Source organism: Phaseolus vulgaris, chromosome 7 (assembly GCF_051622355.1).
Source record: "Phaseolus vulgaris cultivar YP4 chromosome 7, ASM5162235v1, whole genome shotgun sequence".
NCBI classification, from domain to species: domain Eukaryota; kingdom Viridiplantae; phylum Streptophyta; class Magnoliopsida; order Fabales; family Fabaceae; genus Phaseolus; species Phaseolus vulgaris.
In genome coordinates, this window is record NC_143504.1 from 10,440,188 (window position 1) to 10,584,366 (window position 144,179).

Consider the following 144,179-nt stretch of genomic DNA (forward strand, 5'->3'; position numbering starts at 1 on the left):
GAATTTATACAATTTGCGCAGCGTAACGCGATTATTAGTGGTCGTGTTCGAGCAAAGATCAGGTGTCCGTGCGTTAACTGTTTGAATGGAAGGATACTGGATGTGAATATCATGAGGGAACACCTGCTGTGTGATGGGTTTCTTCGATCTTATACAACTTGGACATGGCATGGTGAATTATTAAATTTACCACGTGTTTCCGTAACTGAGGAATATGTGGGTTCTACCATGGATGAAGCAGTACACGATGATGGAGATGATGATCGATTGGAGGACATGATTCGTGATGTGGGAGCTGAGTGTTTTGCAAAAGCGCATGGATATGAAAGTATGTCAAAAGATGCAGAAACTCCTTTGTATCCTGGATCAACTAACTTCACACGGTTGTCGGTGGTGTTAAGATTGATGAATTTGAAGGCAATAAACGGATGGACTGATAAAAGCTTCACGGAATTGCTCCAGCTGTTGAAGGATATGCTTCCAAAGGGAAATAGTCTACCTAATCGTAATTACGAGGCCAAAAAGATTCTTTGTCCAATGGGTATGGAGTACAAAAAGATACATGCATGTCCTAATGATTGTATATTATACCGGAAAGATTTTGAATTGTTGAAAAGTTGTCTGAGGTGTGGGTTATCACGTTATAAGTTGAAACAAAAAGATGATGATTCTATTGATGACATGGAAAAGCATGGACCCCCAATGAAGGTTATGTGGTATCTTCCCATCATTCCAAGGATGAAGCGTTTGTTTGCAAACCCAGACGATGCTAAGAATCTTAGATGGCATGCAGATGAGAGGAAATGCGATGGCATGTACCGACATCCAGCTGATTCTATTCAATAGAAGAAATTTGATGATGACTTTCCAGAATTTGGTAAAGAATCAAGAAATATCCGACTTGGTTTAGCTACAGACGGAATGAATCGTTTGGTAATATGAGTACAAATCACAGTTCATGGCCTGTATTACTAGTTATTTACAACTTACCTCCTGGATTGTGCATGAAGCGAAAATGCATGATGTTGTCTATGATGATATCCGGTCCGAAACAACCAGGGAATGATATTGATGTTTATCTAAGTCCCCTAATTGAAGATTTGAAGTTAATGTGGGACCAGGGTGTCGAAGTATTTGACGGATTTGCTAATGAAACTTTCAAGCTTCATGCCATGTTATTTTGCACCATCAATGACTTTCCGGTATATGGTAACTTATCAGGTTATAGTGTTAAGGGTCACAAAGCGTGTCCAATATGCGAAGAAGACACTGCTTCTCAACAATTGAAACATGGAAGGAAAACAGTATATCTTCGGCATCGGAGGTTTCTTAGAAGTCATCATCCTTACCGGAGGTTGAAAAAATCCTTTAATGGACACCAAGAGGGTCGTGGTCCACCAACTCCATTAACCGGTGTTGAGGTTTACGAAAAGGTAAATAACATAGACCACACCTTCGGTAAGTCCAAAAAAAAGTCATCTGTGACAAATATTTGGAAGAAGAAATCAATCTTCTTTGATCTTCCGTACTGGTCGAGGTTAGAAGTCAGACATTGTATAGATGTAATGCATGTTGAGAAGAATGTGTGTGATAGCTTAATTGGTACACTTCTTAACATTAACGGGAAGACGAAGGATGGTCTAAATGCTCGTTTAGATTTGATTGAGATGAACATACGCGGCAAGTTGGCACCCATAGAAATGGGTAAGCGTACATATTTGCCCCCAGCCTGTTACACAATGTCAAAAGATGAAAAAATTAGTTTTTGTCAATGTCTAAAGGGTGTGAAAGTGCCACAAGGACATTCCTCAAATGTGAAGAGCCTAGTGTCAATGCAAGATTTGAAGTTAATTGGGTTGAAGTCTCATGATTGTCACATCTTGATGCAACAGTTGTTGTCGGTAGCTATCCGTGGGATCTTACCAAAAAATGTTAGACACACCATAACCCGTTTGTGCTCATTCTTCTCTTCCATCTGTTGTAAAGTCATTGATCCCTCAAAACTAGATGAACTTCAAAATGAAATTGTTGTTATCTTGTGTGAATTGGAAATGTTTTTTCCTCCATCTTTTTTTGACATCATGGTTCATCTAGTGGTGCATCTAGTAAGAGAGGTTAGATTGTGTGGACCAGTGTACTTAAGATGGATGTATCCTGTTGAGCGGTATATGAAAATTTTGAAAGGTTATGTGAAAAATCATTATCGTCCAGAGGCTTCAATGATTGAAAGGTACATAGCTGAAGAAAGTATTGATTTTGTTCAGAGTACATGACAAAAGCAAATCCAATAGGTGTTCCAGCTAATTCATGGCACCACAGACGTTCTACAACTAAATGTTTACGTGGTGTGAATATTGTAAGCAAATCTCGATCAGAAGTCTTGCAAGCACATTTGTACATATTGAATAACACAGATGAAGTTGTACCTTACATAGAAGCTCATAAAGCCATTGTGAAGGCAAATAACCCAAGACAAGCAGAGAAATGGGTCTTGATGGAACATAATAGAACTTTCATGCCTTGGTTTAAAGATGAGGTGTTCAAGGATTCAACGGCATCAGAGACCTTGACTTGGTTGGCTGCTGGATTGAAGTTTGATGTCATCTCATGTACAACGTACGAAGTGAATAATTGTATATTTTACACGAAGTCCATGGATGAAAAGAGTACAGTTCAAAATTCTGGTGTTACTCTTGAAGCCGAGTCAATGCAGTTTTCGACTTCGAAAGATACAAATCCAGTACTTGGATCAATGGCATACTATGGGTTTATAGAAGAGATATGGGAGATTGACTACACTAAGTTTTTCGTTCCAGTTTTCAATTGTAAATGGGTTGACAATAAAAGTGGGGTTAAAATTGATGAATCAGGATTCACACTAGTGGACTTTCGAAAGATAGGGTATCGAGATGAGCCATTTATAATGGTTCAACAAGCATCTCAGGTTTTCTATGTGAAAGATCCTACGTCAGAATATTGGTATGTCGTTTTACACGGGAAAAAACAAGGGGAAGCCATAGATGATATTGAATATGGCGAAACTCGTTCATTCACACCAATGATAACTAATAAAGATGACGATGTACTTGATGATGTACATGCAACCCGTAAAGACCACAGTGAAGGAATTTACATATAAACATTCAACCCACATGCAACATGTAAATAAACATTTAGAATTTTTTGTATTATTTTTATATGATTTTAATTCGATGCACATTAACTAATGTTTGTTACCTAATTTTTTTAACAGAGACATGGATGACGACCAGACTCCAAACAGACCTCGATCTGGACGAGGCAGTAGAGGACCTACTAGATTGAAGCGTCTTGCATTGAGACGTGCTGCTGGTGAGAAGACACGTGTTGACATTGACGTCAACACTGGAGTGGCTTTTGGTCCTAAGGCAGATGAGTTTATGAGCTATCTTGGAGTTGTTTCTCGTGAGAGGCTCTCCATTTTGATTAATTCATGGGATGAGGTTTCAGAGGTTGATCGGAACATGCTATGGGAGGATGTTCTGGTAAGCTTTACATTATTATTGTTATCATATAATGCTTTTTAATATTGATTAATTAATTTTAATTTGATGATGTTATTTTCCAGGCAAACTTTGACATTCCTGATGTGGAACCGCTTCGATCAAAGATACTATCCAATATCGCACTTAAATTTTGTACCTTTAAGTCAAGACTGACTTCGAGATACATTTTTGGCGACCTTAAAGACGAAAATCCATGTTTAAAGTACCAACATATTGATGAAGAGACATGGCGTCTTTTTAGAGAAAGCCGTGAAAATGAGGCTTGGATGGTAAGTGAAGTAACTTTTTTGTTTATATAACATTAATAAGTTTATCTTATTTACTTCAGTTTGTTTATTTCAATTATGACAGAATCGTCGGAAGAAAGCTCAAGAGATAGCTTTGAAGAATCTTATCCCGCACGTTATGTCTCGTTCGGGGTATAGAAAACTTGATCAAACACTGATGGTGGAAAAGGAGAAATCTCAACAGGGGACGTTGTCTGAGAATGTGGAAACAGGGGTCACTTCTCCTCCATCACCACCTTTTCGCCATGTAAAATGGAAGAGGGCCCGAATTAAGAAGTCGGGTGCACCAAGTTCTGAGCAATCCAGGGTTATAATCGAAAAAATTGTAAGTTATTTTTGATATTTTCAATTTTTTTAAAGCATTAATTATATTAATGATTGAAAATATGGTTTTTGTGTACTCTTGCAGGATTCCTTGGAATCCGACGGTAAATTTGTTGCTGAAGGTCGTCACGATATCCTGGTTGAAGCAATTGGACGACCTGAACACTCTGGTCGTGTTCGTGCCGCTGGACAAGGGGTCGGAATTAAACTTTATTTTGGAGTTTCAGAACGACAGCCATCCTCCTCCTCCAAGAAGGAAACTCAAATGAAGAGTAAGTTACGTGAAGAAATAATGGAGGAGATGAGAAAGGAGACTGATTTGATGTGGCTGGAGATGAAAATAGAGAATGATCGAATGCGACAAGAGTTTCTATCGCAACAAGTTTGTGCTGAGCCAATTGAACCCCTTGTTAGTCCCACTCCCAAGAGCACAAAGGGGAGTTGTGCGGCTCCTCCAACATCAGGGGATGATATCAATGGGCAGACAGAGGATTGTGAGCTACTGGTAGTGGGCGGCAAACTTCCTCGGGTGGTGTCACTTGGAAAAGTCTATACAAACGCCACCACCTTACATAACGTTCCTCTCTCCCCTGATGTGGCGAAGGTAACAGTTGAAAAAGTACGATTTCCTGATGCTCGTGTTCCACTACCTTCAGATGAGGTAACCACTGTGGCCGATGCATTTCAGACATTCGTTGCCTGGCCCAGAGAGCTCATTCGATCTATGCCCGAACCTCATGTAATAATTTCGTTTCATTATATTATTTTTTATTTATATTTATATATTACATATAATTTAATACAAATGTTGTTTATCTTGTAGAAACCTTTTCAGCCACCAAGTCCGGAAAAGAAGCATGAGGTTCTAGTTGACGATCCTATAGCTTCCCTACGTGTCATTGCTAGTCAGATTGGCAATGATCCTTTTCCAGTTCCGTGGGATAATACATTTTTTCAAATCAACACTGAACTGCCACTGATGATTTACAACACAGATTTATCAGAATTTATATCTGGGAAACAGGAGCTCAATATAAGTATAATTCAATTTTTTATGATGTAAGTATCTTTACCTATTATTCAATTTACTTTATGTTAAATTATTATTGATTATGCTTTAACTAAAAACTTGTAGGTTTTTGCATAGAGTCTGTATCACTGAGGGGAAGGAAAATATGTATGGATTCTTAGATCCTGCATATACTAATCCCGTTGGACCAAACTCAACTGAGACTCAAGCATACATCACTAACATCCTGGAAAAAGAGGGAAAACAAATTTATTTATGCCCTTATATTAATGAGTAAGTTTAATTATATGTCATCAATTATTATTATTTCATGTTTTGAATATTTACTAACTCTTTTCAATGATCATATAGGCATCATTAGCAGTTACTTGTCTTATCAATGGTTGATAAGACTGCTGTGTGGTTCTGTTCCCTACACAAGAAGATGCCCACAAAATTTAAGGATATCATTGATACGTAAGTATAGTATAAACTTAACTTTGTATGTTACTAATTAACCATCTACTAACGAGGTTTTTTGTATTAACCAGTTCATGGCGTGGATATAACATCCTAAAAGGTCGATCCAGTTCAAATAATTTGAACTACATAAGAGTAAAGGTTTGTAATTTTTTTCTTTCTCTATTATCATTGTTTATCAATATACTAACATATTACTTTTTATTGAATTATAGTGTAATAAACAACCAGGAAGCTATGAGTGTGGCTATTACATTATGCAATGGATGATTACCATTATAAGACTAGGTGTTAAAACTGGTTGGAAAGAGGTATATGTTAAATCATTTTTATAATTCTTGAACATATATATATCTAGAAACTAATTTATGTCAACTTTGCAATGCAGTTATTCACAGAAGAAACACCAATGAGTGAGGAAGGCATTTCATATGTTAGAGATTCTTGGTCCACCTATTTCATTAATTTTTATAACTCTAGCATAGGTAAACAATAGTGGTTTTATTATACGTAATTTGATCACTTGTAAATGTACATTTTGATGATTTCAATTGATTACTACATTTCTGTATTTGTCTGGCTGGGTTTGATCATTATGCAGGTTATTTAAATATATGGTTTCTGCACAAAACAGAGTGTATTTAAAAAAAAAAAAGCACTATTTACAAATGCGGTCATTTACCAAGACCGCATTTGTAAATAGTGAATTCGCATTTACAAATACGGTCTTGGTAAATGACCTCATTTGTAAATGTGAATTCGCTATTTACAAATGCGGTCTTGGTAAATGACCGCATTTGTAAATAGTGATTTATGAATGCGGATTTTACCAAGACCGCATTCATAAATCCTAAACCCCAAACTCACTCCCTAATTCAGAATAATATACAAATGCGGTTATTTTAGGTAACCGCATTTGTAAATGTGATTTATGAATGCGGTCATAGGACCGCATTTGTAAATTCCAGATTTACGAATGCGTGCTGATCAAATGCGGTTCTATGACCGCATTTGTAAATTTAAAATAGCCGCATTTGTTTTACATATCTGCACTAGTGCCCATAATACACAACCATGTAAGAAAATTTTATTCAAATGGTTGTATATAAGATTACAAATCTTACACATTATAGTCACTCTTCACTTACCATACTAGTCACAATTTTAGAATTAGGGTTAAGCTTCTACTATTAGGTTAAGGGATAATGTTAGTATTATGGTTAGGGTTACTATTTATGTAAGGGATTACACAATAAATATAAAAAAATGTAAATTTTGTTTATTAAAATAAATAACAAATTATTTCTTCTACTAATTACTACAAAATTGTATTTTCTACAACCCAAAAAAATATAATGTAATTAATTATTTTTCTCATAATAAATACCTTAAAGTTGCTTCAATTATTTTTCTAAATAGATCATAAACAAAAATAACATATAATATATTATTTAAATTATAAAATTCAATTAAAATCATTGAAAAATATCTTGTCTAGAATTTTTATACAAATAAAGAAAATATATAATTATTTATTTTTTTATATATAAAAATACGTTTATTGTTGATTTATTTAGTATATCGAATTCATATACATGATTTACATAAATATTTTGTGTAGATAGACATTTTTTCCCTTAGTTTTTGCTAATTAACGACATCACCTTTTTCAAGAGGTAACTAATTTCTTTAAAAAAATATCGTCCCTTTAAAAGAATAATTGTTCTTATGAACACATTCTTAAAAACAAAAGTATCTCTCCATTTTTAAATTATAATTTCTTAACCATTTTCTATTATTTGGTTATTATTATTATTACTATAAAAGTGTAAAATTTAGAATCATATTTTCATGTAAATTATATCAATTGAATATTAATTGAAATAAAAAATAATTAAACATATAGTATTTGTTAATGTATAATAAAATTTTATATCAATTAATGATTTCTTTATTAGTTTTATAATGGACAGGAATACTGGACAATTTGTTTTAGACGACCAGTAATTTTTTTATTAAAACTAATCTTTAAGGAGATAATTCTTTTAAGTACATATAATTTATTTAAAATAAATAACTTACACTGCAAAAGTTTCAGTTTTTACACGTTTTATCTTTTATTATCATCCATTATTTGAACTTTAAACCTAACAAAGTCATTAAAAGTATTGTTAAGAAATAATTTAATTAATTAAAATATTAGAAAAAGGGAAAAATACAAATTAAGGATGGAACAAAAATTGCTGATTTTTTGGAAATTTAGATTTTAAAATTGTAAAAAAAATGGGAAAAACCATTTCCAATAAACAATATATTTATTAAAAAAAATTGCATACCACAAATGATTTAAATACACAAATTTTTAACTTTGAAAGTTTCATCCAATTGAGTAGTGATGTTGGATATTTCATCAATATTGTTTCCAACCATGATGATGTCATCTTCATAAATGAGAAGGATAGTCGTATTAGAACCTTTAAACTTAAGAAAAAAAGAATGACTTGAAGACTTTTATAATTTTTGGAAGAAATGTAGAAACTTTTGCATACCATTGTATGTGGTATTGTTTAAAGCCATAAAGGGATTTATGAAGACAACAAAGTTTTGAGAATATGGACAAAAACGTTATTAACATCTAACTCTTTCAAATGCCAATTGTGGATAACAACTAAGGAAAATAATAAGCGGATAGTAGTTAAGTTTGCAATAATGAAAAAAGTATTTGTGTAATCAAGACCTTCTAATTGAGTGTAGTCTTATGCAACAAGTATGGCCTCATACATGTTAATAGAACCATTAGAATTATATTTTACCTTACAAATCTATTTACAACCAATAACAATGTTGTTGGGAGGAAGGTCAGTTATGGTCCATTTATGGTTAAAAACTTATATTTCATTGTGCATGACTCTAATCCAGTGTTCTTTTTAAATGCTTCAGTATATGAGGTGGGTTCAAGATTCACATCAATATTCATAATTATTCTTTTAAAAGATGAAGACAACCTATCATTGGAGATATAGTTTGCAAGAGGATACCTAGTCCTAGTGTTAGAATCAATAGAGGCAATACGATAGTCTTTGAGATATGTAGGCAATTGTCTAACCCTGGTAGTTCTTCTAATAACAAGAGAGTTAGTATTATCATAAACATAAAGATCAACAAAATTTTGAATAATATCATTATTATCAGCATTATGAGTATTAATGTCATTAGCTATACTATCATCATAAAAATCAAAGTTGGCAGGTAAAGAAGGTTGAGACATGTGTTCATTGTTAGAATTTTTATTTTTAGGAAAATTATTTTCTTGAAAAATGACACTACGAGAAACATCAACGTTATTAGTTTTAAGATTATAAATAAGATATCCTTTTTTTGTTAACTTCAAACCCGAGGAAAATATTTGGATCAAGATGACTATCCAATTTCTTTCTATGAGCACCAGGAGGACTTATACAAGAAAGACATCCAAAAACATGAAGGTTGATAAGGTTAGGGGATTTACCATAAAGTTTTTCAAGGGGAAATATTGTTTAATGAGGAGTAAGAATAAAATTGATCAAACAAACAACATGTTTTAGAGCAAAACACCAAAAAATGGAAGTTCACGCTCCCCATTTTTTTATGTTTATGATTGAGTCATTCTCTTTTGGGGGTGAAAGAGAGGATATCTCGATCGGGGAAGAAAACGGGTCAACCCCATATAAAAAAAATTATAATGAAATAAGATAGCACAAGTGACGTTTAATATATGCCGATGTTTTTTTTTCAATAAATTTATTTTGTTGAGGTGTTTCAACACACTGTTTTGGTGAATAATGCCCTTAAAATGAAATATATTTTTTAAAAGAAATTATGAACCATGGTCAAATCTAATAATCTTAACATGTTTGCAAAAACTATTTTTTTTTTGCATAAGTGATGAAATTCATTAATAAATTTTTGGTTTGATGTTTATTTTGCATATGATGAATCCAATTCAAGTGAGTACAATCACCCACAATTGTAAGAAAATACTTATAACCATGATGTCAAACATTGGGGCTAGGTTCCCAAATATCAACATGCAATAAAACAAAGACAACACCAACATGAGAATTACTAAAAAAAGGCGATCATTTTTATTTAGCCAAGTGACAAGAATTACAAAGATTATTCTTATCAAAATGAATTATCATCATATAAGTGTCATAATCTAGCACGCCAAAAATTAATTCTTATATTAGAATTGTTTGCTTCAACGTTAGTGTATTGATAGACCAAGTTTGAATAATAGAAGTATTGAGAATGTATAGCTGACAATAACTTTAACTAAATCAATCTTCTATTTGATTTTCTTGTCCTAAATAATACACGAATCAACAAAGAAAATAAGATCATAATTTAAAACGACATTCAATTTAGAAATAAAAGTTAAATTGTAAGTAAATGGAGGTATAAAAAACACATTTTTAAGAAATAAATCATCTTTAAACTTTATTGTACTAATATGAGTAGCGAAACTCTTTCTCCATTAGGAAGATTGACTTTAATGGGCTTAATTGTTTTTATATGAAAAGATATTGGAGAAAAAATATGAGACACGGTCAGCAACTCTAAAATCATAATCCCAGAATTTGAATTTTGTAGATTTGAAATCGTACTAGTGTTTACATTACCTTCTGGATTAGAAGATGTGACAAATAGGAGACAAAAAGAATCAATTTGATTGACCTGAGATGTATTGGTGGAATTATGAGAAGAAATTTTGGGAATTAAAGACATCAATGCTTGATATTGTTGTAAAAATCTTGATCCCCAACGTTAGACGAATGACCAATATTGCCCTTGTTTTCATGCTTGACCTCAAATACTACTCATAACGTTATTCTTACCATTATTAAACTTGTAGCCAAGTGGAAATCCATGATTTTTATAGCATATTTCAATAGTAAGACCAAGTTTGCCACAATGCATATACATCTTCTTGTAATTCTTGTTGTCATGATTTGGAGGAAAACCATGTTTGCGATAACATGTATTTTTCGTATGCCCATTCTTCCCACAATGAGTACAAGAATGAGTAGAGCTAGTAGTCGTGTTGATCCTCGATTCCAATCTAGTAATAAAGTTATTTCTTTGTCTTTCTTATTGGGACACATAAGAGAAAATCATGATCTTCATCTTTTCTTTGATTTATTATTGTCAGGACATCACAAGTGCATCTTGTAACATATACACATATGATCATGTTCTAAAGTTGTCCAATTCATTCCAAATAACATAAAGTTGAGTGAAATTTGAAGTAACAATAAAAATTATCTTGTCTTAATGAAGAGAATTTCATTCTAAGATAAAAAAATTCTAAATAGATTGCCTGAAAATATATGGACTTCTGATCGTTACAGATTTCCTCAACATTATTCATCCATAAAACGCTTTGACAAAAGCACATAAAGAAAAAAAAAACAGTGCAAAAAAAACTCATTGTTGCATAATGTACGTCAAAGAACAATAAAATAAAAGTATATACACATACATATATAGAAAACATAAATGAAAACCTATAACCACCAAACACTCAAACACTTGAAAGAAAGACAAGATATAGATGATCTACCTTGAAACAGACCCTAGATAATCTACCCAACACACATTAGATCCTTTATCCAACATTAAACACTAAATTGTCTGCTACCCATCAAAGGGTCTAAGAAAATAATTATTATTTTGATATAAAAAATAAAAATAATGACATAATGAAATTATAAAAATTAAATTAAAACCTTCATACAATGAATGTGGCAATGGACTCTCATAAACTTACTGTTAGTTTAAGAATTTCACGTTATATTCTTACATTTTCTCAATACCACATTTTTACTCATCAACAATAAGATCCATAAAAACAATATATTTAATCAATCTTAACTTTTGTTAACACTATCACTGTACAAGATAATATATTTAACAATAATGAAATCAGTTCAAACTTTTTTCATTCTATTTATTTATCAAGTCCTATTCGCCTCCGTCGTAATTAATTGATTCAAATATTATTCTCTTTAATTCTTATGCAAGTTACCTTACAGTAAGTTTTATTTATTTATTTATTATTATTATTATTCATTATTATTATTATTATTATTCATTATTTATTTTTACTCATGCATTGGGTTGGGTTGATATTGTGTCATTTTACTTTTAGTCTTCTACATTTATTTCCTCAACACAATGCACTCATGTGTTTATCATTAAATTTTCTAAGTTTTTTCTTATTATTTTGTGGTAGAAACTAAAGGAATTTTTATTGGAGACAATTATACTTAACTCGGATAAAAATAATACAAATAGTCAAATTTTCTTTCTAAATATTTAACAAATTTTCGTATTTAAAACACGAATTTGGGTTAGATATTAAACCAGAAAATTCTTGAATTTATTTTTTATTCTCTCTTTTATCTTAATTAATAAAAAATTTAATTAGATCACGTTAATGAGAAATTTCTTGTATTCTGTGTCCGCGCATTCACCTGATCCAACGCTTTTAGGCGAATACATCCAGCCCAATATATTTGTAAATGGCCCACAACCCATTGTTACAAAATGATCCAATTTGTGAGGACTAAAGTTTCCTTTGTAACAGTATTAATTACAAGGCAATTTCTTTTTCATCATATCAATTTTAACCTGTATTCTATATTTTTTTAATTTCTAAAATTATCTTTATTTCAGATTTAAAAATTCGAAATAATAAATATAATTCAAAAATAAAAAATATATTCCAAACAAATCTGGAATACAAAATTAAAAATGGATTATGGATAAAAATTTCCAGAATTTAACAATATGCTTCGGAAATTAAAATTTGGAATATTTTCAGATAAAAGGTTATGAAAGTAATTTTTATTTATTAAGTAAGGTTATTTTCGTTGTTTGAGTTGAGAGGGATATTTTTATCATTTTAAATAGGAGATTGAGTACATGTTGGAATTCATATGGTGTAGGGAGAAATTGGCTAACTGCAATGGAATCCCAATGTAGAACAAACAATAGCAATTTTGCAAGCTACTAAGAAAAATTACAACAGAAACCACAAAAGCTTTTGAGTCACATCCGAAATAAAGGGTATTTTTGGAAATTTAAAAGTGTGTAAGGTGCATTTTGTTGGAAAAATTTATCCTAATTTAATTGCATTTGAGTTTATAGTGTTGTGGGCTTTTATATTAATTTTGGGACTTTTTCTTCCTGCACCTCCATATCTTCTTCTGCCACTTCCATACACATCATGAAAATACATTTTTATCCTTTTTTGTCACCCTCATAAACTAGTTTCTGGATTATGTAATCCGGAACACATTTGAAAAAAGACTTCCGGATTACATAATCCATAAGCTAAATAAGACTTTCAGATTATGTAATCCAGAAAGTAATCATCCATCTCAAAAAAGACTTCCGGATTACATAATCCAGAAGCTAATTATAAATTTGAAAAATAACTTCCAGATTATGTAATCCGAAATATTATAGAGGGGTATTTTTGGAAATTTAAAAATTTATGGAGGTGAGAGAAGAAGGTATGGAGGTGCAGAAGTAAACAGTCTAATTTTGGATATTAAAGTTTGATGCTCCACGAGTTCTTCATCACTTTTTGTCTTACCTCCTACATTTTATTTTATTATGACCTTCAACCTCCATTGTTACCGTTACTCGCCATTTGGGTAAATTCTATATTTTAATTCAATGTATTCTAAAAAGTTTAAATTAAGTGTTGTTACACCAAGTCCAAAAATCAAGAGGAAGCTTTCAAATTGAAGAATCTATAGTTATAAAGAATTAGGTTTTACATTGCACAGTGAAAAAAAAAACACTTCACTCAAAAAACAAATTGGATTGGAGAATTTATAATAATATTTTTAAACTTTTAAATTGGGTAATTTGAATTTTCCCACGTTCACATAGTAGAGATGAATAGGAGTGCAAAAAGTAAAAGTTGTGGTCCATTTTTATCACGTGATCTATTGGGGCTTGTTTTGTTTGTGTTTTCCATGTGCTTAAGGATATATGTTTTTTTTTAGATTCTAATCAAATGTCTCATAAGCAATAGTTCTTTAGGCCAAATCAAAACCATAAATTTTCCTACATTTCTAAAAGTATGAAATTCAAAGGTGGTATCCACTTTTTTAATGATTGCAAAATTACCTATCTAAAACTTTTTTAACAAATTTTAAAATTAATTAATTTAAAATGAAACAAAAAAACATTCATTCAACCTTAGCAGACTCATCTTATTTATTCCTTTTCATTTTATTTGTAAAATATTTAGTGATTATTATTAGGACCTATGTTTCTTATTCATTTGTGCAGTAACAATTCCAGAGTCACAAGGTTAGTTATTTCTATTTATGCTATTTTTCACAATTTCTCCTCTTCATGCATAACTTTTTGGTAGCAAGAAGCATTATTATTGTGAAAGTTATCACTCAATCTTTATAAGAGGACTTTATATAGTCTCATGAATCATACATTAACTTACAAAATAGACTCAATTATCTTTAGGTAGTATTGTCCGTATAGTAATAGAAAAAAATGAAAATAACTTTTAAAAAATTAGAATGAACTTAAAAAAAAATGCTTTTAACAATTTTGTATTGAAAGAGTTGGAAGAAGTTGCTCTCAGTGTTGTGAGAGCCACCCAAATTTGACAGAGAACTTCAAACAAACCTTGACTACAATAGATCAGTTAGACCTATAAGGGGTTGGTGACGAAATTGATGTGATATAAATATAAATATGATGAAGGGTTGAGTGAGGCAGAGCAGTGATGGGTGAAGTTGTTGGTTTTATTAATTTCATGAATTAGCAGTTAAGCATACCTTAAAATATGAATTTGAAAGAATATGACATCAGCTAGTGAAATTTAGATGATTCATCAACCCAGATTATCATTTAATTTGTTGTTAGTTGTGAAGTTGTGAGAGATAATGACATGTTGCCAAATCCTATAGAATCACCCTCAAAGTAGTACTTAGATTTATGTATAAGCATTGTCCTTTCCTTTCAAAACACCAACGACCCACCAGAAAGAATCATCATTTCTTCACCCTCTGCATCTTTTTAGTTTTTGAAGATATCTACCAACATAAGTAATTTATAACCAAAGATAACTAATCTCTCCACTTTCCTTTTTTCTTAAACTACCCATTCCTTAGTTAAAAGGTCTCTTCTGCTTTTTTTCTTTTCTTTTCTTCTTTCAGCTGACTTTTGCATGTGCAATCACTACAAAAGTATTTTTTACTGAACTACAAAACTTCTTCGGCATCACCATTTTAAAGCTCCTATAATTTGTAGAAGAAGGATAGTTTGCACTCAACCAACTGGCAAAACGAAAAAGGTGGGTGTCAATGCCTATTTATGCAACATTTTTTTTGGGAAGCACAAAATATGGGCAATATGGCAATGCCACCATCTTTGTGGTCATCAAGAAACTCTCCAACTTTCAACTTTCAGAAGAAAACTTCATCTACACACATACATATGTGATGTTGATAAGGATGTGCGAAGAAGGGGTTGGTGGTTAGAAGAAAGCAAAGTAGCATTACAAATTAAAAAGTTTCTTACTCAACTCGAAATTTTTGCTACAAATGAACTGCAAAAAGAATTCCCAGAAATAGGGATATATATATAGAAAGGGGAAAAAATGAAAAGAATTCGAAGAAAAATAAAAAACAACCGAGACAGCGACTCCTAAATGACCTTAAGGGACCTACAATTACTAGACCTAAGACCCTACCCTTTTTGACTTGCATGTTTCTACCCTTTTTTTTCCGCAGTTCTCATTACAATCTTCCCCTAACAGCTAAAAATATGATCATCATCATCATCTATTGCTCCTATTCCCGAGTCCAACCCTGTACAAAAACCAATGAACCAAAGAAATGAAATATCAATAAGAAATAACATAAGACAAGACTCTACTAGAGGGCAGCAATGGAAGAGAGACTCCGAACAAAGGATCATTCCTCCCTCACATCACATCATATCACATCACATGTACTCCAGGGTAAGGCTGCTGTTAGTGTTTGGAATGAGTTCAGGTGAGGCAGCTGCATTCATTGCAAAACCAGATTTGTCAATGCCTCTGCATCTCATTTCCAGCACCTTCTTGTGGGAATTGGAGTGCACAGATGGACAAAAGGTTGGGCTTGCAGCAGGGCGATACTCCGGGTAGAGCCTCCCAGACTTGAAACGAACACCACATGCATTGCATAGTGTTTTCGGCCCCATTGGCCCTGCCCTCCACTGTGGTGTCTTGGTTATTTCACAATGCATGCATTTCCTAACCGGTTGCAACCCATTCTGGTTATTGCTATCACCAGGACCTGCACCAAGTGTCACCTTCACTTTCTTTTTTTTCTTCATCTCCCCACACCCTTGCTTTGGCATCTTAGCTACAAGTTGAGACTCAGCAAAATTCTCAGAGTCCGAAGAGGCCTTGGAGGAAATTACATTTGCCTGCATGTTCTCCCCGACAAAGGAGGAGGCAGGTGAAATGAGGTTCATGGCAGGCCGAGGATTGAAGGTGGCAGGACGTGGACGCTTGCTGCGTGCACGTCCACATGGCACAGGGATGTAAACCTCCGGGCTGCGTGGCGGCGCCGGCACCGTCTTTCCCCCGGAGCATGAACTGCTGCTCTCAAGGACAGAAACTGGGCTTGATGTGTGGAATTGGTTGTGCACTGAGTCTTCCTTTGTGGTGGTGCACGATGGCTCATCCACTTTCTTCATGGTCAAGCTTCCCCCACAAAACGAATCCTCCACAAAGTTCGACAGCCATTCCAATTGGACAATGTCTTCATACTGCAATGCAATAACCACATTCATCAGAATCATGGCTAACTTTATAAATGCATCTACTCCATCTTTTCTTTTCTTTATACAATTACATACTATACAATTCGTGAAAAGCGTGTTCTGCTAGTTTAGCATATTCCCTATCTTGGCATATTCCACAAAATAATATTACTGAGCTCTTCAAATTGAATGAGGAATAAGAATTTGGTGCTCACTGTCAAAAGGGTATCATCAAACATGGGTCTCTAGAGAGTGAGTGAGTGACCAAATTTTCTAATTATTTGTGTTTGGTTGTTGCAACATGTGATTGTCACGTGCAAAATCACATGATATCCAATAATGATGTTCAAATAATGGAGAGTAAGGGGATGTACTGTGCCACATGTCACCGACACAATTAAGTGTCATTTTGAATAACTAAAATGCCTTTTCTAGAAAATACAATACAATAATGGTGAGTTAATAATGTCTCCCCAGCTTCAATTTAAATTCAAAAACTTTTAATTTTAAATTGGTTATACCAAAAAAAAAACAAATTATCCTGTCAAGTGTCTAGATATTTTGAAAAAAATTATATCTTTAAATTACGACATTATTTTTCAAAAAAAATTATGAACTATTTATGGAATGAAGACAATCACTAAACAATGCTCCCCACAAGTAGAACCAAAATTTCATGCTATCAAATACGCGTGGTGTCAGGCTTTCAAAGGCAAACGGACCATCAGAACCGTACATGAAACCGTGATGTCATAATCTAAGTAATCCAACGGCAACATAGTAGGAAGACTATGACACATAATTACAGAGCAGTTCACGGAATTCATTGAACGCGCCAAAAAATTAAACAAAACAACAAATTGGATAAAAACAGCAGCTTTTTCTGACAACTAACCGGAACTGAGAGCTCGGCGGAGAGGTCCGAAGCGCTGTTGCCGGAAAACACCGAGTCGGAACCGGGAAATGAATCGGAGCCGGCGGGCCAGATGCTTGCAAGTGAGTTGCAGTTCCCGGCGGCGGCGGCGGCGACGGAGGGCAAGGTAGGGGCGCCCCCGTCAACGTCCTCCACAGGAAAATCGAGAAGGTCATCGATGTGGTCAAAGAAGCTACCGCAGTCTATCTCATCCATGAAGTTAGGTCCAACCATTTTCTCGGCAGGTGAAAATTCCCTGAGAAAATTCAAAAGTGGAAAGAAAATTAGAGTCTGAAAGGAGAAAATGAAAAAGAAAATACACAGCAGTTTTTGTTGAATGGAAGATTGTGGCCCATGTTAGCCATTGTTGCGTAAATCAAAATTAATATTTTTCTTTGGAATTATTAGAGAGAGAAGTGGGAAAAGTTAAGAAAAGGTAACTGGCATGCGTTGTTATTATTAATTACTTATTTTGATGAAATGAAAATCCGAAATTGAAGATTTTAGCATGTGAGTGCGATGAGTGCTGCGGCGCATGTTAGAGTGACCTGGCCCAGTATGGCATTTTGATTTTATCCAGAAAAACCTTCACTTTCTCTCTTTTGTTGTTTTTCCTTTGAAGTGATTGAAGATACGGAACAAACCTCATTTCAAATTCCTCTTTTTCCCAAATTGAACAGAATGTGAACATTTTGAAATTTGAGGTAAAGTTGAAGAAGGCTAGCAAGCTAACCTTGTTCAACTAAGAAGGAGGGAGAGTAAGTAAGTTGAGAATTCAACTCCAGAGAAAGAAAAATGAAATAAACCAGAGGGAAACACAAAATCATGTACACCACGTAATGGTTGCAAACATTAGGATTCTATAATTCTTGAAATTTGGTTTAAGAAAAACGAGAGCAATGAGCCCAATTGTTGATTTTGCTAGAAAATGAATTTCCTAGAATGGTGGGTAAGGTTGAAAATTAGAAGGTGGGAAGGAAATGAAAGCAAACCTGAAGGTTAAAAGTTGTATCTTTGTGTGTGTGAGCTGAAACTGAAAGGAAAAGGAGCAATCTTTTAAGGTAGAAAAGCTCCAGAGCAGAGCGAATGAGGAAGTGTGTGAGGGATGGAGGGTTTGAGTAGGGGGTGGGTGGGTTTTTGAAAGGAGAGAGAGGAGAGTGAAGAAGGTTTAAATGGAAAGGGGGGGTTACGAAGGGAGAAGAAGAAGAAGAAGAAGAAGGAAGAGAAAGAGAATGTGATGGGCACTGGTAGGTGAGGCTCCTTCATCATTGCTAGCTGTCTTTTACTACCTCCACTGTCGTGATGTTGAAGACTTCTTTCTCTCTTTTTTTTCCCTTCATCTCTCTCCTCAGATTAACCAGGGTCCCACCCTTCTCTCTCCTTTCCTCCATTCACGGACTTCCACCCCACCCCACACAAACCATCTTCATTTCAATTTCAATCCATCTACCCCAGCCCCATTTCCCATACCACCCCCAACCAAATTTTCAAAAATAATTAACATCAAACGTAAATGCCTTTTCATTTTCAATAACCAAACACAAGAATGGACACTTTGCCTCCTTACCTTTTCTTCCTTGCTGGGTTCAGTTTGTGTGAATTGCAATGCAACCAGATTTCAGATTTCAGATTTTAGAGAGAGAGGAAGAGAAAAGTGAGAAGCCAAGAAGCTGCAGCCTTTGCATAAATAGAACAAGATGAAGCTCTATGCAGACTTGTGCTTTGTCAGACTTTTTTTAACCGCCGTTGTTTCAAACACTGTTTGTTTCTGTTTAGTCTCTGTTTTCTTAAATAAAACAAAAAAAAATTACTGCGTAGGTTTGCAGTAAAGCAGTAGCATAAAATGCTGAACAGTCAGAGTTTAAGAGCCCCTCGAAGCGCGTGACCACACGGAAAGTGTTATTACGACCTGTACAACTGTTTGTTACGGGTTCGGAAACCGATGATTCTTTTGTATTCCACGCTGGATATGGTAACTTTGGATAGCCCTCATTTATTATTTTAATTATATTTACGCGTTGCCACTCCAAACATAAATTAATATAATATTGTTATTACCCTTGTTTTCCATTAATTACCATTTTTACCAACTTTGAATTTTACCTAAGGCCCTCTGCCACCACCATATCATTGACAAATCTTAAGTTTTTTTTTTTTTGTTTCTTTTAATTCTGACCATTCTAATTCCAGTTTGCTTTCGTGGAAATTTCTATTTGTTTTTCTTGTTTCGAAAATAAAGAAAAAGACAATTCCGATAAAACTGGTTGCAGGACAAATTTGAATACAGCAAGTGTGGGAGTTTGGAAATCCTAACTTTGAACATAAATCGAAAATTCTTTGTTTTCAGCTCAAAACCAACAAAACAGTTCTAGAAATTCTTTTTAACGAAATCCCTCTTTTTCTGTTCCTCTTGCCCCGTTTTCTATTTTTACAACAAAACTTATTCTTTTAATTATTTATACCATTTTATTCACCTTTTATTTACATAGTTTATACTCTATTTATTTGCCATATCACAACTTGCAACATTTTAAACTTATATTTCGAACAACATTTTACTCACTCTTGTGTTTAATTTAACAGTTATTATTACAACTCACTCCATTTTATAAAAAAAATGAAAACATTCTAAGAAATGCTCATAGCTCTTTACCTTTTTAATATATATATATATATATATATATATATATATATATAAACAAAAAATTACTTACACTTTTATTTCTATACATCGTATTCGTTTTCACTTCACTAAATCAGTTCTCTAAAAGAGAAAAGAAAAGGAAAAACAATATCTATCACATTCATATTTATTTTTTTTACTTTTCTTTTCTTTGTAGTGTCTTATTAATATTTTACAAAAACTAATTCTATAGGAATGAAATAAGATAATTACAAGCAATACACGTGTATAATTCGTTATTTAACATGGCGGTTTATCTGGTATTTAAATTCAAAAACACTAATTAAATTAAATCAATTGTTTATCTGTTTATTTGTATAATTCAAAGTTTGCATCGTTTTATGCTGTTGATAATTAGTTTATTTTATTAACTAGACTGATAAATGTTCAACTTCACACAGTATAAATATCAAAACAAACTCTATAAAGGAATTATACCAACTTTATTGACCTCTTTAAGTTAATAGAGATTATTTCTAACTATAAATGTTCATGGATTTTTTTTATTTATTTATCTCGATCTATTACTAAAATAGATACAATTAAATTTTCAATAACTTTATATACAATTTTAAAGATAAATTAATTATTTTTCCTATAAAGTTATTTTGTAAGTTATCTGCATATTAAAAGAAAAAAGAACCGAATGAGTTTATGTTTATAAATTATTAAAACGCACCATTTTCATTTTAACACTTATTTTATATAATATTATAGGGTCATTGTTATTATTTAGATATATAATTTAATTTTGAAAAATATTTTGTCCAATGGAAAATAGTTTTGTATCGTCATTCAATAAAACATTGTCATCATATATGATAACTTAGCTTACTTTGATCAAGATCACTTTAAAAGTTTAAATAACCATTATTTTGCTAGTTAATGAATAATATTTTGGCAATGTACTATATTATCAGATTTATTTTATTTACTTATTTATATCAATTAAATTAATTTAAAAAAAACATTTTTTTCAATCTAAACTTTTTCAGTTTTTCATTTTTATTTCCTTTCTTAGATAAACAAAATATTAGTAGTAAAATGTCTCATTGAGTTTTAATTAATTCAAAAGCAGTCATGTGATTTAAATTAAAAACATTACGTAAAAAAAAATTAAAGCTTCTTTGACTTGAATTTACAGCGGCAGGTGATTGAGTAATAAACCCCTTAAAGTGACACATACACGTTGATTCATTTAGACATAAAAAATATATTTTTTGTTTGTAAAATAAATAAATAAAAAATCGACAACTGTTTAATGCTTTTGTTTCAAAATGATGGCAATAAAAATTGTAACATACAATTGTTAATACTCAAACACTTCACTCATAGAAAAAAACATTAAAACTTTCTCATTAGACAAAATATTTTAGTTTAACTAAATTTAAACAATTAATTTGGTTTAATCACCAAACCAAACTTTATACCGAAAACACTCACTCGCAATGTAATGAGTAATGAACAATTTATTAAAAATACTTTGACATGATAATTTACTAAACAATACATTAGAATTATATGAAGTAACACCCTTCACAAGTAATGCAATATTTTTCCTCTGTGAGCTTTTTTTGACCACAACATAAACGAAATCAAACCCTAAGGAACCATAATTTTTAATTAAAATATTATATATGTATCCGTGCCCAAAATATTATGGAGAAAAATGTGTGTGAACAATGCTAAGCACGTGGTTAATTAGTTAATATGTCTCTCTCACTTTAAGTGAGTTAATCTTCAATCCTAATGTAAGAATAGGTACATTGACTTCAGCTTATGCATAAATAATTTTTAAAAAATTAGAGATTTGAAATACTAATTATAAAATTCCACTAAATACTGCCCTTTTTTTTTAGCAAGTTACTTTTAGTGTGTTGAATACCAAATAATTTTTTCATTTTCATTTAAAAATTATTTTTTTATATAAAAAAAATTCCGCATCACTATACAACTTAGTTACGTTAACACCTCAAACAACAATAATCATCTGCCATCATATAAAAAATATATATAAAAATATGGAAGAATAATTTAAAATAATTTAATTACAGATATTAAGTATGTTAAAATTTTAAAAAATATATAATATATAAGAGTATAATGGTTAAATTTTGGTTGTGATAACTTTATATAAGTCATCAGTGTAAACTATCTACCTCTTTTATTATGAAATAGTTAGGATGTGTAACTGAAATTTATGGACAGTCGGAAAATTTATCATATTAAGAGATAATTTAAATATATTTTTCATATGTTATAGGCGAGAAAACTAGACTTATCCCGTAATAATAAATTCCATATCTACCTTTAATTTGTAATGTATACTGTAATAATTTAAATTGATAATAAATAATATATATACTGTGGAATTTTACTGAAATTCATGATCCGATACTATTTTTTTGTACATTAAATGTACAAAATAAAATATGATTGATAAATAATGACTTATTTAAATTTAGCAAATGTTTTTATTTTATATTCTTTTGAAAAAATATTCAATCAAAATGGTAGGTGTAAGATGTGATATTCGACAGTTTATAATAGACTTTTTAACTGTAATTAATTTTAAGTAAAACAATCTGGCTTTAATTGATGTTGAATGATTAATAATCTTAAATTTAAATATCATCTCACATTACGCAATTCCATCATTTTACTTAATTACTCATGGTAGAGACATATTAACGAAAACAACACAAGCTTTTCTATATATATATAATTAAAAATTAGTTAGAAAAAGTTGTATAATAGTATCAATATTTTCATATATTAATTAATGGTTTGATAATAGTTTAGTTTCTATTTGTATAACTTAATGAGTATAAATTAAATTATTAATATAGTTTATTATTTTTGGAAAAGTATATTATATTGAAAGCAGGTTACTTATATATATAAAAAAATAAGATAGTTTATTAAAATTGTGATTGGGTTATGTATAAACTTTTCAAAATTTATAAAACAAACTAAAGATAAAGGTGAATGGTTTGTCGGTCATTTGGAGGTGAACTACTGTTTTTATTCATTTAAATTGAAAATTATACACGAGAAAGCAGAACGACATAAATATTCAATAATATTATAATTTAAATAATATATATATATAAACTAATTTTTAATTATTAATTGTAATTAAGTAATTTCATATGTAGAAGTATTAGTTCTTATATTTATTTATTATAAATATCAGTTAATTAATTAAAAAAACTTAAAAAATTACATGATTAAATATACTTTCTTTATATATGTTTAAAAAAATAAAAAAAATTCGTGCCGGTTAACCTACTTTCTTAAAGAGGCTAATGAAGATCCTTAACCCACCCTAACTATGATGGTCTATTTTCAACACACCAATAATAAAGTGAATGTATTAATTAGTTTTGTTACCTATATAAAAAAAAACATCTTTTATGAGTTACTCTTTTTGTGGATGGCGATGTAAAATATTTTATATTGTTAATGCATAAAAGTAAACTCTAAAACATAAGAAATAATTTATATGTCGACCATGTAAAAATATTTTACAATGTAGTTTTAAAAAATTATATTAGTAAGTTCATTATTTTTTATAAAAGTTATCAGTTGACACTGTAAAAATTACACTCTAAATTATGTGAAAATATAGTTTATATATCATCACTCATTACAAGAAAATTATAAAATAGAAATTTAGAGAAAAAATTAAGAAAATTATAAAATAGAAATTTAGAGAAAAAATTAAAAAAATTAAAAAATAGAAATTTAGAGAAAAAAATAATTAATTACTATAGTGACTAAATTAAAGATCATTTCAAAAATTAAATTTTTATTTTATTTTTAAATTAGTTTCTATTATTGTTAAATAGTTTATAAACTGATATCTAATGCTACCAAAGTTTTAACTACCAATATTTTAGATTCTAAATTTGGTAGAAAAATCTTAGTTGCTAATTAAATACTAATTTAGAAACTATTTAATAATAGTAAAAACTAATTTAGAAACTATTTAATAATAGTAAAAACTAATTTAGAAACCAAAACCTTTTAGTATCTAAAATAGTCTCTATTTTAATTATTATAATAACTAATTATTATTTTTTCTAAATTTAATTTTTATTTCATAATTTTCTTGTACCGACAAGCTCTACTAAGTCATTAAAAATTACAAAATTATACTTTAATTAACCAACCGTGTAAAATGTATGAAAAGATAAGTTCTCAAACATTACATTACCAGCCTAAATCCAAATTAAAATATTTTAACGTTTATTTAAGGTTAATTTTTTTTATAAATTAGTTTTTGTTTTTAGTCAAAACTTAGGACTTTTCTTATTATTTATAATAATAAAATTATTAAAATAATTCGTATTTTTTTATATGAAAAAAACGAATTTTTAATTTAATAATATGATATTTACGATAAATTATGAAATACTTCAATATTATAGTTCACATATATAAATATGAAAAAAAATATTTAATTTAACCCTTTATTTAACAGTCCTTTTATGTTACTTAAAAAAAATGTTTGATGGTATAAGATATATCACCTTCATCCAGGATTTAAAATTCAGTGGGCAGAAAAAAAGTTGATTTTAAATAAAATATATAAACATATTATATTTGGTCACATGCAACTCAAGAAAGGTTGAAAGTGCGCACCCAAAAGAAGAGTTGGAACCGAATTAACCAACTCGATAAGAAAATTATTTCCATGTCCAATCAAAACTTATGCTTATTTGGAATGACCAAACTCATGCTGTGTTATTTCAACCCACAATCTCAAGAACATTTTTCATTTTCACAGTCAAATCTCATTCTTTTTTTTTTGTCATACATTACTCCTTGTTTTTGTTTGACTATCTCATGTGCCTAAAACTATACTCTTTTTTTTTATTGGGGACTGCAGTTTAAAACTTTAACTATGCCAGTTACATTGACCTTTGTGTAGGTTCATGAACCCTAAACCTCTTACAAATTTAGTAAAATTGAAGAGAAAAAAAAATTATTGACTGAGTATTTAACTTATTGTTCTTGATTCTTAAAATTAGAAAAGGTAGTCCTCTAAAATGAAGCAACACATTTTGTATATAGAAATGAAAAGGAAAAAGGTTGACAAAAGTGACTGCACAACTGAAGTGTCTGATGCTCTGGGTCAAATGGAAATGATGGGTTCATCTGGTCTCAAAATCTATCCATCTTCTTGTTCTTCTTTTATCTCTCATATTTTCTTAACTACCTTGAGTTACACTCTTTGAATCAATTCCTTCAAGAATACTCACCCTTCAAAATCTGTTGAAAGGGGACAAAGGGAGACAGTGTGTGTGGTGCTGCACTGCTGCACTGCTACTAACTCCATTCACCCTTTACTTCTTTAACTAACTTGGGTTCCACTCTTTGAATCCCTTTCTTCTAAAAGACTTATTCTTCTTCTTCATTAGAAAGAAAATAAAAAATGGCAACTATTATTATTGGTTCGAACCCAGATACATTTTCAATGAATCTAAGTGTTAGGCTTAGTACCAATTAATCATCCCAAAATTCGCAGCCTTCAAAGTTTGTTGAAAAAACAACTGAGGTTTTATTTTATTAGGTAAGAATGCTACAATTCAACGTATGAATCACTACACTGTAGATTTCTAAATCTATAAATTAACTCTGGAATAGCCTAAGTGCCTAACACGCTATTTATGGAAAGAACCCTACCTTTCCTTAACTTCCTTAGGATTTGACCGTTTTGCCCTAACAATTTTTTGTGTTCTTATTAGATGTTCTAATACAAGCCCACTTTTACATGAAACTATAAGATTGTTAGTTTTTGAATTAACTATTAAAATTATGACAGCGTTTTCAATTTTGTGAACTAATAATGGTTGGCCTCATGTTAAGATTTGGAAGCTATTGGATCAAATGGAAAGTAAAAAACAAAAATTTAGTTGAAGCCAGAGAGAGGGAGAGAAAGAAAGAAATTCTATTTTGTTTCTTTTCATACATTTCAACGCGCTTATACGTTATACAACTGTTTTATACTTTTTGACTTCACATGCCAAACACAGTTCATTTAGCAATTAACATAAGCAACTTTCTTATTTTATTATTTTTTTTAACTTTCTTTTTCCTCCTTTTATATCACGCAACTTTTATTCTTTTAATAATTCAACTAACGGGTAACCATGGCGAACAAAAGTAAATGCAAGAATTAATTATATTTTTAGTTTCTTCATTTTAAATTACCCTTAGTATTTTCCTCTTTAATAAAATGTAATGAAATTTATAAAAAGTGAGACTAAGAATTAACGTGTGATAAATGTTTTACTTAAGAAAGAAAATTGGTTGTGAATGGTCTTTTTTAAAAGAAGACTATCCACAAACTAGACAACATAAATATACCTTCAAGAATAGGAAGAGTATGAAAGTGAAGTTGCGCACCGACGCTTTTCTCACTAAGTTGCAAAAAAATCACTTATTAAAGTCACTTCCTTAACTAAATGCGAATGTAACGGATTTAAATGAACGACGTGATTGAACGCCCAAGTCTTCAAAACATATGCTTAATGACTTATATATGCCTTTTAGAACGCGTATTTATTTTAGAAAATATAATTCCACTAAAAACTTCAATAATAAAACTTTTGTTTTCGAAATAAATTCACCACTGGCAATTAATTAGACTATAGATTCACGCTAATGTGTTCCCTGTGATATAAATATAATTAGATAAGATGGTTAATCAAGTTGCTTCCTTAATTATTAATTCTGGGTGTGTCGGTACAGTGAGCAAAATGCTCTTGTACTTTTTTTTTTCCTTTGAGAATGGCACATGGGTTTGTATCCTTATTGTGCAAGCATGCATGATGTATAAACAAAGATTCAATGGCAAATTAATATCCCTAGACAGAAAATATTAGTATTAATATGATCGCATTTTATCCTACATAATAATTATAACAAATAAACATCAACAAAGAATACCAATAATTAATTTAGTTAAAGTTTAACAACTTTTTTCCTTTTTCAATAAACTATCTGTGCATGAGGTATGCACCCTTCCAAGTAGAACATGTGTTGGGGGATGATAATTGAGAAAAAAAATATTTCTTAAATGGTCTCTTCTGAAATTGAAGACTTACCACTGGAAGAAGATTTAACTAGAAATTGTAATTTACTTTTACGACCAGCCACCGTCAAAATTAAGATATTTAACTGTTATAATTAATTATAATTTTTAGTTTATCTCGTGTTTATAGCATAATTCAATCGTTTAGTTTTTTGATTAAATTATTAAATAATGTTAATCACGAATAATTTTCATTTTATATCTGCACTAACTACTATTTAACTCAGTGCAATATTAAGTAGAGCGTCTGAATATAGCACAAGTTCACATATTCAAACCTTATTATTATCACTGTAAAACAAAAAATAACTCATGAACATTTATTGAATTTTTAAGTGGATAAATTACTAATTAAGTTGGAATATATATAATTTAAATTAATAGCTAGTAACAAGGTACGAACAGTTTGCAAAGTCCTAAAATTAAACATTGTTATTGTCTTTGCCAAAAAAAAAAACACAAAGTTACTGACATAAACTATCAACATATGGATCGTTCATGGTTACAGGTACACGTACACGATCGTGATCTTTGATTCTATAATAAAGTATAGAATGTGTTTAAATGATTAACTTTCTCGTATATGCTAACATAAGAAACACCAGAGTAATTAAATAAATCAATGTTTAGAGGGACTAATATTAATTTATTATATAATTTTTTTTTGCATGTATAGAACTAGAAATACTTGTATATTTTGTGAAATAGTAAAAAAAAATAGCATGTAAAAGTGGAATGATGTGGGATATGAAGAGAGGTGAAGGAGAAAATTAGGGAATAAGTAACAAAAAAAGACTAACAAGTGTACCTTACCTTTGTTTTACCTTAATTAACCTTGCCAATGTTATGTTGGCATGTTACCTCCCATGCTGGGTGGGTCCCGCGTTGCATGTTCGAAAGTTCGGTCCACACGTTCATCAACGTGGCGAATATGGACTAACCCAGTTAACGTGGACCCCACCCACTCAATTCCAGCAACGCCACGTGACGTGGGACTTCCCTCACGTGACCTTGCCATCACTTCTTCTCATTCGTCACTTCGCTCCACCCTACCCAATCAGGTCTCGCCACCTGTGCATGCTGACTTTTTCCCGTCAAAGCAACCTGTAACCATCCATCTTGTTATTTCATTTTCTTTTACATTTTTAGTTGAGAAGCAAAATGAAAGAGTATTAGGATATTTTCTGTTGTTACAGTTTTTAAAGTGTTTGGTTTGGATGCATCATGTGGCGGTGGGGCCCACATGTGCTAGTGCCGTACCTAAACATGGTCTGGGACAAAATGTGATCTCTCAGGGACTTTTGTGGGTCATGCCCCTTACAGTGCCTACCCCACAAATCAGTCCTTAATTTTGGATTACGGCACCATTTTCGCATTAATCCTTATATTTAATGTTACCTAGCATACAACGTATCGAATGAAATCATTCAACTATTAATATCATTATCAATTTTGCGTCACTGAATTTACTACATATACTGAGAAGAAGTTGGTCCAATACCATTATATATAAAATACATATTTTGAAAAAAGACATTAATTTTAAGTACCCACTGATTAATTAAATATTAGGATGTTTTATCAGATAAATACATAGGTAGACTGTCGTTTTGAACAGAAAATCAGAATCGTGTCATTCTTTATTAATTAAACTTAATCATTTTAATGACTCAATAAAAGTAGAATCAGACTACATTATGTAGAATATGATCAATAAATATCAAAAAGAACAATAATAAGAGAGATTTATCTTTTACACATTTATTTTAAGTCACTTGGAGAGGTTCTAAGACTAGGTTACAATTTCTCATATCATCTAATACACAAGAGAGAGTACTTTTAACTCATATTCTATCATACTCATTATAATTTTGTGTTCTTATTGTCTTGAGCGTCAGAATGTCATCGCAGGAGGAGTCACTCATTTTCAGAATATCGAATCACTAAAGTTTGAATGAAGACCATCATTAGGAGCTCATCCAGATTCTGACCTACCTCGAATTGGATAGAACAATTAAAAAAAATTTGAAACTTTAAGACAACATTATGATGAAAGTGAGAGTATATTTAATATGTTTGAAATGTGAAAAAAATGCTTGATTTCGTGTAACAATAATAGAGGTGTGGTTAAATGAGAGGTTTGGAAGGTGATAGGTTACAATAAAAAAACAGAAGATAATAAGAATGTCTGATCCATTCAGGGTGTGCAGCTCATTAGCAGAATGCAGTGAGCTGTAAACTTAAATAAACTCGACAATGGAGAAGCAAGGAAGAAGGTGAAAGAGCAGGATTCTAAGTTTATGTTGACTATAGGTAATTTATTATTAATTTAATGTTAAATGATTGAACTTGAATCATATATGCTTAGTATTTCAGAACCAGGGTTTGGATCCCAAAACACATTCTTCCCTCTTTTCATTTATTTTTAGCCCCTTCTATCTCAATTAATTTTTTATCCAAGTGGACAATCATTTGTTGTCACCTCTAAATTTATATTTTACTATGTACATTTTATTAACCCTAGCCAACTATATGTTTTTACTATATATTTATTCAACATTAAGCCCACAAATACACTGAAATCAAAGGTATAAACTTTAGGTACGCTACTTAATAGAGAAAATAAAAATTAATAATCAGATTGAGAGAAAAAGCAAATTATTTTATTTGATAAAAAAAACGACAACTTAGTTATAATGTGCAAAATGATTCATAGTTGCTGATTTCCCGAATCAATTAAAATATCAGGCCACAAAGTCAACTTTTTAATAATATTAAGAGAAGCAGTGGTGGAGGATTAAAAGTGCGGGTCCCGAGTTACTCCAAATATTTTTAGAGATACATAGGAGAAGATAATTTAAATAATTTTTATATTTTTATTTATTTCTTTAGTCTTTTCAATAATAAAATATTAATTTTGTTATTTCTATCATTTATCATATGTTATGTTTTCTTTTAGAAGAAAAAATATAACCTATTTTTTATTAATCTTAGTTTTATTTTTATGAAAAATGTAACTCACTCATGCTTTTCTTAATAATGAAATATTCATTTCACAATATATTATTTCTAATATTTGAGTTTTTACTGTTATTTATGCACACACAAAAATTAAACCTTTGAAATATAAATAGTTATATATTATTTTCTTTTTTAAGTTTTTAAACTCTAACTAGTTTCTTTTTATTTATAAAAGTTTTCATCTTAGACATTAGTATGCAACTTGACATCTCAGCTAGACTGACACCTCAAGTAACAACAATCAAGACCAAATGAATTTACCCTAACCACAGGGAGCTCCTGGTTCCAAGAAAAAAGTCTTAGCCGATTTAAGAGAGGAACGACCAGACTCATATAGAATCCAATAAGGAATATCATGTTCCTCCCTAACCATGATTAAAAAAATGAGGCATTTGTTGTAAAGATAAGGAAATATTTCAATCACAACTTGTCCAAAACTGAGAGATTGTATTCGAAATTCTAGCACCATCAAATAACCCTGCAATATTTGCTACAAAAGTAGTAAAACACCATTTATCATTCCAGAAATGTACCAATAGTCAAAGAAGTATAATCAAGTATAGTAGAATAAAACTGCTTAATTCTAAGCCAAATAGATGAAGATCTATAAACCATTCTAAACTCGTATTTTGATTTAAGAACCCTAGCTTTCAAGAGCAAAGACCAAGGTATTTTGCTATAAGCAAAATTCCAAGCAAGCTTAAGAAGATATGCATTAGTTTCATGATGAAAATTAATAATCTTCAAACCTTCATTTTCAAGAGGAGAACAAATCGTATCTCAATTCACAGTGACTATGCCCTTTTTCAGAATATCACCAGTTCAAATAAAATTTCGACATCATTGCTCAACTTGGTTAAGAAGTGAAATAGGCAATTTATACATATTAAAGCTATAGGCTAGAAATCCAGTAATCAGCGTATTGACCAACTGAATTCGATCCATCATGCTAAGAGATTTACCTTTTCAAGATGCTAGTTTCAATTTGACTTTATCAGCTAAAGGCTGAAGAACTCGACACTTTGGAGCACCAACAAAATAGGCACTCCTAAATAATTAAAAAGCAAACAACCATGACTACAAGAAAGAATACATTAAATTTTGGTGACAAATCATGCAGAATTATCCATGGTGAAAAAACTAATTTTAGAGTTATTAATATATTGACGAGAAAAATCACCATATGTTTTAAGAAAAATACTCAAATTTTTAAGAGACTTAATATCCCCTACAGAAAACAAATATGTCATCAACATATAATATATGAGAGGGAGTGAGATAACCTTGCGAACTAGCCATATGTAATTTTTTTTTATCATTCACAAGCTTAGAGATACATCTATTAAGAACTTTCTCTGCAAGACAGAAAAGTAAAGGAGACAAAGGATCACCTTGTCTAACACCTCTACTGCAAGGAAAAAAACCCACCACCAAACTACCATTTATTATGATAGAAAACATAGCTGAATGGAGAATTGTACTAATCCAATCGACAAACGAGGAGTGAAAACAAAAGCGTGTCAAAACTAATAATAAGAACTTCCAAATTAGAGTATCAAAGGCTTTATGAATATCAACTTTGTAAGCCACATTACCCCTCTAACCTTTTTAGAAAGCATGTTAGTAGCTTCAGAAGCAATATCATTATTTTTTTTAAATAGCTTTGTATATAAATTGTTTTTATGAACATAAAGTGAAATCTTAAATGTATATAATTTTTTATAATCAGATTTAAATTGTGACTTATTTATCACAATTTTTTTTGTTAATTACGTCGTGATATTTAATTAGATTTTTATAATTTATTTTTAGTCTTTAACTTTATTTTTTTTAAAATAATATATGGATGAAGAATATATTGATTGTTATTGTTTTGTGAAGAACATAGCATTGATATTCATCAATTTAATTCTACTTATGTAATAGGTCATGACTGTTCTAGTAATAAAAAAATTCATGTCATTATAAAATATTGTTTCAAAGTAAATATATTTTGCATTTCAGAATAAGAGGTTCATTGAAACAACCAATGAAACTTTTAACTCTAAATAATGTTTTAGTTTCTAATTATGTTAATAAATTTTTTAAAATTAAGGATGTATTTACTTTTTTAAACTAATTTTATCCTTTGAATTTTAGTGAAAAGAGAGATTAGTTGAAATTTCAACATTAATATTTTATTGTTGGATACTTCTAACTATCTATATTTGAAGAATTTATGAACTATTCTTGAATTGTGTCAATTTTTAAGGAGAAAAGGGAAGTTAAGTACAATACTTAATTTAAGTACAATTATTACCACAAAACAAAGAATATCACTAAATATAATCAACACATCTTACTTCTATATCAATCTAAACTACATTTTTTCTTATAATATAATTAATAAATTTTCTATAATTTAATCTCTAAAAGATACTAAAATAAATTGGTCTAACTTTTCCCATTCCTAAATTCTAAAGTACAATTTTAAAAATCTTACAACATTTTTTATTTTTTGATGCTCTTAAGAATTCAAATTTGAAGAATTTGTGAATCATGTTTAGTTGTGTCAATCTTTCCCAAAATAATAAGTACATTTTAATTAATTGATCGCTTGATTCGTTTTTTGTTTTACTTGTTTATACAACTACCATAAAAAAATATCATTTATATTTTTTTAATGAAAATTATCAAAACAAGATTATAAAATAAAATAGAAGATGAATTTATTGTCCACAATATGATTATTTATATTAAAAAAAAGCTAAAATTTGTAATTCTACTGCAATTATTGATGTTCAAGAATTTGAAGAAACAAAGAGAAGTCCTTTAAATGTGTGTGATTTTTCTTGTAATTATAGTTATATGAAATTATTTGGATTCGTCTAAAACTGTGGTTCAATATCGGTTATTTAGAAGAAAGCATGTGAGTAATAAGGGAAAAATATTTGCTACCACTAAAAAAAATCATTAAATAGAAATTAATTTTAGAGAAAAAAAATAATTAGTTGTTATAGTTACTAAATTAAAAACCATTTTAAATACTAAAAAAAATTATTAATTTTTAAATTAATATTTATTATTGATAAGTAGTTTTTAAATTGACATTTAATTAGCTATCAAAATTAGAATATAAATAATTGGTAGTTAAAACCTTGATAGCTAATTAGATATCAATTTAAAAATTATTTATCAATAATAGAAACTAATTTAGAAACAAATAATTTTTTAATCTTTTAAATTAATCTTTAATTTAGTCACTATAGCAACTAATTATTTGTTGTTTTTAAAATTAATTTTTATTTAATTATTGGTAAAAAACCATCAATAAAAAGAATTAATGTGAGTAATCAAAAGAAATATATTTGCATTGGGTAGAATGTGATGATTAATATTTAGTATCAATTAATTGAATACCACACCCAAGTTTTGAGAACAACATTTTGATATAGTTCAAAGGATATTACTAAATCCCAACATATTAACTCGGGAATTAACCATAGAAATGAAAGTAATTTATATTACACATATTATTTAAAGAATGAAATATTATTTAAACAAGTATAAAAAAAAGTTAAAAATTATGATGAATTTGAAATCAATTACTTTATATCAATCTTAAAATTTAGTATGTTGAATTATTATATGATTCTAAAGATATACTTATTCAATTCATTATAATAATAGATTATTTATACGATTTATCTATATTAGGTTTATTAGGAATATCAATTGGTTAAAAAATTATATATGACCTTGATCATTAATTGTTTATGTTAATTTCTTAATCTTCTTCGTTAAAATAATGGCTAAGTATCATATCTGATTTGCGGATCAATATAGGTAAGATATTTATAAGACTAGATTTTAGTAATGAAATGGTAAAACATTTTGTTTCTTTAGAAGAGCATATTTTTACAATTATTTCCTTTTACACATACCATCACCTACTAATTTGTTACTTTCATTGACGAAACTTCATGCTTCTTCTACAATTATTTCCTTTTAGACATACCACCAACAACTAATTTGTTACTTTCATTCATGAAACTTCATGCTTCCTGATAGCTTTCATTTAATATTTAAATTAAAATATTCCAACTTATAGTTTGTCTAATGCAGTGATAGTTCATCAAACGCTAAAAATATGATAGTATAATTGTGGTCAGGTAATCTCAAGTTCTCTTCCAACGAATCTAATTGTGAAACCAGTAAATCAGTCTTTAGAATCTATATGCAAGTAAGAAAAGATAACAATAACAATAAAAATAAAAATTAGTTTTTTAATTTGTTGAACAGAAAACATAAAATAAATAATTAAAACAGAAAATAAAAAGTGGTTGATCCCCAAATTCTTCCGGCAATGATTTTTTCATAGATTCTCTAAAGATTAATTGTTTCTTAACCCTCAAATGAGTTAAGTCAAATTGAACATGCGTCAAAATGATTCAACTTGAAACTCACCCGTAAATCATGCGTCTACTGGTTTAATCAGTACCCACTTTGTTCCATGCATATACTCTATGAGAATGCTTATCTCTTTTCTCTTGACTCATGTGCCTGCACCCAAGAAATTAATTAGAACAATATGAACTAACTAAAAAATCAAAGTTTAAGACAAGAAAGACTCTCAATTATGCATTCAAGTATAACCTCTCACAAAAACGAATTTTCCAGGAGATTCGAAGATTAAAACAAATGATATAGATAATTGAAAAACAAATTTTATTAATCAAAACCTCAACTCAATATGAAATTACAAAGGAATCAACAAAAAATGATTAACCTTCCATGCAGAGGCAAAAATAAGAATAATACAAAAAGGAAAATAAAACTAGGTTTAGAGTGTGTTGTGCAGCTATGAAATGTGATCCAAAAGCTCTTTTATTTCTCCCTCCAAAGTCTCTTTTATAATTTTCTTTTCCTTGCAAAAAATTGGATTTGAAATCTTGATTGTAATGAATTCCAACACTGCTTTGAGAGATATTGCAAAAAAATTTATTGAAAAATACCTTCTTAAAAGTATATTTGTTCTATTTTTTAAGAGTTTTAATTTCAGGATTTTTGAGTGAATATCCCTATAGAAGATTTGCTTTCAATTATATTTCTGTGATATTTATCGATTTAATTCTCTAATTCTTTATCTCATATTTCATTTTCTGTTTTGATTCAAAAGAAACAACTTGGGTTTAAAACACAGAATTAACAGAAATAACAATTAAGGCCCAAATAAACTTAATTAGAAGAATATTAATTAAAACAATGACTTGGATTTATCCTTGACTACAACACAAGAATAAATTATTAAAGTTATTAAGTGTGAATAAAATTACATTTATCGCTTCCCAAACCCCAGTAAACCTTGCTGGAAACATACAAACTATATAAATCTAGTTAAATTCACCTGAAGAGCTATATGAAGTTCACTACACCTCCTTCCAAGTCGTCATTGAAAATTTGCAATCCTTATCGGAAACATAACCAAACAAACTCCATCATAGTTTTCTTAGACTATTGATGACTACATTGGTTAACACTTGATGAGTATATTTCCATTCACTCTTAGAGTGTCTAAAATAGTTCTTTTATGCTATAATTGAGAGGAAACTCCAATGTTTTAGACAAAATTTGCATAACCAAATGAAATTGAACCATAATTAGAGTCATTGCTTAAATATGATTTTAAATATATTTTGTTCTCATCTTTATCTTGACCATATGTAGAGATTATGGACCTTACTAATTATAATGTAGATGAAGAATGAAAATACCTTAAAGTCTAGAAAGTCTCGTCGTAGAAGGACTAGATGATTTTACTTGTCACACCCATTAGAAGATCTTTCTAGAATGTTTAATGCTGGAAAAGTTTCTCTAGAGAGAAAGATTCGAATTCAATTAGCCTTTGTGAAGATTTCCCAATGAAGAATTATATCACTTTGAAGATTTTAAAGTTTGGTTATGGAAGGAGACACTCCATGTCTTTAAAGCTTTTAGACAATCTTCTCGAAGCCTCTACTAATGGATTCTCCAATTTGGGGAAAGGAAGATATTGATTCAAAAATTCTAATACATTACAAGGAAACAAGAATCGAAACCAACTCAATCTTATGTGAGGACAGTCTCTTAAATTCTGTAATAAAAAAACTCCTCTGCAAAACATGTAAAGAATAGAGCAAATATCCTTTAGAGATATTGTTCAAGTAAATCTTCTTAAATTATTTTGCATAAGTGATAGGTTTAATTACAATCAATGTGCAAATACGAATCAAGTTTGGAAACAATACATTTGTAAGATAAAAGAAAATGAGATAAGGAACATATAAAGAAAGAGAATATTTGCTGAATAAATTGAAACATAGAAAGGAAACATTTGATAATCGATAAATAATATTTCGAGATAGATTTTGAATTTCAATTTGTGGAAGAAATTTATTTGTAGAATTTTATTTTAATCCATTGGTCTTTTTTAAATTCGGATTTTGTAAAATTTGTTTTCAAACACATGTTTAGGGTTAAATTCTTTTTCTCTAATTTATATTTCTTGGTTAATTCACAATATTTTAATCAATCTCTTGGACGAATCATTGAAGTAGTCAAAGAAAACATCTCATAAGTAGACATATTAATACAAATGGGATATTTGAAACATTAGTATACACATGCTTTGATGATAAGATTCAGTTGAATTTGATTAATGCGTGATTGATTTAGTTTAGGATTTAGGGTTTAGTTTAACCATGTGTAAGGATTAAACGACGACAATCTTTAGAAATATAACCTGTGAAGAATTCATTGGTGGAAGAAGTTGGGAGTCACTTGTTTCTTATTTATCTTACAACGTCTAGCATATTTTATTTTCCTATTGAACAATCACAAACCCCCTTTACTTTACTGTTATTGCTAATTTTTATTACTTGCAAATAGATCTTAAAACTAATTGTTGAATTTGTTAGGAGATGATTTGAGATAATCTAGATGGTCTAGCGTTGTGTTAGACAGTCTATGCACTGGAATTGAAACTTCTTTTAATTTGACTACAAAACAAGTGTGATCAATATTATATCTACAAAAAAAAATTATCGTTTTTTTCAAAACTTCGTAATCTCCATTGATACTACAATTTATCCACCTCTTGTTGGGACAATAGGCTCTTATTTATTCACCTTACACCACAATCTCCTTGTTTGATTTGTCACTCTTAAGAAATATCTTTAATAGAACATCCTCTACCACCATTACCTTCCAATCCTTTTTCCTGAGTATCTCTACCTTACAACATTTTTTACCACCTAAACTTTAAAATTTCATCTTTTTATGACTTTAAACCTTTAGTTTGTTTTTCAAGGTTGACCATGAACTTTATTTACCAAATTTCTTGGATTTGTGTTTAAATATGACAACATTATTCATAAAATGTGAATCTCTAAGTTGGTTTAATTGAATTTATGATCACCAACTATAATTGAGATTTCTTATTTAGTCATACTATATATTTATGTCTTACAATTGTGGTAAGAGTTATAAGTTGGTTTCAAAGGGAAAAATGTTATTTTAGATTCTTGGTTACCTGCTCCACAACATCAAAGCAGTTAACCTATACAAAATATATTCAAACAAGGATTGAACCTAGCCTAATTTGTTCATTACTTTTCATTATCTATTTTAGGGTTATAAGTTTTTTTATCATAAATTTATCTATGGATGTGATCCAAAAAATAAATTAAACGTTCATATTTTAGTTTAGTTTGAGTTATTTTAAAAGAGGAATATGGTTGTTATCTCTAGTATATTTTATGATTTGTTTAGATATAAGATTAGTCAGTGAAAGAAAATATTTGATTAAATAACTCTTTCCACCACACTTTATGTAAGTTTTTTTATCCACAAAGAATAAATAAAATAAAATGAGACACTTCAGGGGTGTCTCAATCCTTATACAAAAATGGTCATGACCAACATGCTCAACACCTGACCTATATATAATCTTCAGACTCTACAAACCACCCAACCAATCCTCAATAATGAAAAGAAATGGTAAGTCACATAAAAAAAACTTTAATAATAATAAAACTTGTTCACATTGAAGGTTTTTGAAGAGTTCTAATTTTAGCCAAGTTATATAATAAGTGAGTAATATTTTGTTAGTTTTTGTGATTCATATCCAAGTAGGTAGTGTAATATCTCCCTTCTCTTTCCCTAATGTTAATGAGTCATATCATAGTATGATGAATCTTTCTCTTGTCCTAGACTAGGTGGGTCACATCCTAGTAGGTTTCTTAGGAAGTATCTTACGTGATTATTATTTCAAAAAGTAATAATCAAAGTTTAAGGTAGTGCAAAATATTCTCAGTTTCTTTTACCTTGTGAGAAAGATTTCAAGTAACGATTCTCCATGTTTATTTCATGCAGTTTGAGTGACATAAGATTTTAATTATCTTGAGTTACCTATTATCTTATGAAATTTCCTTTTTAACAACTTCCACAAAATCAAGATCACAATTTATCAAAGATGCTTTTTTAGAAGAATAATTCAAAGAGTAAAACTTAATGTAGTTTGTTGGCAATAGAGTAAATCCCTCACCCTTGGGGTTTCCATCGGTGGGTGTGTTACATTTACCCCTCCTCTCATATATAATCAAATTACAACAATTTACATGGACAACAAATGCACCCACAACTTTTACAAGTTTAAAAGGCTACTCTATCTAGTATTGTAGTTATACTTCCAAAGTTTTCATCCACCTTTATACTGGAAATTTGTTCCTCCAACATTGTAATTGGTGTTGCTCTTTTGTAACATGAGCATTCCATTGTCTTTTTTCAACAAAGAAAAAAAAACTTTTTGACATAGTATTTAGAAGTAAGTTTAATTCTAACTTATCCTCACCAAAATGACTTGAAAAAATGAAGTTTGTACTTATTTATATACGGTAAATTGACTTGACTTTGTCTTTAGTCGATATAAGATCTCCAACACAATCCTCTCACGCTGAAGTATATACATATTTAGTATGAAACTAGATATTTGTGAGTGGTCTGATAACGGATGATACAATAGGCCTAACAAACATCGCAAATATATGTTTTGATATACTATATTAAGAAGTGAGTTAAAACCTAAATTAATCTTATAAAATTGACTTGTAAGGTAATGATTGCCCTAACTTATAATTAGATGTGAATTTTTAATATATATATATTGACTTGTAAGGTGATGATTGTCCTAACTTATAATTAGATGTGAATATATATATTAGATGTGAATATATATATATATATATATATATATATATATAAATATAAACGTATAAGAATAAATGTCATCTTTTAAATGAAATTTTTATATTTGATCATTTATATCTTATATATACGCAACAAACTCATTGTGATTATCATTGACAGATAACTAAAATGCTTATCTAACGTTGATCATAGAAATTGATTATTATGATTGTAAGATAAATGAAAGAAGTTTATGTCTTTAAATGTTTTCTTTTTTACTTTTTTTCCTTTCTCATATAATATCACTACTCTATATGTGTGGTTGAAAATCAACATATAATACATTTAAGAACTATTTTATCAGTGTTAATAGTGCATATCGTATCAAAGGTAACAACACACACCAAAATTCATACGTTAAACGAAATCATCTCAAGTTGAACTGCACATTTACATAATTGTTTTGTAACATTATGCGGCAGTGTTCTGAACTTTTCACAGTTATACGTTCCATTTGTGTTGAACATTTTGGGTGCATAAAATAATGATTTTATGACATTGTCAGTATATGATTAATCAGTTATTGAAAATATGTATGATTTTATGAAATGTAATTTTTTTTATCATATATGAAACGTTTTATTGTTATTGTCTGTCATTATCTAAATGATAGTTTTCAAGGATTCATCAGGACTCACTGACATATTCGATTATATTTGGTTTTATCAGTTTTAAACGAAAATGATACAAAATTATCTGCTTTTTAAAAAATAACAGAAAGTGCATTTCCGCCATGTTTTTCTCTTCCAAAATTGCATTAAAAAGGAACTAAACCAAATAAGATATTATGTAGATGTAAAATATTATAACATTTTTGTATTTATGAAAGTAATTATTATATTTGAAATGTAAAGTAGTTTATTTTGATAATTTTGTGAAATTTATGATGAGGTATGAGCGGTGGGATGGAGAAAGCAGAGTTATTTTTGGAAGGTGAGTGTAGTAGTGTGGTGGTGGTACTAATAATTATTGAGTGGTTATGTTACTTCTACTAGTTGCCTTCGCATGCCTTTTAGCAAATATTGGTTGTAAGTCACGTGCTTGCATGATCCGCTACTTGCATCCACATAATACCAAATATTGGTCCCCACATAATCATAAACATCTTTCATTTCAAACCCTACTATCCTGCTCCGCACCGCAGCCTAGTAATCACTCCCTCTCCAGGCACGTGCCACGTCACCGGAAATTAAATTTCGAAGGCAAAAACATCCCCTGATAGTGAAAGCACGTCCAAAGGAACAAACTGCACCGCTTCAAATATTATTATTATTTTTATTTATTATATTATTATTGTTAGGCCATAAAATTATTAAAGCGTTTAAAAAATTGGAAGTACTAGAAAAAAAAGGGAAAATGACCGGAATAAATCTGGCGTGTCGGTGGTGCCGACAGTTAAGGCACCGACAGGTTTACCGGGAAAAAGAGGTTGATTACCGGTTAAGGAAGGGAAGCGGAGTTGAATCCCATGCATTCGCCGTCGGTGCGTACTATTTTGACTTTTCAAACGGATTTCGTTAGCTCCACATTTATAAAAGCACTTTGCAGTTAGTACATGGAGAATATAAATTACCATAATTTATTTATTTTATTTAACTTTTTAAAGTAAAGTATGATTGTATTTATACAATTTTAGGAAAATTGTGTTTCTATGAAATAAATTGAACATAAACCAAATATTAAAAAAGCGAACACTGTGACTATAACGGTCAGAATTTGTCACTATATTGTATAATTAGAATTTATTTATTGTATACAAGGTTTCTATTATTAATATTAATGTTATTATTATTAAAGTTTGGAGACATAATATTTGTTTGTTCTTAAGACACATGAGGTGTGGTAGAGGGGAAAGGAAAAAGAAATGAATCACGTGATGATGTCACGTGGGATTAGATATTTAATTTGTGAAAAAGATTATATAACTAAATATTTCTCAATCACCGAATTAAACGCCGAGAATAGGGAAATGAAAGCGATAGTTACATGTGCGGTGAGGGCCAAGAAGGTCTTTTCCGGAATGCTTTTAGTTTTAAACCAAAGTTTCAATTATTAAATTAAGTGTCTCCTTCAAAAGACAAGGAAGATTTATGAGACATAGCAAGATATAACATCTTTGAATGCGGACATGTGCCACGTGGGTGCCACAATTACATGACACAACGTGGGGACAACGTTCTTATTTTTTAATTTCTACGTGTCGTGAAATTACGCTATTGCCCATGCGTATGATGAATTTGTGGCTATATGAAAGAAGGGCATTTTGGGGGAAGGAAAATGAGGGGTTTTAGAGTGCTTCCCATTTAAGGTAGCTCATGAACACAACGTGGAAAAAAAAAATTGAACAGTGTTTGGAGAGTGGCAACCCACTCCTTATGAAAGGCATTGGGGACACAACACAAGGCTCTCAAAACACTCTATTTATCAATCACAATCACATTATAAAACACTTATATGTAAAAACAATGAGAGTTGGATAATCGTAGTCACAACTTTGGTTGGATCCCTTTTATGATTAAATATTGACTTTTTTTTTAATAGGAATGGTGTGTTCATTTCATTTTGAGTTATGGCTTGTCTTCAATTTTGTTTGCATTTTTTTTATATGGGGACTTGTTTTTGTGAGAGAAGGTTACATAGTAACTTTTGTGGGCCTACCCAAGTTCTAATAATGGAGGCAACTTTGTCCCAAAGCCCAAACCATGTTTGGAGTTATGTACAAAATTAATTACGAACCAACTTGGCCCACACCCATAAACCACAAAAATGCCAAAAAGACACCAAAGAAACAAAGCAATAAAAATCATGTATATATCAATATCAATGGAAATTATTCACTCCAATGACCGACAATTTTATTTTATTTTTTAAAAATTTTCAGCCAATTATTTAGAGCCACGCGTTTCAAGCTTCAAGCTTCAGCTATAGTGATATATCCAGAGAATGTTTTATGATCCATGCTCTTGTGAGATTTTTTTTGTTACATTTTATAAAACTTGAGCCACATAATTGCTTGGATCGATTTCACAAGCTTGTTCCTCTGAAAAAGAGTATCGTGAAAGCATTCAAAGTGAATGATATTCATGTTACGAGTAACAACATTGATGAATTGAACATGAACTTAAGATGCTAAACAGGTTTCATTATTGGATTGAAGAGAAAGGAAAGAAAAAAAGTGATGAATGAAAGAATGGAAGGTGAATGTGGAAAATGCATGGGAAGTATGTGGTGCAGTTATGATGGTTGTGAAACAGTATGGTGCACTATAACTCTATTATGAGATAGTATTTTGAAGGAAAAGAGTGCATACAATTTGGCAAACTTGGATAATAATTGCACACAAAAGTAAGTAGAGTGGTGGTGAGGTCACAGGACCATGTCTTTAGTCTTCACTCTATGAGAAAGATCAAACGCAAATGCCAAATTACACAACTCTTTTTTTTTCATGGTAAAAAAACAGTTTCAATAACTCTTAAATAACTCATTTATAACAAAACCAGGTCTGGTCAAGACAACCAGTTTTCAACCTAATATCCAAGCCTGGCCCAATTTTGGAAAATCTTCTTAATTTTGGAAATTTCTAAACACACCTTCCTTTTTACCATAAGTCACCACTCTTACCTCAATCAAATGAGATAGAGGGATCCCTTGATTGCTTTTTTTGTATTTATTTATTCAAAAATTATTCTCATTTTCTTTTCTTTTTAAAAATCAGTGCACCCCATTGCCCTCGTGAAAAAAAATAGTTTCGAAAGTGTATACTGGAATTTAAGTTAAGGACTACAAAACCTTGTAGAAATAAATAAAAGGGAGGTGCGTTTAACAGTTATAAACCCATGGACTTAAATGTGGGCTGGCCCAGGACGAATAATTGTTTTAATTATAGAGAAACCTCATTCACTTGTTTAAAGATTATTAAACCAATAATAGTAGTAATACGTATTTTAATTAAGTGATCAAGATTCAAATCATGGAAAAACAGGTTGAAACATGAATAATATATATGAATACAATGATTAAAAAATAATATAATATATAATATCCACTATTCTCTCATGTAATTTTTCAGTAAAATTAAATTATCATTGGTATTAGATACAATTATAATATTAATGCACTTATAACATTTTTTAAAAATATCGCGTTAAAAACTTAAAGTTCCACCAATTTCTTTTTGAAAATTTTATTACTTAAAAGTAATAATTCCACCATCCATATTATAGTGCTTTCTCTCCTTGTGATAAAATACCCACTCTTCTCCCTTGACTAATGCAGATACAGTGCACTTTTTTAGCATATCAATGTAGCTTCTAAATAAAACATAGAAACATGGTATGCATTTATTGAGAAAATCTTTTGGAATTGCATGGGCAAGATTTAATTATTTTTTTAACTTGTGATTCGCATATTATGTTAAACCGTGACACGAAGCAGGCAAAGAATTAGTTTTTGTGTAGCATATATTAGATAGGAAGGAACAATTGCTTTGGAAATTGAAGCCCTAGAGGAAAAATCACAGGGAAACTACCACCATCATTATCAATTTTGATTGGTTGGACAAAACATGAAGAATGCAGGGCAACAACATTTACATGTGACACTCCTACTCCTAAACTTTTGGAAGTGTAGGAGTATCAAATTCTGCTCCTCAAAGACACCAAGAAAATCTCAAGTTAAAAATTATGAATTCACCAGAAATGCTTTCGATGCATCCATATGATTTAGTCGACACGTTCCAAGGAGGACTTCCGGGAGCTCATCCTGTGTGTTACTCTGCACTCATTTTCAGATGTGTAACTTTAGTAAGGTAAACCAAAATTGTTACTTAGGAGAAAACTTGTATACAGTTATTTAGGTGCTATCTGTTTATTTATCTAATCATAGTTAAATGGAGTGTAACTTTGTTAATTCAAGTAATATAAACTTTTATTGCATGGATTATGGAGATAAAACTTATACTCTTACAGAACCACATTGATAAATTATTTTTACCTGTACCAAAAACGCCATTTCTACCACCAAATTGTTCAGGTATCCAAGAACTAGGCTAGCTACCCCTCTTGCCACAGTTGATGATCCAACGTCGATGTCAAGCTATTAAGGGAAACACAATTTAAAAGTTAGCATATAGAACAAGAGAAAGGAGCTGAAAGTCATGGCCAAACCTCTAAATATTACCAGTGCTGAAAGTAACACAGCAAAATCACTAATGCTTTCCAAGTATTACTTAATTTGGCAATGTTACCTCTAAATAGTTCTTCCCACGGATATAAAGTACTTCTAGTGCTTGCCCCACCAAACATGCTTTCTTTCCAACACTTTGCTTTACAATCCATGATCCCTGGGAGAAACAAGTCAAGTGGGGATGAAAACCATTAGATACTCATCTTGATCCTGAAATTTCTGTTTGTTTGTTGCATGCCACATTTAAGCAGAAATGAACCTTGGAGATGTATGGTATCAGCTTAAATCTAGAGTTCCTGTAAGCATCATCTCCATCCACAAAGCTCTGCATTAAGGGATTGTCTTCCAAAGGTGTTTTCAACATGTAATAAAGTGCAAGAGAATACATAGGAGTTCCGGGCATCTGATCCATCATCACAATACTATTCGTTATCAATCTTATACTTTAAGAGTGATGTATGTAACAATCAAGATGAGGTAATACTCACTTGTATGTTGATGACAAAAAAGAACTCTGGACCACCTTTTGCTGCATATTGCTGAATAAATCCAAAAGCACAGCATGGTAATGAATTTTTAGTGGTTATTTTGTGACAGTAATTAGGACCATTTTATCTCAAATACACAAATAGAAGACTGAGAAAAAAAGGAATATACCTGAACTATGGAACCAGGACGACTACTTAAGTCATCTTCTCTTGTGTCCGAACGAAGCCAATCCGCACCAACCATTTGCGTCAAGGTGCCGTGTGCCTTCACCTGCAAAACAGAAATTTATTTACCCTTTAAAATATAAACAAATAAAAAAATAGTATAAATTTGTTTAGTATAGTTTGAAACATTAGCATCTAGCTTCATTGAAGCCTTTCACAAATAGCAGTGAAGATGACAGTTTCATCTCGTATAAAAATGAATTTGAGGCATAAAACTTTCTGTCTCTTGGGTTTCATCTTTGGCTAGGCAGAAAGGAGAGGGTAATGAGACTTTTTGTTTTTTTAAGAAATCATGTATTTGGTGATCATATTTTCAGCGTGATATATGCGCAAATAATGTGTATTACCATTTCTTGGAGGTGCTTAGTCTCTTTTTCTCATCGGCTAGTATGTTTTCACTTGTAATTGTGGCAATGTTAGTTAATTTATTAGTGTTTTGTGTTCATGATTTAGTGAGTGAAACAGTTAAAACAAATTTTGTAGTTTTTAGAGATTCCTTTTACATGTTGTATACAAAACACCGAAAGGTTAAACTTTTTTAAAAATACCTTTTGATGGTCTTGTAAATAATTTTCTCCTCGAACCAGAAACAAAGATGGATCAGAAGCAGCCCAGGTGCAGGGTAAAGAACAGCTTGAATCATTTTGAAGAGTGGCTCCATAACTGCATGATGCACTTTCCTCCCTGACAGTTTCGTGCAAATCCATATACCCCTTCTTCTGAACTGCAACAGGTGTAAAATATATTGAAAGGAAATATGTCATGAACATTCTATCCAAAATAATATTAGCAAGAACTTAGATTATAAATTATGAACTCTAACCTGCAAGGTCGTGTAACTTTTTCACCAAACCAACAGCTGTTGACATTCTGGGGATAGACATACCCTGTGCATCCCATTGGTTCAATCTCATCAATAGTTGATATTGTTAAGATATATCACTTATCATGAAAAGATTGTTTAGAGTAAACAAAACAAACATATGAGCAATCACACAAAATCTTAATGTGTACTTAGATTCCTTACATAAGAAAAAACGTCATTGTAAACTTGTCTAAAATTAGCAACGCAGAAAAGTACAAAAAAGAAAAAAAAAAGCAATTCAGAAAGCAATTAGAGGATGAATGTTGGTAAGCAAAAGTACCATCTGCTCAGAAGCCAAGTCAGGATGCCATTCATTGTCAAAGTGATCATATTCTGTTGGTTCAGGAACATCAAAGAACTCATCAGAATCATTGAATCCCATTAAATTTGTACGACCGGAAGGTTCTACCCCATCTTCTAGAACAATAAGAGGTTCCTCGAACTTGGTTTTCTCCTCTGAAACATCAGACTTAACATCCTCCTTTACACCAGGAGGCAATCCAATTTCTTTAGTCATTGTAAGAGTTTCAGAGGAGGAATTTCCACCTTTGGTTCTAAACAACTCCCGAAGAGCTGCGAGAAGGGGATTAGAGTAAAAGCTTGAAAATTTTCATTTATAAGAAATGTGGCAAGACTACATTGATGAAAGAACTTTGAAGTCTGCCACATACCTGCAATTCGTTCAAGCATACGAATAGTAATGGACCTTGCAGATGAGGGGCGCAAATACAATTTCCAAAACTTCCAATCAATAGCAAGCATGTGTCTCACCACTGATTGCGTTCCCTTGTTAACAGGAGTCACTACAAATCCTCCACCTGCCAAGTGTTCAAAACCTCCTTATTTTTTCTGTTATTCATGGCATTGTTTTGTTATTTTTGCTACTTTTCCTTATTTTAGGAAACTAATAAATATTCGTTTCAGAAAACTAGGAACACATTTATTTTAGGGAAGTGTTGTTCATCTTTGACTCAGGCTTTCATCACCCTCCAGCTATAAATAAACCGGATTTTATAGTTTCTGCCTTGGATATATAAATTTTAAATAAAAACATAATTCAAATTTTTATTTTTTTCTTCATGATTTTTTAATACATTTGAAAAGATTATATAAGTGCATAATTATTTTTAAAAATATTAGATTATTGATTTTTTGTTATGAAGATAAATTAAATTTAACATTACAGCTTATAATAGTATGAAATTTATAAAAAATTTCAAACTATAAATATATAATTATTATTAAATAGTTTTTATTTTTGGGTGTTGGTTCTTATTTTAGGGTGTTGCACTCCTAGATCCCTCTGCCATTGGTAGCATTGAAAGGCTAAATAATATCTCAAAATTAAAGCATACATTACTTTTAAGGCAAGCTCGGACATAGCCTTTCTTTGGTGGACACTTGGAATGGTACACAGAATGGTATAATAACACTGTCATAGAAACACAGATAAAAAAGTTAATTGGCGAATTGAAATGAACCATATCTTCCCAACATAAATATTTTAGTAACAGTACCATATGATCCATCATCCTCTCTCCTCCAGTATCTTCGTAACAACAAATCTCTTGGTTTCATTCCCCTAGACATCAAATATAATGCTATATTAACAACATGTTTGCTGACTGAATTCTCATATACAAGGTCATATATATATCCTACCATGGTAACCAGTCATTGTACATCTCTATATGAACAATATCTGTATGTCCATCAAGGTGATCAACCACACTACCTCGATAAACACAAAAGTCCCATCTGCAAGAAACTAGGTGATTTAATATATAAGCTATACACTGAATCATGTGGATCACATTTCCTATTTTTCAAGTTAAGAACAAGACTTACTCTGATCTTGTGGGATCAAGAGTCATAAGAGTGTTGAAGATGGCCTCTGAAGTTCCATCAACCACACCAACTGCCATTATTGCTGGGTGATCACCCCAATGCTGAACAAGGAAAACGACTTTTCATTTTTTGTAAGAGTTGACCACTTACTAAAATGAGATTGTTATCAAGTTAGGATCAACTTACAGTTCCAAGGGTATCCCAATCTTTGGCTTCTTTGAACATCCTTAGTCCTGCATAAGCAATGAACTATATGAGATACAGACTAGTCCAGTAGCCATGTGTTCTAGGAGCTAAAGCTTTACCATTCTGACAACCAAAAATCTTCCATGGTGAAGGGGCTATAACATCAGAGGCAACCGTTTCAGTGCATAGGTCTGTTTGAAGATTCAAGTTGATGTATTTCCAATCTGTGCTTTTTGAGCCTCCATTTCTGTTTTAACGAAACTTTAGACATTAAAAGGCATACTTACCATAATATGATTAATTACTATAGTTTTAGATAAATATACACAAAAACAGGAAGTTCAAGGAATTGTAGGTACGTAAATATTCATCACTACCTTATAGTAATGTTACAGCAGAAAGGAAAGGACTAATTTGTGTGATTATCTTAATTTTAGAGCATTTTTAAATATTCAGAAGAAGAAGCAGAAACTGCTCGACTAAATATTCAAAAGTAGTTAATGTACCTCAAAGTTGAACGTCTTCTTCTGATACAAGCCACTAAATTCTTTGTTGGAGATGGACACTCCTGAAAAAAAAGAAACAATAAAATATGCTTCTTATAACGACAACATCATCCACTAATTAAGATAGCAGAGTAGAACCTTCATTGCAGAGTCCTGCAAGGTACGTATCCATTTTGCGGCTTCTTCTGAACTACTTGCTCCCAACTATAAAATACGAGAAATATAGATCAAGAATATTCAGTGAAAAATTGTCATAAATATTTTACTCGGATTCTTAATTTCAACGCACCTTAAGCTTATCACTTTGGTTTGTTGCATTATAAACAGTGAACATGAAGAACACCTGAACAATGCAGACAATTTGTAAATACTACAATTATTAAATGTTCTTGGAAACAATGCAACTCTGTCAAATAAGTAAAAAATAAAAAGCATGCAATGTTGTCCCGTAGAAAGAGTCCCAGGTTCCTTACCTTTTTGTTCATACTCTCCCTTCCATTATCATTAACCCGAACGCAAGAGTCAATTATTGCACTTCTAATTGGCTCCTGAAAATTAACATAACGCTTTTGATTAATCACAATTGACAAATGAATCATCGCAACAAAGGAAATTTCAGAAATATCATTGTTATTAAAATCTAAGAACACACATACCATACGTGGAACATTAAGAAAGACATTTTAAAAACATGAATGGATCCAAAACCTTAAAAAACGTTATCCATTCCACGATACATCAAATAATCAAACATGGTAATGAAACCTTACTAGAACATTAATCAAAATAGAATATGAAAAAATAACATGTATGACTATGTGACAGACACCAATGAGCCGAGTGAGGTCCATTAAAGGAAATGATCTCTTGGGACAAATACTTTTCATACAGAAGGACCTGAGATCAAACTCCTGACCACACACGTAAAGTGAGAAGAACAACGTTATGAATCAATCGTGTGTGACGTGGAGTATGTTGAAAAAAACGAAAGATTTGATCTATAGGAGTATTTACCTCGGTTGGGGTAACGGGTTGGATCTTGAAGCTTCGGAGGACATTGTCCTTGAGAATGAAGTACCTCTTCCGTGAGTAATGCTGACCAAAGCGATTGGCACGAAGGAGATAGAGCCACCCTTCCATTTTTCTCTCACTCTGCGGAACAATACCCATTTGGAGAATTGGTGAGAAAGAAAGAAAGCAGTGAGTGAATTTGTGAGGCTGCATGCATGGAATGAATGAGAATAAGAGCAGAGAAGAAGAACCTGAGAAAGGGTGAGAGAAAAAACGACGATGGCGATCCTCTGACCCCGCGAAAGGGATTCAGAGAATCGAAATTGGGAGGGCAGTGACAATGGTGTTTGTTGTTGCTCTTCTTCTTCTTCTTCTTCCTCTTCTTCTTCTTCTATTTCCTATGTTCCCGCTTCATCAATAACTACTTTCTTCTTCTTTCCTTCTACTTCATACCACACCATGTACCACAATCCAAATTTACCTTCTTGCCCTTCTCCTTTTACCTCTAAAATCACTTTTTTACTCACTTCCTCTTTTAAAATCACACTATTTCTTTAAATTTTTTTATCAATTATTATATCATTCTATGAAATCAAAATTAATTTTTTTTTATTTGACTCGCTCCCACATTTTATCCCATTTAGATTAAATCCCAATATTTTGCTCTAATTTATTTTTAGTTTGATAGTCATATGCAATATTTTGTAAACCGTCAATTAAATAAGAATACGTGTATATGTCTTTTATAATCAAGATTAAAGTTTCTTTTCGGTAGCTTTTGTTAATATTTAATGAAAATCTTTATTACTGGCACGGTAAAATTCATTTCTCTTAAGATTTTGCACTATAAACAATTATGTAATACACTTAAGAAGTGAGTATCTTCATTTGAAAGTACTATCTATCACAAATATATTTTCTTATAAATAATCTTATTGGAATAAAATATGATTTTTATTAGTAATGAATAAAAATGTGATGAGAATATAACTCAGCTATGGGGACTAGAAATCGAAATTCATTGTTGTTTTGTTAATGAGTATTATTGTAAATGGTTAAAAAAAAAAATTTACAGCGTAGAGGAGGAGGGCATAAAGGTAAATGAAATGTGAGGCAAGGCAGTGATTTGGTTGTTATTTAGATGAAATTAACAGACAATCAATCTTCAAACATGACTTGCGGGCAATCGTTGTCTTTGCATTAATCCTGGGACGACAAAAAAGGTGTTCTTCAAAGCCAGTTCAATTCATCTCTAGCTTTATGTATCTATAACTTTGGTTTTAAAATCCAACAACATTCACTGCTAAACACACAAAATCTTAAAAATAATATACTAATTACTTTGGAAGTGATTTTTAAATATAAAACTAGTTTGTGGTACTTAAAAGTGTATTTAAAAAAAAGTTATTTATTTTTAATAAGGATAATCATGTTATTTTAATTTTGATAATATTTAAAATTATTTTTATAAGTAATTTACTTTTAAGAAATTATAATGGTTCATAATTTCAAAGAATAAATTTACAAGATATGATCCAATTGGTGAACTCTTTTATTTTTAGCGCTTTGTTTTGCAGTTAGTTTACAAATGACTCGTGAATCTTCTTAAGACGGTAGATAATTAGGTTATAAATTTTATTTGGATTCAAGTTAATTTTTTGAAATGTGAATAATTATCTGTAAGAGTTTATCCGTGATCACGTCTTTCAGAATATAACATGATTTTTTCGGATAAAATAGTAAGAATCAAAACTAGCAAGTAAAATTTTTGTGTATTTCAAATGTCTTACTACAAGGCCAAACCAAACCTTGATAAAGAGCATCACTCTGCAATTTAATATAACTTAACTAATAAGCTTATTTTCGACCCTAAATGCATTTCCACTACAAGAATTCTATAGGATGTTAGTTTAATTTTTGTGACTTCTATTGTTCATGTCATGTTATTTTTAAAGTTTTTTTTTTACTATTTTTACATGCAAGAATCTTATAAAGTTCACAATCTTATTAATGTTTTATTTAATTGTTAACAAAAATATTTTATTCTTATAATATAAAATATTATTTTAAGCTTAATTTTTAAATTTTAAGTTATTTATAAATTTTTAATTGAATTCCTTTTATTTTATTAAGTTATAAAAAAATTATATTTTTAATTGAATTTTTGCTATTTAATTTATCCGTTAACTAAGTAACATGACTTTTATGATTGATGGAAAATAATGTTGTTGTTAATGTTTTATAGCTTTAACACCATCCTACATTAATCGTCTTCACCACTGATCAAGAAGACAATGGTAAGTTATTTGTCATTTTATATTAATCATAATATTATTTTATATTATTTACAAAACCTCATATTTCTTGACATGTATAGATAAGGAAACATCATTTTATATTATCTAAAAAAATTCACATTTCTTACACCTACACGAGACCCATTAAACAGAAAAATGACAAAAAAAACTCAATTAAAAAAGTACAAATTTTTGAAGTGAAGTGCTCACAAATTTAATAAGAACTTGATTAAAAATATCAAATTTATGAATAACTTGGAACTTAAGCTATTTATTATGGAAATGCTATAGAATTTCAACTTAGATGTATGGATGTAGTAATGTCTTAATTCGACCTAAGATGACAAATAGTCCGGCCAAAAATTCGGTTTAAATGGTATTTCTCACATTAATTTCAAATTTCAAATTCCACATGACACTGTTGTTTATTTATAATGATATTTTGTAGCTATCTTATAAATTTACAAATTACAATAGTCTTACCATAAAGCAAAACTAACTGGGAAAAACGATTTTTAACTATAAAGTTTTCCTCTCCAGAAAGGTATTCATTTAAGTGCGGATTACCTTTTAACGAAATTATTATAACATAGATGATTGAATACGTTTTTTTTTTTTTCAATATTTCTAATACCTACAAGGTAAAATCTTACAGGTTTCTCACCATTAAGTGCCTAAGATAAAATTACCACGGCAAAATTGTACAAACAAGTAAAATGTATAATTGCAATTAGTACTCTTAACTCCACACAATATTGCCAAAATGCAATATCACCTTCCAAAAACATGGAACCCTTGGATATGCTCAGTCACTGCCTGTTAAGCAAGCCACCATACTTCAATAGAGGGCATGGCCAAAGAGAATGTTTTAATCATAAAAAAAAGATGAAAGAGGGATTTAGCACATACCTTTCAAGAGACTGGCTGGATGCTCTTCACTTGCGTATGGAAAGATCAATGTGAAGATATGCCACAGAAGCAACAAAAAGCAAGAAAAATGCAGATACCAGCATCAATGGCTCAGCAAGCATGAATATAGGGTTAAAACCATAGTATACCTACCAAAAGATTGAAATAAAAAATGGTTAGACCATATCCTAGAGCAGAAGTTTACTTATAGAATGAATAATAAAATCATAGACCTAGACCAGAAGTTAATTCATGTAGTAATTTTAGGTATAGTCCAAGCCTTTGACAAGTTGAGTAGAAATTTATTTGGAAAATAAGTCCATGATTTCATAATATGTTATGCCTTCCATTATTGTAGTTATATTAAAGGCAGTGCTAAGTGTTTTACATTATCCTTTTAGATTCATTTAAGGTTTGAGAAGATGATAAAAATTCTATCCAAACCTTGTTCCAGATGTAAGAAATAAAAATGCAGGGTTCAAACTTGATCCAACATGTCATTTAAGTATCAGATATGTTACATTAAATTGGAATAACTGTAGGTATAAAGGCATCCTAATAAACAAAAAGACAAGCAAAAAAGGGCATGAGACTGAAGGACTGGTAAGAATCAGAGTAAATTAAGTGGTGATAGAGAGAGGACGCAAATGCTGTTACATGTTTTGTTGTCTGAGAATAGATGGCAAAGACAATTTTGTTTAAAATTATTTGAGAAATCCATGAAAAACATTTTTTCTTGGGGATCAAAGAGAATTTTTCCATACATCGTTTGTAAGCTTTAAGCCCAAAATTTCGAACCGAAGGCATAACATTACCAAACAGGGTAAATAACCAGATTCAAGCCAAACACAATTTTCATCTACAACAAGACCTCCATCCATTTGCATACACCCGACATTGTTTAAAATGCCTCATTCATTAACTACTTGCTAGGAAATATAGGATATGCACAAGAATAATTTCTTGCCATTAACATGGCGTCAATAATAAATTTTGTTGCATCATGACATTTAAGTAAAAGTAGCATTGGTCCCTGATTTGGGCCGCAATAAGCAAATTTCATGCTCTTAGAATTCATGAAATGCCCACATACCGAACCAGTTTTATAACTTTTTATTTATTTATAGGCATTGGATTTGGTAATTACCTGGAAAGGAGTATTATGCTCAGGAACTACATTTCTTTTTTCTAGAACCACAACGGTCCTGCCGACAACATCAAGATATGAATACTTGATCTGCAAAGTTCAAATTAAAACCATTTTAGCTGCGGGGAATCAAATGCTTTATGCAACAAGTACAGCAAGTGAAATTCTTCAATAGCAGAATCAAACTATACCCAGAGAATAAAAATGAATTATGTTGGAGAAGTTGAAGTTAAATTGTATATATAATTAGACAATATATTATTTTCTAATCAAAGAATACAAAATAAATTATTTCTTTAACATGTTGATACACCCTTCCCCTTTTTCCTTTTCACAATAAGTTGTGTACTTCTGATTTTTTTAAGGAACTTTCTGTTGAAATTATACGATTGGGTGGAAATGAAGAGACTCTGAATAATTTATATTATACATTATCTATGTTATAATACAAATCACTGAGCCACTAATCAAGTTGAGTACTGGTGTATTACAACGAGTACATGCTCTACTCAACAAGACTTAGGACCTTAGTCCTAATATTTTAACTCCCCACCCTCGAACTTAAATAAACACATGTATAGATTACATGCAACCAAATAAGATTGCAATGCTGTCTCCAGAGTGCTCAGAGCCAGGTCCCACTCTGATGAGATTTTCTCAATATATAAAGATGTAATACACAAGTCTAAGGAAGGTCAAATCATCAGGATGAGGCCAATTCGACCAGACAGTAACTCAATATACATAATATAAAGCAGTCGCCAATATCCATATTCACATTATATCCTCAAAACATCATGGTCACAAGTGCACATGTTCCATCTAAGATTGAATGCAGATGCAGTCGAAAGTTGAAACTAAATCAGTGTTGAACAAAAATAATTATATTAAGAGAACATTACCTCTAGATGCTGCTTCACTTCAAAAGGAATCTGAGCTGTGGGATCTTTGGATCCCTCCGGCAACACAACCTGAATTTTAATGGTTCAACAAGAATGGTAAATTAAACCTCCACATTTGCATACAAAAGCAGTTGAAGCAAGGAGAACAATTTAAGCTACATAACAAACCCACTTTTACAATCAACTTATCAACCACTGTCTCGACAAGAGGGCAACCAAAAGTAAAATTGAGGTATCTTCTGCCATCTGGAGATTCAAAAAGGAAGTCTTGCAATGGTAGTCCGTAGCCAATGACAAAGGTTGCTTTCCAGCCTCCAAATAGAGGATACCGAGGTTCAATTTCAAGTTCTGACTGCAATCAATAAACGTGTAAATAAGTATGAATCAGCAAACATGACATTTTAAAAATAATGATTATGTTGAAAAACAAAAAATTATCATTTCGTCATTCAAGACTAAACTCCTCAGTGATCTCTATACATCAACAATAACTGGTATGACGCCTACTCTTCATTAATACAGATGCATCTCCATGAAGAAATCATCACTTCCATTCATAATTTTATACTTCAGTTTCTATCAACTCATTATGGTGTTAATGTTAACCAGTACTCCAGTCAAGCATAAATATAGACCAAATAATGAAAACGATGGTGCTCTTTATGTTGACATGAACGGCATTACTTTCAAGCAGAAAAAGCATCGTGTCTCACTTATGATGAACACAGCCATGTGGTCACCTATTGAGATGAGACAGCCGTATACTTGTTTTCTAGTTCTTCAACCCAAGTCTTTCAAAAGAACGAGGGAGAAAAAGAAAAAAAAAATGGTGCATGACGATGTCAAGAAGGGTGGGAGAAAAATAATCATTTTTAAAGACCCGATAACATATATTACCTTCCGAGAATCTGTACGTAGATGTGAAGAGGAAATATTTCCTATTCCATCCCTGTAGTATACTGAGTGGACCCTAGGGGGTAGTTTCGCTAAAAGATATTTAAATGAAGAAACACCAGAACGACCCGATCTAGTTTGATAGTCAACCCTGCCAACAGAAAAACTCCAGTTATGCACACAAAAAAGTTATATGTGAAGGGGAAAATGTCAGAATAAATTCAGAAGAATACAAAAATAACATATAAAACAAAAGATACTATAAGTTAATGTTTCATCAACTTTAATCCAGCTGATCAATTAGTAAAGTACATGTTAAAAATGAGTCCATTTCAACTCTTGGAAGTTCAAATACTGGAGTAAAACTACAGTATGAGTCCGTGCCAGTTTACAGAAACATAGGGTGCTTATGAAGAAAGTGCCAATCTATCTGTTCTTGCCTGGATGTGATAAAAATCTTAAAATGATCCTTTTTCTGCAGTTAACAACTTTTTAAAAAATAATTCACGAATCTGTCATCAAATGTTACACAAAAACATGTAGGAAAAATACAATATTTGAAGTTACTACCAAATTATCAAACCAGGAAGAATTGTGAGAAACTAGACAATGTTTCAAGAGGTGAGATGAGACACTATGACAAATTACAACACGCATAAGAATAATAAGCATACAACAAATACATAAATATATTAGAAAAAGATCATTCTAAAATCTTAAACTAATAACTATGTCCTCACGTTAACCATTTTGACATGTATGTAATTTTTTTATTCCTTCTAAATTTTAACAGTTACATTACATATGTTTCCAAAATAACTGAATGCAGATCAGAAGCATCAAGTAAAAGAGAGATAACAAATATACCTTGAAAAAACACCTTTATGTTGAGCACCAGCATGGACCAAGCTATATCGCTCAGTGACTTGAATGCTTCCCCAGTGAGATATTTCTATTTCACGTTCTAGCTCCTCAACAACAGCAAATGGATTGTTATTTTCAAAATGAACAAGTACAGGAGAATATGAATACGGGGGATGATTTTCATATGGCCCATATTTCAACTCGGTACCAGCACGTTTGGTGGGGTCCACCACCGTGAATGATTCTACCCGAGTGCTTGGTGTCTTGATAAAAGTTGTCTGTTGCTTGACATGATAGGGAGACAGTAATATCGCACTATCACGGAAATAAACCAACTGTGACTCTGATTGACTGATTTCAACTGGGAAAGGTTCCAGAGAACGTGTCAATATGTAAAGCACCTCTAGTGTCGTGGTTCCACCTTTACTTAGTGGAGTCAACAAAGTTATAGAGAATAACTTAGTTCCATTTGGTCCATCAGGTACCTCAGCAGATTTGACATCAAGAGGAACATAAGTTTTCTTCTTCCTCTTCCCAGAAGTTGCAGCAGCTTTAAGCGTTGCTAGATGTTCAACTTCAGTGGGTGAAAAGGCCAGATGTACTTCGGAAGCAGCAGATGTCCCCAAATTTTCAACCTGAAAGGAAAACTCAGAAATATAAAATCGACAATTTTGTAAATGATGATTTGATAGCACAATCCATTGAAAAGAAATAAAAAACAATAATTTCAAGTTAAAATCTGGTCCAAACAAATACTGATTTGTTGGTCATGTTATAGACTTCAATAGACTCCAGCATTCTTATGAGATGTGTTAATCTCATCACATTGTTTTGTATACAAATAAGTTTGGTTCAAACCACTTTTCATAAAATTATAATAAAATTTATCTGGCCAACTAAAACATGATTTTTACATGCCAATAACTTTCCAAGTCCCTATTCCCAGCTGAGTATGGAACACAGTTTATAGATAGGCAAAACAGAAACCATAACAAACACCAGACTTAGGACCTGTTTGGATAAACTATTCCAAAAGCATTTCTAGAAGAAAATAAGAAAAAAAATCCCACAAGTTAATATTAACTTATGTATAAACTAATTTCTAAAAAATCTAGCTTGTCAAAGATCTGACTTTTAACTTGTACATAAACAAACTTTAGTTAATGAAAAAACTTATTTCATCTTTTCTCCTTATTCCCTACTATCAAAAGAGAAACAGTATGGAGAGCTTACCTTCAATGTCAAGTACACCTTAATAATGTGAGAGGTCAAGTCAATCTGCAAGGATCGTTGGAATATTAGTCATTCAATATACAGAAAAGAGCATTCGGACGGTGCCAAATATAGCAGAACATACCCAACATTTCCTCAAAAAAAAAATGCACACAGAAATATTTCAATTGTTTTGGAGAAAAAAAAGTCAAAAATCACACTAGAACTCCCCCAAATTGTATTCCATAAAAAAGACAAACTAGTCCACGTATACCCTCCCTCAAATCATACACAAAAACTATTTTTAACAAAGGAGCTAGAACAATTTCATATCAATTTCCCATAACTCTTAAAAAACACAAGAGTAAGCACCAAAATACAGATTGCACACACAGTTCACGCAAGAATTACCCATTTACATGAATCTACGATACTTATTGTTATACCCATGTCGCAAGTTCAAATTTTGTAGGCATTGATTAGCACAGGAGAACAAATGTTCCCATTTTGACACGGATCTTGAGCGAAAGCCGACGTTCATGTTAGCGAGAAAAGTAAAGACTTACCCTGCGTTCGGCATCGACGATCTGAAGATGTTGGGAAGGAGAGGAGTTGACAATTGAAAGAAGGGAAAGAGAGAAGAGAAGGATTAACAGAGGTTGAGGGACCATTGCCATTGCAGTTGTTGACGGAAGCAGAGGAAGACTCTGAAGTCTACACTGCAATTTTGGGTTAATTAGATTCGAGTGTAATAACTTCCAATTCACCGTAGAAAGGCTTTTGCAACCCCCGGTTTTCAAACTGCACTCCTCATTTTAGTGAAATCATATATATACCCTTAAGTGTTTATAATTAAAACCTAATTTTCGTAGGAATAGCAAAATGGGGGTGGACTGTGCGGAGCAGGTTGTCTATTTTATCTCGGGCAGTTTCTTCCTGCACCCCTACATTTTTTTCCCTGCACCCTCATAATGTTTGCAAAGACTAAATTATCCCTATTATTTTTTAAAAGTCCTAAAATGCACTTGAACTGTATTTATTTTTTTTCATTCTGGATTATGAAATCCGGAAAAATTTCGGATCCATCAATCCGTAATTCAAAATATGTATTTCACATTCAAAAAAATATTCCGGATCTACCAATCCATAACATAAATATGCATTCCAAATTTAGAAATTCATAATTAAAAAAAAATATTCCAGATCCACCAATCCATAACAGAATTAGGCTTCCAGATTCAGCAATCCAAATATCAATAATTTATGCAAAATTTGCTTCCGAAACACCCCTTCATCTGAAAAAAAAAAAAGATTTAGTTTTGGATTGATGAATCTGTAGCACACTCCCAGATCCCGATTACCAGTAATCACATTGTCCTTTTTCAAATAAAAGGTCAAGATCAGTTTCGGAATTTAGAAAAATGTGGGGTGCAGGAAGAAGAATCATTTATCTTGTTTGCCAGTTCGTTCCACATAATTCGCGTGCACAAATCATGTGTGGGGTGAAGTGGGCTGGCTCATATAATTTATAAATTTTAAAAAATTAAAAAAAAAATTGCACCTTCTTAATTTTTTTTGCAGTCTTATATTTTCAAAACTTATAAAATTATTCATTCTAAATTCTATAATCTGAAATACAATTTTTATATATTATTTTTCAAATTAAAATAGTAATTATCTGTCTACATGTATTATTTTAAAAAAATATATATATTTAATGAAATATTTTATTAGTAAATTTATTAGTACATTTGAAATTCAAATTTTATTAGAAATTACATCTTATTACGCATGTGTCACGAGAATAATCTTCTGAGACCATTTACCTAATTCATCTAAAAATATTAACTTAATAAACAAAAAAAAATTATTTAAAATTTATATTCAAAAAATTATTTTTCATTAATTTAAAAAAAAATATTTCTTGTGCGGGACCGGTCAATAAAATCAATCCACATTTTCTACGTGAGGTAAGTCAACCCAGTTTGCATTTTACAGACCATGCGAGACATGTCGTTTTTTTAAATATTACATAAATCATTTTGCTTTGAATTTGTATGTGTTGAATATAATTTCTACGTAATTTTACAAATTTTCAAATATAATTGACGATTTCTTTGAAATTAAATCATATTTATGATTTTCGATATTTTCAATTCTATAATTTAAAAAATATTTGTCCATTTACATAAATTACTATTTTGAAGAAAAAAAAAACTATATAGTATCAAATTAAATTATGTTTGAATACATTCTGTACCAGTTGGCACCGGACGACCGAGTGGTTCGAATTAAATTATTTAATTAAGCGAATAACGTGGTTACACGTGGAATAAACGGTTACAATTCCCGCTGAGCAGCAAATACACGTGAGCACTCCTTGGATTTTCGGGAACACCCCCTAGATCCCAGGAAACCATCTAACACGACCCAGGGACCACAAAACACGTCGCGAGCCATCAACCGCTTGACCCCAATGGCCCAAGCTCAGGTGAACTTACTAAAGGGAGGGGAAAAAGGAAAAAAAGGTACGTTTTTTCACACTATCAAAGATTCTCACGGAAAAAGATTGCTGACTTGAGCGTCGGAGCACAATCGCAGGTACCCCCACCGGCCGACCGAGGCACACGAGGAAGTAGGAGACTTGAAGAATAGGACAACTGAGAGCGGAGCAGACACCTTGTATCGACGTGGATCAACATTACTCAGTCCCCAATATTCATACAGGTACAATTGGCGCCCATCGTGGGGCCGAGTAATCACCATTCCCAGACCTAGAGGTATCAACACTCGAGGATGGGTTCAACGGCGAACAACAACAATGATACTGCCACGGAAGAACATAGGATGATACTCCAAACCCTCCAGATTCAGATGCAGGAGTTACTCCAGAAGGGAGTCACTAATCAACTACGTCAAGATGAAAAGAAGAAAAGACAAGAAGAGGAACGCCAGCGGCATGCGGAAGAGATAGCTCAACTGAAAGAGCAGAACAAAAGATTGATGGAAAGACTCGAGCAATCTGAGCGTGAAGGACATTCGCGTGCGCCTTCTCCACCACCACTCCAGTCAGGAACGAAGACAATAGCCCAAACAATAGCCCAAACTATGCCTCCCACATCACTCGTTCAACACACCCATCAGAGTGTGAAGCAGGTAACCCCAAACAGGGTAGCAAACCCGAAAGGCCATCCGATCACTGATGATATCATAGCCACCCCACTCCCTGACAAGTGGAGAGGCCTAACAATAAATCTTTACGATGGATCCACAGACCCGGATGAACATATGAATATATTTAGAACTCAAATGACCCTTTACACAACTGATCGGACGATGTGGTGTAAAGTCTTCCCCACCTCTCTCAGGGAAGGCCCCCTTGGATGGTTCTCTGACCTTCCACCCAACTCCATTACAAACTTCGACGCTTTGGAATTGAAATTCACCACACAATATGCCACAAGTAGACCTCATCGGACATCCTCCATGTCCCTCCTTAATGTCAAACAAGAAAGGGGAGAATCTTTAAGAACATTCATGGACAGATTTAGCAAAGTGTGTATGAGCATTCGTAACCTTAATCCAGAAATAGCTATGCATCATTTGGTCTCAGCCATACTGCCTGGAAGGTTCACTGAAAGTCTTATCAAACGGCCCCCGTGTAATATGGATGAATTAAGAACAAGAGCGACAAAGTTCATGCAGATAGAAGAACACATTGATTATCATCGAAAGACACATGTAGAGAACACGGATAGGGGCAAAGGGATTCGTCCCCCCATAGCGCCGACCGACCGAGATCGCCATCGCCCCAACAGGGGTCCCCGCTTCCACAACTACACTCCCTTGATTGTACCAAGGGGGAAAGTTCTAGACGAAGCACTACAGATTGAATTGATTCCGGCACTAAAGCAGTCGCAAACCCCTCCCAATGCCGATACCAGTAAACGTTGCCAGTACCATCGTAACTACGGTCACACGACCGAAGGATGTCAAACACTAAAAGATAAAATTGAAGAGCTCGTCCAGGCCGGTCACCTCCGTAAGTTCGTGAAAACTACTGTTACTGTATCCAGGTCACCCCAGCGTGATCATGATCCCCGAGAACGTGCGGGACGAAGAGACGACCGAACCCGTGACAGTCACTATCGTTTGAACAGAAGGAAAAGAAGCGAAAGTCCGGTTAGACGAACGAGACCTAAAAGCGAAAGCCCTGAGCGTAGGAGTCGAACTAAACAGAAAGTTCGCACGGTCATCAATACAATCGCTGGACCAGTATCACTCGGCCAGCCCCCTCAAGAAATTAACTACATTGCAGGTGGTTTTGCAGGTGGAGGATGTTCTAATTCAGCAAGGAAGAAACATTTAAGAGCAGTTCAATCCGTTCATTCGACTTCCACACAACGCCGACCGCACATACCACCAATCACTTTCACTAACAAAGATTTCACAGCAATTGATCCATCTCAAGATGACCCCATGGTAATAACTGTGGAGATAGATAAATTTGCAATCGCAAAAGTTTTAGTAGATCAAGGTAGCTCGGTCGACATCCTTTATTGGGAAACATTTAAGAAGATGAAGATCTCAGAGGCAGAGATACAACCCTACAACGAGCAGATAGTTGGTTTCTCGGGAGAAAGAGTAGATACGAGAGGATTTATCGATCTATACACTACATTCGGCGATGACTACCTCAGTAAGACCATCAACATACGATACTTACTCGTCAACGCCAACACATCGTACAATATTTTGCTCGGTCGTCCATCTATCAACAGGCTGAAAGCCATTGTCTCAACCCCTCATTTAGCTATGAAGTTCCCCTCGGTCAATGGAGATATAGCAACCGTACATGTAGATCAGAAGATAGCACGAGAGTGCTATGTAGCTAGCCTAAAGGTGGAACCAACCCGAAGGCTCTATACTACGTCGGTCGACCGAACCGCAGAGCGAAGAGGCCGGTCACTGGAAAGAAGTTCTAAAGGAAGAGAATCTAGAAGACACTTAGTCGCTTTAGTTGATCTGGATCCTCGGCTGGATGATCCACGGATGGAAGCAGGGGAAGATCTTCAACCCATATTCCTCCGTGACAAAGATCGCAAGACACACATGGGGACATCTCTTAAGCCGGACGACCGAGATGCGATCGGTAAGACGTTAACAAAAAATGCTGACCTTTTTGCTTGGACCGTCGCAGACATGCCAGGGGTAAAATCAGATGTTATCACCCATCGGTTATCCATCTATAAAGAGGCCAAGCCGATCGCTCAAAAGAAAAGGAAACTAGGTGAAGAACGACGCAAAGCCGCACGGGAGGAAACAGACAAGTTAGTTCAAGCTGGTTTTATTCAGAAGGCCCACTACACAACGTGGTTAGCCAACGTGGTGATGGTAAAAAAGGCGAATGGAAAATGGAGAATGTGTGTAGATTATACAGACCTTAACAAAGCATGCCCAAAGGACTCGTATCCCTTACCTACAATCGACCGACTGGTCGACGGTGCGGCCGGTCATCAATCCTAAGTTTCCTTGATGCTTATTCGGGTTATAACCAAATACAAATGTACCACCGTGATCGAGAGAAAACCACATTCAGAACGGATTCCGATAATTTCTTCTGTGAATTCATGCCGTTCGGTCTCAAGAATGCCGGAGCCACATACCAGCGACTTATGGATCATGTGTTCCACGACATGATCGGTCGGAACGTGGAGGTATATGTGGACGACATTGTCATCAAATCAGATTCTTGCGAGCAACATATTTCTGACTTAAAGGAAGTTTTCCAAGCCTTGCGTCGATACCGCATGTGTTTGAACCCGGAAAAGTGTGCGTTCGGCGTAGAAGGTGGGAAATTCTTGGGCTTCATGCTCACCCATCGAGGCATAGAGGCTAATCCAGAAAAATGCAAGGCAATCACTGAAATGAGAAGTCCTAGCGGACTCAAAGAGATTCAGAGACTAGTCGGTTGCCTTACATCGTTATCTCGATTCGTACCTAAGCTTGCCGAACGAACGAGACCCATTATAAAACTTTTGAAGAAAACAACTAAGTTTGAATGGACAGATGAATGCGAACAGAACTTCCAACAGCTAAAAACATTTCTGGCATCCCCACCGGTCATCCAGAAACCGAACGCACGAGAGCCCATTGTGGTCTACCTCGTTGTCTCCAATGAAGCAGTGAGTTCCGTTCTAGTACAAGAAATTGAAGCGGAGGAACGACCGGTATATTTCGTCAGCCGAGTCTTACACGACGCGGAAACTCGGTACCAAATGGTCAAAAAAGTTGCCTTAGCTTTAGTCATTACCGCACGACGGATGCGGATGTACTTCCAGAATCACAAGGTTATAGTTAATACTAACTATCCCATTATGAAGATTCTCACCAAGCCTGACCTGGCCGGACGAATGATAGGTTGGGCAGTCGAACTGTCAGAATTCCATATCGAATACCAACCCAGGGGGGCCATCAAGTCCCAAGCCCTTGCTGACTTCACAGCAGAACTCACTCCCTATCCGACCGAAGAAGCTCCCCGGTGGACACTATATGCAGATGGATCATCGAACAGTCGTTCGTCCGGGGCGGGAGTTGTACTTGAAGGACCAGGAGGGATTGTTATCGAACAAGCCATGAAGTTTGAATTTAAAACTTCCAATAATCAGGCCGAATATGAAGCTATAATCGCAGGTCTACATCTGGTGATCGAGTTAGAGATAACAAATATAACTTGTAAGAGCGACTCTCGTCTAGTCGTCGGACAACTCACAGGGGAGTACGAGGAAAGAGAAACATTACTTCAGTAGTATTTTCATTTTGTGAAGAATCTTCTAAACAGGTTCAAAGAAATCTCATTCCAACACGTACGGAGGGAAAATAACACTCGGGCGGACGCTCTATCAAGATTGGCTACCCTAAAAAAGAAAGGTGTCCACCGATCGGCCATACACGTGACCCTCACTAAACCAAGTGTTGGTACCGAAGAATGCATGGCGACCGACACTCAACCCAACTGGATGACTCCCATAAAACAATATCTGACTGATGGTGTATGCGATCCACACTTGGAGAAAACAATGAAACTACAAGCCGCCCGATACATACTCATTGGCCAAGATCTCTACAGAAGAGGGTACTCCCGTCCCCTCCTAAAGTGCCTTAGTCCAGAACAAGTCACCTATGTAATGACCGAGTTACACGAAGGGATATGCGGGACCCATTCAGGAGCACAGACTATGTCCGCCAAAATTTTAAGAGCTGGATACTACTGGCCGACCGTACAGGGAGACTGCACCGAATATGTTCAAAAATGTGTGAAGTGTTAGGAGTTCGGCACCTTGTCGCACCAAAAACCAGAACACCTGCACTACATCCTATCCCCCTGGCCATTTGTGAAGTGGGGTATGGATATTATCGGACCTTTTACACCCGGAAAAGGGCAATGCAAGTTCTTGTTGGTTGGCATAGATTACATTACCAAATGGATTAAGGTCGAACCATTAACAGCCATCACCGCCCGTAATGTACAAAGCTTTGTATGGAAAAACATTTTCTGCAGGTTCGGTCTACCGCAGATCATTATCACAGATAACGGTCGACAATTCACCGACCGAGGGCTAGCTGAATTCTATGAGAAACTCCACATCAGACATATCGCGAGTTAGGTCGAACACCCTCAAACCAACGGTTGGGCGGAAGCCGCCAACAAAGTTATTCTCAATGAATTAAAGAAGAGACTTGGCCCAAGGGAAATTGGACTGAAGAATTGTTAGAAGTTCTATGGGCCTATCGTTGTACTCCCCAGTCAACGACTCAGGAAACGCCTTACAGCCTAACGTACGGCACAGAAGCCATGATTCCGGTTGAAATCGGTGAACCTTCATTGCGCCGGCAGACATTAGACCTAGATTTGAACAAAGAAAGTCTACTGGTCGACCTCGACCTCATCAATGAATTAAGGGACAAATGCAGGATAAGAGAAGAAGCATGCAAAATACGGGCAGCACGAAGGTATAACTTGAAAGTGAAACCACAAAACTATCAGAAGGGAGATTTAGTTTGGCGCATGCGCAACGACACTCGGAAGGACGGCGGGAAGTTTTCAAGTAACTGGGAAGGACCATTCCGCATTTCTGATGCAGCAACAGGAGGAGCATATTACTTAGAATATTTGTCAGGAAAATCTATACCGAGAACGTGGAATGCCACGCATCTCAAATTCTATTACAGTTGATGAATGAATTCAGTGCACTCTTTCCTCGCTCGGTTGTTTTATCCCTAAGGAGGGTTTTCTGCCGAGAAGGTTTTAACAAGGCACTTTAAATTACCAATTTTGGTCAGAAATTAATAATTCAATTATTAATTATTAATTAACCGTTCGTTCGGTCGGAACACATAACTGAGGCTATCTGAATCATAACTTAAACGTTATCTGAATCATAACTTAAACGTTATCTGAATCATAACTTAAACGTTATCTGACTCAATCAAACGATCGTTCGGTCAGAACATATAACTAAGGTTATGTGAATCATAACTTAAACGTTATCTAAATCATAACTTAAACGTTATTTGAATCAATTAACCGTTCGTTCGGTCAGAACACATAATTAAGGTTATGTGAATCATAACTTAAACGTTATCTGAATCAATTAACCGATCGTTCGGTCGGAACATATAACTAAGGTTATGTGAATCATAACTTAAACGTTATGTGAATCATAACTTAAACGTTATGTGAATCATAACTTAAACGTTATCTGAATCATAACTTAAACGTTATCTGAATCAATTAACCGATCGTTCGGTCGGAACATATAACTAAGGTTATCTGAATTATAAAACGTTATCTAAATCAGTTAACCGTTCGTTCGGTCGGAACATATAACTAAAACGTTATCAGAATTATAACTTAAACGTTATCTGAATCAAACGACAGAAACATTTTTTTAAACATAAATCCATACTAATATTAGCAATACAAAACGAAGGTTAAACAATAAAAGATGTTCAAACAAACTTGTCTTTTGCCCACACCCCGGGTCCAGGTAACAATGAATTTAAACAATGTCAATAGTGTCGGGATTGGCAGACTCCTCCGGTCGTACAACATCATCTCCCTGAAGCGCCTCAGCCATTGGATCAGCGGTTTGTTCATTCTCTTCGGCCTCTTCGTCTCCAAGTGGCATCAGCCGACCATCTACGACGTCCATATTTGAATCATATCGCTCGTCGTCAGCCGGCACCCCGCGGAAAAAGGCGACCTGTCGAACTCCCTGCCTGAAGGACAGCTCGTTGATACTCAACATGAACCCTTGAAGTTGTTCAATTTGGGCAGTCAACGATTCCTTCTCTGCAGCCAGTCTTTCCTGCTCCTTAATGGCATCCGCCCGCCCGGCCATTACTTCATTTAAAGTAATCTTTAAGGTCTCTTGCTCTTTCTTGGCCAGTTGAGCGTCAGTTCGGGCCTCATCCACGGCCTTCAAGGCATCCTTCAGTGAGACAGCCGATTCACTGAGCTGAGACTTCAACTTAGGAATCGATATTGTCTTCACTCTCCTTAACTCATCCCCAAGGGCCTTGGTCGCCATGGCCGCACGACATTACAGCTCAACCGTCTCTTCAACCAAATCCAAGGTAGGAATGTTGGCAAAAACTTCCTCGTCCTCTGGACGCAAGTCAAATTGCATTGTAGGGGCCACCCTGACGGATGACACCAACAAGCTAATAGGACTGCCCGACGAAGATTGAGCTTCCGTACGAGGCACCTTAGCAGGCTGTCCCCTCTTCTTACCTTGGGTGGGGACAGGAGCAGCATCAACCAGAACGACCTCCCGCTCGGTCGGACGCGGGACAATCCCAGCGATTGAGGCTATCTTACTCTTATTTGCCTGCCTTTTCAAACTATTCATGTATTTTTTCAAACTCGGATCCATGCTCACAACAATATCTGCAAAATAAACACGAAGGTAAGAAACAATACGCTGTTAATTGAACGACCGCAAGAAGAAGATGCTCACCATTTAGGTCCGCCCACTGCTTGGACGACCCATAAAGGGCTATCAGTTCCCGCGTAGGAAGTCTACACGGTAGTTGATTCACAACCATCAAAATTTCTTGGTCGATAGGAGACAAAGATTTCCAAAGCCGATGGTCAAGGGAGGTGGGATTCTCCGTCCAATGGAATGGAAATTTTATGCTTCCATCGGCGTTATAGAATAGATCCCGGCCGTCCGGCTCGACAAACACTTTAAAAAAGTAGTCCTTAAAGTTCTTATAAGAGGTAGTAAAAGCGGCAAAACATACATTCCCCGAACGACTAGACAACGACAACCAACCTACCGGGGTACTCGGGTAGGTGTTATAATAATATAAATATGATTCGGTGGTCGGCATAAGACCAAATATCTGACAAATAACCCGAAAGGCTTGTAAAATGGCCCACGAGTTAGGGTGCAATTGTGTCGGTGCGACGTTGAGAATCCGAAGGATACTCATGGTAAAATCATCAACAGGTAAACTTACATGCAAATGGGAAAACAAAGTGCTATACACAAAGAAAAAGTCATGCGGAGCATTCTCCCGGCCGTGACACACACGGTCGGTTATACCACATATATCGACATATAGCGCCTCGGCCGGACAATCTGGTGTTAGAAAGTTTTTATGGGCAGCGAGAAATTCATCTAATTTATCAGAGGACTTTATTTTACTGAGAATCCGAAGGACGGCAGGATCGACCCAATCGTAACTTGGGCCGTCCGATGCCTGACTCGCACCGCGAGTCAAAGACGAACCTATGACACTCGAAGACCCCTCAGAGGAAGGCATGACTAACCTTGAATGAAGAAGAGGACACCGACAACAAACTCAGCACTTGGCAAACGATGCAAGCAATGCGAAACTCAGAGCAAGAGAAACGGAAAAACCCTCAACTTTGCAAATGAAGCGCTATTTATAGGCAAAGAGGTGGGAAGCAAAACCCCTGCGTTCGTCTAGCACCATTAGATCGAATCTAATCTAACGATCAAACACGCTCGGCATATGAAACGGCACGTAATCCTCACCGTTCAATCCATCTAGATGTGACAGCATCCTCAAACGGCAGCTCTGCCATGCGTCACATCTCTGCCACGCATTTAATGGTGCCAGCTATCAAGCATTGTCTCAAAATCCCCTGCGTCTTATACGACTCTTCGTCCTTCCATGACCTTGAGCCTGGGGGGCAAGTGTACCGGTCGGCACCGGATGACCGAGTGGTTCGAATTAAATTATTTAATTAAGGGAAGAACGTGGTTACACGTGGAATAAACGGTTACAATTCCCGCTGAGCAGCAAATAAACGTGAGCACTCCCTGGATTTTCGGGAACACCCCCTAAATCCCAGGAAACCATCTAACACGACCCAGGGACCACAAAACACGTCGCGAGCCATCAACCGCTTGACCCCAATGGCCCAAGCCCAGGTGAACTTACAAAAGGGAGGGGAAAAAGGAAAAAAGGTACGTTTTTTCACACTATCAAAGATTCTCACGGAAAAAGATTGCTGACTTGAGCGTCAAAGATTTTAAAATTATTTTAGATTATATATTTATTCTATATTTTCTGACATGATCTTAATTTGCAAATTGGATTGGAATGGATGAAAAATGTACTAACGTGCCTCAAATTTTCAGTAATAATAAAAAAAAGTAGCAAATATTTTGATTAAATTTCTTATATTCAAATTTTCAGTAACAAAAAGTAGCAAATATTTTTATTGAATTTCTAAATAAATAAAAAAAACATTGTACACGGCCTAACCTTTAGGCGGGACGAGACAGAGAAATCCGCTCACCTTCATTACATGGGGTGAACTAACCCAACTCACATTTTGCAGGTCAAACAGGAAGCGGACCTATGCGGAGCAGACCAACCTACATCGCTAATGGAGATGCAATGGTGATGACATAATGATGGCAGTAATAACAATGATGACGGGGGGTGTAGTGAGGAAAGATATTTTTGTCTTTTTCAATTAATACGGGAGTAAAGTTAGTAATAAGGGGGTGTATGAAGAAAAAACATGTTTAAATGTTAATTCAAGTTGACCCGACTCAATCAGACCATTCAAACCATTTCTCTTCTTGCTACTATTACTTACTACTAGATTTAACTTCAAAAAGTGAGGAAGTTAGGATTACAAGTAGTTTACGTGCCGATAAAAAAAAAAAAAAAAGTAGTTTACGTTTATAAGATATTTTTATATACCATCACTTTCTCACTTTACATATGAAAGATAAAAGTGTTGGATTTATTTTGGGAACTTCTTTTAGGCCTGAATTTGAGAGGCAAAAAATGTTTCCTTTTCTAATGATTTGTTAAGCAAAACTTGTAGGCAAATTCTTCCTGCACCATATCAATTTTAACCTCCACCATATCAAATTTTTAAATTTCCAAAACTACCCTCTTGCATCATATCAATTTTAACCTCCACCATATCAATTTTTTAAATTTCTAAAACTACCCTTATTCCAAATTAAAAAATCCAAAATAATAATTATAATTGAGAAATAACAAAATAAAAAAAATTCTGAACACAAAACTAAAAATACATTCTAAATTTCAGAATTCAAAAATATGTTCCGAAAATTGAAATCCAAATTATTTTAGATAAAAGTTTCAAAAATAATTTTTCCCATTTTTGTGTAAGGTTATTTTCGTCATTTAGGAGGGGTATTTTTGTCATTTTCTAGAGCTGATTGGGTGGGGTATTTTTGTCATTTTCTAGAGCTGATTGGGTGCATGCTGAAATTGATATGGTGGAGGGAGAAATTGCCAAACTTGTAATATAAAATATCGCAAGCAATTTCTTATTGCACCTCCATGTTTTCTTCTATATAAAATGTGAAATGATAACTTTGTTCTTTTTTTATTTTTTTGGTTGACGTTTTTTTTATTCTAAAATTTTGAATTCTTTTGTAATACAGTTTTTTTTTTAAATTCTAGAGTTTGAAAATCTACGAATTATATAATTTAAAATTGAAAAAAATATCTTGCACCTTTTATTAAGGATAATTTGGGAATTGAAAGATTTATGGAGTGCAGTAAGAAATATAATCGCAATGTAGTTCATTGGAGCAAACTAACCCATGTCAAGTGTTAAGGTTTTCTAATTCCTCCAAAACCAACAGATACGTATATAAACCAAAATTACCAATCTATCTCCAAATGTAAAATTAGTACTATTTTGGAAAGACCTAAATAAGAAAAAAGTAGTTTCAACATAACATATTTTCAAATTTACTAATTACTTTAGCCCAATTCTCATGTAAAAAAACAAATCATTATTACAAATCTTAATTTATAAAAGTAGAAAATAAATATTTTATATTTTAATTTATAAAAGCAAAATAGAATTTTGAATGTCAATTTACCATAATAATGATCTTAAAAAGATAGCTCCAACTAAAATTTTGTATTATTATTTATTAATTATTATAAATGTCAATTGTTAGCTTTTTAATGTAACGTTTCAATTTTTCAAATAGATGAATCAAACTAAAGTAACTTGTATTTACTTATAAAATTAATTTGACTACTATTAAAAAAAATTCTAACTAAAATAAATTAAATACCCTTCATATTTTTTTTTTCAAAATTTTAATTAATTTAACCTTACAGTGGAAAGTTAAAACTAAGATAAAATTATTATTGAAAATAATCGCAGTTTAAGAATTTGTCTTTTCTTTACCTGGTGATAAATGCTAATTATTTCTTTTAATATCTTGTTTCCATTTTTCAATCATTTATTAATTATTAATGTTATTTTTTGTTTTATATATTTACTAAATTATTTAAGTATATTTATAAAAGTAACCTTAATTTTGAGAGGACAATATTTACCCACATTTCCTTACTTTTATACATTAAGATTGCTATATTTTCTCCACAAAATAAAAGAATTTAGCCTTACCCATAAATTCTATTACATACATAAATTTTCCTTGAAAATTAAGGTGTAACCTAAATTGTAATATTTGGTAGGGATGGCAAAGCGGGCCAGCCCGCCCCGCGTTTGGCCCGCAAAAATGCGGGACGGGTTGGCCCATCCCGCAAAGTTATTGCGGGCTAGAATTCCCGACCCGCCCCGCATAAGAGCTGGCCCGCAGGTTTGTGGGCCAGCCCGCGTTTTTTTTTTTTTAAATTAAATATTTATTTTTTTACATTTTGTTATTAAAAAATTGTCAAATTAAACCTATATATTTGTTATTATCAAACCTAATTTTTTTTCCTTCCTTTTCAAATATAGTCAAACATCAAAACATTAAGATAAATATCAAATATCACTATTCTTCCACTTCCAAAACATTAAAAATACCTAATTCCAAAACATTAAACATAAACATTAATTCAAAAGCATTAAACATAAACATTATTGACATTCTTCCATTTCAATAACATTGGATGCCACCTTAGTAGAACCTTCATCCATTTTTTCATAATTATAATCTTCCCGTCATCTGCATATATTAAAACAATGACAATTAATTAATTAATTTTTCATAAAAATAATAAAATAAAAATAAGATAACTTTTGGCTCAATTGATGGTTTGGTCATGGGTAACTTCTAAAATACCATCTGCTTACTTCTCCTTGGTGTCTTGCTCCTTTATCGTGTTTGAAATTGATTTAATTGGCATGACCCAGTTTAGGTTGCTCTGTTGCTATTAAGTGTCAATATTTTTTTCTTGCGCGTTTGCGGGCCAGCCCGCCCCGCCCCGCAACTGGCCCGCGCGGGTTGCGGGCTAATGCGGGGCGGGCTAATGCGGGTTAGCGGGTTGAAAAGGTCATCCCGTCCCGCATTTTTTACCTGCGGGCTGCGGGCCGGCCCGCATGGCCCGCCCCGCTTTGCCATCCCTAATATTTGGAAATAAATTCAATTTTAAATTTTGCACTTTCATTGCTCGATAACGATAAATATGCTAATTATTAACTTTTCATGGCTAAATTTCGCTTTTCAATTATTAATATTTTATTACTATATAATTTTTCAAATTTAATTAATTATTTATTTATTTAATATATATTTCCAAAAAGTAAGATTAATTTTGGGAGGAAATTTTTCACTCTAAACTTCATTTCTTTCTTTTTTATTAATTATATTTTAAATTTTTTGATGAGAATTTGTCAAAATAGATTAAAAAATGTGAATATGTTGTCGTCTTTAATTATATAAGAGAAAACTTGTTTTATGTATATTTTATTTGTAAGTTTCCAATTTATTAAGAAATGATAACAAACCAAATAAAATTTATAACTAAATGATTATACAAAAATAGTTCTATGTCTAAATTATAATAATATTATAAAAAATCTCAATATAAAATTATCAAATATGAATAACAAAATTTAAATATTTTTTAACATTAAAAAAAATAAGAGTATACATTTCTAGCATAATATACTAGCAAAATAACTTTAATTTTGATGGACTTATTTTTATCACATACTTCCTTTCTTCTTTAATATTAGATTTAATTTGTTTACTTAAAACAAATTTTCCCAGTAATAATAATATTCAAAAGTAAGCATATTTTAGTATACATTTAAACTTAAAATAAATCATACAAATATTTAAATACAAAATTAAATTAAAATAAAATAATAATTATGATATAATCATCATTTTATATGTATAATATATTATGTATTTCAACTTTATTACTTTAAAATATGTTTTAGAGGCTAATATTATAATTTTTTAAATAACAACTTTTGTCTACTAAATATGCTATTAATATAAAATCATATACATAGTGCAATAAAAGTTAATAAATACATTATAATAAATTAATCTAAATTTAATAACACGGTTTTAATTATGTAATATAATAATTAAACAAAAAAAATTAAGAGACGAATTACATGTTTAACAATTAATACAGATAGGTTAGAGTAATATGCATATGTTTTTTTTATTTATTTATTTCAAAATATGTTATATAAATTTGTTTTTACTTTGGATATAATTATTTTAATATATATTTAATTTGTAATAACTTATTGATAGAAACTTGTAATAAATTTTATTAACATGAAATATTATTTTTGATAAATATAAAATTAAAGAGATTTGTTTAATTATTTATTATAATTTAATAAATATATTATTTAATACTAATATTGTTATTTATTGATAAATTTTATTAACAATAGAATATAATAAATGGAGCATTATCAACATGATTTAACACAGTGAACTTTTGTTAAACTTTGGCTATATATTACATAAGAGAAAATTTAGTGCATGGTTATTTTCTTATTCACAACCCAACTTAGTTATATTGTGTTATTTTTATTACTAGAAGGAAATTATTGTAACAGCTTCAACAGAGAATCACTCTTCTCATTACACATTAGCATAACTGCTGTAGCCTATTTTTCTTCCTAAAGTTTCCACCTTTAGAACCGGAATCAGTATGCACACTACACATTGTTGGCGTAACAAATTATGTCTCAGAGAGAAAAACGTGGAAAAAATCTCAGTGCCCAAAACAGAAACAAAGAGAAAAAGGAGAATAGCTATGATGTAGCTTTTATATTTCTTTGCCACTTTGAAGGGAAATTTTGATGTTAATCAAGAGCCACACATGGCGTGCATGAAGCTGGGATCCAAATCTGAAATGTTTTACCTCTATGGCCAAAGTTGGTCAGTTGTTTTTCACTTCTTTCTTATTGTTTCATTACATCATTATCATCTAATAAGTGATCTTTGTCCCTTCATCCTTTGACAAGCTTAAAATATTAGTTTAGTTAATCGTTGGAAGTTTCTGACTTGTCTATTTGGTGGCTGATGAATGTATGCATGGTAGTGAATATGTTTTCACTGTTACAAAGTAGATCAGTTGGATAACCAAACCAACATGATAAACCTCGTTTCAACTTAGATCCTGCCCTTAAATATGTAACAGTTACTAATTTGTTTGTTGTTATTGAAAGGAAGAAAACGGTTTTACGTTGAAAGATGCTAGGTAATTTCCATGTAAATAATCAGAAGAAGGAGGTATCTGGTTGTCTTTGCTTTCACAACGTAAGTTCCTTTTTGGATTAATATCGGAAAATTAAACATAAACAAAGGGCATCATTGCTTTTAACATAAGATATTAGTTTTGAGTGAACTGTGGAAATTATAGATGTGTCTCCATTCCGTGACCTTCATAGTTGTCTGCTACATAACACGATTAGATTTCCGTTTTCCTTATTTGGAATGATGCATTAATCCAATACTCAATGCAAATTATCTACACTTTAAGATGGATGACAATGAATTATAATGCAAATATTTAAAAGAGGTGATGTTTGTTGGGAAACCCACTACCATAATGAAGGTTAGTAGAAAAGGTGACAATCAATGTCTACTAAGTTTCATGACGGAATATGGAGTCATAATTACATTAATTCTACTTGTTCTTTGGTTTATAGCGACAGATTTGAAGCCGAATTCTGAACCCAGTTGCATCAACAGTGTCTATATATTGTATACATAATTCATCATTTTATTTATCAGTGGAATCTTGTTATAGCTTATTAACTATGAGTAACCTCGTTGGCTTCCAAATACCCATCTCTAGGCTGTGCTCAACTGGACTTCCAAGTGATATCCTTATTGAAATTGGTGATACATCTTTCCATCTCCACAAGGTGTGTTTTCATAGCTTCTATTGTCGTGTCTAATAATAATATCTCCAGATACAATGCGTTTTTAAGATATCACTGAATGCATGACAAAACAATAAGAGTATCTCTGTTATGCTTCAACCTATATATATTTGTTCGTTGTCATTACCAGTCACATTGCATGATTAGTCCGTTTCTTGGCGTGTTACCAGTTTCCATTGATATCAAGAAGCAAAGAGCTAGAAACTTTGATGAAAGGAATATCAAGCGAGCATGAGAAGTCTGTTTTGGAACTGAATGACCTACCTGGAGGAGCCAAGGCCTTTTTGCTTGTTGCTAAGTTTTGTTATGGTGTCAAAATGGAGTTGAGTGCATCGAATGTGGTGGGTCTAAGGTGTGCAGCAGAGTACCTCCAAATGACTGAGAACTATGGAGAGGGAAATCTGATCATGCAAACAGAAAATTTCCTTAATCATGTGTTTGGTTACTGGACAGACACTCTTGATGCTCTTAAAACATGTGAGGAGGTTTTACCTTTTGCTGAAGAGCTTCACATCGTTTCACGAAGTATAAACTCTTTGGTCCTGAAAGTAGCAGATCAAAGTTTGGTTAATTTGCCTGTCTCCTCAGGTCAAAGTGTTGTTCAGAGTCCAGAGGATGCAGAAGTGTGGAATGGAATAAGTCTAACGCCAAAGACATCAGGTGAAGATTGGTGGCTTGATGATGTATCTTCCCTTAGTTTGCCATTGTATAAAAGGTTCATACAAGGTGCTAGTGTACGAAACATGCGACCTAAGAGAATTGCTGGATCCCTTGTTTACTATGCAAAAAAGCACATCCCCTTATTGGGAAGTCAAACAAGTTCACAGAACGGAAACTCTTCTTCTTTTAAGTCATCTCTTTCGACCCCTTCTGAAGCAGATCAAAGGAACCTTATACAGGAAATAGTGGAGTTGCTGCCAAATGAAAAGGGCATAGCACCAACCAAGTTTTTGTTGGGGTGTCTGAGGACAGCAATGGCCTTATATGCTAGTTCATCTTGCTGTTCAAGCTTGGAGAAAAGAATTGGCTCTCAATTAGATGAAGCAGATCTGGAAGATCTTTTGATCCCAAATATTGGATACTCAATGGAGACTGTACATGATGTTGACTGTGTCCAGAGAATGCTTGACCATTTCATGATTGTAGAGCATGATCTCATTGATATTACGTCTAATGATACAGAGGAAGAAAGGCGCATAGTGGGAAGTTCTCAACCTCTGAGCCCAATGGCAAAAGTGGCTAACCTGATAGATTCTTATTTAGCTGAAGTTGCACCTGATGTAAATGTGAAGTTACCAAAATTTCAATCTCTTGCTTCTGTAATTCCTGATCATGTCAGGACCCTGGATGATGGTTTATACCGTGCCATTGATATATATCTCAAGGTACAAAATAAAATCTATAATTTTCTTTCCTTATCTTGTAAATGATCACATCATCATCATCATGATGTTCCTAATAGTTTGGTCATGGAGCTTGTTGAATGATAACAAAACTTCACTATTTAAACTCTTCACTAATAATTTTACTAGAGGCTCTGGAAGGTTATGTCTAGAAAATGTAGTATAATGTGATATGGCCTATGAAGGATACTAACGGACTCTAAATTTCAGACTCATCATTGGCTGACAGACTCTGAGAAAGAACAAATCTGCAGGATCATGAATTGCCAGAAGCTGTCATTGGAGGCCAGCACACATGCAGCTCAAAATGAGAGGTTACCACTTCGTGTAGTAGTCCAAGTCTTGTTCTTCGAACAACTGAAGCTGCGCACATCTGTTGCTGGCTGGTTCTTTGCTTCTTCTGACAATGTTGAGAACTCACAACATCTGAATGCAAACCTGCCTCTGATAAGAAATGATGGCAACACTCCACAAAATCCGGTTGTGGCTTTTGATAACATGAAAGAGAGAGTGGCTGAACTGGAGAAGGAGTACTTGAGAATGAAGCAAGATTTGGAAAAAATGATGAAGTCAAAGGGAAGTTGGAACCTGCTCCTTAAGAAATTGGGTTGCAAGCTTGTGCCTAAACCCTCTAATGCCAATGTCGCCGAGTCATGCCGGAAGTCCAAAATATCACCAGCAACTGCAGCCCAGATGGAAGAAAAGGCCGTGGAAGTGAAATAAAAGACTTGAAGTTGAAAATCAATTTGCAATGCTTTCCTTTTTCTTTTTGAAGTTTTAAGATCATCTAGTTGCTTGCCTTATTCTACTTAGACATTAGAACTTTGAAATAGTTTCTCTTTTGGCAAGGTGATTTTAGTCAGCACTGGTTTATGTTTAGTTGGAAAACTGTAGAAGCTTTTCTATTATCTATGTTCTTCCATTAATGATCACTTTCTCCAAATTCAAAGAAGTATCTTTGAACATTCAAGTTTTAAGGGTTGTTCATTGCAATGAAGCACTAAAATAGTTTATTTGAAACATTCATGAAATTCTGCCATGTTTGCATCTAATATTTGTTAATATTAACTTCACGACTTGCAAAACCCTCATGTTAACTCTTAAACGCTTTTCAGCCTTTATCTAACTAATCTTATAAAAACATTGGCCAATTGCTATTAATAGTAATTTTGCTTTTTATCTAAAGTTGTAACTAGAAAAAAATTTCAATAGTTAAATGTTGGTAATATGTTGTTTGACTAGTGGAGGAAATTTTACACACAAATAGTGGAATTTTAGATGAATTTTACGCGAATGGGCAAGTTTAGAAAAATATTATAGATATAGGCAAGTCATACTTAAAAAATACGACTTCATCCTTTTAAAGTTGTATTTGTCTCATACATGTTGAACTTTTTAAAAAAAAAAATTATGCTTTGATTGGACTAGGAGTAGAAATGAGGGGGTGAATTTGAGATAATTTGAAGGGAAAGTGTAAAAAAGGATAGGGTGTTTGAATTAAGGTAAATGAAGCGAAAAATGTAGTAAAAATTTATAAAAATTTATGAATGATGTGATGAGTGTGATATAAATTGTATTTTTTTTAATTGATAAAAATGTAACTTTACACATTTGCCCTTGTATTTAAAAGTTGATAAAAAATTAATTTGATTGATTATTTGTGAATTATAATTGTTTTTGAATTAAAATATTTTTTTTCGACAATTGAAACATTATTTCCGATACCGTGTTCGAGCTAACTTCGAAAAAATATAAATTATATAAATTTTTCGGACCATATTTTTTATTGTCATAAACTTTATTTAGAACAAAGTTGTAATTATTAATTATTTATTTTTCAATTATAGTTGTATGCAATTAAAAGATCATTTTTGATACGGGAACAAATTATTTCTGATAATGTGTTGGAGCTATAATTCGATAAAGGAAAAAAAAATTATGAAATAAATATTAATGCAGTATTTTTGTTTATTAAAGCAAGATTCATTGATAAAGTTTATGCATAATAATAATAATAATAATAATAATAATAATAATGTTTTGGAAAATCATATGAATGATACATTGAAATATGTATCATTCAAAAGAGTTATGAAAGTCCTTAATTTGTTTAGAGATTCGTGTCATAAATAAGATTGAAGATTTGAAAAGAAAAACACATATGCATAATAAAATACAACCAAATTTTTACGTAGTTTAGGGATTTGTAGTCATTATCTTCACCAGTTTTCTCATTCGTCGCTCGAGAGGCATGCCAAAAAGTTGTTTTACCGCATTAGGATGACCACACAAGAAATCGTAACCGTTATCCAACAAATTTTCATCATGTATGTTAATCTCCACTAATATTTCCCAAATATCAGATTCAGAGTATTGGAAAATCGATGTACCGTAGAGTGTGCGCGTGTGTTCACGAAATATGGAGTTTTGTTCTTCTTCTGCAACAACATGGCGTCTGTTATATTACAGATTTTCTTCCGTAGCATTAGCCACTCGTTGTGATGACAAAGCAACAACCTCAGATGAAATGGCTTGTCGCTTAGCAATATGACATAACCTATCTGACTGATCACTACCCCTCCCAAGGATATCAGTTAATCCTTCAAACCTTGTGTTAAATCTTTCCAATTGCAGATCAATGATGTCCACCATGGGGGCTTTTATTTTTTAGCCCCTAGAAGAAGAAGTACCACCTGACGGTTGGGATGGCTGAGGTGGCACTAATGGGGGTGTCAAATTAGGGTTAGGGTTGTATAAATCAACATTAGGGTCAACTGAGCAAGGAGTTTCACATTGGGTCGCATCCAGTTCTGACTCCTCTGGGATGTCCTCCATATTGTGATCATTAAGATCTACATTAAAATTATGAGATTGAGTTCAACTTGATGACTATAGTGTTGTTCTCCCACCGTGGCCGGTAGCACGATCAAGCCCTCATAAGTCTTCCATCAACTTGTAGTGTCTGATGGGATTAACACGCCACTTTGCGACCAAAGGCTTTGCCTATTCATTAATGAAAAGAAATACACTTATATTCATAATTACTAGTTAATGTATGTGATAAGTGAACATCAGGTTGAATACGTTACCTTTATCAACATATCCCACACTTCATCCTCAGCCTCGAAAATTTTCGTGCTTGGATTCCAAGTGAAATCACTCAGTCCACTAAATAGATCATGGATCTCATGCCATCTGTCCTTAAGGCTTTTATGCATGTTCTTCACATTATTTTTTTGTAATCCCTATCAATCCACTATGATGTAGGGATTTAACGATGTTTGTGTAACCCTGCGTCGTCCAACTACCATCAATGCGGTTACCCATAGATGTTTCATCGATCATGGCATTCAGCAGTCAGAAATCCATGTCAGTAGTCCATTTTTTGTGTTCACGAACACCTGTAGATGACTCTAAAGCAATACCCTTCCCATGATAAAACCTAATAAAAATGATTAATAATTGCAATAACATAAATAGTTTCATACATAAAGATTAATAAAGGTCGAATGTCAACACTAAACAAACAAATTGTTCTTACAACAATATAAATATAAGTTTAGGGATATTACATAAAATTAATTATTACAATAACTTGTCCACATTTTATTTGCTATAGTATACATAATTTGTGACCCGAGCTTGTAGTCATCCTCACGAGTTTGCGAGTGTGACGCATCTATATCTCTTTGCATCAAGTCACTGTCAACTTCTTCTAACAAAGAGTCATCATTATCCACCCTGCGAAGAAAGTTATGAAGAATACAACATGCCAAAACAATATCGGTCATAGTGTCCACAGAGTAATGAGGCTTTGTTCCGCTAGCGATAATTGGAAAACGCTTTTTAAGGACACCAAATGTTCTTTTGATAACATTTCTTAGTGAGGAATGGCGATGATTAAACAACTCACGGACATTTTGTGGACCTCTTCGGAAATACTCTTTTAGATGGTATCGAACTCCGCGATATGGAGTTATAACTTGGGTTTTGAGCATAAAACTCGCGTCTCCAAGGTAGTATTTGCCTACAACCATCCATTAAAAATGATTACTTATAAGTCATGTGACCAAATGAATATTTATTGCACTTGAAAACACACTCAACTAACCTTACGGAATGACCAATGGATCCTCTCGTACAAACGTATCCTTCAATATCCTGGAATCAGAGGCTAGAGGCTGTTCCTTCTCACCCGGCAAAAACATATGTGAATTTCATGTTAAAATCACAAGCAGCAAATACGTTTTGCGTTGGCCAGTCTTTTCTTCCACGAAAACGAGGAGCATCAGCTCGGAGGACTTTAACACGAACGTGAGTGTCGTATATGGCACCCAAACAATCCTAATACATAAAAAATTCACATTTATAAATAACTTGCATTACATACAACATGAATTAAATATTTAACTATATTTTCTCATATTCATACCTTAAAGTATGGAAAAAATCGATTGTTGTTTAAGATATGAGGTTCAACCTCAGTCTCAGCTGGTTGAATTAAGAACTCTCCATGCAACATCAATATTGCCTTCAAAATATTATGAAAGTGATGAGACACTGTTTCCCCGGACTGATAAAAGAAGAACGAAGCACTTTGATTCTTGACGTTATGACCAATGATGTGTAAAAATTTAGTCACTTGTTCTTCAATTGTAGATTAAAATGAATCTTTAACCATCATCGTTCTTCTTATCCGTTGACATAAATTAATAAATGTTTTCGGACCCATGCGAATAATGTCACGACATCTTTCAGTATGAACCAAGTACGACATCAATTCTTGCCAACGACGCTCTTTTTGTGGAACAAACTCTGGTATAACATTATTTGTCTCGGTTAACACACGCAACACATTCAATCGATATCCAATCATGAACAGGATTGTCATTGTTGTTACTTGTGTCTGCAAATTGATTTGCTCTTTTATTTGTGAAATTAGTGTGAAATCAACACCAACTACATCAAGATTCATGTCATTCGTGTTATACATCTCGACATTTTTGAAATACATAGACCAATGATTATCGTTATCTATGGTCACAAATCCTTAACAATCATATAAGTTTAACTATTAGGTATAAAGAACCACTTATAAGTTTTTTTACTTTTTAAAATAAAATAACATATTATATATAAACTCTAGAAAGTGATATAATTATAATTGTATTACAAATTCAAAATAATATTTATAAAGTGTTTTTACTTGATTTTAGAAAAAATTAAATATTATATGTAGACTACCTATAAAGTAGTATTTAAAATATTTAAATATTTTGTATATTTATAATTATTTTATAAATTCAAAATAATATTTATAAAGTTCTTTTACTTTACTTTAGAAAAAATAAAATAATATATGTAGACTATCTATAAAGTAGTATTTTAAGATATTTAAATATTTTATATAGTTATAATTATTTTATAAATTCAAAATAATATCTATAAAATTCTTTTACTTGATTTTAGAAAAAAAAAATATTATATGTAGACTATCTATAAAGTAGTATTTTAAAATATTTAAATATTCTGTATAGTTATAATTATTTTATAAATTCAAAATAATATTTATAAAATTATTTTACTTGATTTTAGAAAAAATAAAATATTATATGTAGATTATCTATAAATTAGTATTTTAAAATATTTAAATATCTGTATACTTATAATTATTTTATAAATTCAAAATAATATTTATAAGTTCTTTTAGTTGATTTTAGAAAAAATTAAATATTATATGTAAACTATCTATAAAGTAGTATTTTTAAAATATTTCAATATTTTGTATACTTATAATTGTTTTAAACCCTGTTGAAAATAATATTTAAAAAGTTTTTTTACTTGATTTTAGAAAAAATTAAATATTATATGTAGACTATCTATAAAGTATTATTTTAAATTATTTAAATATTTTTTATACTTATAATTATTTTATAAATTCAAAATAATATTTATAATTTTTTTTTACTTTATTTTTAGAAAAAATTAAATATTATACATAAATTTTATGAATACCCGAAAAAAAAATTAAATATTAATAAGTTTTCTTTTTTTAACTAGGAGATAAAAATAAAACACATTCAAAATTTTATTAATACTTATTAATGCGCTTAAGCAAAGAACTTAGAAAATCAAAGGTCAACATACATCTATTAACATAAATAAAACAAATAAATAAACATTACAAATTCATTATCCAGAATTATTCTCCACATTCCAAATCCATTATCTATGAAATTTACCTGCAAAAAATGTAAAGAACAACAATGACGGAACCACCAACGACCACCACGAACCACAACCGTCCACCGAGTACCACCAGCGGAACCACCACCGACCACCACCAGCGGAACCGTCCATCACCCAACGACCACCACCAACAAAACACCACCACGAGCGAAACCGCACTTACACCTTGCACCTCCGACAACCGCACACCTCCAATGCTTGCGAACCTCTGACAATTGCGCACCTTCAATGCTTGCGAACCTCCGACAACCGCGCACCTCCAACACTTGCGAACCTCTGACGATCGCACACCTTTGACGACCGCACACCTCCGACCACCTCTAAGGTCCTCCCTCAACTCAAAACACATAACTCACCTCCTCTCCCTTCCCATATTTATCATCCCTCTCATGTTTATTCATCACCCACAACAGTTGAAGTAACCCACCGAACATTGTACGAATCTGTATTCTTGCAGATGGAATCTCATGCGTGCGAATCTTATGTGGAGGGAATATCTGCAATTGCATGGCACGACTGTTATGGAAATAGGATAATAAGTGAAGGGTAATGGTAAAAGCCAAAGCCAAAACTTTCTCACCAAATCTTCATAAGCTAGCAAAGATCCCTTCTCCACTTTCTTTGCCTTTCCTCTCTCTCTAATACCTGCAAACACCTAGATGCAAATAGGAAGTTTCCTTGCTTTTCAATCTGGGTGAACAGTAATCACCCGGATCCAAATAGTGCCTTAAAGTGAAAACTTCAATGTAAAAGAATACACAAAAGTTGTGTATGGTTGTGGCGACTTATGTGTATTTCTTTTACAAGTCATCATCTCAATTTAATTTTTTTAGCATAAAGTGATATTTTTTAAAATAAATTGGGTTAAAAATACATTGTGGGATAATTTTTTTTTATTTTATAAATATTGTAAAATGAGATGTAGGTTTAGGGTTTAGGTTCAAATTTATGGTTCAAGATTTAAGGTTGGTGGTTTAGTGTTAAGGAGTTAGGATTTGTGGTTTACAATTTAGGGCTTGGAGTTGAATGCTTATGGCTTATGGTTTAGGGACAACAAAAATATCCTTGTTGAAGTGAAGTAATGAAAGGTTACTCTCGTAATAAATCCCATTATAAAACATATTTTAACAAAAATGTAGATGTCAAAATTATTTATATGTTATTACTATATTTTTTGAGTCAAAATTAATTGTATTAAACATAGAGAGTGAGATTATTTGTAGTTTTTGATGAATTGAAACTTTTGTTTATGTATAAATTTTTAGATTATCTAATATCAATGTTAATGAAAGTATAAATTATATAATATATAACAAAATAATAGTACATGTATTTATGTTAAAATAAATACATAAAATAAAAATATTATATAAGTTATTAAAACAATATGATATTAAAACATTTGATGATGAAATAAACATGATAAAGGATGATTTTATTATCTAAATGAACAATTTCCCCTATTGTGAAATTCATTGCGACAGTAAGAACATTTCTTTAGCTTGTTCTGAATTGGTTGATCCATTTCATTTTGAAAATGAGTAGTGGTTGATGTTCTTGAATTTTTTCATCGCATGTGGGGTAAGGTATGAAATTTGGTTTGATATAAGTAGACCAATGATCTTCATTTCGAACTGGATGGAATTCAACTTCATAAGCCTTTCTAATGGTATGGAGGTTGTAAATGACAAGAGGAACAAACAACTATAACGCGAGGACAAGGAAGTTGAAGAGTTTGAAAGTGGTCACAATTACACCACCACCGATTTAATCAAAATGTATATGACACTGGTCGTCGACCATGTTGGGGGTGGCTAATTCTTGAACATCAATTTCATAATTCTCTCACTTAATAACCTTTGCACAAAACACATTTTGTTGATTTTTTTTCTAAATAAGGTTATGATATCTTTTGCATAGTAATGACATGCATGTAACATCATGTTTATCTTTAGTCCTTGTTCCACACACCATGTTTTTATTCTTTCGAAGGTTTCCTTTAACAAAGCAAAAATCAACAAGGAACGAGCTCCCTTAAGAATGAAGTTCATGCATTTGGCTAAATTTGTGGTTATATGGTCATACTTTTTGCCCCTATCGTACGCCTTAGACCATTTTACTAACAGTATATGATCTATCCAGGAAAATGTTTGCTTGAACTTAGATCGCATAGCCAATAACTTGTACTGTGGGTTGCTTCATTTCATAAGTTATCATAAAAAACTAAATGAAATTACTTAAATGATAACATAGTTTGTAATTATGTATGAGGATATGCCAACAATGTCATTACCCATATTAATCAATTGTTATTTCAGCTCAAAATTTTGGAACTTTTTGTTGAATGTGATATGAAATATGCAATACACATATTATTAATCCAATTTCATCGGATTGAACAGAAATGAGACCATCTCCTTCTCATCCAACTTTTTCGGGTTGTAATACTGAGATTATGTCGATTGCTCTGTCAATAATCATGCACAAATTTGGTTGAGGTCTGACATATTGCTACAAATGCCGAAAGAACCATATTAGAGCCTCCCGGGTATCGCCTTCAACAATGACCAACACTAATGGACATATGTTATGATTTCCATCTTGAGCGATTGCGGTCAACAATGTTGCATGATATCTTTCAGTTAAAAATGGGTCATCAACTTGTAAAATGGGCTTGCAAAAATTGAAAATGTCAATGCAAGACTTAAAGGACCAAAACAAGTGATCCAAAATGTAACAATATATGTCTTCAACACCATCGTCCAGACAAGGAGAAGCAATATATTGCACAATTTCCCCCGAATTTCTTTCTTTTATCGGTCCCAACCATCTGGGGATATCATTGTACGATTGTTCTCAATTTACAAATGCCATAACAAGAGCTTTTTGTTTTCCCGACCATGTTTTTTTATATATGATAGTATAGCCATGTAGATTTTTTATTTCTGCAATTAAGCTTTTGATTGAGATGGACAAATTTGATCGAAGTCAACACCATGGACGCAATATGAGTTTATCCAAATTATCATGATCTTTAGAAAGAGTGGTTGACAAACAAGTATGTTGTGCATCTATTTTTTTTTTTTATCTCCCATTGTCTTTGGATTTTGTTAAAAGATGCACGTATTCTCCATTGACATCCTCTGATGAATATGCAACGAGCAACGTATATGTCTAGCTTTGATTCCACAATGACAAATTTGTAACCATTGTCTAAGTAGTATTACTTTATGACATTCAATGTAGTTTCCTTTGTGTGAAAGACATGTGTTTGTGGAGCTCATATTGAATGTTATGTCCGGATTGATTGTTGACAGAATATGTTGTGAAGAAGATGTCATAAGAACATCTTCATCTTCCAAACTGAAGTCATAAGTGTCCTCATCTTCACTTATGTCAACCACGATATCTGTAATCATTGTTTAATCATGATCACTTACTGATGTTCCACCAACATGTCTTGTGTCCATCTGCATTTAAGAAAAATAACATTATCTTATACAAATACATACACATATATATGTGTGTATGAAGAAATTAGGAGTTAAGAAGACGATGGAGACGAACATTACCTTTACGACTTCGATCAAACTTTACACTATAACAACAAGGATGAAATGTTGTGTTCACCAAGCTACTGATTAATGATTTTGCATGAAAAATATGAGATACAAATTAAAATGAATTGGATGTACACATGAAAAAGGCCATTGGCATTGGAATCTTATTATATATCATACATTTAGAAACACAATGCATTATTATATATAATATAATTAATTAAAAAATGATTCATTATGACAAGTCCAATCCCTCAACTAACATGTACAATTATCCGTATTCATCTAAGTAGTCCACTTCATGAAGGTTGAAACTGCGGGATATGTTGAATTTCACAAGGTGAGACTCAATGCACATCAAAAACACAACACGCTGCCACAAAATCACAAAACAAACCAACCTATGAACACCAATGGAAGTCGTGCTAGATCATTACGACTTCAAATAGAATTGAATTCGTCTCCCACAACTTCAAATTGTGTCATGAATTGAAGTTGCCTCTCATCCTAACAACTTCAACACTTGAAAGTTGCACTATGGTGTATCAACTTCATTAAAGGAAGAATTGGTCTTGCATGTAGGTGTGATGATTTCTTCTTATCACATGAATGCTTTGCTTTGGTTCCCCTCACATGCCTACAAAAGCTTTCTTCAAAGATTTCACGCACTCTAACATCTCTTTGAATTCAAAGCTTAAACATGCACTGTGTGATAGGAGGTTAACAACTTTAATATTCACACTACAACATGCACCAGGTCATGTGTGGTTGAATGATTTTTGGCAAGTACTCTTATTAAAGAGAGATAGGACGTCGTAAGTTGCATTGACAACGCCATTTCGCACAAGCTCACAATTCCCCTACTCTTCCCATCGGAGTACAGTATGACGGCGATGCGGGCCTCTACCTTCGGAGGCGGCAGGTTGACAACATCGAGTGGTGGAGGAACATGAACAATCTCCATAATTTCTATTAAAGATGGACGACATGGGGATGATGGCGACACTGTGACGGAGGAGAATTTTCTGGTGGTGGTGGCAGGTGAGACAAATGATAGAAGAAAGAGGATTATGACAATGAGGGATCCTTTCAATTTAAATGTAAATACGATCCATATATAATTACATAATATTATGTATTTTATTATAATTTAAATCTATTTTTCAATAGTAAATTAAAATTTTATTAAAGATTAATATTTTAAAATATTAAACTTTTACTTAAGAAAAAGTAAAATATTAAAGATAATATATTTTATAATAATCATATTGAAATAAAAAAATATAAAATATTCTTAAATAAATATAATATATTATACTGTAAACTATAAAATAATTTTAAATAACATATATATATATATATATATATATATATATATATCTTGTCATGTGGCTTATCATTTTCAATTTAACAGTATTCTCGTATTAATCGGTATTCTGTCTAGTAGGAGGGGATTATTTAGCAAACAGAACCCTACCATTTCAATGTTGTTTCTTCTTATCAAAATTACATCAGAAAACAAAAAAAGAGAACGTAGTTGGTGTTTGAGAAGGACGTGAGTTGTGAAGAGGTAAGTTTTATTGTTCTGTATGCTCCACTTCTTATCTCACCATTCTGCTTCCCACAATTAAATCACAATTCATTCCCTTTCGGTGCAGATCAGATCATTTCTAACAATTCATAAAAAAATTACATTTTTCATTCCCAAAACTGAATGACCCAATCTTCCGAGCCCAAAGGTTAGTTACAACCCTAGATTGTTTGAGTGGAAGAAGCCTTCTTCACTCTGTAATCGCATCCAGGCTTCTGTGTCAGTGGCTGGAGTTTGTATGTTCACTTATTACGACTCTGTGTGTATCTTGAACATTACGTGTTTGTTAGAATGCCAATTCTAGTGGCATCAATGAATTGGTAATTGATTGGGTTTTCTTTTCACTCATCATGTCCCTCGGCTGAGATTTCAGGCCAACATTTGAATTCTGTGACCAATAATAATGACTACAGTCCAGAGTGAGGGGGCAGCAAAAGGAACTGCCACAACTGAGAAAGCATTCAAAAGATGGGGCAGGAGAAGCCCATTTGTGAGATACGGCCTTCCTATGATCTCTCTCACTGTCCTCGGTTCTCTAGGCCTTGCCCAACTCTTGCAAGGCAGGTTAGGCTTTAGAATTATTATTATTGTGTTTGTTGTATTTTTCACTGTGATTCAATCATATATATTTGTTTACTTTACAACAACTATCTTTAAATTTAGGTTTACCACAATTTCTTATCATCTGACAATGTAAATTTCTTGTAGAGACAGAGTATAAAAATTTAACTGTGTTTATCTAACTCTACTTTTTTCATTGCTCATTCTGTTTGACTTCATCCTCATTCTAAAAATAGTGCAACTGTGTCTGTCCAGCAAGGATATTGCAAGGGTGAAAGATGATCAAGAGTGGGAAATAATTGAAACAAGAAAAGCATTGTCTAGGACTGGACCAGTGCATGCGTACAATCCAAAACAGATTTCCTTGGACGATGAGCTAAAGGTCTGTTTTCCTCTTCATTAACAATTTATCGTAGTCTAGATTGTCCATGATTTAATTTCTGTTTGTTGTTGCATAGGCTTTGCAACAAAAGGTGGATATTAGCAACTATGAATACAAGAAAATTCCTAAACCAAATGAAGGCAATCGAGACTAGAGTAGAGTTGTGGATTTGAAACAATTTTTGTTAGAATTTCTCATATACCGTTATCGAAATCAACTTTTATGGAGTCAAAAGCCAGTTCAATCTTGCTAGTGAAGTTGGTATTGCCCTGGATCTTTAGAGTTTTGACTTTTGATTATGACATTATGGCAGTGGAAGTTGAGATAAAATTTTGAAATTTGTGTACCAAGGATTTTTAAGTACGGTGCTGGGAATAGCAAAAGGTACTCGCTTGGTTCTACTTTAATAAGGGTGAGAAAGTGTAAATGCTTCTTGTCATGTTTTAGTTTGTCTTTTTCCCCTATCTTGCAGTGATGCAAATTGGATGTTATAACGATAATGCTAATGGAGCCACTTTTGTCGTCACAAAACTCAACACCCGTGGTTCATTTTCAGTGTTATCAAGTAAAATTGCTCGTAAAATTATTCGAAAGGGTAAGGGGATTTACTGATCTGTACGAAATATCTGTAGGCTCCAAAAAAGATTAGCACATTTCTGAAATTACTTTGTAAGGACGTGGTTACTTGTTTGCTTGGAAAGTACAACATTCCACCCATTGTTTAAATTACAATTCAAAATCCCAACTGCCTCCGTAACATTAAACTTTTTACTCTCAGGATTGCATGATGACTTCAATTACGGCTGTAAAAGGTACATCTATTCACAATTTTCTACTACATTAACTATCACCACATAACTGCAAATACAATTTAGAACACAGTCACCTTCCAAAGTCTCTAATATATGTACAATGACCTAGAAAAAAAATCCACTCTATATATCTTTGATATTGTTGAGATGCACAACTTTGAGGCCAAAGATGAAAATATCCATATACCATGATATGTAGCCTCAAAAGGAAACGAATTAATCTATCTAGTGAAAGTTATGACGAAAGTGTACTTTATGCTTCTCTAAGAAACAACTCCCTTGGCAAACATGAGCATGTATCCTAGTGACCTAGGGTAGCCAATGATCTCCAATTTTTGGGCCGTCTAAATATAAAGTTCGTGGGTGTATCCCGCAAAGTATCTCGTCACTTTCTTTGCAGCTCTTCGATGATCCATACTTGAATTACTCGAATATCCGCGTAACATCCCAACGGAAAATGTGATGTGAGGTTTTGCGCAAACCTATGCATGCTCTAGACTTTCAACAAAAGCTTATGAAGAGGTATGCATTTGTTCTTATTAAAGATTATTCTTCGGGTATTGGTTCGAATGAATCTGGTCACTCTTCGTAAATAGTTGGATACACTTGGTAAACAATTTCTTATCCGAAACACTAGAATTGAATTCAACAGAAGAGGAAGTATTAGGATTGAATTGAACAGTAATTATTTGGATTCTGCTAAAATCCGCAAGAGACTAGTTCAGTATTTTCCATTCCCAAAATTTTTGCAAAACTTGTAATTTGACAGAATTTCCATAAAGTCAGCAACCCAATTGTAATCGTGAAATCGTTATCCCTGACAAGTGATAACTCTTGTTGCAATAGACCAAGGCAGCTAGAACTTGCCTTCTTTGTGCAAGTTGATATTGTTGGTCTTTTAGTGGATAGTTCCCTGGTATATTCAAGTTGCGAACCCTATACTTGAGATAAAAAGGTTTTTAATATTTGGTTTGTAACAAAATTTAGTCAGTCTGCAACTGTGTAGTTAAAAGGTTAGTTCTACATGATGAGCCAAAATCCATTATCTAAACATATGGCGAAAAACAAGAACATTTGTTTACAATGCTGCAAGAGAACGGAATCACAAAGGACTAGAATAGAATGATGGACCACACTACATCTAATTATAAACACGTCCATGTATGGCAGGGATGGGTTCACTGGATTTGTCGTTTCAGACCTGCTTACACGTGACTTGTATCAGTGCAACTCATTTAGTCACATGTGACTTCCATGGTTTCTCCCTATATGCAAACAACCTAGAGTGCTGTGTAAGAAAATAACAAAATTCTGTTGGACCACTTGAGACATCATAGCACTTCCTCTAAGTTGATGGAGTAACAATTTTCTAATTCCAAAAGAGTGGTTTTTTTACATATGTAAGAAAATGTTTCAACAGTTTGTACACAAACTAGACAGATTTCACTCTCATACTAAAATTGTTAAACTGAATGTTTAACTTAATTTTGTAAGTCTTACCACTAATCTTATATTAATGTTTAACACATTCTTTTTATTAATTTCTATCATTCAAAACATTTTGTTTTCTTAAATAATATTGCTCGTTATCGAAACTACATCCAAATAGCTTTGCATCGTGCCAATTGTTCCAATCATAAATTTTATTAAGAAATTTATTTCACTTTAAACAATCTGTATAAAGAAATTAGCCAAAGTTATTTGTTACCAAAAAAAATACGACTTCATTTATTGCAAACTTTATTCAAAACACTCTTCCATCTTATTTCGCTTGGTTGAGTTAATTTAAATTAATTGTCGATACAATACTAAATAAAGGAAATGGCCGGAAAAAGAACTGATACAGCCCTTATTTTTTTTAAGATAACAATAATTTTTGTAAGGAAGAGAAAGTATAAAGGACTATAATTGAGAAATGGAAGAAGCAAATAACTTTTACTAGGGAGGGCTACATGGTTAGACTTGAATGTATCACAACATGCAGATGTATGAACTTGCAAAACCCTCAATAGGTAATGCACTAAATTTTGAAACAAAATTTAAGTGGTTTCATTAAACTGACTGTGTTTTAAATGTGCCACTACAAACTCTGCATAAAACTCAACAGGTGGAAGAGTTGTATAATTTTGTGAAGTTAGTGCATTCAACCATTGCCCAACTACCATTGATCTGGCATGTCAGAGTTTGGTAGAAACTAGAAAACCTTTATATTCACGAGCATTTACTGTGGCAAAATGTGCCATTGTTTCCTGTCCATTTCCATGCCTAGAGATGGAGAAATGTAAAAGACAAATTATTGAAAAGAACGAGTTCTGAAAGAATTGAAAACATATATTATACTGATGAGATCATCCCAACCATTTGCACAGCTACAAGCTTTATACCCAGGTGTCCCAGAAAAAAAAAAGGCATTCTTCTGTATGTACACCACCCCCAAAAAAAAGACATAATTAGAGGAAAGAAAAGTGAAGCCAAAAGAAAACCCTTTAAACCCCAAAATAGAAGTAAATTCCTGTCTACTGACCTTTTCTCCATTGGTTTTAAGTAACCCTCCACCCTTTCCTCAATATTTTATTCATTTTTACATATATTAAACAACAAAATCACAGCTCAGAGAAATCTTCTGTTTATGACTCCCGTTTACTACCACCCTCCCCCACATATTTTATAAGCCAAAATGGCAAAATCAGTGGAAGGGCTAAATTTGAAGATGGTTTCCCAAAATCCTTCTTGGATCACCTTGGGCTTGGTTGTGATCTGACTGACAACAGTGGCTGGAGAAGCCTCTGCCCTGATGGACTACCTAGTAACATGGCCTGAGATCGAGTAAGCATCTCAGCCATTGATGGTGTCTGATATGCCTGAACAAGACTTGACCTATCAGTGGAATCACCTCTTGCTGTTGCTCTTTGCCATGAATGTGAACTCAATCCAGAAAGTATATATGCTCTCCCAGATGCTTCATACACATGCCTACTCGCCATCCGCTCTTGCATTTCCTTAAGCTCAGCATCTAACGCAACACATAGGCGGTCGTGAGATTTGGCTGAAACAGTCTCCGAGAGCATCTTTCTAAAGTTTTCAAGGATTAATATTGCTCCACTTAGGTCCCCCCGTTCAGCTGCAACACGAGCCTGGGCCATTGCCTCAGCTGCTTGGAGCCTGTTCCGCTGTCTGTCCACTTCAAGTGACATTACTACCTGCCCTGAGATTTCAGTCCGCTTAATCTTAACTTCCTCACTTTCCATTGTTGCTGTTTCCTGAGTTAAGGGATCCTTGTATACACATTTCACCTTTACCAATGATGTTTCATTGCCAGATGCAGCTGGGACATTAACTGACACTAGAAAATCTCTCTCTTCATCGGCATACAGGTCTCCAACTTCGATCAATCCTTTGCGTCCATCAGCCATCACACGGCTTGGGTAACTTCCTGCTTTTAGTGAGACAAGGCTGATATTTGGGTGTACACACTCAATTCCCACTTGAAGCTCCTGAACAACTACGCTCAGAAGTCCTCCAATGCATTGTGCAAACGCATCCTGCAACACGGCTTCAGTCTCAATGAAAGAAAACGTGCCACCAGAAATCTCTGAAATCGAGTGCATTAGTGAAGCATCGTGATCTGCACCAAATCCAAAAGCATGCACAGGAATTTGAAATCCTGAACTATCAACACCACTGATAGAAGTGGGCAGAAGAAACTGGTAATTTGGTCGAGGCTGGTTAGTTCCAGAGCCATTGACAGTGTAATTATCTTGACCATCAGACAGCAGTATAATACTGGCAACTGGATTCTTTTCCTTTCGATCTTCCATTATCTTGGCACCTTTTCTCAGGCCTTCCGCGATATTGGTACCACCATTTGCAACCAAAGAATTAACAGCTTGCAGTGCCTGCTGACGCCCAGAATCAGTCATTCTGCACAAAGGAAATAGGCGACGAGCTGTGGAAGAAAAAGCAATAACAGAGAGCCGGTCATTAGAGCCTAGGTTCTGTATGACAAATCCCATTGCTCTTTTGAGTAGTGCAAGCTTAGTTCCAGCCATGCTACCACTCACATCAAGCACTGTGACCAAGTCAACAGGGGCACGTGGAGACTGAGAAATCTGTGCCAGGTTTGCCTGGTTTCTACTAAGGTTTTGTCTTTTGACTGCAGCTGTGTCTGCGGCAGCAGCAGCTTTGAGATGAACCAAAACTGTGAAGTTAGAATGAGTCTTGGATCCCGGAGCAGCAGATACTTCTGGGAATGTTTTAATCTCTATTGCTCTAGCAGCCTCAGTATCTACAGTATTCTCAATGCAAGGACTTCTCTCAGAAAACTCATGTTGATGATTCAAGGACTCATCATCGTCAAATATGCCTGGCTCAGAAGCCTGATAAAGTGGCACGACATGTCTCCTATTTAAATCTCGGTGAGGATGAGGTAGGGGTAGACGGTGGACCACTGCCATCAAAGCATCATTTTGGGGCCAATTGATTGAACTTGGTGAAACTCTGCCAGGGATAGGATCCAAACTGGGACCCGATAAAGGTATTTCCTTCCACTTTGCTCTACACACCGGACATATTTGGTTTCCATGTTTCACATTTGAAGCAATGCAGTGGAAATGGAAGGAATGTGAACATTCTGCAGTGAATATAGCATGGCCGGATCCTTGCTTCATTTTGGTTAAGCATATTGAGCAGGTTTGCTGAATGTTTGAAAATAAAAGCTAGTAAGAACATGTATAATACTATGTAAATTATTTGACAGACCTTCAAGGCTTCATGCAAATAAAGAAATTCATGAACAGACTACGCAAGGTAAATTAACAGTACATGAATCAAAAATCAGTTATAGTTCCAATAAAGGAAAAGTCAAACAAATATGAAAAAACAGAATATTTGAATTCCAGTACTCATATTTGATATACAGAGGTTAAAAAGAAATCATCTGCAATTTCCTTTTCCAACCTTAAGTATTTTAGCTAGTTAATTCAACATACAATGTGCACAATGGGAAATAATCCTCTATGGTTGAAGATATGTAGTCTTTGAATATTACCAAGTTATTTAATAATACTGTTGAAACAAACTATTCTGAAAAAGACAAAGGGAAAAGGCAATGATACATTGATTTAGAACGCCCCTTTCCCATTATCACATTTCCTTTTCAACTCTAGCATGATGCCAAAATAAGGCCTCCATTAAGCAAAAGATTTTTCAAATACAGAGATTAGAGGGATGGTGAAAAGTATAATCACCTTGTCTAGTCAGGCACACCTGAATGCTACAGAAAGGGACTAAAGAAGCATTTACATCGACCCAAAAGTATTGGAATCACAATTTATTATTCAGCAAATCAGGTCTACCAGTCATCAAAAACTGCTATTATGACTTGACTAAATGAACAAGCCAACCAATACATCATATAAGGATTGCTTTTAGAAAAATAAATTGCTTGGCCAATAGAAAGGAAAAGAAGGGAAAATCTTATCCATAAAAGAGGCATTGAAGCATGGAGGAAACAGAAATATCAGCTTAAGGCACATAAAAAGCACAATTGTTGATACAAAACTTCAAATTCACATGTCACTCGTATACCCTATTGGTACAAGTCAATAAATTGTAGCTCTAAGCCCAAGTTGCAGTACGGTAGAAGTGGGCTAAAGAAACCAAATCAATACAAGGAACCCAACTACTAAAGAGGCATTTTGGTCCCTAGAAAATGGTAACACCACCCTGGAAATTAGTCCTTGATTAAAACACCACGTACAATTCAAGAAATCGTCCCAACTCATTTCGCGTTACTACCCAATGAATTCAAATAAACTTCACAACTAAATCACACACCAACCTTAAATCAGGAACTATGTTATAAACGACCGATATTCTCAGGCACCAAAAATATGCTACTTCATTATCATGAACAACAACATAAGACAGTTCATTAAAATAACAAAATCCGGTAAAAACAAATCATTCCTTCCCTGACAGAAAATATCCAAACAACCTTGAAAACATTTAATTTCTTTTTATGTTAACAACGTTTAAACCGGATTCCTTTCATATATTGAACACGGTTAAAAAACATTCTTATTTTGCGCAAATTCATTTCTAGTCATTTTAAACTTTCACAATCAACCAGACCAAAATAGAACTTGTCAAAATATTTAAATAAAAAACAAAAGCATACACACGAGAAGAGAGAGAGAGAGAGAGAGTAAGAAGTTGGAAATCAATGAGAACCAGACCTTGGAGGATTTGCTGCTACTTTTGGAAAGTTTCAAGCCGTGAAAAGAGGAAAGCGGCGTGGTGGAGCGGGAAGAGCTGGTGTTCCAGCTGGTCGGAGAAAGTAGGGCGGCGTCGGAGAGGCGCTCGGAAACGACCGTGTGGGGCGGCGAATCGTCGTCTAACGTTCTGGGGACGAGCATGCAGAGGTTGAGACCAAGCGCGACCTTGGCTTTCTTCCACTTGCTTGCCATGGTAGGGAGACGTTGAGATCTCTCTGACGCCGAAAATACTGCAAGCCAAAAAGGAAAAAGCTCCACCCCGGAAATCCCAGATCTCAAATGGCTAAAAGCTTGGAGCTTTGCAGAGAGAGAAGAAATGGGGTTTTATGAAAAGTAGGAACGGAGCACGAAAACCGATGCCACTGAATGAATAAATATATGGTTGGAAGAGGAGGGGATGGCAGGAGGTACTACTAGCAAGCAATATAATGTAGCACTAGCATGGTTTGAGAGAGAAGAGAGAACAAACTGTTTGGTTTGGTATGGTCGTTGTTAATATTGAGAATGTTACGTTGTTTGTTGTTGACGTTGTTTTTGTTGGCGGCCATGGACTCAGTGTGTGTGTCTCTCTGTGTGCTGGAGATGAGTGTGTATTGTATCTGCGAGTGAGGAGCATTTTGACCTGTTTTTTAGGCTCCTTTACCCAAAAGATTAAAGACAGGGTAAAAGCCATGTAATCAAATCATTTTCAAACAATTTGTTTTTATTATTATTATTATTATTATTATTATTATTATTACTATTATATAAAAAATAATTTAGAAAGCACGTTTGGTTGAATGGGAAAAGTTGGTGCCACTGCTTGCTTTGCTTTATTATCTCCTCTTTACTACCATCAGATCATATCATGTCATCATCTTCATCTCTTTCTTCCTTTATTGTTCCTCCCTCTTTTCTCTTTCCTCTTTACCCTAACCAATCTTCTCAAATTCTTTATTTAAATATTATTTTCAAAATTCAACAAAATATTTTTTATTTTCTACCTTTTGTTTAATTTTATACTAAAAGTAACTGGTAGATTTTTAACAATGAAAGAAAATAAAACATTACATTCAATTCACAACTTTATGATAAAAAAAAGTGAGATTATTTTTATTTCTACATTTTTAGACAATGTGAGACTTCTTTTATTCTTGAATTTCAATCCCATTGCCATTGATATATTATTAGTATTATTACATAAAAAAATATATAATAAAAATAGCAGATGATGATTAGGTGATGCATATTTAATAAGAAAAGTATGAAAAAGGTTATTTTTTGCTATCAAGTACTGTAATTTTTTCTATTACAGTAATAAAATTAAATAAAGTGCGTACATTTTATGACTGACTCGTTATGATTGATTTGGGTTCGAATATCGATTCGGTGAGGATAACAAATTACTGGTTTAGTTAATAAATCATTAGTAGAAAATAAGTGAAGTCACACTTAGGATATACATATATTAACGAAATCTAAATTAATTATCAGTATTTAATTAGGTTTAAATTTTCTTAGGTTCAGTTGGTGTACTGTGGTGAAAGAAAGAAAAGTTGTTGGTTTGGTGCAGAAGAAAAAAACAAAGAGAAATAAGATATCCACTTGCTTTTAAGTCATTTTTCCCCCGTAATAATGAGAAAAAAGAGAGGGAAAAAACCCAACTTAATTATTGTGTGATATAATTAAGTAGGTTAGTTTTTTAACCTCTTTTATAATTAAGTATCTATATTATATAATAGAGTAACACTATTAATAGTAAATAAACATATTTTGTATTCATCTGTTTCTAAATAAACAATTTATTTTTTACTTTTCTTTTTCTCTTTCATTTCTTTCATCTTTATCAGGTTGATCATTTGAGTATATTAGGATTGATTTATATGTAAGTGAGTAATTTGAGTTGTATTTGTCTATATTTAAAAATAAAGAAAGTTTATCCGGCATTTTAATTTAAATTAACGAATATATATATATATATATATATATATATATTGCAACATGAAATTACATAAAATCAGATATTTTTATGAAAATAAATATAAAATTCTTATGTTGTTTTTCATTAATAGTTTGGTATATTTGTATTTTAGACCAGTTTAATATTAATATAAAAGTCGTTGAAAGTTCAAGCACATTTGTCGTATCAATGTAAAAGTTCTTAAATCATTAACAAAAAAAATTAGAATTACTTTTTTCAAATAATTATAAAAATTAATAAACTTAAATATAGAACTGAATAACAACAATACTAAAACCTAGTTTAATATATATTTCCTTTCCATTATCTTCCCAAGTAATTTAGATTTTTTTGTTGTTTTTGAGAAATACTTAGATGTTTACAAGAAAAATCAAATAAAATAAAAATAATTTCTGCGCAAGCTATAATATTTTCATTTATTTCTCTTCTAAAAACTTCTTATTTATCTGACCAAATCCTTTATCATCTAGTTGACTTATAATAATCTGTCAAAAAAGTCAAATAATTTTTCACATTCTTTATTCAATAGTTGTTTCTCACATTCTTTTTTCTCCTTCATTTTATCATTTATAATATTTGATAGGACCGCGTTTATAATGAATTTCTCCATGTTTCATATTTATGGAAGCAACAACATTTAATAGTTTATAATGAATTTTACGTATATATATTATGGTTTGAGGATGCTATTTCCAAACACATTGAAACAATAATTAATGTTTTAGACACATATTTTAATGTTAGACTAATAATAATAATAATAATAGTCCTAAATAGGATCTATCAAACCTAATTTAATCTAATCTAATACAGTGACATTAGTCACAAACATGAGCATAATCAAACCTAATTGATGAAAACAACTTTTCAATAATTGCAATCTCAATCAAATCCTCTTTAAGTCCCTTGAAGTTTTATATTTATTTTTTGTGAAAGGGGTAAGTTGGTAAATGTCCATGAGCATTAGTGGTTGATTAAGATTAATAAAAAAAAGTTGGTTAGTGGAAGAAGTGACAATGGCATAAGATAATCCTTTGCAAAGGGCATGGCATAATTGAGTGTGTACATGAACTGGCATATGGCCCTCCAATGCATCATCATGGAGGATCATTGTTTACCATCAGTCAACATGGTGGGATTTTCTTAATCATTCAAAATATGAATTTTCATGCTTTCTTATTTTCTTTTATTATTATTAACAATAATTTTTTTTATTTGTTTACCCTCACATGAGATGATGATGATCATGATGGTGTGTATGGCACACGTGCATATCATCACAGCAGTGGTTTTGTAGTGGCCTCGTCAACCCTGTTGACATTACTGCCTGCCAATAGATCTCATCACATGCCTTTCATTTCTTTAATTTTCTTTTACCTCTCTTTTTTTCTTTTTTCTTCTTCTTTTTCACCTTTATTCTTAATTTTATTTTATTTTTGCAGTTAATGAAATTGCTTTTTAAAAAACATCAACTTGAATAATGAATGAATGGTAAATATGATTTAGGAGGTTGACCTATATGATAGCAAATGTTTGGCGTGCAAATTCTATAATTGCCCAAATCATATTCTCTACAGTGATGAGTTTTACACTATCTAAAGTACCCTAATTATGTTACTTCTTAGGGAGATTGTTGAATGTCAAAAACACGTTAGGGAAATATCCACTTTTTTTTTTCCTAGAAGACCGTGTTTGGCAATTTTATTTCATGATTTGATTTAATTTTTTATTTAATCTAAATAAAAAATTTAATATACCAAATTAGTCTTTAACATTTCTAGCACAAAATGATTTTTAAAATTGAAAAAAAAAAGTCATGTTTGTCTATGGCAATCTACTATGGGTTATTTTAATATTGTGTTATATTTTGAAAATTAGAATGATCACCGTTTATTATTCTATATACTTTGTGTAGACTAAAGTCATTCATGGTTTCTGATATATATATATATATATATATATATATATATGTTAATTGAAAAATTAAAATATAAATTTGTAAAAAAGTCAAAGTACTTGTTCTTTGTAGCAGCCATACAAAATATGAGAGAGAATTAATTGATAAAATAATTTAGTTTTGGTGTACTTTTCTTCTCTCTTTTTTTGTCGCTGCTAAAAAAATAGTATTTCAGAACTGGGAAAGTTTGGTGTATATTAAAATTGGTTGTTCTAGTCTGGTACAAAGTGTTTTTCTATATTATTATTCATCAAATTGTATATAATTCTCACACTTCTGTAGATTAGAAATTTGAAACAAATATTTTTGTTCAAGTTGATTATATTTTATACAACATTTAATTTATGTATTTTAACTATATTGGAGTTTTGTACAGTCATTTAACAACTTTATTACTTATTAACTTTCAAGTTTATAGTAAGAGTTTTATTTTTAAAGAGTAATGTAAAAAGTTGTAATTATTATTATTAATTAAAAATTAAACTTAAAATTAAAAAATGATAAAATAGTGAATATCTTTTAAAATTTAGAAGAGTCAAATGCATGTAATTAATTGATTTTTTTTGTAAAATCTTAATAAATTATGTGCATTTAACTATTCTATTTTTCTTAAAAAAATCATATTTCTCATGATTTTAACTATTCAAACTCGTGTATTTAACTATTTTAATTGTTTTTAGTATATATATATATAGAGATAGTTTAGGGTTTGAAAGTGTTGATAACATTAAGCTAAACAAATAAATTTATAAAATATTTAAACTTTTTCGTGCTAACTTAATAATATTCTTTAAGTAATTTATTTAATTAGATAGAAGTGCAGACCAGTCTGGTGACATTTGATTTGGAAAAAACTATTATTTTAAAAACTTTTAAATTGATTAAGTTGAATTTTTATAATTTTTTTTAGTAGACTCCTTCAACTCATCTCATCCTTATTAATGTTGGATTGTGTTAGGTTACTTGGATGATGAGTTTTCAATATTTTTTTTAAAATTTTTGTTATTCTATAATATTTTTAAAAAACTTAGAATGATATTTTTTAAGATAGAGTATATTATTAATATTTAATAATTTTGGCAGTATTAGATTTCAAATTCAATATAACCTTGATACACAATTTGTTAGAGATTGATTGTTGAATCATGTTTTTTTTTTATTGTTATAAATGAAGTAAATATCTTATAGTTACTAAATAAGATTATTATTATTTTTATATGAATCAAACCCTCCTACTTATTAATTTCTTTGGGGAATTACTGATTACAAATTTTTTTTATCTTAGGAATTCAATTTATTACAATATATTTGAAGTATTTAGTTTTTGTGTATGTTTTTTACAGCATCTTTTGATATGTTATGAGAGCAATATTTTATACTATTATTCAACCTTATACTATGGCATTAAAAAAACTGTAAACTTATTGTTGTAGAAATCAACACCCTTTTATTTATTTATTTTGAACCCATCATACTATGCTGAAATACGAAACAGTGGAAACAAGAATGTTAGTTGTAGTTCCAGAATAGGGATGAGACAGTTTTGGATTAAAACATTTTTTATTTTATAATAATTATGATAATGAAGTCTTCTGCAAAGTTGTCCTTGAACATTGCAAACTATTTGTCGTGCTGCATATTTTTCTAGAATTATGAAAATCAAGGTAATATCGGTCAATGAACCACAGCCTCAAAATTGGCAATGAATGGTCAAAATCTAGAGCCTTGAAATTTCTGCATTAAAAAGTTGGATTTATTGCAAGAATTTTAAGCATATCTTCCCTGTTTAGAGAGGAATATAAAATTCTCTTTGTGATTTTCTAGAAAAAATATTGCCAACAAACAGTATCTTAGGGTTTGATCATTTCAATTTTCATCACCTCTTCCAAACCATATTTGACTTTGACTCCGTTCTTTCTGCATTAACGATCTGCAAGCTTATATTAATAATTATAGTACTTTGTTTGCATGACAGATAAGAGCATATACTTGGTAGCAAACTAGAAGAGTTGACTTTAATCAAGAAAAGGTTCCAATTTACAAACTTTGAACATCACCATTGCAATGAGTTCATATTGATCAATGACGAAAGCTGATTTAAAATGAGTGGAAAGTAGGGAAGAATATATGCTTTTGTGGATTGATTTGTTCTGTGCCCACCATTAGAAAATAATGGAGATGTGTTTTGAAATTTGGTGCATGATGTGTTGATGGCATGTGTTATGGAACAGTGCATGTGCATGTATAAGATGAAAGGCTAGTTGGAATGCTTTTGAAAAATATGGAACAATTGTGTTTCCCATTTGACATATCTGTAATTGGTGTATTGGGGGAATCAAAAGGATTTTGTTGTATTGGTGTTCCAAGGAAGAATCAATCCATAGATGAGATGTGAGATAGAATAGTATAGGAAGAGAAAAAAATGATGGTGATGAGGTAGCTTTGAGTGGTGTTGCCTATTCCCACTCACTTTACTCTCTCAAAAGACCATCTTTTATTGATATATATAAAAGTAAAAGAGAAAACCCCTAATCTTTCTAGGATGCAAAAAGTTATTCCTCTCCCCCACAAGAGACCATCAATAAGGAACAAAGACAGTGACTACTTTTCAACTCACTCCCTCCTTTTGAGGGCACACATGCCTCACACACCTTGAGGGAGAGCCTTTGAGAATGAGAGAGAAAATGGGTTTTTGCCATCAGAGCTTCTTCCTGGCAATGAGTGGAGAACCATTAACAAAGAATCCTCATCAAACCCTTTGTGGGGAGGGGATAGGATTCCCTTTTACTACCTCCAAATTGCCAGACTTTATGCTAAGTCAACCAGAAAGCTGAACCTTTTTTAGTGTATTAGAGAACCTCACCTCTCATGCTGCCTCCCACTTATCTCCTTATTCAAGACACTCCCTTACCATATTTATGTCTTCAAATCTAATTCATCACTTCAACAAATCTACAGCTAAGTAATCAAACCAAACTAAACTCTCATACTTCCACTGGTACAAATCAAATTAGATTCAAATTTCTTCAAGAGTTCTAGTTCTGTAAATAAAGATTATAGGACAAAAATACAACATTAAATGAGACAGTTAGTTAAATTTTCTGAGAGATAGCAAACACTTAAAACTTATATTTTGTTGAAGGAAAAACTGAATTGGGACTAGCAAAGCATGGTATTCCAAGGCTTAAAATATTATCTTGAAAGGAGGAGTTTCACACTGCACTTGGCTTATTCTTAATGGAAGCATGTTTAAGATAAGTTAGTTTATTGTGTATGTGTGTAGAAAGAATGACAATTTTCTTGGCACTGATTGGAGATGGTGATAATGAAAGAATATCTGCACATATAAAGCTCAAGCACTACATGTTCTTTTCATTTGGTCCATAAAGTTTTACGATATTATTAGGAATTCTTGTTGATGTTGTTGTTATTTGTATGCAAATCTTCGAAGATATAACAGTAAGAGGTATTAAAAGGAGTTGCAACCACGGAGATGTACCAAAGGGAAGAACCAACCAACAGTGGCTTTTGTTAATTATGATGTCACATGTATTGATAATCTCCACAAGTCAAACCTAATCCATACATTCTGTGGGTCCACATGTTAATATCATTGTCCGAGATTGTGCAAATGCAAGTCTCTTTCTCACCTTCCTTTTATTTAATTTTTGTGATTATTTGATACTTTAGTGTGTGCTAGCTAGCAGTGCTTGTGTTCTCTGCATAGCTGTACCTGAAACACATCAAAAACCTGACAAACATGCAAAGAAGCTTCATGCAAATCTTTGGCAGAGAAGTCTCATTGGGTTCTTTTCATTCTCATGTTGGCATTACCCTAGAGTGACTTAATTTTCCTGTACTGTGTGTGCATCTTTTGTTCCCTTCTCTGCCATATAGTTAACATTTTTAGGAGATTTTTTTATTCAATGACATCATTGAGGACACCCTAGCCCCCAACACTGCCTCAGAAAAAAATTTGCCAAGAAAATTAGCATGGTTTCGACAACCAAAAAGACCCTTTTCAATCATAGCGTTTCACAAAAACTAAAAGGGTGGAACTAGGATGCTCGGGGTTTCTACCCTCCATTGCTAAAAACATCCTATCAAAAATAATCTATTGCTTATGAAACCTTTCACAAATTAATAAATGAAAATAATCAAGAATTGTTTTTGGGCAGATAAAGAGAGAGAGAGAGAAAAAAAAATTACCAAACAACTGAAAAAGAAAGAGGATTGTCAAATTTTTGGGTCCACGTTGAAAAGAAACTCCGGTTCCTGTTGATTGGTGACATGTGGGCCATTATTGAGTCAAAATAGGGAAATTCTTCCTTCACCTCCGTGTCTTCTTGCTGCACCTCCATAAAATAAGTGAAATAATAATTTTGTCCTCTTCTTCATCTTCTCATCTTCAACTTCCACGCCGCATAAACTCACCACCTCCAGCACCACCGTTAGAATAGCTTCCACCTCCCGCGTAACCGCCATCGCTCCTCCCACGTCCAATATCGTCTCCGTAAGAGTTTTTCACCTTCATAGTCTAAGCTGAAAAAATTGTATTTTGAATTACACAATCTCAAATACAAAATTTGTATTATAGGTTCTAGAATTTGAAAAATAAACCATAACTTATATTCTAGATTATAAAATCTAGAATACAGTTGTACAATTTGGAATGTAAATTTTATATTTTAAATCTACAATAAATTCTAAAATTCAGAATATAAAGTTTTGTATTTAAAATTGTAGAATTCAGAATACAAAATTTGGAAGGAGCAATTTCAGTAATTTTAAAAGTGAGAGGTGCCAAAAGAAACTATAGGGGTGCAAGAAGAATTTGCCATCAAAGTATGACATGATACATGTCAAGGCCCAACTTTGATCTCCATTTTTCTCGATCCCAAACAACAAAAAGAAGTGACCATATCCATGGCCTTTCTACAAAGGCTTTTGCTTCCTGCACCCCACAAGTTTTGAAATACTAGTTTTGCCTCTGAGAGTTTTATTTGAAAGGGGTAATTTTGAAGGAAGAAGTGAGCGTTATTGTTGGTTGAAGCTTTTCATATGGTCTGAGGTATGGAAGTGTGAGTTATTTCAGTTTTGTTGGTTGAAATGGTGAAGATATGCTTACCAGAATTTGGAGTTTGGAAAAAGAGTGTTGGAACACGTAATCTGGAACTTGTTTGTCCAAGACGTAAATGACTTAATAGTGTTTCTAGAAGTGGTTGGGAACATTCCGTAATAGTGTGGGTGTGGGTAGTGCGCATTGTATTCCAAAATGAGAAATCCACAATATTTATAGAAGCCTTGTTCCATAAGCTTATAACAATGAGTCTTTCAAAATAGAAAATTTGTGTTCGAAAAAGAGGAATCTAGAATAGGATTTAATTAAAAACCCATAAGGGCATGGTCATTTCCATCAATTAAGGGGTGCGGATTGAAAATGGGGCTGTGCCAAGCAAAAGCCTTCTACAAAATTTCGGCAATCTCTATAGCTTTAGACAATTGCATTTGGCACTCCCTAATTTGAAACCGCAACCCCATATGCACTAAAATTCTAAATTTACCCTTTAAAAATTGTATTCCATATTATACCATCTAAAATACAAAAGACGTATTTCAAATTATACAATTCAAAATAGATTATTTAATATTTTTTTAATTTATTTACTTTTTGTAAAGTTTTAAAATTTTATAAAATAAAAAATTTACAATAATTCTATTCTTTATAAGCACTTAATACAAAATAAAATTTTTTTAGACAAATGTAAATTGTTAATGTAAAATTCACATAAAGTACACAAATAACACGTTTGGCATAAAGAATGAATATATGTCATATATTAATGATTAAAACTTATCATACAATATATTTTCTAATTTTAAAATGCATAAATCTAAATACATATGAAAACTATCTAAGAATTATGTTTATGTTGTTTATTGCGTACATCACGTGGACATCTTATGTAAACGACTCATCATCTATGACAACACAGACTAACTACAATGCACTTTGGATTTTGTCCTATGTTGGAGTGTTTTTTGACACATATTCACAATCGATCATGCACGGTAAGATGTCGACAATCCTCCTGAATATACATTGCTTTCATTGAAATTGTATTAGACACTTGAAATATTAAAACAAATAATCATGCTAAAATAACAATAGATACAAACAATAGAAATCACTCACCGGACAACACATGCTTCTACTGTGAGGCTGGTTCTGTCTCGTCATCATTCGAACTATGTGGACGGGGACGTGGCAATACAAATAGTCAATCTTCGTCTACCCTAGGAACTATATATGGGTGTGACACTAATCTGAACCAGTGAATGTATCCATCTGCTCAAGCTAATGGATGTGAAGCTAAGTTTACACTTGTAATAAGGTTGTCAGCAAAATGCAACCATTGATCATCAATAACAACAACTTCACCACCTTCAAATAAGGAGGAGCCCGAGGAATCGTCTACTCGTATCCATATTGGCACAACACACAATCTGACAAATGACGTTGTGAGAAGTTCCCAGGTTGGATATATCTCGAGAACAAGGATGTTGTCCCAAACGACCTACTGGGATGATGATCATCATACGAAGTCCATATCACACCATCACAGATAACACTATCTATTTGGGCACCCACAAAACTAATTGTAGAAATATGACGTTCAGTCACATAATGTGATGACCAAGGGAGAATCTCCTTATATGTTGTATTAATATCTCTCTTTCAGATCTCTGAGAAGTTCTCATAAATCCATGCATGTTCTGTCATGAACAAATCATTATTGATATCTTCAAACAAAAATAAATGTAAAATTTTCAAATTATGTATATTATTTACTTGTGAAAGTGTGACATAACCTCCCAATTACTTCATATGGGCAAAGGGAGCATCCCCCAACTGGTCAAACATGTGGGTTAGTGCGGCTACTCCCCATGCACACCCACCACACTTCCTCATATCACTGAAAAGGAGCAAGTATGACACACTAATTGATGTCACATTTTTATTAATGAAAATAGTGCATTCAGCAAAGTGCAACACATAAGCTTGAGTTGCGTACTTCCATTTGTGGTGGACGATGCACCCCTCGTACATCTTGCACAACCAACTCAGTCTAACGTGATTACTTGTCACTACAAGAAAAATCATTAAATAAAAACTAATTTTAGAGATCAAACTAATTAGTTACTATATTGACTAAATTAGAAACCATTTATAAACTAAAAAAACTATTAGTATCTTAAGTAGTTTCTATTATTAATAAAAATTTATAAAGTAATTTCTAAATTGATATCTAACCATTAGCTACCAAGGTTTTAGCTAATAATATTTTATATTCTAAATTAGTCTTTATTAGTCTTTTTGAGACTAATTTAGAATCTAAAATATTAGTAGCTAAAACCTTGGTAGTTAATTTAGATACCAATTTATAAACCATTTTATAATTTTTTTTACTAATAATAGAAACCATCTTAGATACCAAATTTTTTTTAGTTTCTAAAATAGTATCTAATTTAGTTAATATAGTGACTAATTAATTTTTGTCTCTAAATTTTGTTGATATTTAATGATTTTCTTATAGTGTGTCATTCTACCGCTGCTAGCAACGCATCTATATAGAGTTCAAAAATAACTTGTTCACTATCTCTTCTATAAATTAACACCGCCGATCTCTATCTAGCTTCGGCCCGAGATGACACACTTCTAGTCTTAGCCATGTCTCTTTCAAACATCAAATCATTCAATTAGAATTAGAATTAAAAAAAAACATTTTTTTTGATATTCTAGATTACACACGCTAGAATGTAAAAAAAAAATAAAAAATCAAATATGTTACTGATTCTACAATCAGACACGTTATGGATCAACCATTCTATAATCATACAATATCAACGAAAATGAAAAACAAAACGCAAAAACAAACTTATCATATAATGCGACAAACACAAAAAATGGAGGGTGCACCCGAGGCTGACGAAGAATAACGGTAAGGAAAAAGAAAGGTGGGAGAGAAGTGAGAGAGGGATGTATATAAATTGACTTGGGAATATTTTGGCCATTTCACAACCCCCAAGAGGGTGCATATTCAAATTATGGGGTGCAGAATAAAAAAGACCAAATTTTTTATTTTGGCACAATAATCTAAGCCCAAGTCCTTTTCTGGGTAAATTTGGACTGCACTGGTGAAGTTCTTTTCAAATTTCAATAATTTTGTATTCACAATACGATGCCTTTACCTCCGTAGAAGTTTAAAACCAATTAATTAGTGAAAATCAATCATATGATAATGGAAATGTTATTTCGGCAAACTTTTTGAGATTTTTTTTTCTAGTTACCTGAAATTTATTCGTCTGAGTAATATAATAGATACATATTTCTAATTTCTTGATCAAGAGAATGTTATTGGATTATTATAATTATTTAAGTCTAAGGTAGTAAGAATAGTATTTATGAGAGGTGTTGATAGCGAATCACTAAATGGGCTTAGAATTTTTGGACTCATATATAAAACAAAAAGGAGGAGTGCTGATCTTAGTAGATGGAGGGGTTGTACATAGCAATTATAAATATTTTTCTCTAAATCTTTTGAAAACCAATTCACCTTTAATTTTCATTGTCCTGCATTTCTTAGGGTTTAGGGTTTTTCATCTTCTTTAGTCTCTACCTTAAAGTAAAAAAGACTCAAGGTAAAAGGTAAGGAAAACTAGTAGGTTTAAACTAAAACTTTTAGTTATAAATATTGAATTAAAAATGTAAGGACCGAGAACAATAGTCTTAGAGTGGAAGTTGTATAATTAAAATAATACATGAATATTTTATTATGAAAGTGAAAAGAGTATATAAGAAGAAATTCAGTTATTTAGGTTTCATTTTAAAAGAACAATCATCTTTCTAAAAACTCCTTTTTCTTTTCATTTGTCTTCTCTCTAAGATTCTGACCTCCTTGCTCATCAGTTTGACGATCAGAGTCTGCCATTAGACTCTTAACAATGAAGACTACAAGATTGCCTGATCAAAATCTTAGATATAGTAAGTTCATTTTGGCTCATTTTCCTTTAAGTTAGTTTTGATATGGTTAGGTTTGCCTTCATTTTAAGCTTGCTTGGATGCTTTTGTCTTCAAAATTAGTCTTTGTTAGCTCATGGTCATAGTGATGTAGTTAGATTTTTTATCAGGACTTTGTGGTGCAGGTTAAGCTACCTTTGAGCTTTTGGTAAGTTTGGGGCTCTTAGTGAGCATATGCTCAAGTTCATGTAAGGGAAGCTAGTTTCAATTTCAAATAGAATCCTAGGTTAGAAGATGTGGATGTGGGGTGACGTGGTCACCAGTTTCAAATTTTGTTTTGCAGGACTGATTGCTTATGAGTTATGTAGGGTTTTGTTTGAAATAAAATGTGAATATGTTAATTTTGATATGGATGATTTATGGTAAATGATCTTGTTTGAATCTGAAAAAAATTGGTTGATTTGTATAGTTGATATAGTGTAAGTAAATTCTAGGGTTGCTCTCGGGTTTACTCTCGCTTAAGCAAGAGAATTTTCGCTTGGGCGAGAAATTTTTTGCTCAAGCTAGACTGAAAGTCGAGTTTATTATTGCCTATTGGTTTTAAGTGAAAATTCTAAATTTTATTTAAAAATATGATTAAAGGAACTTAGTTATGTGTTTAAGTGAATTTTGAGATATATTTGGATTGTTTAGAAAGTTTAAAATATGATGTGATTGAATGGTGCATTGATGTGTTAAATAATGTATGTAATGAGGTGAAAGTGTTATCAAGACATAGTATTTTCAGGAAAGGAAAGGAAATACTGTGTTGAGATTGTTATTCGGGTGTATTAATTTGTGAGTGTCCTATGAATGAGATGATCATAACTCTACTGATATAATGAAATCATATAGATGAAGTTATTCAGTTGGTAATAGTTGAAGGAGTTTCAGTTGACTAAGTATTAGGTTTGAAAGAACTTATTAGAGCATATGAAATGGATATATCCTGTCATATGAGATGATGAGATATTGAGATGATTATGCGCATAACTGTGTGAATTCCACAACGAGTAGTGTGACAGGTGCAAGTCTCTGGATGCTATTTTCAATTCACGAGTCTTCCGAAAGTATAGTCAAGTGTTTATGTGTTGTGAGTCAGTAGAAGTCTGACATGAGATAGATGAATTGTGAATTATAATAGACAGTTGATGATTTGTGAAAATGTAAGAGAATTGATGACTTTATGTTAATATTTAAAGTTATATTTATATTTAAAGTTTTAAAAATAGCTAGCTTACCCTATTGTTTGCATTGTGTTTTATTTTCTTTAATTTGTGTATTTACACGGCAACATATGATCTTGCAGGTGATAGAATTTCTCAGTGAGAAGCTGAAGGATGGAAATGTTTATTTTATTTTGAATATTTTGTTTTAAATCTTATGTAAATATATATAAAAAAAAATCCCAATGAAAAGGATATATTTTTGAAACAGTATATGAAAAAGTAATATATATTGCAGATTATGATTATTAGATGTGGGAAAATATAGAGATGTTAAAAAAAAACTTATTCAAGTTTTCCGTGTTAAATTAGATTAGGAAGATTTAATTCTAAATTTATTTAATTAATTTCTTGTTATTAAATTTAAGCTTTGACTTAAGTTTTGGTTTAAGTTTTATTTCCTTTTTGGTGCAACAGGAAGAAATTTGTATATGTTTATTTGGCATTAGAATTTGAAAGGATGTGCCTGTTGGTGTTTGCCTACAATATCATGGGTCTAATATGAATACAATAATCACAACACAATCATAATAAAAACAATCACATAAAAGAACAAGTTAACTCAAATAAATCATGATTAATAATATAGAGATATAAGTCTATGCAATCCAATTTCAATAAAAACTCATTCATATTATTGTTAACAAAAATGTAATCTCACGAAACATATTGACTACTTAAAAAGAAAGTTATCATAAAGCAAATCATATTCCATATTATTCTTTGTCTCAACAAAGGTTACCAAAAATTATATTATTTGACATCTTCCAAAAGGTTGGTATTGAGTAAACTCATTAAAGATTAACACATGATTGATAATCAAATTTTACAAAAATCCTCACCAATAACTCATATTTAGTCATGGTAGTTAATTGCATAAACTCCACAAAGCCTTAGGTAAGAATCTTATTCTGACTACTAACTTTAACATCTCCTTTCAATAATAGTTCTAATACTCACTATGTATGTGTGTGTGCATGTGTCAGGTGTGTATACAAGGCATGTGTGCCTACATACGTGCTTGTGCGTGTGTGCGAACGATGCTCAATTGTTATACTCTTAAAAGAAAGAGAATTATTTTTTACTATTATTGCTTAATTACTCAACACATTATTCAGCACACATAGTTTTAGAGGAGAAATAATTTAAATAATTTTTCTTTTGCTTAAACAACTCACTTGAGATCCAAAACATCCAAGGTCATCGTTCAAGTAACTATGAGACACTTGAGAGATAAATTCTATAACAATATTTAAGACTTACTATTTAAGACTTACTTTATCAATCAATCCATTACTTAAATAAGATATTTACAAATAAAAAACTAACTTAAATTGAATCAAAACTCAGTCAATCAAAATTCTACCATTAATGTTATTTATTTAACTAAAAAACAATTTAATTTTATCAAATTGATACTAACTCCTTAATTGTTCTCCACTATGCACAATAAATACCAAAATATATAGTTTAATTTCATTTATAAATATATAGTCAGCCTAAAAAATAATTCAAGTATCTCAAAATACCAAACTTCTAAATTTTGTAAAGCTAGGGTTTAAAAATACAAGATTTCTCATCCTCCATTAAATTGCTATGAATCCATTTTGAATAATTCAATTTAACTTTCCTTACCTAACAAAAAAAATCCTTTATGAGTATATCTCTTAAAAAACTCAAAAATCTTACAGGTTGCTTTCCAAATATCAAACCTAACAAGTATATCATTATAAAATTAAATTAATAAATATTTTTTACTCTCAAGTGATTATATATGCGAATTATTTCTAATCATATGAATGAAAATGAGAAAAAAGAGGTCAAAATCTAAAGAAAATACAAAATTTACCCAAATCAAAATTTTATTCAAGATAGGACTCTTCATATTCTAGCCAAGAGTTTCTCAAAAATATAACAAAACATCATTACAAAATCATAAAGAAAAGTATAGAAAATTTAAGTTTTAAAAACAAATAATTTTAAATAAGTAAAAAAATAAATTATTTAAATATATAATTTGAAATTAAAAATATAATTAGTATTTTTTATTAACTTTAAACCTTATTTTCTAATACCTTTTAAATAAATCTTCCCATTACAAGAAAGTTGAAAAAACAAAATTCATAAATAAAATGAATCAAAACTTTCATTTATGACTTTCTACGAAAACATGCAAAAAAAAAAAGTTAAAAAAATTCACCATAATCAATTACATTAAACTATATAATCAATTGTAAATTACTTTAAAAAGACAATCAATTGTCTCTACGTAGACAATTTATATTTTTCTTATAATACAATACATAATTAAAGTAAAAATATTATAATAAATAAAATAAAATAATTTAAAATATATATTTTATAAATTATTTTATTTTATATATTGTTTATTTGTTGAAATTTGTAATTTTTTTATTTTACTTTAATATTTATTTTAATTAATAATTTATATTTTACAAAAAAAGTAACATTTATATCAAATTATTTTAAAATTTATTTTTTAAATAAGAAAATAATCTATTCTATTACATCTTATACCAGCTTTCTGATCACTTTTCATTATTTTTATTTCCATCCAATCAACCCTACTTTCTATTCACTTTATGTTTCTATTCACTTTATGGTTAACCATTACTTTTTTTTAGAAAGTTGTTTAATATTTTTGCTCAGAAAGTGAAAGCATTTATGATATATTTAATGCTCATTAACTATACTTTCTATAAAGATTATAAATACGTGGGTCTCATTATTTAATGTACAATCCTCTTATTCTCAATTCTTATACCTAAAAATTAATTTAGTGTGGCAACTGGGTAACATTGTTCATCTCACATGATAGTTGTTTATGAGACATCTTTCTTATTCTAAAAGAGGGACCTAAGATGAATTTGATTAAAATACTAAAATAAAAGTGAAAAACTAATAAGCAGTAGAAAAAAAAATCTAAAATTAATTATAAGGTAGTGACCAAAGAAAACTATAAATTAATTAAAATAACCATTCAATCATACTCTATATCTTGTTTAGTAAAAATATATGAAAACATAAAATTGAAATATATTTTATAACTATTTTTTTCTAAAAATATCTCCTCATAGTTTTATTATAAGATAACCACTAAAAAACTAATTTTATAAATTAAAAAATAATTAATTACTATATTGACTAAATTATATATTATTATATAAACTAAAAAATTATTAGTATTTATAATAATTTTTATTATTAATAAAAATTTATAAACTAGTTTTTAAATTGAAATCTAATTAGTTATTAAGATTTTACATACCAATTTTAAATTTTAAATAATTAGTAATTAAAACTTTGATAATTAATTAAATATTAATTTAAAAATTAATTTATAATTTTTTATTAATAATATAAATTATTTTAAATATTAATAATTTTTATTTTATAAAATAGTATTTAATTTAATTAATATAATAATTAATTATTTTTTATCTCTAAAATTTGTTTATATTTAATGATTTGTAACAGTATTGCACTAATATTTTACAAATTGACCCTCTATCTTATAAAAAAAGTGTGTATTAAATTATACTTAAATTGTTTTTTTCATTTATGAAATTAAAATAATATTTTTTTATGCAAGGTAAATCCAAATAAAATTAGAATTTATGGTTTTAAAGTAACATATTCAAATTGAAAAATAAAATTATTTTAATGAACAGACAAAATTTCTAGTTTAAAAGGATTGTTTTTTTTGTTTGTTTTTGTTTTGTGAAGGAGGGAGAGAATTGAATATATTTTGTTTTAATATTTTTAATTACTTCAAAAAATAACTATTTAAAAAGAGCAAAAAAAAAATGATTTCACCATATGCCAAGATGAAATAATATTTTAACTAGTATATATTATGAGTGATGTTTTATGTTGGTTTTTCATCCTAACATCTAAATTTAGATGTAAACTTAAATTAAATATTTACGAAAACAATCACTTATTTGAAACCATCGTGTCATTTAGATGAAATCGTAAATTACGTGTTTCTAAGCATAAGATTAGTAGGATTTGTTACTTGTGCTTTGCAATTGTATTTTAAAAATAAATGTATATGTTCTTTCAACTACTCCCCAAACCAATTATTTGGTAAGCTCATATTTTAATATTTTAAACCGATTTCTTTACCCATCAATATCAACAATTTAAAAACTTCCATTACATACTTAGTTTCTTTAATTTATTTTTTTTTAAGTATAAATATACTTTTCAAAACTATCTTTGGTTTAGTTTTTTTTCTTTCTAATTTTACATTTTAATAAATATCCACATAACCTCTTGATTAATCATAAATAATATATAATTTTGGTAGATTATTAGAAACAAAGTTTGAAAATACTTGATTGAATTTATATACACAGATATGTACCAAAAATGTTGGTTGAAAAGAAGATATGTTGTGTGGTGTGCCTCAACTATTTTGATACATAGAGGAAAGCAACAGGTAACACCAAACACACTACTACTTTGGTTTCTTAAACCACCTTCCATCTTACATCAACATGTATCACTCCATTCCTTGAATTTATAAGATTGTATTTGTCATTAATGCGACCATTGTGCACCACATCCCTAAGGTTAATCTCCACATGCCCCAGTGTTTCTTGCTGCATACCATGGAGAATCAAACATCAACAATATCACCATCAAGTTGTGAAAACAAGCTAATTAATTGATGTGACCACATGGGTTGGACCAAGCAACTTAAAATTTCAATAAAGTTGTTTAGAATTTGGATTAAATATGTCTTGTAATGAATGAGGATAATGAAATGGCACCTTTGACAGAAAACTGAAGTTCTTCCTCCTGCTCAGGACCTCAATGTGTATCTTCTCATGTTGAGGAGGCTCCTCTAGCATGAATTGGAATTCTTCATTCCATCGCGGGTGACGAGTTTTCTTCATCGTCTGTATAAATTTAAATTTTGGAACATAAAATATTGCCTCAATCAAATTGTGCATACTAATGGTAACATGGATAAATCTAGGCTCAGATTCATCTGTGATAAAGCCTTGAATCACATCCCTATGTAACATAAGGAGCATGATGACAGGTAAAAATGATGTATCTAAGAAGGAAAAGGTTTATTACCTTTGTTTTTTTCTTTTCCCCTCTAAAGGTCAGCACTGCAAATGGGTTGTTGTGATGTTCCCCCTCAACCTCTTCAGCCTCTAGTATAACAACTGAAAGCAAACCTGCTCTATCTTGAACCTCATCATCGGATACATAACCAATTCCACTTTCCTTCCTGCTATATCCTTCAGAAGGTCCACCAAACTTGCTGCTGTCTTCCTTGAAAGGAACAAAAGTCAAGTCTACCACAATTTTCCCTCTAGGCTTCTTGTTTGGAGTTTCGTTGAGATTTGTGTCCTTCAGTAAATCAAGTGTAAATTCTTTATTCTCATACGGCTTAAGCAGCTTGAGAGGGACCAACTGCATTCCCAGCTTATCATGTCCACCAACCTTATAAGAATACAAATAAAAAAATCATGGGTAAACATATGAGAAATTGCAAATTCGCCAATAACTTTTGACCAAATAAAGTAGTTGATTTCTTCAAGTGCAATGGACTAAATGGACAGAGATGAAGAACAAGATAAGAGAGATACTTTTGATGTATCAGTCCCATAAAATCAATTAAACACACAGCTGCACTCAAATTGAAAATGCAGTTTTTTCTTGATAGTTGAAATTGAAAGTAACTGAGACTTTGTAGAAATATAACAAATTTACATCACCCAAAAATAGAAAATGTATCGTTTGAAAGGATTTTATAGTTACTGTCCATCTAAGAAGTAACTGCTGCAGATTAATTATAACTGTTTATGTACACATAATTAGCTTAAAATAACTATCCATTTTCTTGAAGAAACTTCATAGAGAAACGGGCATTTAGGTGAGAACATGATTATCTTGACGGCTTGACTATTATAGATAAGATTTTTATGGTAAGCGTTTTATGTCAAAATTGAACAAGTAACAGAAGAAAGACGAGGAAAACCTTGTCCCAGTCATAAACTTGTAATTGAAGAACTTGAGATTGAGGGTCTTTTACAACAATCTTGAACTTCTCATTCCACACAGGATTCAAATTCTTTCTCTTGACAGTGGTTTTCTTTGCTGGAAGTTTGTCTCCTGTCAGACTTAGTTTAACGTAAGGATCAGAAGTTCCCAACAAATCCATCTTTAAAAGCTTATGAGCACGAACCACATTCACATGTAATATCCCCACAGGCTTCTTTATTTCCACCCTATAAGAGATGTGAGGAAAGTATCAGGAATCATTTTTCATAGGACAAACAGATTTTGAACTTCAACTTCAGCAATTTGCAGAATTTTTTTAACAACATTCAGATCATGTTTTAAATAATAACATGGTTCTAGTAAGATATTGGATAGCAGCTTTGTGTAGTTCCTTCAACCGTAGAACACTGAAAAATAACATGCTATCATCTTTTAAACCATGTTATTTTTCAAATTCAGATAAGGACCAGGGAACATTTTTTGTTTATATATAATTTTAAAAGGCAGGATTAATTTTTAAAGGTCATAGACCAGAAAAAAATTAATATTGTTAGCACATAGAACTCTTATCATTAGATACAAACTTACGTTGATTCATCAAGAATAGGAATTTCCAGGGTTCGAGGCCAGAGATAGAGATTTGCAACTTGTTTTTTTATTGTATCCTGTATGCAGCAACTATAATTGTTAGTTCTTGAACTCTAATTAAATTATGAAATACGATGGAAATTGAAAGTGCACGAAAGAAAATTATGATGACAAGAAAGTAACAACCAAAATAGCCCTTTATAAATTTGTGCAGAGGAGTAAATAATCCAACAGATCACTAAATAACTGAAGATTAAATGTGCACAAAAGTAGTGGATAATGCACAAACTACAAAGTTTCGAGAACGTAGTGGTTAACAGATAACATGAAGTAAAAGAAAAAAAATGCAAATAGAAGTTTAATTTACCAGATGTTCAATACTACAAATATTCTAATGCAAATAGAAATTAAAAACAAAAGGTATAAAAACAGAGGGAAGCACCTGTACAAATCTATAGAGACCAGGTATTGACATGATATCCCCTCCAGATACTCTCATCCCAAAATCCACATGAGGCTGGATATGAAACATAATTAATTACACAAGTAAGAATTTCTTCTAACTTCTAACATCAGAAAAGGCAAGAAACAAAAATAGGCTTGAGTACAGTATTTCATTTACCTTCTCCAACAAGGATACCACAATATTTGCAAAACATGGAAATGTAGGCACCAAAGGTCTTAAAGTTATTCGTGGTGTTGCAAATACTTGTACGTCCACCAACTGCAACGAATCAAAATGAATTTCCAGAAGGAAAGCACCATCTAGAAGGATCTAAAAAAAAGCATTTACCATTTAGGATTGTGCCTCAAGGCTTATCTGACCTGAACGCTGATCTTCAAAGATGACACATACAAGGACAACACTATGTTTGGATTGCCAGCCCATTTGATAACTTGTTCCATGACCAATTCTTTTTCATTTGTTTCTAGAACTTTAATACCTGCAGAATTACCACGTAGAAATTTAAAACAAAAATCAGTATAGTACTGGAGTAACTAGACCTTAATACCTCGTATAACCCATCAGATGGCAAAGGCTCCAATAAAATGTGGTGCAAACATATTTAAGGTAAATTGGCCTTTTCTGAGGATGGATGGAAAAACACATCCGTAAAATGCTGGTTTTCTCACACCAGGAATTATTCAAGTGAAATTTATTTTTTGATGTGCATTTGTACTTCAAACATCTAAAGGATTCATCCTTAATCATGCATTTTATGCAAAAGACTCTTGGTAGATGCCAGTGAGATTACAATAGAGATATCAATATTTATGTTCTGGTTTATTGCAGCCAAGTTTATAACTCACTTTGCCTTTCCTTGTATCATCACCCAATAATTTCACTAAAATCGTGCTCATTCTAGCACCCAAAATGCAAAAAAAAAAAAAAAAAAAAACTACAATTACTTATAAATCTCTGTGACTCTCAAGACAACCTTCTCGTCCATGTCCAAGATAGATTACATGACATTAATGTCAATCTGTACTTGTGTACCTTTTGCTGAAATGGATTGGTCAAAACTGTCCGGGGTGAAAACCATCCTAACTAACCATGTTCTAATCTGAAATTCCATTTATAAGACAAACACTTGTATTTGCGGAACAGAAATTTGGATTAAATATTTGTGCAAATGATCAGATGACCTGAGAAAAGACTTACCACATACAGTAGGAGGAAGAGTACCAAGACTTAACTTATCGAACTCAATTGCTTTGATCTGATACTTCCCAATGTATTCAGCAAATATCGGCTGTGCCGTGCTTCTAATAATCTTACAAATTGCCTGTATACCAAAACGAAAATGTCATTGAAGAATCATCCAACAGGAGCACAATCACACCAATATCCAAATGGAATCACTGAAATACCGTGTCTAAGAAAGGCCACATATCCAACAAAAACTTGTTCAGCCAATCAATCTGAAGAACACACAAAATCAATAGCACAGTAACACCACCATCATCGTAAACCTTAAAAAATTTAAAAACACGAAAAAAAAAGTTTATAATATCACAATTCACAAAACTAACTCGTTCGTAATCAGGCGTCTTCACCCAGAGAGGAATCTCTGGTAGAAGTTCCTCCAAAGCATTTGGGCCCAATTCACTAATTGGCCTAACAACAGGGTCCTGCAACATTGAAGAAAAAAATATCAGATTTTGAAGATCACCAAGAATTCAAAACGCAAAAGGGGTGTAAACCCCAAAATCAGTTCCCGCAAAGTGATCAGAAGAAATGCATGTTTCAGATTTGAGAATTGGAATAAAACAGAATGAACATGCATGAAGTTGTTAACCTTGACGTGTTTGGTTTCTGAGTAGACAAAGAGAAAGAAGCCCACGAAGAGGCCAATGGGTATTCCAACAGCAAAACCAATAATCCCGAAGAGACTGCTCAGCAACTCCATTTGGGTGCTTTAGGGAGAAGAAGAAGAAGAAGAAGAAGAAGAAGAAGAAGTGAATGGTGATGAAAAAAAAAGCAGAGGAGAAAAACCCAAGAAAATGATTTAAGAGAGTTTCGGAGGAAACCGAGAAAAACTAGAAGGGTGCGATGTGTGTGAGAGAGATTACGAATGAAAGCGCCAAAACAGAGACACTCCACCACCCTCTCTGTTTTCACTTCAATGCAATACAATACAATAGACCCTGCTTTTGTCTTTGCAACAACGAACGCCAAAAAAACTCCTTCCTTTTGCTTCCCACGGTCTTATGTGCCAAGTTGCCATTCTACTATTTCTCTTATTTCAAACTATATTAATTATTAATTACTATTGTGGAAGTCAAGTGTGTTTTAATTCTCTTCATTTTAATTTTAGAAATTTATTTCTACTTTTAACAATCCCTCAATTTTATCTTTTCCAACAACAAATTTCACTTTTATAAACTAAATATTTCCTCTAAACTAATTTCATATTAATTAAAAATAATCAAAGTTATTATAGGAATAATATACAAAGAATTAATTAGATTAACTTATATATTTAACTTAATCGTGATCATTTTTTACTTATTTTAGTCAAACAAAGGTAATATAGCTAAAATTATTGTTTTTAGAATATAGATATTAAGATCATTTTAAAAAATATTATTGTTATTATGAAAAAAAATATATTAGTAATTGTTTCAATTGATCCACATAATTAGTGTAACATTATAAATAAGTTGCCACACAAGACACGGCTTCTTTACATTTGCATTTCTACCATGATATTTATTGTTTTACCATAATTGATCTAACCTTGTTAAAATTTACAAAATGTTACAACCTGTCATAAAAAAAAAACAAAATTTGTTAAAACTTTTTTTTTATATTTAATGAAACATTCAAAAAAATTTATCACATATTCATTCTCTTTTAAAATTGAGTGCTGATATAACACGGTAAGAAATATTAACTTGACAACTCAATAAATTAATGTATTAATTATATTTAATTTATTTTTTAATTTAAAATATTATTATAGTATTATAATGGGTTGTCAAATATATATGTGGTTGACATTTTTTGGTATAAAAAATATTTTCCTTTAAAATTTACAGAAATTTTATCCTTCAAGAATTTATTAAATTTGTTATATACGCATGGATGTCAGAAATATTACAGTGTCTTAAATGGAGTGGTCACAAAATTATTTAAAAACCAAAAAAATATATTTTATAATTAATATGTTTGAGAGAATTGACAGTTTATGCTTGAAGATTGAAGTATTGGAATGATAATCCATTTTCTATCACCAACAACCACACATATCAATTTGAAAAAAACAAATACAAAGATAATAAACTTTAACAACAAAAAAGTACAAACATGATAAACTTTGACGAGACAATGAAGTCATACAAAAAATAGAAAAAATATAAAGTTTAAAAAGAAGAAGAAAAATTAAAGGAGAAAATAAAGAAAGAGATTATAAAACATATAAGGAATTATATTACACACTAGATAATGAAGTTAAATATTTTTAATTTATGATATGATATTGAATACTGGGTAATCAAATAAAATAATTATAACTTTATATTAATGACAATCATATTACGATAATGATAATACTATTTTATATTAATTATAAAAAAAAATATTTCTTAATACATAAGTAATAATGGAATAAGATAACAATTATATAATTGAATTAACCAGAAAACCTAAACAATAAATATTTAATTAAAAATATAAAAAATATTTATTTAATAAAAAAATAAATTAAAAATTCAAATAAAATATTTAAATTTAAAAAATAATTCAAAATTAATTAAGTCTTAATTTTTTTCCTCCACTTTTTGTTTTTTCATTAATATTTAACATAGTTAGATTTAAGAAAGAGTAATAATAGATTACAATGTTTTTTATACAATCACATTATAATTTTCAATATTATTATTTTAATTTTTTTATATTACTTAATTATAAATTTATTTTTTATTATATATTTATTTTTTAAACTATCACATAAAAATGGTATACATTTATGAAATCATCATTCTTCCAAAAAAAATACCAGTTGAAAAATAAATGAAGGACAAAAGTGTAAAAAACTTTTATTCTTTGATATTGATATATAGATTATTTGTAAGACACTAATACGAATATATTAATTTAAATTTATTCTAATCCATTAATAGTGTACAAATAATTACACTATTATTATAATTAAAATATGAAATAATAATGATTAAAATTATAATAAAATATAGAATCGTTTAGTTTTAGGTTTAATCCCACATCCAAATTCTTTCTACACACTTTTTTTTCTTCTTTACTTCTTTTCTCTTTCTTTTTTTTTACTTTTTTTTAATATGTCTCGTCTATTCCAAATTTTGATTATATCCTTTCATCATACTTTGTATATTTTTATTCGATCAAATTTTCAAACAAATTGAGTTCATGTTTATTTTAAATACTCTTTGTTCCCTTTTTTTCTCATGGTTTTGTCATCATCTTTATGAGGTTAGTCGATAAAATTGTAGAGGTGATAAAACGGATGAGTAACATGCCCCATTAGAATGTGAGTTGACGGGCAGATGGCTTTGCTCGCCACTTTTTTAATTTTTATTTCTTTCTTAATTAATTTTTTTGGATATATTTATTTGGTTGTAGTTATTGATATCACTTTTTGGACAATAAAAAATGTAAAAAGAGGTTGTAAAACGGGTCAGCAACTCGCCCCGTTAGAATGTGAGTTGGCAGGTTGACGGGTTCGCTCACCACTTTTTTTTTCTTTTTTATTAATTATTTTGTTTTATATCTATTTATTTGGTTGTAGTAATTGTATCACTTTTTGGACAATAAAAATACAAGAAGAGTAAATAAATTTGCATCAAACTTTAATATTCTAATCAAATAAAGCTTAATGCCTAACAAAATAAAGTAAATATCAACAATACTTTAATGAGTAAAATGATGTATAAAAAATTAATGTAAATTTTTTTATATATAAAATATTGACCACCACCAATTTTAATCTCAAAAGCATGAGTTTTTTTTATTTAAAAGTGCCAAAAATAAAAAAGAGCAGGCATAAGGGTTAGGCCCGAATCAATAAGGATTAGTGAGTTCAAAAAGTTAACTCGTCCCGCTTAAATGATGGTGGACTCGACCCGTTTTGTCATCCCTAGAAACATGTTTCTCTCAACTTAATTAAGCTCATACTAAAATTTGGTAATGTTTGAATAACTCACCTAGTTCTTCTAACTTTAGATTGACTTCCAATTTACATAAAATAAAAAATTATATAAAAAATAAGTTATTTATGTTTTTGATATAATCTTAGAATAAAGTTAGTTAAATTAAATTTTCATTATGATTCGGTAATATATAAATTTAAATGATTTAGATTATATTGAAATGATTGAAGGATAATGTTTAAGAGATGATAATTTGGATTAGTTTGAATTATCAGTTTGGACAATTTATAAAAAAAAGTTGTATTATTGGAATATTTTTTAAAAAACACATTTAATTATGTTAATGTATTTTCTCATATTTCGCTCAAAAGCAAAATCTCATTTTAACAAAAATAATCTTTTAGTTAAACTTTTTGTCCAGCGAAGAAATTTTTACTTAAACAAAAATTACAGTGAAAATAAACTGTTTTAATCAAATTCTCACTCAACCTAAAAAAATATTTCCGCTCAACCCTATCCATTTTCAGAAAAAGCTAAAATATTTTTTGTTTCTTTTAGTTAATAAGCAAAAATTAAAGTTCTGATGATATTAACTATTAAATAAATAAAAAAAATGTAAGTGTAATAAATTATTCAAAAATCTAACTTGTTAATTTTAATACTAATGAAATACTATAATTTTTCTTTAACGAACCTGTATTAGTGGAAACATACGTACTGTTGTGTGTCCACATTTCTTATATCTATAGCATTACAGTCTATTACTACAAGATTATTATTTTTTTATTTTATTATGCGTAACTTTGTTTATGGTATGAAATAGAAAGCGAATAATTAAATATACGATTTTAAGTGAAAAATAAATAAAAAAATTGCTGTTTAAATTGTATGTGAATTTCTCTACAATTTATAAAAATGTAATTTATGTTAATGATTTGTTTATTACTCAAATTATAAGAATAATTAAGTAGATTTACATTTTTTAAGTTGACATGATAATTTATTTTAAAAATATTTTTCTCAATTATTTGTAAAATATATTATTTACATTTTCTTAAGTTTTAGAAAACTATATAAAAATCAGTTAGTATCATGTATTTAATTTGATACGTACTAATTAATTGAATAATAATTATAATTTTAAAACTGGATATATTTTATTTTGTCCAGAGTTTATTAGTGTAGCAAGTGTATATCGATATTTATAATTATTTTAGTTTACAAATTTACTCTTTATTAGTGTAACTTTTTTTTTTAACTTTATTTTAGCAATTATTTTTAATTTTATTTTAGCAATTATTTTTATTTTTTATTATACAGTTGGAAAACGCGTTGTGGTCAGTTGCCAGCATTTGAAAATTATCCAAATTGGAAGTTTAAAGAAGTTTCTTTGGGGGACCATTTGGCGGTTAGCACAAACCAAGAGAAAAGAAGTTCTCAACTTTAATTTGAAAAGTTACAAAAATTAGTTAATCTATATCTTCTATATATTTTCTACCAATCAATTTTTTTCATATTTTATCTATATATTCATATTTATTTTTATTATTATATATAGATATTACATTATTTTCTATTTTTCTTAAAATATATTAAAACAGTTATTAAAAGTTGTTTTGAATTTAGAGCAGTTTTTTTAATTTAATTTTTTAAAATATATATATTTTTTTTTCAATTTTCACTCAATTTGAATTTTTGAGATTTTATCATTATTCTATCTTCACTCTTTCTCACTTTATCTCTCTTGAAAATGACTCATATTCTCTGTATCTCTCATATTCTCTATGTCTCTCATACACAGGTACACATAAATCTATATTTAATTTATTTAAATAAATATAAATATATATATATATATAATAATAATAATAGAAAATATGGATGCAAGAGTATTCATATAAAAATAATTAAAAGTAAAATAGACATCTCATATTTTAATTTTTCAAACTTCATTATTCCTTTCTAACTATTTTATATGAAAATAAAAATGTGTATTTTATATATTAATGATAAAAATAAAAATACTAATATACAACGGATGAGAAACACATATAATTTCGTTAATTTTAATTAAAATAAAATAAACATATCATATTTTAATATTTTAAATTAGATTATTCTTTACAAACTTTCTTTCATAAGTGATCATCTTCCATCACTTCTAGAAAAAAATTAAATGATAGTTTAGATACAATTTTAAATTGTGACTTTTTCGTAAATAATAAAGATGATGAAAAAAAGAAGAAGATGAAAGACTTTCTTGATGGTAAAACACCTATAATATCATTTTGTTGTTACCTACCTAATTATATAAAATACAAATTACTTTATTAATTTTTTCAATAAAACAAATTGATATTTGTACCGGCATGGCCGAGCGACATGCTGACGTGTCTCGGTCTACCTGACCGAGCTGATCAAGACATCTCCGGACGGTCTAGCCGACCAACACATATAAGCATTAACGCTCAAACCAATGTCAGTGAAGCTAAACTACCATTAAGAATTAGGTAATGCAGCTGTAAGCGTGATCCATTCCACTAATCAGACTCAATGACATTAAAATAATATAAATAGCACACATTCCAAGGAATAAGGTACGTCATTATTACTGTACACCTACTGCCGAACACCATTTACTGACTTGAGCGTCGAAGTCCCTTCTGCAGGTACCTCCCCCATTTGGCATTCACCCGAGACCGAGAGCCAAAGGGTAGCACGAAGGCGAGAAGAATCCCAGTGAAGCCCTAGCAACCTGGCCGAAGGAAGGAGGAAGACAAGACTTCAATAGTTCTCTAGATCCTATCTCCCTAACAGGAACAATATCAAATAATATTATAATTAATTTAAATTTAAGATAATATTATAATAGTATTAAAAACACACAAAAAAAATTTATATATACTACGGAAAGAGAGGCACATTTGTACCTGTGTATCTGTATTTTTCTCTTTTGCTCAACTTTATTTAAAATATTGAATGTTATAACTCATCATTTTAAGGGAAGAAGCTATTAAATTGATAAGAAAAGTTATTAAATGGATATCTGTTATTTTTTTTAAGGCTAAAATTAGAAAAAATATTTTTTTAAATATATTAAACTAATTATTATTTCTTTAGAGATAAAGTTGAGAAAAATTATGTACACAAAAAAACATGAAAAAAATCCTTATTATATATTGTTATAGATAAAAAGTATCTACAATAAATAAATTATATTTGAATATTTTGTAATTATAATATTATAAAGTTAATAAAAATATGTTTTATCTACTAGCATAGAATCCGAGACCGACAACCCCCACACCCTCCAAGATGACCGAACATATAGCGGAATTAAATTAAATTATACTAATGATAGAATTAGTTCTAATATTTGTCCTAAGATTCTATAAATAAGTGGACTTGCATCCATATAAAGATTCGTATTTAATATAACCTTTGTTATTTGATAAACTTGTCTTAAAAAGGGTTACAAAATCAGATTTATGTTTACTATTTTTTTTAGAATGCATTTGGTGATAAGTTGATTAATTTTAGATTTATTTACAGAGAATCATTTTATTGGTATAATAAACTTTTTTATAGTAAAAGAAAAAAATAAAGATGTAATGACAAATGATGACAGATAATTGTTGTTATTTGAGGTTAACATAACTGAGATGTTAAGTAGCATAAATATGTTAAACATAAAAGCTTTATAAAAAAAAAATTGAATATTAACTTCAACGTACCTCTCCCACTCAGTCGAAGGACAAAAAATAATACCTCGGCTGAGAAATATTCACACTAAGAAAATCACTGTAAGAACATTTTATAATTATTTTTTTAATAATAAATTGTTATTTTAATAATTATTATAATACTTAAAGATTTAATTATATTTTATTTTTTATTATTATAAAAAATAGATACACAAGTGTAAAGATACTGATATTTTCATTAATAATATATAATAAAATTTATCATGTTAATACTATTTTTTTCTCATAAATATCTTTTTATATAACTTTTTATTTTTCACGTGTAACATAATCACTAATTTTATGCTTCATTCAATTTTTCTAATAGTTCAATATTAAAAAATATAGAAAATAAATTAAAAAAATATAGAAAATTTATTATTTTTACAATTTTGTAATTACACTTAATCAGATTATTTTTTTTTTTTAAATGTCAACATAATAATATTTTTTTTGGTAATTTTTGTATGACTTTAATACTCGTTGACTAACCTACATTTACATTTAGTACATTATAAAGTGTAGAATGAATCTGCAACTCGCCAATATGTAAAGTAACATCGCAATTAATTTTTCTGATTTAGTGGTTTTGCCCTAATTATAGGTGACACATGGTTAGTGGATGATGAAACTTCTAATACCATATGACTTTAATTTTAGACATAAAGTAACACATAGCATTGATTTTTATGCATAATAATAACAAGTTGTTTTATACTAAATCTGTTACATAGATCATGGATAAATGTGCAATATTAAAATAAAGTATTGTTTTTTTTAAAAATTGTCAGAGGTAACTATACTATTGAATTATGTAGCAAACTTATTGACAAAATAGTGATGGTTTATCGCTGAAAGAAGATGATGGTTGATCAAGATTATAATCCATGTGGTCATTTTAAATGACTAAAAGTACATATGAATTTGATTAAAATGCACGAGTTTTGGCAATTAGAGCTTTATGAGATACGAACAATAAAAAAGTAGTAAAATTATGAAATATTAGAGTTTGATTTTGAAATTATATACTACTAAGTGACCACAACATTTTAAAAGCAAATATTTGAATATATGATGGGTTGTCAATTCTTGTAAGAAAATATTGTTGAGCATGAGACATATTATCGTTAGGGTCAATTACGATCATAGAAGTATTTTTTATTCTAAAATTTATGACTCTGTCACTACTTTATGCTCAAAAGGTGCTTCAAAGGGTTAAAGAGTAAAGTTTTATTTAAATTTTCCTTGACTTCGACTCATAAGTGTTATGGGACTATTGGACATTACCAAAACAAGTCCCCCAATTGATGGTTATAGGAGTGAGGATTTTTCTTTGGAACCAATTTTCCATTCCCAGAGATGGTGCCATTTTTTTGACATCAAATCAGATAAAATCGTTAAGGTATTCGTATCCGACGTATTGTCCGCTTTGCAATTTGGAGTTCCATCACAATTTTTGTCCTTCAGAGGCATCTCTGAGGGTTAAAGGAGGGAAGTGTATTTAAATTGTCTTTGACATTAATTCCTAAACGATGTAAGACTATTGGACATCCCTATAGATGATGCTAATGTTTGTACCTCAAGTCACTTAAGATCAATCACCGCATCCGACTATTTGGACATCCCCACAGATAACATTTCTTAAGGACAAAATCGTGACAAAATTATGAGTTCCAAAACAAACAATATCTCAAATACAATAATTTATCATAACGATATTATCTCAATAAAGTTAAATATATTGAATTTTTACTTTTTTTTACTGTTGTTTATATATATATATATATTAATAATTATTTTACTATTGGTTTTATATATATTGAAATAGTCTCATTAGAAATTTTAAGATAGTAATTTTAATATTATAAGCTTAAGATCCATTTCTTTTTAAACTCCTTTTTTATTATCTTTTTAAAAGTAAAAGAAATTTGCATGCATATCCTTCCTTCTTTCTCTTTCTTTCTCTAGCTATATTCCTCTTTACCTAATTTTGATATTATTTTTCTAGATCGTATCTCATATGCATTAATAGAGTAAGAAATATATTTATCTTATTTTATAATTTCAAACACGGTAAATTTGTTTTATTTTGTAAATTTCTTAATTATCAAAATCTTTTCAAACTTGTATAGTTGATAATCTTGGGTTTTCTCAATTAATCTTTTAGATCCTTTGCAATTTGTGTTTTATTTGTTTTGAAGTTGAAAATTTATAAGTATTTACATTTCACTACAAGAAAATTATTAAATAAAAATTAATTTTAAAGACCAGAACTAAAGTAGTTTTTATTATTAATAAAAATTTATAAAGTAGTTTCTAAATTGGTATCTAACTATTAACTACTAAGATTTTAATTACTAACTACTTATGTTCAAAATTAGTCTTTATTAGTCGTTTATAGACTAATTTAGAATCTAAAATATTAGTAGCTAAAACTTTAGTAGATAATTTAGTACCAATTAGAAACTCTAACACCCCATAATTTACATATAACTATTACAATAAAAGTTCTACCAATTTCTATACAAACTTGAAGTTTTTCAAAACATTCCTAATACGTGATTAGGATTTATAGAAATACAAATATTTACATATCCACAGCTCAAACTAAAACTCTGAAACCTCTAAGGCTCTCCTGCACCTGTATGGTCATCTGCTCGTGTACATAGTACAATCATCGCAGTTCAAACACAACAAGAAAAACAAGGGTAAGCTAGTGAAAATAGAATTTTATAATATACACACTTAAATCCAAAGAGAAAACCAAATTACATGATCAATTTCTCAAATTATTCAATTTTCTTCAAATCTCAATGTACCGACCAGGTCATCGGGTGCGATGACGTGTCTTGCGCGTGCCCGGGTGGGGCGTGCTCAGTGGAACACGTAGGCTAGAAAAGATGAATGGTTCAGAAGTGAGCATAGTCGCCGGTTACACTGAATTGGCGTTCTCCGATCTCTAGTGTGCGTGACCGGCGGTCGCCAGAGTTACGACGCAATCGCCGTATGAGAGTGCTAGGAGATCAAGTGGTGAGAGATCGCCGAAGAATGCTAGGAGCTCGGGTGGTTTGCACGTCGCCACGAGGAGCACATCGTCGGATCTCCCAGTAAACTCAGTTAAAACTGTTAGAAGCTCAGAAGGGTAATCTTAAGCGTGTAAGTTCAGTAAGATGACTGTTGCGCCAGCATGGGGCGTGAAGGCTGAGTGGGTTGAGGGGAACAGATTGCTCATCAGCGACAGGATTCCCAGAGGGGACATTCGTTGGTGGCAAGGTTTCCTCAGCTAGAGCATGCATGGCGTAGCAGTAAGGAAGGTGGCACTTGCGACGAGCGATATCATAGAGATGATGCACTTTGTTGCATCCGATACTCGCCTTGTCGGGAGATGTTTCACAGCACATTGTGCGCTAGCTTGCTCCTTGAGTGGAGGACTTAGCTGTGTGGCTGGTTACTACATAAGAATGACGTTCAAGTTGCCCCAATCCAGATGACGACACGTGTAGGGTTGGATGTTACCATTACTCCAACCTAGACGATGACACGTGTAGGGTTGGGAGCAATGGAGAAATGACGCTCAAGTTGCCCCAATCCAGATGACGACACGTGTAGGGTTGGATGTTACCATTACTCCAACCTAGACGATGACACGTGTAGGGTTGGGAGCAATGGAGAAATGACGCTCAAGTTGCCTTGGCTCAGATGACGACACGTGTAGGGCTGGGCGCTACCTGCTATCCCAGTCCAGATGGTGACACATGCAGGGCTGGATGCGAGCCACGCGTCCAAAAGCATAACGGCCTAGAGAGAGAGGAAACCTAGCTATAAAGGTAACCTTAACAGAATTTGCAGAGGTACGTTTTTCATTACGGCTGATACTGCTAGGGTTGTGTGCCTACAGTACGGTCCTACAAAGCATATTCTCTCTTAGTTTTTGGGTGTTCTTGTCACTGACTTGAGCGTCGGAGCGCCACCGGCCGCAGAGGCGCCACTGTGTGTTTTTCAGGTTCTTAGAGAGGCTATCTGTGGAGTGGACTTGGAGGGAACGTGGTGTCAAGCTGGTGAGGAAGATCGTGACGAGGCAACGCTCTTGCGCTAAGTCAACCGGCAGGATCACTCAACAATAAACAATCACATGGATCTCACATGGATCTACACATCCAGAATATTCAACAAACAACGTCTTCTGGAAGACCCATATTAAGTAAGTCCTACCAGAGACTAACACCTGATCCAAAGATTACCAGCGAATCCAACAGAAAGGATCAGGGTAAGTTCAATACAACCCAAGCCGTGCATCTCATATGTCACGGTGTGCATGAACTCCCCCATCAGCTTCTCACCACATGATATCTTAGTCTATGTGACTTAGATCATCAGTGAAGCTCGGAGATCTCTGTTACCACATAGGCATCAATACTTAATACACAACAAACATCAGTCCATACATTATCCCGACATCAATACTTAATACACAACGAACATTAGTCCATACATGATCCCAAATGTATGAATTCAATTCCACATCATTTCATCATACAATATCATTCCAAACACTATCCACAACATTCAAAAGCGTAATTAACATAAGAAAACAATACCTTAAATATTAAACCATCAAAATCTAATATTTTTACAAATTTAAATAATATATAAACAAACAACATCCCTGCAAGAGAAATTGAATATTGGGACCACGTCCCTTCCGCATTCAGATCTTCTATCCTAGGGTGCTATTAAAAATTAAGTTTAGCTTCCCTTACCTCAATTGCTTGTTTTCCTATCAACTTTTAGAATTTTATTCCCCACAGTCTGAATAAACTTCAAGATTTACGGGCCTAATGCAAATTATCCAAACAGAACAAAAATTCAGTATATAGCAGAATAAGTTGAGAGGGTTAAACTTCTCAACTAACTCCACCAATATTGATAACTAAATCCTAAGGAAAAACAGAGAACAAAAGATATTTAGAGTAAATGAACTTACTCTGTTTAAAAATATGATCGGGTAGAAATGTTCTTTAACTCGCCAGCTACAACATGGTATGATCAGATTCTAAAATAGATGAGGTATGAAGTGAGAAATTAAAAGAGAAGGGAGAGGAGAGAAGTTGGTAGAGAGAGAAAGTGATTTGGAAGAAAGAAGAAGAAAGTGATCGTGTGGGGTGGGGGGAAAACGCGGTTTCTGCTTTTAAAAAAGGTGTTGTTACAAAAACCATTTATAATATTTTATTAATAATGAAACCACATTAGATACTAATAATTTTTTAGTCTCTAAATTAGTATCTAATTTAGTCAATATAGTGACTAATTATTTTTTGTCTCTAAATTTAGTTACTATTTAATGATTTTCTTGTAATGTTTCTTGAACTTCGACTTTTTTTTTTTATCTTTCTCTTAAGATTTTTAGTTAATTATAAGTATGAGAAACTAATTTATTTCTTTATTGTAATTTTAATGAAGTTTTGATTTAATATAGGTTTTAGTATTCAATGAATTAGTGGTGAATTGAAATATATAATGATAGATTGGATCTCAATTGCCTGTTATTTTGTTAGGAATCGAAGTATGAGTTTGAGTTTCACACTGAAAAAAAAATGAGAAAGTTGAGTAACATGTAAGAAAGAAGATTTACAAACCCATATTCTTTAGATTTTGGGTTAGAGGTGGCTTCAGGTCTCTTTCATGGGTTGACTCATGATTCATTAGATTCAAATCTCTTTAGTGGTGTTTTTCCTCACAAGAACTTATTAACTTGCCAGGTTAACGTGGATCAAACAAGATTTGAGTATCTCCTACATATTTTGGCTAGTAGTAGGTGTTTAATCCAACACATTTTACCTTGGATTTTGAATTGTGAAATCATGTTGAATTGATATATAATTGAATGGAAAAGTTTATGACAAAAATGTTTTTTTTTTTTTGAATGAAAGTCACTAGTTTGAAGCTACTAATACCATTTTAATGTAGAAATACTACAAGGATATTATGATTTGAAAAACAACTATACTATATTGCTGAGTGATGTGGAATTGGTTGAGATTATGTTTGATTTATTGTACAAGTTTAGATTATTGGTTTTGATTATTGAGATGTTTATGTTTTTACGGTATTTTCACTGAAGTTATTTTTTCCTCAAGCGAAATTGTTTTATCCAAATAAAAATTGCCCTGCTTAAAAAAATGTGGTAACAACTGGAACACTTTTTTTCTTATTTTTGTTTAAGTGACACTATTTTTTTGAAAGTTTATGATGTTGTTTTGTTTAAGTTTCTAATATATATGATTAGGTAAATATTATGTATGAATGTAAATAATGAATTATATCTTAGTTTCTCATATATATATATATATATATATATATATATATATATGACTTCAAAATTTACCTTACAAAATAAATTTTATAAAATTAAATTAAATTAAAAATCTACTTTCTTAAAATGATATCATAATTTATGAAAAATTTATTTTAATGATATTAATGAGAAATATTTGGATTAACTAAATATAAAGAAAATAATATATAATTTTTAAATCAGATATATAACGATAATAAGCAGAAACGTATCTAGTTGATTTCCATTCTAATTTATGTTAATATCACATTACAATTACAATTCATGTTAATATCACATTTGATTTATTTATAGTTAAATATTGGAGCGAATATGAAGTTAAATACGAATATACTTATTACGTGACAAAAATAAAAATGAAAGAGAAGTTTCAAACCCACCACTTAAAAATAAACACAACTTTAAAATGAGCACAAATTGGATAGCTATTTCATTTCCTTAAGATCACACGAAACAAATCGTGGCTGGAAAACACGTGTTTATGTGTGCTTGACCGAATATATATATATATATATATATATATATATATATATATATATATATATATAAACAGACAAGTAGTTGAAAAGACTTGGAGTTTCCAAAAAGGAATAATATTGACTAATTTAAAATTCAAAATATTTGATAAAAATAAACTTGTAGTTGTCATTTGGTTTGAAAGAAAATGCCCCAGAAACAGCTGTTTGATACGAAAGTAATGGATTTTGATGGCATGTTAGGATATTTGGAAATATATTATTTATAATAGAACATAGCCAATTAGGGTATGGCCCATTAGTTTTGGGCAAGAAATTTCCTAAACTCTACAATTTTCATTTATTTCCTATGCAAATCTTCTCTTTCAGTTCCATTAAATAACGATAGTTGGCATAAACACGCATCTATTCCTTAGTGATCTTCATTAACAATGTACACAAAAAGGGAAAATTAAGAATATGCCTTTTTCTCCCTAAAATAAAATAATTTAGCTCATTACTTCTTCGTTAAGATCTCATTGGATATGTTGAAATACTCGATCCCCTTCTTTGTTTTCTTCGTATTAGCGGGAAAAAAACTACGTGTTATGCTTGTGCATTCAAAAGAGGAAAATAAAAATAAAAATAAACATAGTGTGTGTAAATATAAAGATAATATTTTGAATCACAGTGATACATTTGAGGAGAATACTCTTGCTAATGTACTATTATAATTGATTATGTAAACATTATGTGTTATTTAGAAAATGATATATTATACTGTTAATGATGATTATTAAGCAAATGAGCGAGGACCTGGCGTAAATTGACTAGGTCTTTTATTTTCGAGCATTGCCAAATGCTAAGGTACGTGAAATGTTGATAAAAAAATAGTGTTTAGATGAAGTAATGCCACATGGACTAAGAGTTTGAAAAAATTGTGAAGTTTATGGATTTATGATTGCTTATGGTTTAATCACTAAAGGTTGGCCAACCACTCACTCACAATGTATTGATATCATAAACCATGTTTTTTACTTCTAATCAAATTCATGCCTCCTATCTTCCGTGTTATTCGATAAAAAAACACACGTAAAAATAACATACATAATCACAAATTAACTGCAGAAAATAAATAACATATGATTTAACGTAGTTCAGTCGCCAACGGTAATCTATATCCACACGGACAACTATTAAGTTTTATTTCTCTCTTGTTGCTGCATATAAAATTACAAGTACAATAATATCTTTAAATAGAGATTATAAATGAGACACAATAATTAAGTCCATTTAGTAAAATATGGTGTCTAATCAGTTCAGTCTAATTTTTTTTTTATTAATACTAATAATAGCAAATTTTATCAACACGCAGAAACAAAAAAAATGATGAAAATATGTGAGCTGTGTGAAGTTATTGAGGAACATAGTAAACCAGTGAATGTGTTTGCATATTAGGATGCGTGCAAGTTTTGTATTGTGAGAGCAGACTTTAGTCAGATGTGGAGGCAATTGAATTTTCATATCTCTTAAAAGTCTTAATTACATAACATCCTTAAAGCATGTTATATTTGACTTTTAGGATGATTCTTCACAATGCTGCCAACCATGGCTAATGCATCGATACAAAACTACAACATTAATTCTTCATTAATGCAAATAAATATTTTCCCTCCATTTTAAAAGACATTACTTTTTTGTCATTAGAAAAACTAATTTCACAATGTTTCTTTAAATTAAATCAACCTTATTAATACCAGTTATTTACAAACAAATTTATACGAGAGATTATAATATATTTCTTCTTTAAAAATTTGTAATAAGTTCTTTTGGAATATTTTTATATATTACTATTTTTGTCCAATGTAAAACTTTAATAAGCGCCAACACAATTTTCCAACTGAAACTAGTGTTTTGAAGAATATTTTTGTAAAAAAATGTTAGGGAAAGAAAAGAGGAAAAAAGGTGCAATAAAATCACCTATTACTAGAGTATAAAACCAGCAAGTCCAGTTTGTTTTCACCCAACCCTAGTGGTCCGTTAAAAGTAAAGCGGGTCAAGATGATTCATAAATGTTATATAAGTTAAATTAATAATTCATCTTAACATTTTTTTTAATTTATTTAGTTATAATAATTAATATTATTTTTCGAATAATAAAAATGTAACAGCAATCAAATCAAATCTTAATATTCTAATAAACGAAGGTTTCATACTTAACAAAATAAAATAAATATCAATCATATTTTAATGATGTAAAAAAAATTAATTTAAATTTTTTAATACAAAATATTAATCACTACAAATTTTAATCTAAAAAATATTACATTTCTATTTAAAATTGATAAAAAAAAAAGAGTTAACATACTAAACCGAACGACCAATACTAAAAAAAGATGGTTTTAAAAAATAAACTCATCTCATCTAAATGATGCGACTGGTGGACCTACCATGGATTCCGAAAATCAGGTTTTGAAAATGATATTTTTATTAAATGGTGGTGCAAAAAGAAAAAACGGAGAGGAAGCAAAAATACTCTCTGTTTTTTCGTATGGCCCAATACAAGGATTACTTGTTTCCATTGCGTCTCTTTCAAGGAAAGAAAAGTCCCTAAAACCAATTTGGCAATAAAAGTTTAGGGTGTCGATATCTTAATACCACAGTAAAAAACTATACACTTCATACCTTTAATAAATTAATATTTCAATTGTATTTTTTTTAAAATTTAAAACATTATTATATCATTATAATGGTTTTTCAAGTGTATGTGTTTTATTTTTTTGATGTTAAAAGAAATCTTTCCAAAAATTTAATATATGCAAATCAAGATAACATATGTAGCAGTGTATGCTTTACTACATCTCCCTTCGAAAATGTTTTTTTTTTTTAATTTTGGAAGAAACGATAAAAATAGAAATAAATGTAAGAATAATGGCAAAGGTAACACTTTCTATATATCCTATATACACTTTTATTTCTCCCACCTCCTATATACACTTTCTATATATCCCACCACTATTAGAGGATGGAACATTCAAACAAAAACTGTAAGAATGAAAATACTGGTGCAAAAAAGCTTAAAAATGATGACCATTTTAACTGTAAAATGGTGGCTTTCTAGTCGTCTTTGACCAACGCGTAGTCTTATGTTTCAGAGAAAAGAAGATGACTATTTAGCCGCCTTCTTGGATGCAACCAAAAAGAGCGGCTATGGTAAGAGCCGCCCTTATAAGACGTATGCATTAAAAAAATGGGGCATCTGTCTCGCACACATCTACCCCTTTGCTTGCGTCGTCAAGGCACCACACTTCACCTTCTTCCTCCTCAAATTGTGTTGTCCCTGCAACCGCGTCGCCGCCGCGCACTGATTTCGCGCCAGCACTGTTCGCCACGTCGAACCATCCCTCGCAGGCGCACCGTCGAACAAACAGTGGTGGTGAAGTGAGACGACAACGACAGTGGCGACAGAGCAAACAGGGCACAACGAAAACCCAAACACTAGTGTGGTAATGAAACAATGGTGACCTTCGAGCAATGGCAGAAAAGAAACAAATAAGAGAAACGAAAAAAAAAATACAAAAACCAATGGTGAAGAAGAAGTACAAAGCTCGAAACGAACTTACCAATGACATGAAAATGCAGGCTCGAGGAAGACGAGAGGAAGCACCAGAGTAGAAGAAAAACGAAGTGCCAGAGAAAGGAAATATGAAAGAGTAAGTGGCGCGCTCTGTGTTAGGGTAAAAAAAGAGTATAAAAGGCCGATTATTTGGTAGAGCCGCCTTCTTAAACAAAGTGTTTGTTTTTAAGAAGGCGGCTCTACCAAATAGTCGCCCTCTTAAATGAAGTTAATTTAAAAAATGCTACCACGTTTTCAATGACAACGTCTGAATAGTAAAAACACCTTAAACGTGGGGTCGTCGTTTTGATATTTTTTAGTAGTGTAATGGTAACACTAACTGTGACCCACTTAACTGGGGCATGCCTGTTGATGTTGTGAGAGGTAGTCACCATGAAGAGGTGAAGCGCATGCTTGTCTTGATGGTAGGTGGGAAGATACACTGTGTCTCACGTAGTCGTGGTTGCAAAGAGCGATGTGAGGGTGGAGTTGGCGGAGGAAACTCGACATGGTGTTAAAGGTAGCCGTGACTGGGTGCACTACAAAAAATCATTGAATTTGAGTGGGCCAAAAACACATAAAAACAGGAGAATATTGACATAAAATAAATATTTTCATGAACTTAATGTCGCATAAACAATGGATGCTAAACTCATCGACACAAACACACTTACGTCGCAATTGAAAACCTACGTTATTTTGCGTAGGTTTAACCCATGCAACTATTGTGGGCTAAGCCCACACAAAACCAACAATATAATATAAAAATATAATGTGTAATAAATCTAACTTTCGTCAGCCAAGACCACAATTATAACTATTGAAGGCTAAACCTACATATAACAGACAATATAATATAAAATATATAGCTTCCGTCGGACATCACCACAACAAACATTTTCTTTCAAAATTATAGCATTTTATAAGCTGACGCTTATGTAAATGGATCTCAATTCCTAACTAAAATTGAATTTTTAATTCTCTAAAAATATAACATTTATATCTCCAAATATAAATTCCTTAGCAAACTAAAATTAAACTTTAATTTCAAAAATAAAGTTTGTAAATTTTTAAAGTAAAATTAAATTTGAACATAAATTAAATAAGAAATCAAATTTAAAAGACCAACACCATCTACCATGGAGGATGGATCAGAGGACAAGTTTAAAAACAAAACAAAACAAGTGAAATCGTGAACCCTAAAAAAACCCCAAATTGTGTCTCAGCCGCTCACACCTCCGTTGCAGGTGTCTCCTTCATGCGCGCCTGTTGTTCTCCTCGCCGTCACTACAGTTGTCTTTGCGCTCGCCTCCTGTGACCATCGTTCGAGCTCGCCGTCGTTGCACCCCCTACTGTCGTGTTCGTCGTCACCAAATCTCGCTTTTAATTCCAAATCTCGCGCGACAAAACTTCAAACGACCAATGGAGCTCGGATCACCACCATCTACCACCGCTCACCTTCAACGACACCACTAGCCAACCACATGCATCTAGACGGATCTTCGGTGCATCTTCACCTGGGACGATTTTAAGGAGTTGGTTTTGGGAATTTCTCATATTAGGGTTTAAGTAGAAAAGGAAAGAGATTAGGGATTAAGAGAGTGGGAGAATCTAGCACACTAAACCTGTTATCTGATATTGTTTTTTATTACAATAATCTCTTTATACGTGTATCATTAAAAATGTTAGCAATTCTTACATCAGTTAAACCTTTGATATTCTAAAAATATTTTATTATTAAAAATGTTAGCGTCGTTAACCTTTGATATTCTAAAAATATTTTATTACGTCAATTTTGTATTTAATTTTAAAGTTTATAAAATCAATTGCCAATTGCGTAGGTTTAACCTTCGTAATGTTTTATTCTTTTATTTTTATTAAAATAATATATTTATTGTCCAATTTTTAGTGTGTTAAGTCGGCATAATAAATATTTTTTTTCCTTTTCGTCGACTGTAAATTCATGGAACAGACGTTAATTTTTTGAAATATATTTTTGTGGGTTTAACCGACAATAATAACTTCCATTTTTTGGTCAACGCAAGATTTTGGAAGCTAATTTGTATTTTTTTTGTAGAGGTGAGTGATAGTTTGGTGAACGACATTGATATGTATGAGATCACTACAGGTTTCGATGGAACCTCCTATAGGAGAACCAACCAAGGTGTTTCTCTCCAAAACGAACTAATTAGGTCATTTCTTAATTCTACATAACTTTATTTTTATAAATCTTCTTGTGTACTTGTATAAGGTCTCTATTGGTACTACTTGTTATCGGCTAAACAATTACCACTCATTATTTGATCGTTTCTTCTTTGCTTCCATTATCATATTAGTTCCTTAATACTCGTATGAGAGTGTGTAATATATTAATAAAAATATATTTTATTTTTATACAATCACGTTTATTTATAGTGTTTATAATGAACTATCTCATTTTTTTTTCAGCAAAGAATTAAATAAAATAATGGAACACTTTAGGGGTGTCCCAACCCTTATACAAACCCACTAAAAATGGGTTAGGAAAAAGGAAAAATCAAACAAAAGAGAAAGAAAAAGAAAAAGAAAAAGAAAACTTACCTTCTTACAGCTACTTATAAAATCCTGACAGCAAACTAACAAAACATGTACATCCACACAACCTTAAACAAGACGACTGCATAAATCTAACCCCCTAGCCACTTATACATTCTAACATTAAAGAACCTCACACCATCACTTACTGCACAAACCAGTTTTGGTTTCCAAAATTCTGACTTCTAAGATAGCTTCTTTAACAGAATATGTAACAGCTTAAGATTGTGATTGTTCTATAATCTCCCTATGCCCCAGCTTCCATCAACATTCTTCACTCTTCCGCTTCCCATAATCCTCTAACATCTGGAAATGTTAGTTGTTGTCCTCCCGTTTACCTGCACCAAGAAAAACACCTTCCACACCTTCCCAGTAACATAGGTAAATGAAAACAGTTTCATCCCAATTGGTATTAATCAATTTACTTATAATTGCTGCAACAACCGACCCTGCATGCAAAAATTATCAAAGATAGGAAGCATTCACACTTCATTTACCACTTCATGATAGGAATATCTGCTGATTTTTATCTGATATCCTCCCTATTTTTCTGCAATAAAGAGAAAAAACACCTTCCCCACCTCATCAAAACTTAGATATACAAAATCAGATCCAGCCCATAGGTCTTTAGCAATTTGATTTTATAATTGTTGCAACAACCAACCAACATGCATGATATAAATAACAGTATAAAACATTATCTAATAACCATATTGATGCATGTTATAGGAGATAAAATCCAATCGTTAAATGAAAAAAGTGACTTTCCTTTCTTTGTGTTTCATCCAAACCCATGATTGTACTTGTGCCAAAGTGAAAATTTCCTCCACATCTAACTTGGCTTGGTTGAAGATAATCCTATTTCTATGCTTCCATATACACCGAACAACTGATACCCAAAGACCTTTCCATAACCTATTGCCCTCTTGATTAGAACATATGCCAGGAAATTGTTCAAAATGATGATTCAATACATTATAGTTCACCGAACTTACTCCCATCCATCTAGAGCACATGTTCCATACTTTAATTGATTCTTCACATGAAACAAGGATATGTGAACATGTCTCTTCCTCTTTTCCACAAAACACACATAGTATATTCCCCAATATCACACTCCTTCTTTGCAAATTCTGTTTTGTCGCTAATCTATCCGATAGTGCCCACCACACAAAAAACGTAGCTGATGGCATGAGCTTTAAATTCCAAAGTAGTTCGAACACCTTCACAACCCCCCTGTATTATGCTTTACTAACCTGTTGTAGGCTGATTTCACCGTGAATGTATATGACGGAGAATCGATCCAAATTCGTATATCCTCTACCTCTTGTTGTAGTATTACTTGAGATATAATTGCCATGAAGTCCTCTACCATGCTTTTCTCCCATTCAAATCAATCTCTTCTCCAACTGAATTTCCACTCCCACCCTTCCATAGTCCAGCTTCCACAACTACCAATATACTTGTCTTTGAGCTTAGAGTTATTATATAACCTTTCATATCTTGTTTTGAGTTGCCCATTGGTTAACCACTCGTCCTCCCAAAATTTGATCTTCTCCCCAGAACCCACTTTCCAACCCAAATTCTGATTGAACCAATTGGCCCCTTGGTCAGAAACACTAGCCTTGGCTAGATCACTCCACCATCTAGATGTATATCCCTTTCGATTTGGTGCATATGATATCATCGTTCCCCACTGGCCATACTTTGATTCTAGAACATCCTTCCAGAGTCCAGACTCTTGAGATCCCAATCTCCATAGCCATTTTGCCAGGAGTGCCTTATTGAACAACTCAATGCTTCTAATACCTAAACCTCCCTCCTCTTTTGCCTTACAAATATTTTCCCAACTTGTCCAAGCGATTTTCCTCCCTTCCGCTCCCCAACCCCACAAGAAAGTTCTTTGTAGTTTCGTTATCTCCTTACACACTCCAATCGGTGCTTTGAAAAAGGATAGGAAGAAGAGTGGTATGGCACTGATGACAGATTTGATAAGACATACTCTTTCTGCGAAAGACAGGTTACTCCCCTTCCACACTGAAAGTTTCTTTCTAACCTTTAAAAGCACCAGCTCCCAAAATGAGCATCTAGATGGATTACCTCCTATAGGTAGGCCTAAATATGTAAAGGGTATATTTATTAGACTGCAGTGAAGTATTTCTGAGTACACATTCATCTCATACCTACCTACCCCATTTGCGCCAATTATTTATGAACTGTAGTTAATGTATATCTTTGCTAAAATAACATTATTTGATTTGTGATTTCTTATTTTATCTTGGTGCATTAATTCTATGTGATTCACCCTCACCGGTACACTTTCAATACAAATTTAATAAGCATAATTTATCATATATGTAATAGAAAGGATATCATTTTACCTTTAAATAAAATTGTATAACAAAGTATGAAGTTTACACCAACATTAATCTTAAAAGAGCATGCTGCTAAACGAAGAAAAAAAAGTAAAATAAGATCTAAGAAAAAAAATATATATACATAATTCTATTTTCTATGATTATCCTTTTCTAAATTAAAAAAATGGGAAAAATAAAATAAAATAGTCTCTATTAACTATTAGGATATAAATAGTTATCATCATTTATTTACACACAAAATTTCATAATTTTATATAAATGATAATGCGGGAAGGACTATGCAGGTCGATGCGCGATCCCTTAAGGAAAAACGTGAGATGGGCTATCTATTTCAACTTGCTGGCTCACTTAAGTCTGTCCACAATCCACACAGGACAAGTGTGGGACGGGGTGAGCTGACCTGCATAACCCGCCTATCTTAAAAATATATAAATTTATTTATTCACCCCCATAATTTCTTCCCACAACCTCATATTTTCCAAAGTTCTAAAATTATCATTTTCAAATTCTACAAAGTTTTAAAATTATCATTTTCAAATTGTACAATCCTAAACATAAATTTTAAGTTCTGGATTATATAACCTAGAAAGTCTTTGAATTCCACATTCCAAAATTAAAGAAAAATGTTCAATGAAAAATTTCAAAGGGTAATTTGAGTATTTTGTTAAGTATAGGATGCGAGAAAAAAGACATGAAGGTGTAGGAAGAAACTCCCCTAAATCCCTAAATCAGAACACATTCACAAAATTTGATAATGACTTTTTAATATTTAATAGTATTTTTTGTCTTTCTAAAATGCATACATTGTTTATGTTTCAATACTCTTAGTCAATGCAGTAGTCAGATTTTATAGTCTTTTTTATAATAAAATTTAAATATAGTATCATAGTATATATATATATATATATATATATTATTTTATACTAATTTTCAAACTAGAATAGTAATAATGTGTCCACATATATTATCTTAAATATATATATATATATATATATATATATATATATTTAATGAAATATTTTATTAGTCAATTTATTAATTCAATTAAAATTCAAATTTCATTAAAAATTAGAACGTCATAATGATGTTTTTTCACATATCTTATTACACATGTGTTTGAGAATAATAATGTAAGACCATTTACTTAATTCATCTAAATAAGAAAAAAAATGTAATAAATAAATAAAAAATTATTCAAAATTTATATTTGAACTTTTTTTTCATTATTTTAAAAAAATTTATGTGGGACAGGCAAATAAAATTAACCCGCATCTTTTATGCAAGGTGGGCAAACCCAACCCGCATTGTCATCCCTATAATTTAATTTCAAACTTTGTCTTATATGAAAAAAAAAAACAAGAAATAAGAGAATGTATGTTTGTGTAAAGTTTTTGTACACAAAGGTGGTAGAAAATACACAAAGTATTATTAAATTATTGGATTAAATGATATATGAAATAATATTTATGTAATTTTAAAACTTGGTTATGGTTTATACCACTTAGTGAACATATTTAGGTAGGTGTGTTTATTACTTATCATGTAGATTGTTGTTATTTTAATAAATTTAGTGGTAAAATTTGATATATATTTTGGTGTAACAGATTTTTAAATGCTGACATCTTTGACAATGATACAAAATCTTGTCACACTTTACCTCACTCAATTTTACTAGAGCATCCATGCTAGTTAGGATCAACAACTTCAAGGATACTGAAGAATAAGATTTGAAATCTTGGAACCAAGATTTTAAACCATAAGATAACTCCTTGTCTCCCATACCTGGCTCAATCATTGCATCAACTTATATAATTCTTTTATCATATGTTGTTGGTCTCCTAATTGAAAGACCAAACTCTAAATCCATGGACCTAACAGAGAAGTTCTGAATGTCAGAGAAGCCTTTCAATTAGAAGGAATTGATGATGGTTTCTTTGAGCTGTAACCTAAAGAGCGTTTGACAAGAGAAACATCAGACATTTTAAAGCTCAAGTGTTCCACATTTTTAGGTGCATTATGTCAAGCTATTAATCTAAGTCATTTAGAGGAAAACT

The 144,179-nt window shown here is 31.7% G+C and overlaps 8 protein-coding genes, 1 long non-coding RNA gene and 1 pseudogene across 23 annotated transcripts; 5 read left to right on the plus strand and 5 right to left on the minus strand.

Annotated features, from left to right (window-relative positions):
- Positions 1-5,559: 5,559 nt before the first annotated feature.
- On the plus strand, positions 5,560-6,046 carry LOC150025771 (uncharacterized). The gene is made up of 3 exons (XR_016523016.1): positions 5,560-5,642; positions 5,717-5,786; positions 5,861-6,046. It is a non-coding gene; the product is annotated as an uncharacterized LOC150025771 (long non-coding RNA).
- Positions 6,047-15,277: 9,231 nt separating this feature from the next.
- LOC137827780 (GATA transcription factor 8) lies at positions 15,278-19,320 on the minus strand. 2 transcript variants are annotated; one of them, XM_068634097.1, is made up of 3 exons: positions 18,962-19,320; positions 17,377-17,650; positions 15,278-16,487 (listed from the first exon to the last, which is right to left on the minus strand). In XM_068634097.1, the coding sequence occupies exons 2-3, from the start codon at positions 17,626-17,628 to the stop codon at positions 15,675-15,677; spliced, it is 1,065 nt and encodes a 354-aa protein (XP_068490198.1). In that variant the 5' UTR covers positions 17,629-17,650; positions 18,962-19,320; the 3' UTR covers positions 15,278-15,674. The 2 variants fall into 2 exon arrangements, with proteins under 2 accessions (XP_068490198.1, XP_068490197.1); XM_068634096.1 differs by having other exon boundaries at positions 18,387-19,079.
- Positions 19,321-43,898: 24,578 nt separating this feature from the next.
- On the minus strand, positions 43,899-50,213 carry LOC137828882 (protein ENHANCED DISEASE RESISTANCE 2). 2 transcript variants are annotated; one of them, XM_068635626.1, is made up of 22 exons: positions 50,029-50,213; positions 49,781-49,918; positions 49,240-49,314; positions 49,056-49,109; positions 48,905-48,970; positions 48,767-48,828; positions 48,380-48,507; positions 48,261-48,307; positions 48,075-48,175; positions 47,889-47,984; positions 47,744-47,808; positions 47,587-47,658; positions 46,898-47,044; positions 46,507-46,799; positions 46,185-46,248; positions 45,910-46,085; positions 45,306-45,407; positions 45,137-45,187; positions 44,908-45,051; positions 44,710-44,805; positions 44,457-44,558; positions 43,899-44,237 (listed from the first exon to the last, which is right to left on the minus strand). In XM_068635626.1, the coding sequence occupies exons 2-22, from the start codon at positions 49,904-49,906 to the stop codon at positions 44,145-44,147; spliced, it is 2,160 nt and encodes a 719-aa protein (XP_068491727.1). In that variant the 5' UTR covers positions 49,907-49,918; positions 50,029-50,213; the 3' UTR covers positions 43,899-44,144. The 2 variants fall into 2 exon arrangements, with proteins under 2 accessions (XP_068491727.1, XP_068491726.1); XM_068635625.1 differs by lacking the exon at positions 50,029-50,213 and having other exon boundaries at positions 49,781-49,936.
- A 2,455-nt stretch (positions 50,214-52,668) lies between these two features.
- On the minus strand, positions 52,669-58,802 carry LOC137827812 (Ribophorin I). 2 transcript variants are annotated; one of them, XM_068634150.2, is made up of 9 exons: positions 58,569-58,802; positions 58,024-58,068; positions 56,794-57,425; positions 55,930-56,077; positions 55,205-55,384; positions 55,033-55,101; positions 54,131-54,220; positions 52,984-53,132; positions 52,669-52,890 (listed from the first exon to the last, which is right to left on the minus strand). In XM_068634150.2, exons 1-8 carry the CDS (start codon positions 58,677-58,679, stop codon positions 53,010-53,012), a joined length of 1,398 nt encoding a protein of 465 aa, XP_068490251.1. In that variant the 5' UTR covers positions 58,680-58,802; the 3' UTR covers positions 52,669-52,890; positions 52,984-53,009. The 2 variants fall into 2 exon arrangements, with proteins under 2 accessions (XP_068490251.1, XP_068490249.1); XM_068634148.2 differs by having other exon boundaries at positions 52,669-52,910.
- Positions 58,803-60,798: 1,996 nt separating this feature from the next.
- On the plus strand, positions 60,799-63,528 carry LOC137829022 (uncharacterized). The gene has a single exon (XM_068635818.2). The coding sequence runs from the start codon at positions 60,799-60,801 to the stop codon at positions 63,526-63,528; it is 2,730 nt and encodes a 909-aa protein (XP_068491919.2).
- An 11,085-nt stretch (positions 63,529-74,613) lies between these two features.
- On the plus strand, positions 74,614-78,051 carry LOC137828162 (BTB/POZ domain-containing protein At5g03250). Its single transcript, XM_068634622.2, has 4 exons — positions 74,614-74,696; positions 75,619-75,688; positions 75,877-77,091; positions 77,320-78,051. The coding sequence occupies exons 1-4, from the start codon at positions 74,638-74,640 to the stop codon at positions 77,830-77,832; spliced, it is 1,857 nt and encodes a 618-aa protein (XP_068490723.1). The 5' UTR covers positions 74,614-74,637; the 3' UTR covers positions 77,833-78,051.
- Positions 78,052-88,347: 10,296 nt separating this feature from the next.
- LOC137827681 (cytochrome C oxidase assembly protein) lies at positions 88,348-90,223 on the plus strand. 9 transcript variants are annotated; one of them, XR_011083766.2, is made up of 6 exons: positions 88,348-88,488; positions 88,577-88,745; positions 88,883-89,073; positions 89,326-89,452; positions 89,529-89,836; positions 89,925-89,990. XR_011083766.2 is itself a non-coding variant. In XM_068633929.2 (5 exons), the coding sequence occupies exons 3-5, from the start codon at positions 88,913-88,915 to the stop codon at positions 89,604-89,606; spliced, it is 366 nt and encodes a 121-aa protein (XP_068490030.1). In that variant the 5' UTR covers positions 88,348-88,488; positions 88,577-88,768; positions 88,883-88,912; the 3' UTR covers positions 89,607-89,879. The 9 variants fall into 9 exon arrangements, 7 of the variants coding, with proteins under 7 accessions (XP_068490030.1, XP_068490029.1, XP_068490031.1 ...); XR_011083767.2 differs by having other exon boundaries at positions 88,379-88,488; positions 88,582-88,745; positions 89,925-90,223; XM_068633929.2 differs by lacking the exon at positions 89,925-89,990 and having other exon boundaries at positions 88,577-88,768; positions 89,529-89,879.
- A 2,351-nt stretch (positions 90,224-92,574) lies between these two features.
- On the minus strand, positions 92,575-97,218 carry LOC137827680 (E3 ubiquitin-protein ligase WAV3). Its single transcript, XM_068633927.2, has 2 exons — positions 96,501-97,218; positions 92,575-94,958 (listed from the first exon to the last, which is right to left on the minus strand). The coding sequence occupies exons 1-2, from the start codon at positions 96,729-96,731 to the stop codon at positions 93,000-93,002; spliced, it is 2,190 nt and encodes a 729-aa protein (XP_068490028.2). The 5' UTR covers positions 96,732-97,218; the 3' UTR covers positions 92,575-92,999.
- A 17,862-nt stretch (positions 97,219-115,080) lies between these two features.
- On the minus strand, positions 115,081-120,097 carry SYTC (Calcium-dependent lipid-binding (CaLB domain) family protein). 4 transcript variants are annotated; one of them, XM_068634788.2, is made up of 13 exons: positions 119,951-120,097; positions 119,677-119,794; positions 119,411-119,509; positions 119,249-119,299; positions 119,040-119,163; positions 118,202-118,320; positions 117,999-118,100; positions 117,819-117,893; positions 117,377-117,453; positions 116,766-117,015; positions 115,856-116,227; positions 115,543-115,671; positions 115,081-115,371 (listed from the first exon to the last, which is right to left on the minus strand). In XM_068634788.2, the coding sequence occupies exons 2-13, from the start codon at positions 119,785-119,787 to the stop codon at positions 115,240-115,242; spliced, it is 1,641 nt and encodes a 546-aa protein (XP_068490889.1). In that variant the 5' UTR covers positions 119,788-119,794; positions 119,951-120,097; the 3' UTR covers positions 115,081-115,239. The 4 variants fall into 4 exon arrangements, with proteins under 4 accessions (XP_068490889.1, XP_068490888.1, XP_090161207.1 ...); XM_068634787.2 differs by having other exon boundaries at positions 119,909-120,088; XM_090305081.1 differs by having other exon boundaries at positions 118,170-118,320; positions 119,951-120,054.
- Positions 120,098-137,535: 17,438 nt separating this feature from the next.
- Positions 137,536-144,179, plus strand: part of LOC150025772 (phenylalanine ammonia-lyase 2-like) — a 6,820-nt pseudogene continuing 176 nt past the window's right edge.

Excerpts from the sequence above, each read along its gene's own strand:
- LOC137827680 (XM_068633927.2), bottom strand. The coding sequence starts at position 96,731 with ATGGCAAGCAAGTGGAAGAAAGCCAAGGTCGCGCTTGGTCTCAACCTC. Across the intron at positions 94,959-96,500 it reads GTAGCAGCAAATCCTCCAAG|CAAACCTGCTCAATATGCTT; the intron begins GTCTGGTTCTCA and ends TCAAACATTCAG.
- SYTC (XM_068634788.2), bottom strand. The coding sequence starts at position 119,787 with ATGGAGTTGCTGAGCAGTCTCTTCGGGATTATTGGTTTTGCTGTTGGA. Across the intron at positions 119,164-119,248 it reads TGTGGCCTTTCTTAGACACG|GCAATTTGTAAGATTATTAG; the intron begins GTATTTCAGTGA and ends TTTGGTATACAG. Across the intron at positions 117,454-117,818 it reads GTCTCTATAGATTTGTACAG|GATACAATAAAAAAACAAGT; the intron begins GTGCTTCCCTCT and ends TGCTGCATACAG.
- LOC137827681 (XM_068633929.2), top strand. The coding sequence starts at position 88,913 with ATGACTACAGTCCAGAGTGAGGGGGCAGCAAAAGGAACTGCCACAACT. Across the intron at positions 89,074-89,325 it reads GCCCAACTCTTGCAAGGCAG|CAAGGATATTGCAAGGGTGA; the intron begins GTTAGGCTTTAG and ends GTGTCTGTCCAG. Across the intron at positions 89,453-89,528 it reads CCTTGGACGATGAGCTAAAG|GCTTTGCAACAAAAGGTGGA; the intron begins GTCTGTTTTCCT and ends GTTGTTGCATAG.
- LOC137828162 (XM_068634622.2), top strand. The coding sequence starts at position 74,638 with ATGGCGTGCATGAAGCTGGGATCCAAATCTGAAATGTTTTACCTCTAT. Across the intron at positions 75,689-75,876 it reads CATCTTTCCATCTCCACAAG|TTTCCATTGATATCAAGAAG; the intron begins GTGTGTTTTCAT and ends GCGTGTTACCAG. Across the intron at positions 77,092-77,319 it reads CCATTGATATATATCTCAAG|ACTCATCATTGGCTGACAGA; the intron begins GTACAAAATAAA and ends TCTAAATTTCAG.
- LOC137827812 (XM_068634150.2), bottom strand. The coding sequence starts at position 58,679 with ATGGCAATGGTCCCTCAACCTCTGTTAATCCTTCTCTTCTCTCTTTCC. Across the intron at positions 58,069-58,568 it reads TCGTCGATGCCGAACGCAGG|ATTGACTTGACCTCTCACAT; the intron begins GTAAGTCTTTAC and ends CGATCCTTGCAG. Across the intron at positions 56,078-56,793 it reads CATAAAGGTGTTTTTTCAAG|GGTTGACTATCAAACTAGAT; the intron begins GTATATTTGTTA and ends TTCTGTTGGCAG.
- LOC137828882 (XM_068635625.1), bottom strand. The coding sequence starts at position 49,936 with ATGGGTATTGTTCCGCAGAGTGAGAGAAAAATGGAAGGGTGGCTCTAT. Across the intron at positions 47,045-47,586 it reads TGTCCGAGCTTGCCTTAAAA|GTGGAGGATTTGTAGTGACT; the intron begins GTAATGTATGCT and ends AACACTTGGCAG. Across the intron at positions 45,052-45,136 it reads TTTTTGTCATCAACATACAA|ATGCCCGGAACTCCTATGTA; the intron begins GTGAGTATTACC and ends ATGATGGATCAG.
- LOC137829022 (XM_068635818.2), top strand. The coding sequence starts at position 60,799 with ATGGGTTCAACGGCGAACAACAACAATGATACTGCCACGGAAGAACAT.
- LOC137827780 (XM_068634097.1), bottom strand. The coding sequence starts at position 17,628 with ATGGTTGGACCTAACTTCATGGATGAGATAGACTGCGGTAGCTTCTTT. Across the intron at positions 16,488-17,376 it reads CCGCCGAGCTCTCAGTTCCG|TATGAAGACATTGTCCAATT; the intron begins GTTAGTTGTCAG and ends ATTGCATTGCAG.